General features: G+C 42.7%; 1 protein-coding gene across 10 annotated transcripts; it reads left to right on the forward strand.

Annotated features, from left to right (window-relative positions):
* Window positions 1-9,996: 9,996 nt before the first annotated feature.
* OSBPL3 (oxysterol binding protein like 3) lies at window positions 9,997-113,763 on the forward strand. Of its 10 annotated transcripts, none has more exons than XM_048511660.1 (23): window positions 9,997-10,124; window positions 46,243-46,472; window positions 67,190-67,306; window positions 67,472-67,525; window positions 67,675-67,788; window positions 69,866-70,036; window positions 72,264-72,387; window positions 74,561-74,664; window positions 74,779-74,871; window positions 77,875-78,031; window positions 78,837-78,967; window positions 92,322-92,429; window positions 98,811-98,945; window positions 99,494-99,587; window positions 102,336-102,586; window positions 103,817-103,954; window positions 105,083-105,146; window positions 105,906-105,984; window positions 107,275-107,419; window positions 109,103-109,247; window positions 109,679-109,805; window positions 110,725-110,847; window positions 112,002-113,763. In XM_048511660.1, the coding sequence occupies exons 2-23, from the start codon at window positions 46,380-46,382 to the stop codon at window positions 112,096-112,098; spliced, it is 2,664 nt and encodes an 887-aa protein (XP_048367617.1). In that variant the 5' UTR covers window positions 9,997-10,124; window positions 46,243-46,379; the 3' UTR covers window positions 112,099-113,763. The 10 variants fall into 10 exon arrangements, with proteins under 10 accessions (XP_048367617.1, XP_048367624.1, XP_048367623.1 ...); XM_048511664.1 differs by lacking the exon at window positions 9,997-10,124 and adding an exon at window positions 10,183-10,354; XM_048511662.1 differs by lacking the exon at window positions 9,997-10,124 and adding an exon at window positions 10,667-11,131.
* The last annotated feature ends 20,976 nt before the right edge of the window (window positions 113,764-134,739 follow it).

Here is a 134,739-nt window from a genome sequence, read left to right on the forward strand (position 1 = left end):
GGAAGCAATTAACTTACTTCAAATAACCAAAAGATACTGAAGCAAGCTTTCAAGCATTAATGCATAACGCAGCAAATGACTGACTACTTTGGACTGCACAAAGTGCTCATGAAAATCAAACCAATTAAGACTGTTGTACACTTTAGAATGGTGAGGAAGCTTTTCTGGAAGCAGCTGGGTGGTTTTGGGAGATCTGGTAGAATGAGCCAACTTTGGCCTGATGGACACATACAAACAAGGGCAAATGAGATGTGATGTTTGGCACACGTTCTCCACAGAAATAGGCAGTCATACATCAGCTGCTGAATTTGAAGAATTCCCTCCAAAAGTGTGCAGGCTTCTAGTTTAATCAGGATTATATAATGGGGATAGGAGGGACTCCCTTGCAGCCACCCAGAGGGACAAATAACACCTCTCAGTGCTGTTTGGTGTCAGGAGAATGGTGTAAAAGGAGGGAGGAGCCCCTTTCCCCCTACACAGTGTTCCTGAGCAGAGGAGAGGTTGGAACCTGTGGCACTGTCCGAGAGAGTTTTCCACAAGGACAGGCAGCAGGTTTAAGGCTGCCAGTCACCCATGGAGAACAAGTGACAAATGCCACATCTAGTTTGGCCCAGAATTAGATGGTACTACTTCACATTGCAGGTGCTGTGCTACTTCAGATCCTACTTCAGTATCACATTTTGAAATCTTCCAAAATTGCCGTTTTCTCCTGGTGAATTGATCTCTGTCGTCAGGAGATCAGATGTGATACTGGAAGATCTCTAGCCACCAGCTGAAGGTTGGCAATCCTAGCCTGGGCACATTTCCAAGCACTTTGGATTTCGGCTGGCAGCAACCAATCCAGCTTGCCAGAAAACAAATTAGAGTTAGAGTCTGTGCTTTTGTCCTGATAAAAGCTGGGGAATGTTGTGAAACTCTGGTGTCATAAAACTGTAGTGTCAGTTCAGGGACTAAACTCTGCATAACTTTAAAAAAAAACACACCCAACCGGCCTTTAAATTCTCCTGCATGGCTGAGGTGCTTCAGCCAGCACCTTCCTAAAACTGTCTGAGTACCAGCAATTATGCCAGCTAATCATCTTGGCTCAGAAGGTTAATCCCTTGCCAAGACCTTTTCTGGCCAAGAACAAGCTGCACTCAATTGAGCAGTGAGAAATTCAATTGAGTCAGCCTTTCCATGCTTATTTCCCCATGAAGGAGAGAAGAGTAAGAGCCTATAGATTGTTTGTATTAATCTTTCCAATATAAAGTTGCCAACTGGAAGAGCGCAGTAGCAAGTCTCAGAACTGCTAATCCTAAAGTTGCCATGTCCCTCCTGACTACTGGAGGAGGATGGGGGAGTAGGGTTGCCAGATCCAGGTTGCAAAACTCCTACAGATTTGGGGAGGGAGCCTGAGAAGAACAGAGAGTTGGGTACAGTGCTGTAGAGTCCACCCTCCAAAGGATCCATTTTCTCAATGGGAACTGATCTCTGTAGTCTAGAAACAAACTGTAATTCCAAGCAGTCCTCAGGTCCCACTTGGAGGCTGGCATCCCTAGCTAATCTCAAAGTAGTCTACCTTAGCAATTCTAAGTAAGCTTCTCTTATTTTATTCAAGGGGGTTTTATTCTGGAAAAAGTATTTTTAGGAGAGCACTGTCATTCTGCCCTCTCCTCAATGATCCGTATTATGTTTTTCAGCCCCAGATTCTCTCAGACTCAAAACCAAAATTCACCTTCCTACATACACAGCATCCAAACATTTCATTTCTAGAGTTGCAGTCCACATCAGGCTGGACAGTCAAACAAGTTCTATGGAATGGGTTCCTTGTTCAGAGGAAATTGCTCACAATCGGCCCAAAAGGTTTTCTCATTAATTTGTGACACTCCCTTCCTATTCCAAGGTGAAGACAACAGTGCTCAATAGTTTGCTATCATGCACAACTAAGTTATCACAGAAAGAAGCAAATGATACTAACGTTAGTTTCCATCCCTCTGAAAATAAAATCCCAAATCCAAGTATACTTAATATAAAATATAAAAATTAAAATATAAAATTTTAAAATTCTCTAAAGCTAGCTTTCATATACCTTAAGCTACACAGCTCTCCCTTTGGGTCTTAGAACTGGGTCTCCAAAACCAGAATTTAATAACATGTTTCATGCAGCTCAGCATGTTCTACCTTAAATGAAATAAAGAAAAATAGTAAACAATTTCCAGTGTGCATATCTAACAATCCAAGAATGTTTGTACAATGAATGCTAGTTACTGATGTGTAGGAAGAATGAATGTTACACAGTAATGTCTGGCACATAATAACTTGGTACAGTCTGACAAAACATGAATACCTGATGACATGCAAATTTAGAAAAGCAAGCTGTGCTGTGGTGGTTTGAGTTATATTAGTGCTTGTTTCAGAAAATGACTTGCCTTATGATCTTGCAATTTAGCAGTGTAGTTAATGAATTACATTCATGCCTGTAAAAGAGTAATTGGAACTTTTCCTTCAGATAGAGGAAACCTGCAGTTACAACCCAAAGTTCAGCTTCTCTGTGGCATTGATTCCACTAGGACATCTCTGAAGGAAATTGATTGTGGATATACCCTTTGATACAACAGCATGATATATTGTCCTTGTGTCTCTCCTGTGCCCTCCATGGGCCTTGTCAACTAGACATGCACTGGAAGTTTAGCAATTAGAACTTAATTCTCAGGCATGTAAGAGTCTGATTCAGTTCAGGATTTGTTCAGAGGAATGTGGGCTTAAATCTCCCCCCCCCCCACCACCACCATTTCCTAACCTGAAACAGGCCCAGGGAGCTGCTATCTGCCCTGTTGGTGAAACCTATGTGTACTTATAAGTTAAGGTACGTTTTCCCATGTAGCCCATATGTGGGAGACCTCCTGTCAGCAACCACCCCCAACCCCTCCCACCTAAGGATGCCAACCTTCAGATGGGACCTGAGGATCCACTGCAATTACAACTCATCTCCAGACTACAGAAATCAGTTCCCCTGGAGAAAATTGATTCTTTGGAGGGTGAGCCTCGTGACCTTGTACCTCAATTATGTCTTTGTCCTTTCCAGGCTCTGTCCCCAAACCTGCAGGCATTTTGCAACCTGGATCTGACAACCCTACTTTCCCATCCTCCTCTGGAGGCCATGGGGGACCTGGCAACTCCACAAGGAAGAGACTGTAACTCAGCAGGATAGTTAGGAAATATCTATGATCCATTATTATGCACAGAGTGCTTCCCACGATGTTCCTTGCCCAGCAGTGCGTTTCCATTGTGGTCTCTTTGCATTTCTTTGTTTTCATGCAAGGAGGTGCACCACTGCCTGCTGCATGGCTTGCATTCTTCCCCCACCCCCCACCCAACTCCTCACAGGGCTCAACAGCTGGCATTTTCCTAAAAAAAACACAACTATGGCAGCTTACACAATAGCAATATTACATCTAAAGGGCTTTTTTTTAAAGAGCTGGCCAGGCTGACTTAAAACGCTGTCAGCCAAGCAGTGGAGGGCTAGGGGCCCGGCGAAGGCTCCAGGCCCGTTTCACAAGATGCGCTGTCAGTCCTCACAGATGTTATGAGGTCAAGGTCAAGTACTGGCTCGGCCTGGGCGCTAAAGCGCAGGGGGCCCCAGCTGATAGGCGGCGTGGCTCTCGCGATACGCTGGGAGCACGCTCTGTGGAGGGGGCGAGAGGCTGGGCCTATAAAAGTGCCCCGGCCTCGTGGTCGCCGCCCACTCCGCTGGCCGAACTGGGCAGTGGGATTCCCCACCCACCCTGATCCCTATTTTTTTTTTGAAATTAAGTTTAAACGCTAGTGCTGTTGTTGTCATAGCCATTATGGCTGGGCGCGATGGGAAGTGATCTCGGCTGGCAGGGGGAGCTGGGAGAGCTCCCCCTGTTTATTACACCCTCATTAAGAGGTAGTGGGGTGGAACAAGTCCACGGTTGGAACGCTTCCGCTGGGGGCTAAGGAGCTTGCGCCCCTAGTGAAGGATGGAGATGGGGCCCCAGTCATGGGCACTTCGCCGGTCTGGAATGTCCCACTCCAATCTTCGGCTTGGCTAGATTCCTCCAGCAGGCGGGCTGAGGGAACTAGCCATCCTCTGGGTACAGCACTCGGGCTGCCCAGATGCTTGGATCACCTCCCATGCTGCGCCAATTTGCCTTCCTGTATTTTCGGTTAATAAATTCTTTGGCTATGGCCATTTGCTTACCCACACTATATACATACTGTCCTGTGTATTATTCTGTGTATCTAGTCACTGAGCAGGAAGGGCCACACATCTACACGCAACCAACTGTCTTTTTAAAAAAGCCAGCCTGTTGGAGAAGGGACTGATCTGGAAGGAAGAAAACCCTGAAGTGACGGGGAGCATGGAGTTTCCTGCTCTCACTAACTGGGATTTCCAGCACTGCAAGTGGGATCATGTCAATACAGAAATCTCTGCCCCAAGGAAAAATATACCCTCACTGCAGGGCAGAGCACCAGTGAACAATTGACCAGGGCCAGGAGTAATGAGTTCAAGGAAAAGAGATTCCACCTAAACATCAGGAAAAACTTTCTGACAGTCAAGGCTGTTCGACAGTGGTGGAGTCTCCTGCTTTGGCAGCTTTTAAACAGAGGCTGGATAGCCATCTGTCAGGAGTGCTTTGATTATGTGTTCTTGCATTGCAGGGGGCTGAACTTGATGGCCCTTGGTGTCTCTTCCAACTCTATGATTCTATGACCTATATAGAAGTCACTGGAGAGCTACTGCCAGCCAAAATAGATATATGGGATAGACAGACTAATGACTGGACTCAGTATAAGGTTGCTTCATGCATTCATATAATACCAAGCCTTGCCAATATCTGTCAGAACCAGTTGTTGGTTATAAGAATGGGGGAAAGCCCTTATGACAATGCAGTCTTTTCCCTTCTGAGCCACCAATATGATCAAGCCCCTTCACACACAGGGATCTGGAGCCTGGATTCTGTTCATTCCAGTGGGACCTATTTTTCTGTAATTCGGTTAGGATTTGGTTGTCACTGACAGATTTCAGGCTGAATAAAAATTGGGCTTCCAATGGTATATGGAATGCTGGGGAGGCAAAGTATATGGAGAAAGCTGATTGCTCACGCAGAGCATTAGAATGGCCTTCACTCACAAGTCCTGGTGATGAGTGGGCTGGCTGACTAAGAACAGCACAAGCATTAAAGTGGGCTGGTTTAATTACTGCTAATTTCAAGGCACTTGAATGCAATCTTTTTATAGTCTTACTCAAGGGCAAAGAGCTGGAATTTCACTGTAGCAACTGGACCTTGAGCCATATGATGAAACAAAGCTAAACTGACATCATCTAATAATAGTTACTCTTAGTGTTGGCAGGCCTTTAACAAGGCAGAACTATCAGAAAGCTTTAGCAACATTCACTGAATTAATAAGCATTATGAAGAATTTGATCAGATTAGCATGGAATCTGCACAGATTTTGGCTGGTTTGCATGTCTCTTGCATGCAGCTCCTGGGTAAAGGTAGTCCCAATGCAAACCAATGGGCTGATGTCACATCAAAACATTTACAAGGCAGAGCAGTTTGTGTTCCCCATTTGTCTACATTTTATGCCCAAGCAAGCTGGATACTCCTTTTACCTACCTCAGAAGGATGGAAGGCTCAACCAACCTTGAGCCAGCTTCCTGAAACTAACTTCTGTTGGGATTGAATTTGGGTCATGAGCAGAGCTTTTGACTGCAATACTGCGGCTTACCACTCTGCAGCATGGAGCTCCTATGTGGCTCTTAGAATCAATGAATACATTATACCAAATACTACTAACAATAATCTAAATTAGCAGATGGTTACTTAAAAATGAACAAAAGGAGTCCAGAGATCATGGTTGGTGTGCATTTTACTTGTAAGATTCCTTCCAGGAAACATTGGTTCTCTTTCGTCTGATTAACAGATTGCCTCCCCACAAGCTTCTTCTAATACACCATGTACAATACTCATTCCCCTTACGTTGAATTTTAAAGCAAACATGCCTGTTGATGGTCCAGTAGGACTGGTTTCACTCAATAAGCAAAATCATTCTGTAAAACAAGATGTGTAACTACCCTCACAATGCAGCATAGGAATGGCTACTGTTCTCTTTCAAGGAATCTCTCCCATACACAGAGACTTCCCAGCTAACTCAGTTTGTAGTGGCAACTGGGGCTGCTTTTGTCTGAGCACACAGTAGCCAGTTTTCTTTCAGTCAGGCATCCCACACAAAGTGCCTTTCTTCATCAACCAGGCATACGTGTGCTTATGACTCACCTCACTTCAAAGCATTTCTAAATGGAAACTTGGAAACCTCAAAAATGTATTCATACACAACAGATTTTCACAAACCACTCATAGTTATAGAAAAACCCTTGGAATATCTGAGTTTCTGACAGACTAACAGGAATGTAAACCCAAAACAAAGTCAAAATATGTATTGTTGAAGGCTTTCAAGGCCTGATTCAACTGGTTGTTGTGGGTTTTCCGGACTGTGTGGCCATGGTCTGGTGGAATTTCTTTTCCTACCACAGTGCCTCATGAAAGAAATAAGGATGGGTGATTTTGTGATGAAAATTTTCATGCAGGCATTTCCTTTAATTTATTTAAAATAGGTATGTGCCTTTATCCCAAACAATTGTGACCCAAGACAGATAACAACAGATTCTAAAACAGATTCTTAAATGCACATTTCAAACCCTGCAACCATAGCCAAAGCTAGATCAGATAAAACAACAGCTTTAGGAATGTATGCCTTTACAGGGCCATGTAAACAGAGTAATGGGCTCACAAGGGTGGAACTCTGCTTAAGACTGTATGGTTAAACTCCCAGATGCCCTCTTAAATAACTATTTTCCAGCCTTTCCTGAAAATCATGGGGGGCTTCCTCAAGCTGCCAGAGAGGTTGCTCTACAGTACTGCAACAGCAAAAACCTGAGAAGGGACTGGCTGAAAGTTCCCTCGGCTAAGGAGGGCACAGAAATGAGAAACTGTCGTGATGCTCCAAGGTGCCTCAGAGAGACAGGGTTCTTCAGGTATGTGGTCATGAAAGACTTAGAATGTGAAAAAAAAGATGCTGAGTGCTTTTTATTGTGCTGTTCATTTTAGCATCCAACAAAATGGCCTGTAGTCACACAGTGAGTCAGAACAGTCAACAAGATGGGACGTTCAGTTTATTGTGTTTGTGCGATTTAATGTACTGCCCACCTCGAAGGGCTCTGGGCAGTGCACAATAAGATGCTAAAACATTATAATAAAACCCCATACAATACCGAAACTAAAAATACTAAATCATAAAATAATACATAATAACCAATGCATGAGGATTTTAGAAGTCTGGAACCACCAGGAAAAAAACTGTAGTATATAATAAGCCTTGTCATGACACATTAGGTGGTACAGAGAATACGTAATAGGATCCTACTACAATAACAGCCCAATCATGGGGTGGGGCAGGCAGCAAACTGTTTTGTGAAAGCACAGCTCCACAGCACCCAAACCCAGAAGTGCCCACTGCCCAGCAGCTATGCTGGTGTAGGAGAGCACACTAGCACAGCAGGGAGCAGGGTGGGACATTCCCAGAGGTGGAGCTGACTTTAGTTGGCTTTCATTGGGGTTTCAACCCAGAATCGCCCCTCCCCGTCCACATACTTACACCATGGGAAATCATGATGTAAGTAATTTTATCCAATAGGATTTTTTTTCCAAGACAGCAGGAAGTTTCATTTTGTGTGTGTGTGTCTTGCAGTGGCATAGCACCGGGCAGGGGCATCTTACACTGGGCGCGCACTGGTGCGGGGGTGTGGCAGGGGCGTTCTGGGGCAGGGGCATGACAGGGGTGCAGGGCACACACGTGTCTTGGGTGCAATTTCCCCTTGCTACGGCTCTGGTGTCTTCTGTGTCCCCAACCACCACAGAGCTCCCACTGCCTCAGACGAGGCTGTTAGATATACAGCAGTATAGACCATAATCCCAAAAATTTATCTAGGTAAGATTGTGAATCATTTTGTGCAGTGTGCAGAAAAATCCCTTTTGAATAGTTTAGTGTTGCGTGGTCCACAGAAGATCAGGACAATGGCAGCTTTCCTGACCATTCCACAAGGCAGAAGCCACAGCTAAGAAAGCAAAGTTACACGTGTCCTTCCAGCTCTTAAGGAATCCTACTTTTTAGAGCATGGTCTTAGGGCATAATGCCCATTGGGCAAGGTGGGCAGATGCCCAGGGCACCACCTTGTGGGGGGGCATCAAAATGCAGGGTTCGTTTTTGGGTATTTTTAGCGGTTTTCCATTTTTGGCCTGCAGGGGGTGCAGTTTTTAGGCTAGTGGCACCAAAATTTCAGCATATCATCAGGAGACTGTCCTTATGCTACCCCACAGGTTTGGTGAGGTTTGGCTCAGGGAGTCCAAAGTTATGGACTCCCAAAGGGGGTGCCCCCATCCCCCCATTGTTTCCAATCGGAGCTAATAGGAGATGGGGGCTACAGTTTTGAGGGTCCATAACTTTGGCCCCCCTAAACCAAACTGCACCAAACCTGGGGGGTATCATTAGGGCAGTCTCATGATGAGACCATGAAATTTTTGAGACTGTGCCTTCAGAAATGTCCCCCCCCCAGCCTGCAACCCCCATTGACAGCAATGCAGAAAACTCAATGCAGAACAAAGATACTTGGGCCAATTTCTGGGATGTTCCTGCAGGGGGTGCATTTTTGGATGTATCAGCATCAACATTTCAGGGTATCATCTGGAGACTGTCATGATGGCACCCCCCCCTCCCAAGTTTTGTGCAGTTTGGTTCAGGGGGTCCAAAGTTATGGACCCTCAAAAGGATAGCCCCCATCTCCTTAGCAAAGAATGGGGGATGGGGCACCCGCTTTGAGGGTCCATAACTTTGGACCCCCTAAACCAAACTGCACCAAACTTGGGGGGCCCATCAGGACAGTTTTCACATGATACCCTGAAATTTTGGTAGGTGCAAGGTCACAAAACTTACACTGCTACATACGAAGTAGGTGCAAGGTCACAAAACTTACACTGCTACATATTTGTTTGCCTTTAAGGACCTTTTAATTTTTTAAACATGCAAATGGTGACCTTGGGCTAGTCATACTCTCACAGCCTAACCTACCTCACAGGTTCTGAGGACAGAGGAGAATTATGTAAGTCACTTTGGCTCCCCATTGGGAAGAACGGTATGGTACAAATGAATGAATTAAATATGGTATGGGTTAAGCTAATAACTAGATATTCTTGTGACATTTTTTTAAAAGCACATTTTAAAATTCCCATGTTTAAAATGCATCTCTTGACTTCTTAGCAATAGCATGATAACTATACTATTAGCAGTGCGTTCCACTTCTGTGGTCCTTGAAGTCGTTTTTTCTATTGTTTATTTTACTCAGCAGAATAAACTCGAACCACAGAAACCACAGTCGTAACGAATGGGGACAGACAAAACTAATGGCAGGTTTGAAAACGTTAAGTAGGTCTGTAGTTTTATGCAGAACTTGATTCTTCCTTGCCTGCACCAACAAACCAGTCTTTTTAGAATATCCATGAAAGGTTCAAAAGCATTCATTTAGACAGTGACTTCGATGCTTGTAAAAATATCCCACCCACTGCTTTGCTTGCCTCCCTGCCACCCCCAAAATCTCCGGCTAATTTTAACACTGTAATTGGTGCCTGTTTTGTGGGGGTCCTGCTGAAGTATTTTAATCCGAGCCAGCGGGATTTCTCATGCAGGGGGAGTGGACTCTGGGAACCAATCAGCTCCCAGATGGGCATATCCGCGGGGCAGCATCCTAACCAGCCCCTGCGAGGGTTTGCGGGTGTGAGAAGAATTGACCTCCTCTTGACAGCTACAGTCGTGAATGGGGCCACGGCTTTGATACGATTACTTGATGAATGGCTCAAGAAACCCGGCCCTCTCCAGAGCAGCCAATAGCGTCCGCAGCCTCGGTAGAGGCGGGACTCGCAGTCTCTTTCCTTTTGTTACTGCTTTAAGAGCCGCCCCAGAATGGGAAGGTGACTATCCAAAGGCGAGTGTCCAGAAATTTGAAATATGCCTGGAGCTGTCTGAACATGTATGGGGACACTTCCTGGCGCCTAATAGAAATCCAGGTAGCACTCTTTCGTTTCTCCTCCTCCTCCTCCTCCTCGGATCCTGGAGTGAGTTTTCTCACTTAGATGCTTTGAAGATAACTGCAGGCTATTTTGGTGAATTAACTCTGCTGTTCGTTTTCTGAGCGGAGAGTTCTTTAGATTGAGGCTCCCAAGAAAGGGCTTTAACGAGGTTACGGGAGTGACGTTAGAGGGCTGCAGCTTTCTTTTAGTTTGTCTGCTGAGTTAAGGTATTTGGGGAAAAAAGGATCTGAAGTTTTTTTTCTCTCTCTATTTCTCCAAACTTGCTTTTCACCGAAGCGCGTCTTCGTTCCTTGAAGCCTGCTTCTGGTCGCCTGTGCTGGCATTCTAGTGGTTCTGGTTGCTCCTCATTTGCCTGAGAAGCACTTTAGGGGAGTTTAGGATGCAAGACGTCGTAGATCAACGAGTTAGTCAGGTATCTTGTAAAGAAAACCTGCTCGATTTTTATACGCTGGGAATCACGCATGCGGTTGTGATGCAAATCCGAAGTAATTATGGAAACCGTAAATCGCTAAGCTCAGGAAGAGGTGCAGTAAAGCTGGTTTGGGATTAGTTTGTTGCATAGAAATCCTGACTATCTGCAGGGCACCGGTTGCCCTCCCGAGACGGAATTGTGTCGCTTCGCCTCAGGAACTTTCAAAACCTATCATTGCATTAAGCCCCTTTTCTTATCGTCCATTTGGGTTAAACGGAAAGGCGTACCTCGGGGTATCGGGTCCCTTGACATGTTTGCGCGCGTGTGCGCCCTCCCGCGCCGTATCACCTCTCTCTACCTGTCCGAGAACTACTGCTCGCTGACATCATGGAAACAACCGTCTGAGATCGCCCCCACCACCCTGTTCTGTTCTGCCGGAAGATTCCCCTTGGTGTATAGCGCTGTCAGTCAACGGTGACGATTGGGTTGCACTCACTTTGGACCCTCCCCTGGAGCAGAGCTTAGACGTCCCTCCCGTTTTCTGCCGGCAAAGGGAGAAGCGAGCGCACAGGTAGAGCCGCTTAAAGAGTTCATCCCTGTGTTTGTCGCTCCCGCCCGTGTTGTTATTGCGGGTGTCCTCCTGTGAATTACATTTTGGCTTGAGTGGCAGGTGGCTCAGAGGTTGTGGTAAGCTGCTTGGGTTCCCCCCCTCCTCCCATTCGCTACCCTGCCTGCAAAAAGGGCACCGTGGAAGGTAACTCTCAGGTAGGCAGAAAGCTCAGCCTAAGGAGAACTTGTTGCTTTGGATTTTCAAAGTGGGGGACTTTTTCTATGCCAAATGGAGGTTTGAATCAAGCAACTCTGTTTCCCCTTTCTGTCACACCCACTCCTCTTAAAGCCCTTAGCACTCAATTTTATTTGTTGTGTAAAACCATGCAAATAGGTAATCTTACCCATTAAGGAATCATTGCAAAGAGGAGAATCTGCACGATCAAAGGCTGTGTACTTCTGACATGGGGGTGAGGAATGAAAGGTATACTTGTGGTTGTAAGGCCTTCCTATGACATCTGTCTGCCTATTGGTGGGGACAGAATTCAAGGCTAATCTTGCAAAGCTGTTTTTGCCTTCACAAGTTTCTCTCCTCCTTATGATGTTGAATTACCAGGCTTGTGTGAATTTCTACTTTGCAGAACTTGAATCTGTTTTCTAGGCAATTGTTAGAAAGCAGATTGGGGAACTTTAACAAACATGACTGTGCTATTATTTGTATTTGAGGTGTACTCTCTGATAATAAGTATAGTCTGGATGATCTGTTTTCTGACTCCACTAAGAGAGTTCCAAGTAGTTTGTTCTGAGCTACATTATGCATTGCCCAGGGATCTGCAACATGCAGTTATATCAACTGGTTCCATTTTACTACCAAAGAGTTAGTGTGGATTGTTAAAATTTCCTATTGCTTCATTGAGTAGGTACATCAGATGAGATTATCTTGTGTGTATTTTTTCAAGTTATAGGAGATGATATTTTTAAGAATCCAATTTACCTTTAAAGACTGATTTTTAATTTACCTTCAGTGGTGCTACCTACTTTTATCAAATGTTAGCAGAACTTTTGATTGCATGTAAGGGAGAGCATATGGTGGAATGTTGTACTCAAGAACTCTTAAAGGAGAATTCGCTAATAAAAGATATATCTGTCACAGTGTGTAAAGAAGCTGTAACCCTGGTATGGGCCTTATTCAAGCTCTCTGTTCTGTTAACTCACAGTCTCCGTATCTATCTGAAAATGGGCTTTGGATGATAGCTCCTTTTAGGTCTCTGATGAAATGACTAAGCATTTTAAAACATTCAGCCAAATTTCCAAGCTTTTTGCAGATTTTTTTCATCTGTTTTGTAAATTCTTTTCATCTATTTAATCTCCCCTCCCCCCCAAGCACAGCCCTGTTGGCTTAGCGTAGACTTCTGATAGACAATCTCTGCAAGATATTGCATGCATGACACTTAAGAATTTGAATCATTTTGAAAAATTCATGGAGTTGACTTTGTACACTAAAATGTAAGAATTAAGCCTATCTCCTTGTTTAGTTTGCTAGATATAGAGAGGTCTTAACCCTAGAATAGTAAGCAACTTACATCAAGGTGGTAACATCAGAATGAAAAAGGAAAAAAAAACTTTTCTTCCATGCAAGGCTTTGGGGGAAGACTTCTGTTGGAGCATTCTGGAATCTATGCTGATTTCAAACAGGTTTCTATAAGTTCAGGTTTCTATTTTCCTGTGGATGTGGCTGAAGTGATCTAGATATAGCTAGTTTGATACAGAAGAAGATTTTATAGAACCAGACTGTTTGGTAAGTGTAACCAGCACATAAAAGGCACTAAAACCTACAGTAAGACTGCACCCCTCCCCCACCCTGCCATCCCTGGCAGATCCCTGCTAGCCAAAATGGTAGAGCTAACAGAGGTAGTGCTGGTGGAATAGCTCAAGTTCAGGTCCGTATGTGAAATACATAGGTGGTGTTACTCCTGAGATGTAAAACATATCTGGCTGTGTTTCAGATTGCCATTTGGATGAAACCTAAGCATCACTTTCTTATTAGTGCTTGCAATCCTGTGCAGCAAGCGGAGATGTGTCATATTTTCTCTACATTTGTGTGTGTGTGTGTTTAAAATGTTAGCAGTGCAGCTGCATGGCTCCCCTAGTGTACTTAGACTCCTAGCTGTTAACTTGAGATAAAACTCATTAGCCTGAATAGGCACGAGCAGATGCCCTAGTTTTCTTTGTGCCTAAAAAAGATAGAGATTTTGAACATCAGTCTAGCCTGCTCTTATAAAACATATTGTGCTCTTCAATAGAGAAGTATTTGTTGATGTTGAATCTCATTTACTCCCATCACAAATGTGTCTTTAGCTGCTTTCAACATATTGCATTTGAGGATTTTATGGCTTGTCTTTTTAAAAAGCATAGGGGTTTGTGCAGTGAAATGTACATAATTCCTGATTTATTGATTCATCAAGCATTTGTTTCCAAACACTAATGCTGTATCACTTACTAAATTTGGGACTTGAGCAAGGAATTTCCTGGAAGGCGTTCATCAGGGAATGACTGCAGAGCTTGCTCTCTTGCTGTGTGCCTTGGAAATGACAACTGGCAGCCAGAGACCCCAAGAATATCTGCACATTTCTTGCTTGCAGAAATAGTTGGTGACTTTTTTCAGTATGAATAAGAAATTACTCTTTTTCCATGGATGCTTAGGAGGAGGTATCTAATAGGAAAGTATTGAATCTGTATAAATAGAAAGTACAGGCACTCAACACAATTATAACACCAACTACACTGGTATCCAAAAGCTGTGAACTACAATTATTTATTCTTACAATGATACTAGAGTACTTTCCTGCACCGTTCACAATAGTCATTTCCTGCACCTGAGAGAAAGGTGCTGGAGTTCCTGGCATTCAGCATCCTTGTAAACACTTGGCTAAAAACATTTGTTGTTCATTTAAAATTGTCAATTTCAGGTAGCTGGTCAAGGTTGACTCAGCAGCCTTCCATTCTACTGAAGTCGGTGAAATGAACACCCAGCTTGCTAGGTGTAAAGTGTAGATGACGTCAACCCATGGGTCAGTGATCACCCAGTGCTTGCCCTGGGGGCCTCCTTTACCTTTAAAAAAAATTGGCACAAGACCCCCATCCAGATTAGGTGTGTGGCGCGGTAGTTCCAGGAGCTCTTGTTCTCCCCCTGCCATGCTTTTTCAGCTGCAGAATCCCTGCGCTGCATGCCCAATCTGGATCATGGTACAGCAATTTTTAAAGAATTATTTAAAATGGGCTTAGAGGCCGCGGGACGAACCTGTGCCCTCCACCACTTGTACTTTGGCCCACTGACTCTGCACAAGGAGTGACCTAAGGCTGTTTGTGGGAGTGGTTAGCTCACACTTGTTGTAGTTCTCTGGTACAGAGCAAAACTAGCACTGAGTACCCAGCAGCTCGGAAGGGGAGCAGGTAAAGCAGAAACATATAGTCTTAAATGCAGAGAACAGGCCAGTACTTACAGCAGCCCCACATCCTTCAGGGATCAGCGGCATCATGGTACTGAGTATGGATGTAGAACTAAGATATTTAAGCTCCCTTTGGTATCTCTGGTTTGAGCATCTCAAGTCTTGGGTTGCCAATTCCAGGTTGGGAAATTCCTGGATATTTTGGAAGTGAAGTCTAGGGAGAGTGAGGCTTGTGGAGGGGAGGGTCCTCAGAGGGGTATGATGGAAAGCAACAGTTTTTTTCTCCAGGGGGATTGATCTTTACAGTCTGGAGATCAGTTGTAATTCCCGGAGATAGTCTGTCTTCTCTGAAGACTGACAACCTGACTGAAGTCTGACCTATTAAGGCTTCTTGTTTCTTGTTCCTAACTCTGATGTGCATTTTAGGTCATTTTTACACCTGATAACATTGATTATTATGGTGGTGTGGTACTATGAACATGCAAGGCCTTGTGTGATGATACTGTGTTTCAGGACAATGCATCTCAGCCTTGTTCACTGATTTGATGTTTTTAGCCAGGCAGGATTATTTCTTTTCTGTATAGGACTGGTTAGCAGTGTTTGCTGGACAAATTATATTTCTTAGATGGTTTTGCACACAGTAGCTGTGTCTATTTCTGTGGAGTCTATTTCTAGTAGTTCTTGAAACTCCTAATGTTGAGATGAAGCACACAAACATGCCAGTTATAGTACTCTCCTTTGCTATCAGTTTTAATATTTATGTTTCTCCATCTGACTTAGTGCCCCACTGTAGTTGGCCAAAGAACCTTTACTTGTTTTGGTCTCTGAAATAAGCTTGTCCATATCTCTATCTCAGGATATGGGAGCTTTCCGTACACCGAGTTCACATAGCCAGGATATTTGTCATCAGTTTATTGAATGCTTTTGAAAAGGCTTGCATGTGCTGGGCAGTTTTCTTCAACTTGCCCCCTCCCCCCATGTGGATTCCTTATGCACTTTTCTTTCCTACCATGACTCCCTCTAAGCATTCCATTTTGTTAAAATATGCTCAAGTGAAATGAATTGTATTGCTTTTATCATACACTGGGAAATTGAAAGAGTATCTTACTGTAGCTGTAGAACCAATTTTATGTTATGCTTGTTCCAGTTTGGGCAAATCTGCAGAATATGTTTTTCTTTTCTGTATATTCACTTCTTTGAATTCACCATCTCTCATAATGCTGGCTTTACTTCATAGAGTTGTTTGGCTGTTTAATATTCCTCCATGTGTAGAAACGGAGAGGTTGCCAATGGAAAAAAACCCTTGCTCTCAGTATGAATTAGTTTGAGGAAGAACAGATGGGGCTCTGCAGCTGTGGTAAACCTGAGGGTTTGTAGGTTATTCCCAGAACACAGGAAATAAACATTTCAGATAAAGCTGATGTCTTAAAGTATGTAAGATGTTTTGTATGACAACCTTTTTGAGACCTTGCCTATCAAAGTACCATATGTGAATTATTTGGTTTATTTTCTGAAGTTTAATCTCATTAGTGATATAAAAAAGAACACTTAAATTTCAGACTTTGAACCATCAATGTAGGGGTGCTGTTCAGAGGTCAGGTGGGAATAGATAGAGCATCATTCTATCAAGTGTACACTGTAGAGAAAGCTGAACATTACTAATTGCCTAAACAAGCAATATTCATACATAAATCATCTTTGGTTGAACTATTAATTCACTTTTAAGTTAGAGCCCCCATTTCATGCATTTTTTACATCAGGTTTCAGTAGAACAGAAGGGTTTTTTTGCAGAAAGAAGACACTGCAATCTGCAAGAATTTTTATCATATCTTCATTCTATAGCCATACTTTTATCCTAGAAGGATGATGTGGGCTTTGTGGCAGTCATTCCTCCAAGGAACTGCAGGACATAAAATGCCTATGCCATTTTCCCCATGCAGTAATCCTTTGAGTTAAGCAAGCCTATAACTTTATCTCAAAAATGACTAAACAGGGGACTGAATTCAAGTTTCCACAATCCCAGTCTAAGCTTTATCTAAAACAACATGTTACCTTTTACCGTGCTAGTTTTGTCGTGTTGGTTTAATGGTGTGTAAAATGTTTGGTTGGTTGGTGGTGCAGGGCTAGAACTAGCTTAACTTCCAGGTCTCTCTTAGCTTAACGATTCCAATATTTAAAAGGATTTGCTGAGAAATACAGTATCTCTGGTACCATTTTGGAGAGGAGCTCTTCTTTTATGTGCTCCCATGTGATAGGCCCATGGTGGTGAACCTATGGCACTCCAGATGTTCATGGACTACAATTCCCATCAGCTCCTGCCAGCATGGCCAATTGGCTATCATTGAGCAAAGCTGATCACAGAAAGGAAGCTTGCACATGGTCCAGGGCTGCATCTAAAAACCATCATTGTCTGAAGAACTAATTTGATTATTGCACATTTTATCCTTTCTAAAACTGTGTGGCCTTTGCTGTTTGTCTCTGTTGTTCCCCATCAGTGCCTTCTGAGGGGATATTTATTTTTTATTTATTTTTTCTATTTATAAACCGCCCTCCTCCGCAGGAGTACATACCTAATTTTGCAAATAGCTATAACTTGCTGAACTGCTTGAAAATGTTAATTTGTGGAATTCTGGCTCAGTTTGTGTGTATGGCTCAGAAATAGCTAAACCATTCAGTTAATGACAGTTTAGTTTAACTGGAGTACAGACACACTGTGCCATATGCTTATTGCCAAAAACACAAGTCTAAGACATCAATCTATAATCACTTATTGTGATACAGCCCTGTAACTGGACTGCTGTGGGGATTATAGCTAGGTAATTTCATTTAATAGGGCCGTTTCAGCTGCTGTGGCATAAAGAGATATTTCTTACCACAGTTGTGCCAGGGCTCAGTGCTTCTAGTCCAGGGTGCAGGGGAACCTGCGGCTCGAGAGCCGCATGAGGCTCTTCTGCCCTTGCACTGTGGCTCCACGAGCCGAGCCGCCGGCCCCATCCTTGCAGGCAGCAGGGCGGGCGCACCAACTGCCCACGGTCGGCTGGGCCACGCCACGGGCTTCCCCTCTCGCCCGCCCCATTGGAGTGGGGCGGGTGCTTTCCCGGCGGCCGGCAAGGCCGAGCCACTGGCTTCATCCTTGCCCGCCTTGCAGGCAGCAGGGTGGGCGCATCCATGCGCTTCTCAGAATGAGCGGAGTTAAAGGTAAAAAAAACCCTATATATCCATGGTGGCGAACCTTTGGCACTCCAGATGTTATGGACTACAATTCCCATCAGCCCCTGCCAGCATGGCCAATTGGCCATGGTGGCAGGGGCTGATGGGAATTGTAGTCCATAACATCTGGAGTGCCAAAGGTTCACCATCACTGCTATATATATAGTGTTATCTTTATTTTAAATGTCAAAAATTATTTGCAGCTCCAAGTGTTTTCTTTTCCCGTGGAAAAAGGGTCCAAATGGCTCTTTGAGTGTTAAAGGTTCCCTACCCCTGAGCTAGGTGAATAGACTAGAGTCATGAATCTGGCTCATTTGATACTGAAAATCTACAAATGGGGATCACTCAATCTGTTCAAATGCATGTAAGAGTGAGCCTACCAGAGCAGCAGCTCAGATAAGAAAGATTCACATTTGCAACTCAAGGTCAGTAGACTGAGGAGATAGAACCCAATCCACATAGTCAGTTGCATGCAAAACAAAAATGATTTGTGATGGTAAGGCCCAAAGCATCAATAGCATATTGAACTTATTTGAACCTTGATATCTTTCTGAGATATAATTCCTTCCCACCACTGCCCTTATAGTGAACCCCTTGCAGACTGTCACGCAACATAGTAGTGGTAGAAAGTGCCATCAAATCACAGGTAAATTATGGTCAACCTGTAGGGCTTTCAAGGTAAGAGACAATCAGAGGTGGTTTGTCATTGCCTGCCTACACATATTGATCCTGAACTTCCTTGATGGTCTCCCATCCAAGTACTAACCAGGATCGATTCTTCTTAGCTCCCAAGATCTGAAAAGTTTAAGCTAACCTGGGCCATCCAGGTCAGAGCAGTCCTTGTGTTACCAAAATATACCTAGATTAATCTGCAGCTGCAGCTTGGTGTCATGACTTTACTGTGCAGTTCTCTAGCAAAAGACAAAAGACAAAAAAAGACAATTACTCAGGCACATATGAAATGATCCCTTTGTGATATGCAAATTAGGATATGCAAAAAATTGCTATGAGGAAGCCTTTGCAATGTGACAGAGAAGGTTGCTATCTTGTTTCATAAAGGGTTAGGATGCAACGAAACAGGATCCTTGCAACACGTATTGGCTTGCCCTAGTCAAATTATTTTGTTCTGCACAGTTCCCTCATGCTGGCATAAATGTTGAGCAAAGAAAACAGTAGTTAGGAACCAGTGACCATCTTGAAACCAGCTACTTATAACAAGTATTGTTAACTAACTGTAACAAGCATTGTTATTGCCATTTATGACAAAATTACATTCTTTAAAACTACTGTGGCAGTCTTTTTCTTTTATAGAAAAGTTTACTGCAACCATATAATCAGATATACAGCTCAGACTAATGCATGCTGACTTTCAAGTAGGCCCCATAGAGTTCCATGGTGTTTTTGGAGAGCCAATGAGGTATAGTAGCTAGGAGCAGGCGGACTCTGATCTGGAGATCTGGGTTTGATTCCCCACTCCTCCACCTAAGTGATTAACTGTTGTCGGGTGAACTGGATTTATTTCCTCACTCTTCCACATGAAGTCTGCTGGACGACCTTGAACTAGTCAAAGTTCTTCAGAACTCTTAGCCCCACCTATCTTTCAAGGTGTCTGTTGTGAGGGGAGGAAAGGAAAAGAGTTTGAGAACGGAGTATCAATCCAAACTTTTCTTCTTCTTCTAGTTAGGTGTGTGTAGAATTTCTGCTATTGTTCCTTACCAGACAGGTTCCAGGTAGCAAGTTTCCTTCAGAGTTGCCAGCAAGTCAACATGTTTTTGAAAATTATCTTGATTAACTTTCATTGATTCTTCTTCAGTGCTTGATTCTTCTTTAGTGCTTGTAAAATGCTTCTCTACAGCTTTAGTGCTATATATTGCTCTGGTGCTGTACTATAGTAATCATTTGCAAATTGATTCCTGTGTGTTCAAGCCAGTTCAATTGCGGATTATAGTGGTAGTGCGAAGATAGCATAATATCCAGAGATGTGTGGATGTAGCCCAGAAAGCAATATTGTGGCCATTTGAATAAGCAGAGGATGCTGATGGGTTGCTAAATCTTACAGTGGTGTGAGTGAAGTGCCATCACTTCCCACCTATAGAGGCTTCCCACTCATGATGACTCTATGCATCAATGCCATCCTAAATGTCCCATTGTTAACAGCCTTAAGGTGGGTGGACCATGAACCTTGTGGCCACTGTTTATGTCAGTAGATTGTGTCTACATTTTATTTGCGCAAAGTCTACCTCACAAGTGAATACATGGGAGAAGGCTTAAAGTCACATGCTATCTGCCTGTAAGTGGAGACCTGCAGGAATCAGGGGAGGAAGATTCCATCCTCCTCACCCCACTTTTCCTAGTTGGGCCATCTGCCAGACTGCTGTACCCCTGCTTCATCAGGCCAGAGTTGATGTGAGACTAAAATGAGGATGGTAGAACTCATATGCCACTGTAAGATATCTGGTGGACTGGCAGAAGAAAAATACACAATTAATAAATACTGTGGCATAACCATAGCTAGTCATTAGGAGGAAAACTAAGATCACCCAAAAGAAAATTCCAGGAAGGTGGGAATGGCTTTCACACACACACCTGTTGTGAGGACAACATAGGTAAGGAAAAGTCCAGGAGCCCTGAGCTTGTCTATGGAGGAAAAGTAGGATTAAAGAGTGGTCTGAAAAGTGCAAACTGAAGCCTACCTTCCACTTCTTTCTGCAGAGATCTGACACCCTCCCCATTTTCTCCTTCACTTTGGGAAGCAGAATCCTACCCACCCAGTTCTCCTCTGCAGCACTGTATGGAGGACAGTAAAGAAAGACTACAGGTGCTGGGTAGGCTCTCTATGGGAGGCAGCTGGTGAGCCTCCCTGCCTTGCAAGTTGAGGGTGCTACTGCAGGAGCTCACCAGGCCTGGCTGGGAATGGAGCCCTGAACAAGGCATACGGAGCAACCTGCCTTGGGAAAATGAGTATCACCTCTGTGGCTAAAGCAGCAGCCTGGCGGGGGGCAGCAGTGTAGATGGGCACATGAAGGATGGGAACTACCTTGCAGGGGCATACGTACCTACAGAAAATGGTGCCCAAGCTCTCACACTGTGCCACCTCAACCTGTTGCAATCTGCATTTTATACCCCTATTGATACACCCCAAGACTGCATTAGATTTTTTTGTTGCTGCATCACGCTGGATGCTCATATTTAACTTACTGTCCACCTGTACCTTGCTATCTTGTTCACACACACATCACTCAATAGTGTATCCTCCCCCCATGTAGAGAGAAAGGGGGGAGAGAGAGTGAAAGGGGGAAGAGAGCTTTGGTAGCAGGGGGGAGAACATTGCCCATGCATGTCCCCCCCCCCACCCCGCTGCCACCCCTGCAGCAAAAAAAGCCTCTGGTTTAAAATTAAGCTTAAAATACTTCTAGGTGAGCAGTGCTGAGGCCGGGAGGAGACTGGGGGTGGGGACAGACCTGAGAGGGTGCTCTTTCCTTGGCCTTGTCCCCACCGTCAGTCTCCTCCTGGCTGCTATTTGCTTAGAAGTAAGCTGGTCTTAATTTTAAAGCAACCACAGGCCTTTTTAAAGGCAGTGTGTGTGTGGAAGGGTGTTCATCGGCCTCTTTTCTCCCCCCGCCCCGCCCCCCGATGCTGCTGAAAAAAAAGGCTGTGGTTGCTTTAAAATTAAGATTAACTTGCTTCGAGACTGTGAGGCCTGGGTCCCAAGGAGCACCTGGGGTTCTCCCCTGCTCCCCCCCACAGCTACACATTTGCTGTCATGTCATGAACCCTTTGGCACATATATTCCTCCTGCACAGGTAGGTGAGCCACCCATGTAAATGTAACTAAGTTTTACTATGATTTTTAAATACTACGAGTCCCCAACCTGGCATGGGCCCAAGGTGAAGCGTTTTCTCTCCCACAGCCTGCACGTGTTTTGGCACTTGAAAAGGTACAGCGTGTGCCATAAAGAGCTCCATGCCACAAGACTGACCTGGATTGGGGCCATGCAGCATTTTGAAATGACAGTAAAATGTAGTTTTTAAATAGAAAGAAAAACCAAGAGTCCTCTTCCTGTTTGCAGTTTTGAAGCTTCAGCAAATGGGTGGGGTGGTGGAGGAAGTAGTCTTGTTATACGTACGTTCCTTTGCAGTTCATGTTTTTCTGTATTTGGGATTATTGTGCCTAGTAAAGGTGTGTGTGTAAACCTCCCCCCACCTTTTTAAAGAACTTTTCAGATTTTTCTGCAAACCCGGGGGGTTCCCCAAAGAGATAAATCTCCTTTCTGCAGATTTAAATATCTGCAGATGGAATCACACTTGACTATTCGAATATAAGATGGGCAAGTCAAATATGTGTACATCTCATACTTGATTAATTTAAGATGCATGAATGCCTTTAATTTTCGTGTATCTGTGTCTTGTCTGGGGCTTTTAGTTTGGCTGAACATGACAGCTGACTTTGCTAAATATTGTGACAGTCTGGCTAAGCACCCTTTTTAAACGCTTCATTTTAGACCTTGTTTAAAAACAAACAAACAAAATCTGCCCGAGACCTCTTCAGTCACAGCATGGAATATGTTAGCAGTAGGAATGGAGATGGTGTTTCAAGAACGGAGAAATGATTAGTGCCCTGATATTTGCATTCTCTAATGTGTTTAATGCTTGGAGTTGTGACTTCTTGCCTGCAGGGGTGAGAATGTTAATTGGAAAGATCAGATTTCAGCTACTGGCTGATTATTTAGTCTAGATTTTGCACAATCAGAAATTGCCAGGATTTCAATCGGCAGCTTTTCGGTAGATTATTTGTGATAATCTTTAGTAGGAAAGAACTGTACAGCTCAGTTTTGAACCCCACTCTCTCTATTTTCTCTTTCTCATGCAAGTGTTGTGTAATGCACATGTATACATGAGCCATTGTGTATGGCCGTACAACAGCTTCAACAAAATGATTGTGCCTGTTGGCCATTTAGAGATATTGACATCTACTCTAGTTTTGCTTTTTAAACTGTTGAAAATACATAGAAACCATTCTGCTACGGAAACCATTCTGCTACTAGCCATTTGGGGTAAGGAAGGGAGGAGGTTGCATTGGGTCTGAAATTTCAGTTCCTGAAGCATTCTCCCAGTCCACTTGCAGCTTGGGTAATTTTACCTATCGATAATGTATTGTTTTTTGTTGTGTTACCAAACAGCGACAGTTGCATGAGATGGCCTTATTTACTTGAATGCAATTAGGTCGGTGGTAAAGTTTGGAAAGACAGTTGCGTATTGTTGGATCAGTGAAACTGAGCTTAATCTTGGGAGGCTCATCATTTAATTTTCTTGGGGAGGTTCTGGGTTGGACCTGTATCTTATTACATGGGTGGAGCAATGATTTGGGATAGCCATCTTTCCCCCTTTGACCTAGTGAAACTCAGCGGTTGATGGATTTGTATCTGTACCCTTTTCGTTCAGCCTCGGGGTTCTTGTTGCCACACTGTGTGGTGAACAGCATACTGAATTCCAGCAGGGAACATTGAGCATGGTGGGCTTGCTTAACTTTGGGCAAGTTTGGACAGTAGGAATAGATTTGTGGTCCTTTGCTATTTAGAAACAAAGTTCTCACCCTCGACAATTATCAGCTTGTTTGATTTTACTGTTATTTTTTTCCTGATCTTGGGGTTTTAAAAATGTTTTTATATTATCAAGGCTAATTCATTGATGCTTCTCCTAACTTGTGGAAATATTGGAACAGGTGACGTGTTTTATACGAATATGACTGAATTGGGGGAACAAAAAGCAAAGAGGTAAAGCAGCAGGGCTTGTCCACAGATGGACCTCTAGGCCAGTGGTTCTCAACCTTCCTAATGCCGCGACCCTTTAATACAGTTCCTCATGTTGTGGTGACCCCTAACCCTAACATTTATCCATTTTACAGATGGAGAACACTGATGCAGAGAGTCTTAGGCGACCCCTGTGAAAGGGTCATTCGACCCCCAAAGGGGTCCCAACCCCCAGGCTGAGAACCACTGCTCTAGACTTTGAGATACTCTTAGCAAATGCTCCCTTCACTCATAAAAAAATTTGATATAACAATAGATTCATAGTAGATTAATATTATGGTTCTGTAGCACATTTTATTATGTAGCACATAATGTTATGGTTCTGTAGTACCTTTTGTTGAGTCAGACCACTGGTTTATCAGGATCAGTACTGTCTACTCTGCCTGGCAGCAGCTTTTCAAGATCTCAGGCAGAACCTCAGGTGACCTAAGTGAGATCCTCACCCTTTCTTGGCACTTGTCAGCTTGGGCCTTTAGCCATTAATACCTACACATACCTCTTCTGGTCAGGTTTGTTGTGTTATCAGCTGAGCTGCAATTTTCCTTAGATACACAGAGATCCTCCCGCTTGGCTCTACCTTTCTCCACATTCTTGGACAGAAAGTGTGTTCTAACCTGCAAAGTATTTTCCATTCAGATAAAGAAGACTAACAAGCCAGTGGAATCTTTTATTGCAGTCGTTGCATGGTTTTGATTGCAAGCTTTCGTACAGGATTATTGTGGCTCTCCACAGTGTGTCTCCCTCCAACTTGTTACACTTTAATTACAGTCTATTTACTACCTTATAGGAATAAATCAAATATCAGTGCTTTCTTACTGGGCTGAAAATGTTTCTTGCAGACTGCCTCCATTCATGAAACAAAAATATACAAAGTACAAAGTATATATACAAATATACAAAGTTGGTACATGTTCACTGAACTCAACCCGTCTCAAGGTACTGAGAGGTGTGTGTGTATAATTGTCTATAATTTATTTGCACATGTATAGTGATGATGTTGTGCTTTGAACCTTCTGTGGTCGCTGTGACAACAGTAGTCCAGTATTTCATGTTTTATTGTTGTCTGGTGGTGTTGACCTTGTTGATAACTCTGCACTTGCCAATTCTCTCATATCTGACCACCTTGCTTCAACCTTGTGAGGTAAGCTAGCCTAAGACACAGTCACTTTGCCAGTTCTGCCCAGTGAGTGTGAGTTTCATGAGATAGTGGCAGTTTGAAACTGGACCTTACGAGCCCAAACCACATATGCTCAGTTAATGTACAGTTTCTGTGAAACTTGAGCTGAAGAACTTGCTGGACAACTTTGTGGGAGTGTAGGCAAAACAAATTTCTTGTGCCGAAGGTAAGACAAGTGTTCATACTCCCTGTTTTTGGATAATTTAAGATGAATGTGAATACTACATGAATATTTGGCTAGTTAAATATAATATGATTTAGTATGCAAATCTAATCCATTGGAATCAATAAATATATAAAACAGACTATTCTGGGAGATCAAAACGAGCACATGTGAGAGTGTGTTTACTTTTATTTATGTTTGCTGAAATGGCAGAGTTTGAGTAATAGGTTTTGTTGGGAAAGGGATGCATTTGCTTAAGATTTATTAGGGCCTGGATTGTACCAAGATCTGTGCCAGCACAATTAATTGTATTTATCATTAAATAAAACCAATTGTATGCATCTGTCCCTTATGACAATCCATAGACTTCTGAAATTCATTTGTTTGCAAGGATGCCTGTGAACATAGTTGCATCTCTAGAGGCAGAATGATAAGCTTGCGGCATTCCTCTTCAGTAGAGTTTACTTCATCACTTGTGATTTTTCTTTTCCTGCCACAATTTCTCTCATGGTGATTAACAATTATGTCTGGAGTTTAGGAAATCAAAACATAAGGAGATGATTTTATGCTGGGGCCCATCTGTAACCTTAGGTGAGCAAGCGTGTCTGATGCTCGTGGGAGGTGCAGGATTTGGGAGAGTTATCTTTGACATTCTGTCCTGCGTAGCTTAGGGGTAGGAATGTGATGGAAGAAAACAACATTTCTCATGCTGTGCCTGGGCAAGCCAGTGTACAGCAGTATTGTTAGAAATTCCTTTTCATTTAGGAATGTACTGCCTGTGGTACTCAGTTCTTTATTGAACAGAAAAGAGGAGAAAGATTCAGTTATTACAGTTATATCCAAAGACTAAGGAGAAAGGAAATTGCTCATTATTGTTCCCAAAAATTGGAATTAAAAACTAAGCAAGACTGTTCAAACTTCCTTTTTTGGTACACATCTCAAGTAGTTTTCTGTTATTAAATCCCCTTTCCCTTTCAATTGCGTTTAATTCTCCCATTACCATTCCTTTTGCTTTTACCTTTCTTTTCTTTTACCTTTCTGTGTAATGATGTTGCTCAGCAAACTTGCTGATTCTTTCCAGTGCTTAATGCATGCGTAGTTTATCATATAGAAATACTTATCAATGGAAAATCAGTTATGGTACTGAATTGTCTTGTTTTTTTAGCAGCTGGTTACAACTGGACAAATATTAACATACAGTTAAACAAGCACTTTATTCCACGGGCACCACTGCTCCCACCAATATCTTCCCTTGCGCCCGTCAAGTGTTTTTAGAATGTAGGTGCAGCTTCTGGTCTCTGGAATCTAATTGACTGTATATTTTATATTATAATAACTGTTGTTTCAGTGACTGCTAACCCCACAATGTTGCTTTTATTCTCTCACTCCTCTTTCTCAGTGTATTTTTAATTACTCTTTCTGTCTTCTGCTTTTCAATTCCCTTTATGTGTGATTTCACCTCCCACAATGGTCATTTTGTGGTTATGTCCACCACCTTGTGTGAGAATTCCAAAGACTCAAAAAGTACAAAATATTTTGACTTCACACATAGGTGTATTTTACAAAGGAATGGGCTCATGTTATTTCTCTGTTGCTGCTGCAGCTGCCCATAGAGTGCAGCAGTAATGGAACTTCTGCACAGCAGATCTCCCCATAATTTCCCTACACCAGTACCCTGGCAATACTATCCTGCAGTGTCACCAGGTAGGGTTGCCAGGTTCATCCTGGAAGCAGGGTTGGGAATAATGATCTGCATACCCAGTACAGTGACATCACTTCCAAGTTGATGCAGAAATGTATGCATCAGGCCATGGGATGCTCTAGCACTCTCCCCACAAGCACTATGGAATCCATACAGTTTTGGAAGAGAGTGCTAGAGCATCCCTCATCATGATGCCAGCATTTTTCTTCTGCATCAACTTGAAGTGCAGATCTTTCACTCTTTCTTTAACCTCCTTTCAACTTCTGTGGGTTGGTGAGCAACCAGATGAATTGACAGGCAATTGACCACCAATACTGGGCAACTGGGAACCCTACACCAGTGGGTTGGGTTTTTTTTTCATTTTTCCAGCTGTTTTATTTTTCATTTTTCCAGCTGATCAGCAGTTAAATACCATTATATTGTTATAGTATTATAATAATGTGTGTAATCCGCTCTGAACCCCCCAAGTTTGTTTTTAAAAAGTCTCTAGCCTCTTTTCTTTCTCTCCCTGTCACAAAAGGTGCTACAGCCTTTTGTTTAAAGAAAGCTTGGAAATCAAAGTTCTTGGCCCATTATGCTTGGAACCCTTCCCTTGAGCCTGTTTTCTGTGCAGTGGGCTTGTAGTGGGCTCTGTTAATATTTCTCTGATTACACGTGCGGAGGCAGCCTGCCGCACAGTTTGTCTGCAGAACACTGCTGGGCCTCTGCTTCTCCCAGTTCTCATAACTCCGCCCATCAACAGCCTTAAAGGCACAGAGCTGATATTCTCTCCCCCACAGCTTTCCCCTCTACGCGCACACGCACTTTCTCTGTGTATCTTTTCTGTCTTCGCAAGAAAAGAGAAGAGAGTTTTGCCAAAAATAAAGTTTTAGAAGCAGAGCAGGGGAGATGCTGTGGAGCCAAAAAGTCGCCTGCTTCAGCTGTTCCTTGCAAAAGCCTTCTCTGTTGTTATTTTGTATTGAAAGATTGATCTCAATGTATGCACTTTAGAGAAGCAGGAAGGAAGTGGCAGCATGGAGGGGGCAAAGGAGAAGGCTCTAGGGCACCTGGCAACTGAGGCTGTGCTGTACCAAGGCTGTGCTGGTGGAGGAGAGACTGAACACAGACATTAGACAGAGATGAATAGAGGTACACACACACACTATACATATGAGATATCGATCTCTCGATCAATGCACTTAGGGAAGCAGGAAGGAGCCAAAAGCATAAAAGAGAGAGTGGGGTGGAAGGCATGCAAAGTGCTGTGAAAGAGTGGAAAGGCTGGCCATGGGCAGAGAGAAGAGATTCAGGGCAAAGCTGTGTCAACTGGCAAAGCTGTCCCACTTTGGAGGCGAAGCAAGATTTAAATCATGCTATATGTGGTTTCACTTGCTGCGAACAGAGTGGAAAGTGAAAGTGGGGCTCCAGAAAATACATTTGTACAAGAAATCTTGCTGTGGTGAACACTGGCCTCCACTATGCAGCAAAGACCTTGTGTGTAATCAGCCCTTGTTAAAAATGTTGTAATGTTAAAATAATATATTCAATGCCGATTTTAAAAAACCCTAGGGGGTGGGAGGAGGAAATGGCTGCTGAGGGGGAAATAGCTGCCATGTGGATGGGACTGGGAAAAGTAAAACTTTCTCTTCCACAATGTAGCTATCCACATTTTGCTGTGATTCCCCGCCCCCCCCCCCCCGAACTTTGCAGTGAAGCAGGTTTGGGAAAGATCAGGGAAACCCCAGAAATGGCATGACTGCTGTAGGACATAAAAATTCAAATTGCCATTGCTTGGATGATGTGACTTCACTGCCAGCGCATAGTTTCAGTGGGATTCCACAGCATCATTCAGAAGAAACATCACTCCATTAGAGCAATGGTGACTTTTCTTAGCATTTTCTCCTGGTGCCCTACCAAGGGGTGTGTGTGTGTGTGTGTGTGTGTGTGTGCGCGCGCACGCATGGGTGTGTTGGGGGCTGCAGCTGAAGGTCTCCACTATAGGAGCAGACCTGGCAACCTTAGCTGTAAAGGGAGTACAGGAGAAAAGTGCTTCACAATATCTTTGGAGGCAAATAACCTAGATGGAAAGGACCTTAGTCTTGGCAGGAGCCTGTGCTGAGACCACATTGGGATTCTTGGGGTTGCTAGTAACTTACAGCACTGTCCAGTAAAAGCATCCCTTATGCATAGATCTATCTGCCTTCTCCCTGCTCACCTGCCAGTACTTGAGCCCTTTCCCAGTCATGGTGCTTAAAAGAATAACAATGCCCATGCCCGTATGGAACATCTGCCATTTTTCTTAGAACACCACCACAATCTAAGGTTCTGCTGTTCTAAGTTTACAGAGGCCTGAAAGTGAGTGATGACTTTCTCAGAGCTATGCAAGAGTAAGCTGGACTTTGAATCCAGACAAAGCTATTTTTTGGACTTCGGTGCATGCTGCTTCTGTGTTCAGTTTATTACTTGGGGAAGCTGTGGATGAACAGGATTTATGCTCCGCTCTTTGATGTTGGTGTTTCTTGCTTAGGGTTTATGCGAAATCACGAAACCATCAGTTTTCTGAAGTACAAGAAAATGCCTTTTGTCTTTTTTTAAACTTTTCAAAATTCCTTTTTGCTTATAAAGTGTTCAAAATCAGAGTCAGTGCCTCACATTCCGACTGAAGAATTGTGCAACTACGCCACACCTGGAATGTTTTTATATGAATCACAGTGGCAAAGACTACATTGCATTTCCTGGATACGGATTCTTTTTATCAGGGTAAGACCCTTGCAACCCTATTTTGTTGGAGTCACTTTCAGTAAAAACAGGAAGTGAGCTTTTGCTTACAGCTTCATGAATTTGGAGAGTCAGCTACTGGATTGCACTGCAAAGTTTAAAGGTAAATTGCAAAATTTAAACTGTGTGCAGCAGCTTTAATGTGCAGATTTTTTAATAAACAAATCTTCCCCCCACCACTAAAGTGAAAAGTGGGAGTAGTAGAATCCAACATCTTTGCACCTTTCAATGTTATCTTCCTGTCTGCTGCAGTGCAAATAAAATAATATGAGTGTTGTAAGCAGTAACTATAATTGGAAAAGAATAAAAACCTCATAGCTATAATTACAGCAAATACAGGTTTCAGGGGAGGAGCTCTAAATCACATTAATATTTTTCTCGCTTCCCACGATTCTTGCTTCATCGCTCAACCCTGCCTATTACACAAGGTTACATCTGAATTCCAGCTATTCTTCTCCCCATCTGCCCACTCTGATGGTAGGACTGAAGTCAAAGGTCTGTTGTTTATTCATTTACAAAGGCTAGTGACAGTGCTGTGAAAACTGGGACAACTTCAAGCCCACAGGTGAAAAATGTCGAAAAGCTCACAAAGCAAAATCCTTCAAACCTCTGTAAATGTCCCAGTTACTCCAAAAGATGACAGTAATCCAAACAACAATGAGCATCTTTCCCTTTAAAAGTACAAAAGGACATGGTTCATCCCTTGCTCCCTTCTCTCTTCAAGGTTGAGAGTAGCTGAAGAGCAGTGAACTTTATATTGTTAAAACCAAGAAATAATTTTAGTTTTCCAACAAGTTAATAAAAGCCAAATTGAGTGACATTACCTAGTGAATGTGAAAAAGCCAGTGTGGTGTAGTGGTTAAGAGTAGCAGACTCCAACCTGGAGAACTGGGTTTGATTCCCCACTCCTTCTCATGCAGCCTTCTGGGTGATCTTGGGCCAGTCATAGTTCTCTCAGAACTCTCTCAGCCCACGTAGCGGCAGGTAATGGCAAACCACCTCTGAACATCTCTTGCCTTGAAAACCCTGCAGAGTCACCATAAGTCATCTGTGACTTGTAGATGTGTGCACGCATCTCCTCCCACCCTAGTGGATAGAGATCATCTAATTAATCCAGTCTCTGGTTTGGAGATTAATGGGCAATTAGTTTCATGGAACCCAATAAAATCCCACTGAAATCATTATAATGTATATGTGGACACAACAGCAGCCGAAGGCTTACTTAAGATGATTATGAGGACTTTCCATTTCTACTAATCCAGGTTAAATAACAGAAGCCAATGGGGGGGGGGCAGGTAGATGGGGTACAGTTGAGCCTATGTGTGTGGGGAGGCAGGGGGTTAACTTTCAAGGGTTCAAGACTTGGGAGAAAAAACAAATAACAGCCTTCTACATGGGGACAGAACTTGACCAGATGTAGATCTATGTATTGGTGGAGCAACTGATGCAGAAACTGTAGAGCACAGAACTTTATGCCATCTTTCTCCCTCCCAACGAAGCTTTGCTCATGCCAAGGTTTGCTCAAGCTGTCTTCCAAGATAACAGCAAAGGGTCAGGTAAATATATGTTTTCTAGGATTGTCTAGGATTGTCTCCCATCTTTGAGCTCTAATTACCAGAAGCAGGTGCAGGTGCAAAGAAACTGGTAGCTAACATAACAATTAATATGCTTGATTTGCATATTATGCAAATTAATCTGTTCAGATTTGTGGAATATTAGTACAGCTTAGCAACCCTAGGGTAAAGCATGCTGCTTGGAAATGTAATCAGAAATAACTGAAAGATCTGCAAACAGTAGAAAAAATTGTGAGACCTGTGAAGACAGTTTTTCCTACTCTTGAAGGTTTTGGGAGGGTGACTGATCTTGCTCCATGTGCTTTTGTTTAAGGCTATATCTGGGTATGCCAGCTGTGTGTTATACCAATATTGAGTTGCAGTTCTAAACAGGATGTGTGTGTGGAGAAACCACTTCAGTTCAGAAGCTTTCTTGTAGATAGTCATTCCTGAAACTAATTTACTGGATGAAAATGTTTGTTGTGGTTGCAAGTTGTTTAAGCCTGCTTGATATATCATAGAAGTGTTGTTCCTAAACCACTAGAGGAAAAGTACCTGGACTCCTAAAAGAATGGAGAGGCCTTGACCTTTTTCATAGCCTTAATATGTCATTGTTAAGATGGATGTCTGTTTGTGACTGCAAGAGCCGTCGATCTAGTTCAGTATCTTGTTCAAATCACCAGGGCAAAATTATAGGCTTCTGGAGGGGATAAATTAGATCAGGAAACTGGGATTCTATGTTGTATATATTTTATTGTTGTTTGTTTTTCCTGTTGTGATGTTACTCTTTGAACTAATGGTCAGAAATCCTGTTTGTTGGTGTATCCATAATGTGCTACTATTTGATTTGCTGGTGAACAAACTGGCAGGCTTGCGGTTGAGTCTCACCCTGCATAGGCATAGCCATTCTTCCAAACAACTCAGAAACAGAGGGAGAATTGTGCAAGTGGAGAAATGTGCAGGAGGAGACATGTGCAAGAAAGCTTTCCTGTGTCCAGAGCTTCTCATCACACAAGGTGTTCTTGGTAACTTCCTTATAGAACCTTGTGTTATTCAGATAGGAATTGGAAGATGAACCCTTGCTAGAAACTGAAAACTCAAGTGTAGTGAAAGTGGCACCTGTAGACTTGTTTGTGTCTTGTCATTCCTCCCTCCCTCCCCCCCCCCGTCATGTCATGTGTTTCTCTCCAATAATTATGACAGGAGATTTATGGGAAAGGGGAGAGCGATGAGTTTGGTGCAGTTATGGACTCTCAAAGGGGGCCCCCATCCCCCATTCTTTGCTAAGGAGATGGGGGCTACCCTTTTGAGGGTCCATAACTTTGGATCCCCTGAACCAAACTGCCCCACAATTGGGGGTGCCATCATGACAGTCTCCAGATGATACCCTGTAATTTTGGTGCTGATACCTCCAAAAATGCACCCCTTGCAGGAACATCCCAGAAATTTACCCAAGAATCTTTGGCCCTTTCCGCACGGGCGGAATACGGCGACCTGGGAACGGCAAAAACGGCGACCTGCGAACGGCAGCAGCTCCGAGGCGCCTTCCCTCCCCCCATGTCTGGGCGACCTACCTGTCCTGTGGCCCTCCGGCAAGTTGCCGAGGCCTGGGGACACGCCCCCTCTGCCGGAGCAGTCGCACAGGGCAGGAAGGTGTGTCCCCTGGCCTCGGCGATGTGCCGGAGGGCCGCAAGACAGGTAGGTCGCCCTGACGACGGCGCAGCTCTGCGAATGGTCCCAGAGGGGTCGGGGCGGCGTCATCTACGCCGACCTGACCCCTTCCGCCTCCGTGCAGAAACTGCCTTTGTTCTGCATTGAGTTTTCTGCATTGCTTTCAATGGGGGTTGCAGGCGGGGGGGGGGCATTTCTGAAGGCACAGTCTCAAAAATTTCATAGTCTCATCAGGAGACTGCCCTAATGATACCCCCCAGGTTTTGTGCAGTTTGGTTCAGGGGGCGCAAAGTTATGGACTCTCAAAACTGTAGCCCCCATCTCCTTGTGCTTTCCATTTAGAGCAATGGGGGATGGGGCTGCCCCAGGGAATCCATAGCTTTGGACTCCTCGGAACCAAACCTCATCAAACTTGGGGCTAGCATAAGGACCAGTCCTCCTGATGATACGTTCGTGTTCCTTCCTGTGTCGGTAGCCTGTGTGGTGCCCTGGGCAGCTGCCCACCTTGCCCAATGGACATTGCCCTGAGTGGGTGGGCAGGCATCCTTTTTAGTTGTAAAGTGTATTGACCCAGGAAGTATGCTTGGCCCTTTTTGCCTTGCATTAAAATAATTCTATTAGGGAAGGCTGGGTAATTCACTTGTTGTGCTGCTACTGTTGTTTTGGAGGTGGATGTGTTTGTCCCCTTTTGTACTGATTGCTGGTCAAAGGCTGCACATTGACTGTTTGTGTAAGTTGGAATAGGGTCTTAGAAGCTAAGTTCAGAATCACTGTTCGGTTTGGTGATCTTAGCCAGTCATTCCTTCTCATGCTCACATACACTCACAGGGTTGTTCTTCCTTTCTCCATTTTAAACTCACAACAATGTTGAAAATTGCTTTGGGTCCCAGTTGTGGGAAAAATGGAATGTAAACATTACTTGTATTGTGCCTGCCTTTCTCGGGGTATGGAGTATTAGTTCCAGAAAATATGCAGAGAAGAGTTTTTACCCCCACCCATGTCTCAGGCATCATGATCGTAATCCATATCTTCCACAGAGATAGTTTCTCTGGGTCTAAATTGCTCATCTGGAATCTCGGCCATAGACCTCCCGCATCATGTGTTGTTTTGGCTGTTGTTTGGACTTATTTTGAGGTTTATTTTATTTTGTTGACATTATTTAATGTACCCTACTTTTCTTCTCAATGGGGACCTAGAATACAACATTCTCCTGTCCTATGTTTTGTCCTCACAACAAGCCTGTGTGTGTGTGGCTAGGTTAAACTGTGTGTATGTGGCTAATCTAAGGTTCCCTGGTGACCTTCCCTGGCAGAGTGGGGATTTGACCCTAAATCTCCCAGATCTTAGTCTGACACTCTAACCACCCGTTTTAATTTTGATATAGTTTAGTCTTGTTAGCCACTTTGGGGTACTACTCAAATAGTGGAAAGGGTCGAACCCTTAAATAATAAATGTGCAGTGCAGACTCCAGCACCAGTGTTTTCCTTGAGTGGGTGCAGCTCCAGCTTTATTAACTGTGCTTTTGTGTTGTTAACAGTGCAGTCTTAAAATGGAGGATCTGACAGATTTAGTAGGATGTAAGTTGGCATAAGACTGCATGGTAAAGGACTATAAAATGGGTATATATTTCTTCAGCAGAGTCTGAATAACGTTGCATCTTTTTGCTTAAGCTTAATCAGTTTTGATTTGAGCATGAAATCTGTATTGCATTATTGACAGTTCCTTGTTCCTTGTTGGGACTTGTTTGTCTAAACATGCCTGGAAGAAAACCAAAATAGATCAAGGGACCAGTGTTGTATAATAGACAAGCAACTATGTTTGCAGGTTTGAAGGCAGAGCATTTGGGGCTTATGACTGGAAGTCAAATTAACATTTTGTTGTGCTGTCTGAGGGAAATGTCTGTAATTCTGGCAATACATCATTAGAATTTTAAATCACAGCAACAATTACCTTTCAAAAAACCCCTCAAAGCTTTCTGATAGCATTGAAGGCAAAAAAAATTGCACAGAAAATAGTAGCTTGATATGTGGATGCAGCCATAGATAGTAATTCAGTCATGAACAAATTCTGGGGATGTTTTTTAACCTAACTTTTGGTGTTTGGCTTGGACCATCAGCACTTGTGCAGTTTTTGTGGTGGAAAAATGCAAAGCTGTTGGGCAGGCATTTGAGTTGTTTGCTAACAGTCAATCTGATTGGGTAATCAACTTGCATCTGATTGTCTCATTTGAGCACATTTGACGTGAAATTCAGAGCATTGCTTCTTGAAAGCAATCCTGTGCAAGTCGCTTATCGTTTGCCATTGGCATTTCCTTATGCAGGATTGATTGTAACATATAGCTGTCCCTAGTAACTAGAAGCAAAACTGATTTGTAAATCCATCTACCACATTTTCTTTGTCTGGATTCCAGAACCCAATTAGTCTTGAAAAGTGATGGCGCTGAAGCTTTTTATGCCTTTCAGACTAACAAGAGTGGACAGTAAGCTATGAAATATTCAAAGGCTTCAGCAAAGGGACTAACAGGCACGCAATAAAAGAGTCAGTTTCTGTGTTCAAGAGTGATTTCAAATTGAAGCTTTTAAAGCCTAGACAGAAGCATTTCTTGTGTTTTTCAGATAGGCCCGTGAAAGAATACTGTCTAAATGCTACCACACATACAGGGAAGCTGCTTTCTCTGGCAAACAGCAAGTATTGAGCTCATGGCACAAGTTATGGGGATCTCCACATATAATTGTTCTCTCTCATCAGGGATTTATCAGCTTTAATATCTGCAAGGCAACACCATAGACTCTGTGTATGTTCCATTAGGAGATTAGAAACGTGGAAGGTTAAAGGCTTTTGCTGCTCATTTTATTTAGGGCGTGTGGATGAATCACCCTTTTTATTTGCCAAGAGGCTGACCTATGTTGTGCATATTAGAGGCTGATCGCAGTGACTGCAATGCATGGAACTTCTGCTTGCAGAAGTCATCTTGCACAACTGTATGAAAGTGCTTCCAGGCAATTGGGTTCACCTTTCACACATATATTATTTAGCACTGTGCAGTTTGATAAGCGGGTAATATAACCTATTACAAGTTGTAAGCAATATGAGTGTCACACTTATATCCAAATAACCATGGCATTTCCAATTTGTGGATCAGGATAGTGCTGTCCTTGTATGTAGTGGGCCTAAAGGGGTACTAAGGAAATGTGTGTTTGGAGGCCTGTGTTTTTGTGGCAGAGCAAAAACTGTTATGATTTCTGTGTTCTGCTGTCTAAGATAGTAACAGCTATTGGGAAAGACCTTTTTGTGCCTGAAATCCTGGCAAGTTGGTGACAGTCAAAATGGACTGAACTAGAGACCAGTAGACAAACTCTGTCTAAAACAACATCATATATTCATATTACTGTGGGTTTGACACCCAGTTACAATGAATGGGTCTATACTGCGGGCTTGAAGTGACTTGCCTGGTTGGAGCCAGGGCCTATTACAAAAAATGTTTATTTTATGGACACCAATTGTTAAGAAATGGCTTTGTTCAAGTGTCTGTCCAAGATTAGGAAATCAGCTAGAAGGTAATCTGGAAGACCTCATCCTGAGATCCTGGGAAGCCACTGCCACTCTGAGTATACAGTACTCCTCGTTAGAAAGGAGGGATCAGGTGTGCTCATTATAGAAGAGCAATTTGAGAGAAAAGTAAGGAACAGTAAGTTTGCAAAAGCACCAGTAAGCTTTGTGTGTTTAGGATATCTCTATCTGATGTGGATTATTGTATCTGTTTTTCTGCTCCACTTGTATCCCACCCTTCCTTCAGGGTGGAATAGATGGATCTTCTCCCTGACATGTTCTCTCAGTAACCTTGTATGATAGCTTAGGCTAAGAGAGCATCTGGGTCAGAATCATCCAATAAGCTTATAGCAGAGTGATGATTTAAACTCAAGTCTCCTTAATTGTAGTCCAGCAAAGAAAACCAGCCCAGGGAAGGCTTCCCTTGGAAGTGGTCTCTCCATGGGAAACTGGAGAGTGCATATGTTCTTAATATTAAGGTTACTTTTGAGGAAACAGGCATTGGGAGAATCTGGGCTTCCTGGCACCAGATTCAGGGACATATCAGAACCTGTGTGCCTAACCCCTGCCTGTCTTGATTGGTACTGTCTTACACTGAATCAGACCATTGGTCCATGAAGGTTAGTACTGTATACTCAAAACGGCAGTGACTTCCCAGGGTCTCAGGATGAGGTCTTCCAATCACCTTCTAGCTGATTTTTTTTAACTGAAGAAGCTGGGGATTGACCCTGGCATGCAGAAGGTCCAGGGTTTGATCCCCAGCATCTCCAGTTCTGGATGCCAAGCAGGTGTTGTACCACTAAGTCACAGCTATCTGAGTAGGGAAGAAAAAGAGCTTTCCAGTGAGACAACAGCTACCTATATATGCAGTTTTCTATTGCGGAGGGAAAGGGGATCTTGAGGCTATGGAGATGTAGTTGTAGAATGGTGTGGACATTTTATAAATATGCAGACTGTTACCTTTTTAAGATGTCCTTCATCCACTTGCTTAGTACCTCTGTAAATATCAATAGCTTTTCATCCTCACAGAAGCTTTCATTTTGTTACTGTGCCTTGTGGTTTTCATAAATTATAACATTGAACATTTTAGGTGCCATAAAACCAAAACAGTCTAAAACTGTCAATCTAAAATACGAGGTACAAGGGCTCTGGGATGTTTTTCAATGTTTTAAACATCTGTCTTTGTTTTGTCCTTCAATTAGTGTTGAAACAAAAAAAGAACAGATGTCAAAACAACATATTGATTGAATGCCTGCTTTTGAGATTATTTATGTACCTGAGCCATTCAAGTTCAGCAAAACATTTTCTGACTAGTTGAGCTAAACAAGTATGGGGTGGGGGGTGTTCCTCAGTTTCCCTAAATTAGATTCTTAATATTATTTGTCAATCTGCTGAGACTCTGGGGGCTACATGCGCCGGGCATATTCCTGTTAAAAGATTGATTCAGCAGAGCTTCTTTGTTTGGGTGCCGTACATCTTCTGATGTGTAGTGGAAACTGGATTTCCCTACAGGTTAGCTTTCTGTTAATGTTTAGAAATTAGTCTATTGATCCCTCGTGTAAACTGAAGTCTCCTACTTCTGTTTCTGTGAGTATGCTGGCTGACTTCACTGATTGTGGGTCACTAGAGGAACTCTGGATGGGACTTAGAGGATTTGAGAAAACAAGAACCTTACAACTCTGCAGTAGCTTGAACGTTTCTCAGAATGGGCAGTAACTGCCTGGCAGAAGAGTGTAGACAAAAAAACAGCAGCCAACAGTTCAGAATTTGCAGATGGAGAGCTGTGAGATGTGAAGGTGGAGAACTTTAGTCCCTTTGGTTTCTGGTATGAAGTAACAGATCAGCTGTCCTGAAAGAATGCCTGTTTATGTAAACTCGGCTAGTAATATAAACCCTCTACTAGCGCTAATCCTCAAGACTCATAACAGCATTTTTTAGTTTTCTGGTGTGGTTCTGTTGGTAGGGCCCTGTTTAGGCAGAGATTCTCTTTTTGCCGTATTCTCTTTTTTAATGCAGATTAAGTCAGTTCCCTCTTATTGTAACGCTGCTCATTGGGGGAAAGGGTCTGTTGTATTTTGGAATGTGCATTCATCATTGTGCTGTTTGTTTATTTTTCACATACTTCCTCAGCTACCAGCAAGCAGTTTTTTCAGATAGAAAACAGATACACCAATGAAAATTAGTCATCATACCCAGTTTTGATGTTTTCTGTGTTTCTTTGCATGCTAGGTGTCTTCAGAATAATAATACTTCAGTACTTGAAAGTGTTCAGTGGGCCTCACATAATTATCTCATTCTGAGGTACACTGGTCAATCTGCTTTCAGTTTCAGTAAAGAAGGCAGACAATTAAGAAAGTTAATTAGGCAAGCAATTTGACAGTGCTAAAGCCTTACCTAATATTCTCCAAAGCCAAGGATGTCACCTGTGTGAAGTTCTCATCTTCCCCTTTTTGTTCTGTTATGGTGGCATTCCTTGATAAAGGAAAGAAAGAGAGCTGCTTGTCTTTTAGTAGTGCAGCAGTCAAAGGAAAGCCTAGAAATATAGGCAGAAATATGGCCACCTATTATAATTGCAGGCGTTTCCATTCAGGAACTTGTGCATTCATTGGTGGCCAAAGTCACTGCTTTGGACTTCTCTAGCTGAACAACCTGTAGAGTATCTCCTCTTCCACATGAATTTAGCTTGTCTATTCTGTAAGGCACCTAAGAGGTTGGATTTGTGCAAAGTAGGCAGCAGGCTGGTCTTCTAGCTCAACTCCTCTTTACAGTTTGATACAATTTCTCTGTTAAATTATAAACTGCCTCTGGCCTTCCAAGATAAAATCCCAACCAAAATTACTGCTCTATGAACCATTCATGTTTTGTAGAAACCTCACCTAACATTGGTAAAAACTATTATTCATTAAAACATTTCACAAAGTGAATTTATTGTTCTTGCTTAGAGCAAAAGGGTATCCTGACTGATGGGCGACTCTTCCTTCCAGATCTCGAGGCAAGACCTTGTTCCAGTTTCCTTTCTCCTCTGGTTGGAAGAAATGGCCTCCCAGTCAGTTTGCATTCTGGTACTGGCAAGAGGACTGCTGTTGACAAATCTGATAGTAGCAAATATAAGGTTAGAGAAGGTAGAAGTCTTGTGTGGCATCATACTGGTTTGAAAGGCCTTGGTTTTTATTGATGGCCTCTTTGTGAAGAGGCATGGTGCAAGACCTTCATCTCAAGACCTTAAAAATATAGGAGACAATTTTTGTGACCAAGCTTCCAGCCATTTCAGGCGCTCTGAGTTTAGACACCCAGAAATAAAGTGTTTTCTCAGGAATATGTCCTTTTTGTTCTTTCAACTATTCCTAAGTTTTCAGTAGCTCCACCTAGTTTTACAAACTTTTCTACCTTTTTTAGCCTATCAGAAAGGTCTGGTTAAAGTTCTTACTCAGCGCTGCTCAGCATTTGTCCAAGATAGGAATATTTTACATTCATCCAACTCTTTATGAAAAAAATATAAAACTAAAATCCAACCTCACTCAACGTACTCTGGATGAAAGTAAGGCATATTGAATGTGACCCCTTCTTGGCTGTGTACAACCGTCAGAACATGAGCCCAGGGTCTATGCACGTAGGCTGCACTCCAGATATCTATGCATCTGTACATGATGGCATGTAAGTGGGAAATGGGGCCAGCATGCTCATTCCCACTCCCTCTGTGTACAATTATTTTCACCCTGGATGTGTTGAGTAAAAAACACTGAAGTGATGTTACCTCATCTCACCTTACTAACATGCATTTTGCTTTCTGTTGTGCTCAAGAATTTTGTTGCTTTCCTTCTGCCCCAAACCAACATTTCTAAGGGGAGAAACCAACACACCTGCACGTTTGAAGAGCACTATAATTTATATCTGGAGTTTCAGTATATCTTAATCCAGAGATTACCCTGGTAAGGGGGAGATCCAGACAAAAACCCTTAAATAATTGCCTGGAACGTGGCATGAATTTTCACATCCTTAAGGTTCCAGCAAGTGAAGCATGGGAACTGTAATTTTATTGTAATTTCCAGCACCTGGGTTCTTTATCAGCTGTTGCAGGTCACAGCTCTGGTATTTTTTGCTAATGCACAGTTGAATTCCCTCTATTATTTCATAGCAGACCTAAACCAAACTTTGAAAGAACATGGAGCTGAGTTGGAACTCATTTTTTTTTTACAAGAATCAGCATCTCCTCTGTTCAGAAACTCTGTGTTTCTATTTGTGGCATTCCATCACTCTTGTTCAAGAATGAAAATGATCAACGTTTCATTCAACAGGCATTTATAGTTTTGGCCCACATTGCTCAGAACACCTTTGTACCTCTAAGCATACATCAGGTCTGAGGGGTTGATGCAGCTTTGGCAATAATGGAAACACATCCTTGGAGAACATGTGCAAGGATGTTGCATAGGCATCAGCATTTAATCAGCAATGCAAAGTACACAGCATTGACTCCTCCAGTGTGGCCTTTGGACCCTTCAGCAGATCCTGCTCATGTGATGCTGCTTGGTAGTATAGTATCCCATCAACCCTCCTCGGTCCATTGAGATTGGAATATGAATATTCCTTATATGTGGAGAAAGGGAGGTCATCATGCTCTGTCTTGTTTCAGGAATGGAGAAAATTATCTCTTGAAATCAGGATCCTGTGTTCTAATTTCAGTTAGGTGAGGCAATTCTTCCTTGTACTTATCACTGAGCTGTAATTCTGTTCTATCTGTCTGAGTTATTTGTACATAATTCTTTAGGCTGCCCTAGATGTGGGAAGGAAGGGCTGTTTACATCTTCTAGCTTCTTAGCAGATAGATACCTCCAGCTTTGGAAATAATATGAGTGGAGTTCTCTTGCATCATAGGAGGCAGCAAGTTGGATTTAAGCCCTACATTGGAATGCCCTCCCTACTTACAAGTAGTTCAAACACTCCTAGAAAGTCCTATGTTTCATTTTCACAAGAGCAGTTAACTCATTTGTTTTTGTAGCTAACATAAGTACCTATCCTTTTGATGGTCACAGGATCTTTGTTGTTGTAATTATGCTTTAAAATACACGTGGTGTTTTTCTGGTTAGTTGTGTTTCTAAATGGTCAGAAGCCCACCTCTCGTTTCCACTAAGCTCACTTTCTGTGTTTCCATGCTGTATGAGCCTGTAAACCTGTAGGTCCATGTACCTTGCAGTTGGGAACTGGCATCACATTTCTGTGATGATTTGGATTTAGGTGCACAGATGGAGGTTGAAAATTCCCCTTGGAAATATATAGATGGGTGGCAGTGGAATGGTTTCTCTTTGCATCTAGTTTTTCTCATCCCTGTTTTTGGTGGACGATGTATCATTTCTCACAGCACCAATATTAACATAGTCCTATATCTTTAGCACTTTAAAATTTGTATGAAGCTTTGCTCTATATGCCAAAATCTTCCAGAGTTCACCTTTCCAGAGTTCACCTTCCAAATCAAGCTGTTTGTAGAAGATGAAATTTTGGAAATGGAAGGAGGGTAGCGTAGGCTTGCTATTTGCCTGCTTTAGGAAGGCGATCCCCTTGCAGTTTGGACCTTCCACCTACCCATGTGTCTGTGCTGGCAGGAGACATGGGGGTGGGGTGCAAAATGATGTTGTGTGAAGCATCAATGTCACTTCCAGATGAAAACATCAATGAAGCATCAATGTCACTTCCAGGTGAAAACCCAGACATGATGTCAGTGTATTAGGGAATGCTTTGAAATTCAAACCAAACTCAGACAATATCATTTCTGCCCCTTTCTCCACATAGGGATGTTGCGTTCCTTTTGCTGGTTCAAGGCTAGCATGAAATCCTTCTCTTAGGGCTGATATCCTCTGAAAAGTTTCTCTGTCTCCTGCATTTCTTTCACATTCATAACATGCATCTCTTGCTTTTTAAAAAACTGGTTTCATGTTTTTCTGTCCTTGTCAGGTCTTGTCATCTTTTTTTTTTAAATGACTCCATGGAGTATAAAACAATCCCTGGTCAAACAATCCATGGTATACAGCATTGCTACCCAGTTGCTCCAGACCTTTCTTTGTGCACTTAAAGTACTCTTACTAACAATGGCTGCAAATAAGCTTGTTTTCTTTCTCCGTGCCATTTAGGGAGAACTGCATGAATGATGAAGTAGGTGGTATTTATAGTGACTGCTTTGTATATTCTAAAAATACAGTGGATAACCACTGGGTGAGAGATGAGCCATAATTCCAAAAAAGTCTTGGGAAATGCTAAGCAATGACAAAAACTTATAAATGCTCCATGGCAACTCCTCTGCCAGTTTGCTTCAGATTTTTCATTTAGAGAGCCAAGAGGGTGGAGCTGGGAATGAAATCATGCGTTGCTATATGGTAATAGTACAACAGATTGTGGAAGTGAAGCAGTGCTTATAGCCTAATGCCAAGGTTTTAAAAACCATTTTAAATTCTAGTTACCTCTGTTGGAAACGAACAATGTATTTGGAATTTGGCACCAGTTAGCTTGTGTGTTTTTTATGCTCTTTTGGCTGCATGTTAATAGTATTTACTGACATTGTATTAGCCCTTCCACACAAAAGAGAGTCAATAAAATAAATGACCAGGGGCCTTTAAAACATGAGCTCCATTTGCAAAATGTGTTGTGGCCACGGGGGAGAAAAAACTTAAAAAGGTTTGCAGAGAGTTAAGATCTGTGAATTGCCTGAAACTCCCATTCTAATCCTGTCACACACTGAATTGAGAATGTAGTCTTACTTTTGCTTGCTGTGCAATCCTAAGGAGAGTTACACCCTTCTAAGCCTATTGACTTCAATGAGCTTAGATGGGTGTAACTGTGCTTTACATTGCCCTTCCAATCCTTTATGTAACAGTTGGCTTGGCTGCCTGAATCTGCTGTGCAGGTGAATGTTTACTTTCTGCCATACATTACTTTCAGCCATCCCCTGCTTTGGGCCACTCCCCCCAGTGTTTTCAATTGACTGTTGGCACTGAACTGAGGTCTAGCCCCATCTCATCAGCAACATGTCGACATCACTTCTGGTATTCATCACGAGTAACATCATCTCATCATTGGGGATGTTCTGGCATTCAGGCAAACACTCAACACTTAAAATGACTTCTACTGCAGAGTTTTTGCCCAAATAGCAGTGTCACGACATTATCAGCAACATGATGACTTCATTTCTGGTAAGTGCCAGAAGTGAGCTTGACACGTTGCTGATGGCATGGGGTCTAGGCCTCAATTTGCCTCTGATAAGTTCCTTCCTCATCCCCTCTCCCCCTGCTGGTTGCTAAGGGGGTACTTGGTAACCCTAATGTGGGTGTGAATTCGTATATCTTCTCAGAATTGTCTTCTTGCCAGAACAGTTAGAGAGCAAGTTGGTCACAGGGTGGCAGGAGCTGTGCTGTTCCTTCCTGTCCACCTTTCTGAGACATCCACGGAGGTGGGCCAAATGAAATTATGCCTAAACAATCAGATGTCTAGAGTTCCAATAGGATGAGCAGTTGTGTCTTGCTTGCTATCTAGATCAAATTCTAGTAACTTCTAAATCAGATTCTACTACTGGTGAATATTGTTGACGTATTTCATATTCTGTTGTTGTGGAACATCAAAGTTAAATGTTACCCATCAGTTTGCTTTGACTGTCAAAATAAGGAATTGGAGAGGGAACCAAAATTGTTCTTTAAAAGCCTTTTGGAGGTGAATGGAATCAGCACTTAAAAATGAAGACTTCTATGCATAATTGAAGGAATAGTAATATATTCCTCCATTACAGCCACAAGGTTCAGTTGTTTAGAATAGCATTGGTTAAGATTAAAATTTGCACAAGTGATTCTGCTCTTGTTTGGTTTTTTTCTTTAGAAACAGTTGCTAATGCTAACAGTTGCACCGGTGTCCTCAGAGAGGTTGTGAATATGCAGGTACCTGTTGCTAACTATGTGGCAAGCTTTGCCTACCCATAGATCAGTTCTGAACTGCAAATGTATAGTATGACAATGGCTCAGAGTTCTGCTAAGTCTTGTATTACATTTCAAGCACACTAGACAACTAACCGAGTTCTAAAATATTTAGTGGTGCTTTCAAGTCACAAGGTTATCATTGTATGAGATAGCATTCATTACCAGCCAAATTATAGCACCCAACCATTATCCACAAGTCAGTGAAAACTTTGGATCTTCTCCCAATCACATCACATTTATATCATGACCTTCTCCTAAGGAGCCAAGGCAGTGTACATAGTTCTCCGCCTCTCTGCTTTGGCTTTGCAACAACACTGTGAAAAAGATAAGAAGACTGAAAGTAACTAAGTTACAGTGAGCTTCATGGCTGGTAGGAATTTGAACCAAGGAGTTCCTGGTCCTAATTTGGTACTATAACTCCACATCACACTGTTGTTGTTGTTTTTAAATGTATGTTGAGTTTACATACAAGAATTAATATAATATATAGTGTTATGATCCCAGGATGTCTTCTCAATAGACTACATCAAAGTGAAGCCAAATCTAGGTTCAGGTTCACTGGAACAAACATGTATTGCCTCTTGGCACACAAGTTGGTTAAAAAATGGGGCAATCCTGAGAAGAGTTACACACTTCTAAACGCACTGACTTCAGTGGACTTAGAAGGGTATAACTTTTCTTGGGATTGCCCCATAAATATTGCAGCAGTTAATAACCACAGGTGGCCAGGCCAGTGGCAATAATACAGTATTAGTCTTCACTATAAATGGAAAGCAAGAATGTGAGAAATATGGCAGTGTTGACTGGGGACAGGGAGTGTGGTATTATAACACACCCATGAGGCATAAGGGAATAAAAATGTATGATATTCTCTGCATGCATTTGAAGCACAAAGAAAACTTGCTCCAGATGGTGTTGTCCACGCTTTTATAAAGCATATTTGGACTCCATAAAACAGTCACCAGTCTGTCACTCTGAGATAATTAGATTGTTTCACACCCTTAGAAGAGCTATTTCTAAAATATGTCTTTGTGAATCCATCTCTGTTAATCTAGACTGGCTTTTTCAGTCTTTTCCCTAATCATCTTGTTGCCATTCAAAATTTTGCTTGGTTGAACACTGTGCTTTGTGTAACGAAATGGTAAAATAAGAACATTCCCCCTCCTCATGTTTGCAAAAGGTGTAACCCTTTAGTCTAGTTTATGCAAAGTGAGAAGAAGCTGTTACCATGGTAACATGCTCATGTTATACACTGTCACACTGAAGGGAGGGGGTCTGGCAAGGATTTTATTCATGTTGCTACCCCTGCTGCTTTTAAACATCCTTCTGCCAGGATCAATAACCTCATCATCTGCCAGTACTGCTGTGCTGTGGCAGTTAAATTTTTTGTGTGTCATTTCCCTAATCCAAGTTGGCATTTTTCATTCACATACTTAATTCCCCATGTGGGTGAGCCACCATTGTCAGCTATGTTCAAATGCATAATTAAATCTATTTCCACAAGACTAGGTGAGTGAGTTTGGCCACTTAAGATGGCCATAGCATTAAATATTTCTGCAATAATTTGGCTGGAAGATACTAAGAATGGAGTCTATGGATACAGAACTGCAAAGTAACCCCACAGATCAGCTTCCCTAACACCTTTGCTGCAAAACAGAGTATCTCGCACCTACAACATCACTGAGAGCTGATCAGCATTTGCTAACATTATAGTCCAGCAGAGTAATATATTTGAAGTCCATTGAAGCCAACTGTCTTAGAAGGGTATAATTCAACTTATGATAGTACTGAGTTTGAATCAGCTTCAGCTTAAGTCTCTGCTATTAGCTCCATAGGTAGCCTTAAACCTACATTATGGGTTTGCTATAGGGATTACTGAGAATCACTATGAAATGTTCTTAATAGTACTACTATTAATAGAATTCCTAATCCACCTTCTTTTTGAAACTCTCCAAGAAAGTAAGTTCCAAATGTGTAATTAATTCTTTCCTGTCACTTTAAACCAATTTCATTTTTTTTAAAAAAAACCTGGCTATTACCTTTCACCACATTTACTAATTGTATAGCAATTCTGCCAGAGTGGATTTCTGAAAAGGTACAGTATTGACCTGCATCTTGGGTGTTCTTTTTATCTCTTTTAGGAATCTTCTTGGAGCGTCAAGAATGCCATTGAATTGCATTTGTGGAAGCGATGACTCTTGCCTTTCTTTCCTATGTCTTCCCATACTTCCAATAGTTCAGTAGTTGAATTGATACAAAAGAAACCCTCTCAAAGATCATGACTGAAGAAAAGAGCCTTGGTGTGTCTCAAAAAGTCTTGCCACCTTCACGGAGTACCAGCAGCTGCTCCTCTAAACAAGGGAGCAGACAGGTAAATGCACATCTTTTATAAACCCCAGTTTGCTTAAAGCCTTATTGTGATTATGAAATATACAAACCAGAAGGTAAATTTTATGTTTAACTTCCCAGTGGTGGTTTGCCAGATTTCAGCTTGTCTGGCTCATTCACATGAGTAAATTGGTATGAAATGTGAGGTAGATCCTGGATAGATTTGTTATATATGAGTTGTTTCTATGATGGCTGCAGTCTGTCTGTTTGTCAACTTGGCCTTCCCCATGTTGGCATCACCAACATTCTCCTTTGAATGAAGGATTTGGTAGTAAGTATATAATGTTGTTGTTTAATTGGGCTCCTGCTGGAAAGATTAGTGGAAAGCATGCTTTACTACATTTATTGGAAAAATATCCATGTTAGCAAAATTCTGGCAAAGCTCCTACTACCCACTGGGGCTTGAATGACATCAGCTGAGTCGTACTGTGGTTGCTTGGATAAATCCAGATAACCTTCAGCTTGGATAAATCCAGATAACCTTCAGTGGAGGAAGTATGGCCTGTTTGAACCTAGCCAATGTTGTCCATAGTATGGGAGTTCTCTTGGACCCAGGTTACTGCTGCATGTGCAGGTGGCATTGCTGGCTTATTCAGACCATTGAGAACATATCTTGCCAATGATGATCCAAACTGCTGGTTCTTGCCATTAAAGTATACACGGTCTGTAATTTGAGCATGTAAAGGTTCATCTGCTCCAGTATAATTCTGCCCAGTTGCTGTGATTCTCTTCAGAGGCCCAGTGGCTGCCCCTTTTTGAGGTAAGGGGACTGAACATCAGAGATCGTTCTTTTTTCTGTTTGGTTGCCTTGTCTTTAGAGCTCTCTTCTTATAGCAGTCTATTCTTCATCAAGGTTGTTGACTTCAGGTGACAGTTTAAATTTTCCCAAGCACTGTTAATTAATAGGTCTGTTGTTGTTTTGGCTTTTAAAAAAAATAGCTCCTATTGTTTTTATTGTTTCTTCTACTATTGTGTTGTTTGATTTCTTTCTCAGTTCTTTTAATAGTGTTACTGATAACAATGTTGTGGGTTTTATGCTGTGACTTTTTATTGTCTTGTGCTGCTAGCTTCCTGTCATTTGAATTGTTATAAGCCCCAAGTTAGCTCGTTAGCTGAGACTGCAGAATAAAAATGACTTAACAAGAAACCTTTTTATTGAAAATAAAAATACTAACAATGTACAAAAATTGTACTTGTAATCCACTTCTCTTTCTGATAGAACGTTTTTACATTACTGTTTGTAAATGGACTTACAGTGACATGGCCCATAATTTTTAAGCATTCTTGAATGTGTAAAATGATCCTTACAAGCATAAATTATATATCTTACTACTCGGTATTTTCAGTATTGGTATCCACATATTTCTTATTCTAGCTTTTGGCAAAAGTACCAGTTCTACAGACACATTGCAAGTCTTAGCAAGTATTGAATGTAAACATGAGGTTAGGAATTCTATGCTTTAAGTGCTCATCTCACATCAAAATTCAGTTTCTTCAGTTAGTCTGTCTCTGGCATGTAAAATAGTGTTAGAATTCATGTGTAGGCGCTTTCATTGCTTCCTTGCTTTAATACAGTCCTTAAAATGCATACCAATTCAAAACTGTTTCTAGATATGCCCTCCTAGTTGAGTTTCATAGTGATGAACCTAGTTGTATAAGTAAATGTTTCATGGTATGGCTGTGAGATCCGTGTACCCAGATGTCTTCACAACTCTTAAAATTTAATAGTATCAACACTAGTAAATAAAGCAAGATAAAATCCCAAAGCTCTGACCTTACAAGCATAATTATGACCTTACAAGCATAAATTAGGCCAGGCTAGCCTAATCTTATCAGATCTCAGAAGTTGGATTAGTCATAGCTAGTACTTGGATGGGAGACCCTCCAAGGAATACCAGTGTCATTTTGCAGAGGTACTGCAGAGGAAGACAATGGCAAGTCACCTCTGTTAGTCTCTTACCTTGAAAACCCTGCTGGGTCGCCATAAGTCGACTGTGACTTGACGGCACTTTATACACATGTACAACACCATTCTGAAATCCTTGGGATATTAATAGTACAGTCAAGCGCATGTGCATGAACACACATGCATATGAAAATTCAGAACTTTGAAGGACAATTGTGTCAAGCATGTGCATTTTGTTGAAAACTATGAAATAGTGAATGTTTTTAAAAAGAAATTGGACAAAGTAGAGATGTCGTGTTCTGTTTCCTGCAAAAACAAAAGTTCTCCATAGTTTAATCTCAGCATCTGGTTTCAGTGAGATCCTGAACTTGAATGTTAATATTCCATAGGCAAACGAAAGCCTGAGATTCCCTCAGATACCCAATTCTAAGTATTGAACTTGAAAAAAATCACAAGTAAATTGAATGTGAAATGTTATGATTTTGGAACCTAATCAATCTAATAATACCTCTAAATAAACTACTTCTAATCAAAGCTCATTGAAAGAGCCAAGTAGCAATAAATGTTTTCATCTTCTACTTCATTGAGATGGTGATTTGCATCTCCATTTCCTTCCAGTGTTGGCTGTAGCCAGATTCTCCGGCTTATTATTTGGCAGAGTTCACTGAAGGATAATTTCCAGTTGTGAACACAGTCTGTGCTGTTGATAAGAGTTAAGTGAATCAGATTGCGTTGAAAGAACGCTATTTAAACAGCAGCAGGGGAAAGAATGAACAAAGTACACATCTTGTGTATACACTGAATAATCAGATTTCCATCACTTGGGTTAGCATTTCCATCACTTCTTCTCACATACAAGTGTCACCCCCCACACAAGAGCGTCAAGAACTTCTGTACTTGGCTTACTTCAATCTACTGAGTTCCTGTCATCTGTGCACTAGAGAACTATGAAGTGTTGCCAAAGAAAATATTTGTGGTACATAAGAGAGATGGCTGGACTTGAGAAAACTGTCAGATGTAGGATTTTGTGTTAGTTTTAGTTTTGGGGAAGCCTGCTATTATTGGATGGCTGCAGTGCTTTAGGAGAATTAACCACCACCCTCAGACTTACTCCAAAATAAAATATAACATTCAACCATTTTGTTTTTATTTTTTAAACCCAGGCATTTTTAAAGCATGTACAAGCATATGTACAATTTGAGATACTTTGATTCCTAAGACAGTAAATCTGAGGCCATTTACTTCAATGAATTTATTTAATAGAGTGTTACTCTGCTTAGAATTGCACTGTGAATTGTAAAAAGAAGACTAATTTAACAATTTTATTTTTTAATTTTAAAATTGCAGTAAAGTATTAACAAGCTTAAACTGGTGCTTTTGTGAGGAAGGGGCGTGGTTCGGAGGTGCAGCCTCTGCTTTGCATGGAGAAGGTCCCAGGTTTAATCTCCAGCATCTCTAATTAAAAGGACCAGATAGGACAGACCTGGGCATTATACGGCCCGCGGGCCACATCCGGCCCGCTGGATGACCCTGACTGGCCCCCCTGCCATGCTGAGGACCGAGGTGCCTTTGAAAGCCCCGCAGAAACCGGTTGCCTTGGCTGCCGGCTTCTGCGGGGTTTTCAAAAGCGCCTTGCCCCCCTGCCTTTTGGCCCGGCCCTCCACAATATTTTCTGTTTCTTATGCGGCCCCATGGGGAAAAAAATTACCCACCCCTGAGGTAGGAGGTGATGGGGAAGACCCCTGCTTGAGACCCTGGACAGCCACTGCCAGTCTGAGTAGACAGTACTGACCTCAATGGACCAGTGGTCAGATTCAGGGTAAGTCAATTTTATGGGCCATCACAAATACCTTAGTTGATAGTGATGCAAAATTTTATCCACCTCAAAGCAGTTTTCTATAGATGTGTGTTTATACATGTACTTATAAGTGTGTGTTAAAGTGCCAGTAAACTGTCTGTTCTTTTGGCGGCAAGAAATGAACACTCCTCTGACACACTTGCTCGTATCATCTCTCCTTATATACCTGACTGTTCAAGAAAGGACTGATTCCATCAAAGGCAGAGTTATTACCACCAGTTCTCCTCTCCCTACCCTATTAGTCTGTTGATAGGAGGTAGGTTCATTGTTCCGTAACTTGTGTTTTAATTTCTGTGTGCCCAATTGATGGCTTTCTGTTGTTTTTACATTGTAAAATGATTTAAATCTGCATTGGGCAAAGAAAATCTGGTTAAAATAAATGAAATTCAAAATACCTCCCAGTTCACTTAGATTTTTCTACTGGGACACATTTACAAAGCAATCTTCTGCAGAGTTACTCCAGTCTAAATCCACTGCTTTCAGTAGGCTTTGATTGAAGCAACTTGGCATAGGCTTCCAGTGTTATTCTCTTACACTGTGCAGACTGATCTTGGCTTTTGCCTGACTGATTGTGCTTGCAGAATATTATCAAGAGTCTGATAATTAATTTGCGTTCTACCCTCTAGCTTTTTCCTGGATTGTTATGATGACCCGAGACATTTTATTAATGCAAGGCAACATTTACAACTGATACTGTGTTTTGTGCTTAAGGATCAGAGATTTTCTTGGCAAGCCACCTCTGTATCTGTAGTTCAGGAAAATCTCTAGCAAATGTATAACTGGCAAATATTGCCTTGATGACAGTATAGGACTGTACTGAGTATAGTTAAAAACAATCATGGTACCATGAGAGACATAGTGCCCATAATAGCTCTTGATGGGGAATATAAGGAAAGTGAAAAAGTGAAATCACGTTTAAGGCCAATTTTATGGACCATCACAAATGCCTTAATAGTTGTTAGTGATGCAAAATTGTATCCTCCTCAAAGCAACTTTCTATTTTTGGCACTTGCAAATGATCACTACAACTGACTGCATTTCCTTCTTGATGAAAGTCTGGCATTACTATCTGGTGTGTTCAAGGAGCTGTCAAGCCAAGAGCTATTCTAGCTCACTGCTTCATTTTTCTTTTGACCTAAAATAAAAACGTGGCCTTTGGGGATTCCATGCACACTGTGAGATAGGAAATAGGTGGCTTCTAGTTTATTACATTAAATATCGATTTGACAACCCTGGAAATCCAAGGTCATTTTTTTAAAAAAGACTAGCTGGATGGATTTAGAGGTCCATGTAGTCCAGTATTGTGTCTTAAACAATGGTCAGTTACCCAGCAGCATGTGCTGAAGAAAAATGTTCCTGGAGTTTGTTTCTAACATTTGCTACTAGAGAAAGAAAGTGAGGGTTTTTTCCCACTATAATGGCTAATTAGCACTGACAAACCTGTTTTCCATCATTTTGTCAAAATCCTTTTAAAACAAGGCAGTTAAACTTTTAAGCATTTTGCAGCAAATAATTATTCCAGAACTGTTGTCGACCCACGTGGTCAGCGCAAGAACGAGACGAGACGCGGAGATAACATCTGGTGGAGATCGCCAGCAGCGGGGGGCCGAGTCCGTGCTCCTAAGCGAGAGTCCTCATAGTCTGCTTGATTTCCTAGCACCTTTTATTGTTATTCTATCGTGTGGCGCAGGAGGGAGGACCAGGGAGTTCGGAGGAGCCGGAGTGGGGAGATCATCATGGTGACGCATGATCTCATCTTGGCTCACGATCTTGAGGAGAGGAAGTAAGCGTCTGAGCCTATTCCTCACCTAGGGCAAGACCATTGTCCCTAAGCCCGGTGATTGAGCCAGGTAGTTCCTGCCCCGGGACTCATGGGGGGGATGGGGGGGAGTGGGGATGCCCCGGTCACGACCAGCAAGGCCCGTGGAGTCCGTTGGCGTCCCAACGTTTCTATACCACGGTACTGCTGGGTCAACAGTGCATCACTACATCTCCCTCCCCTTTTACATTTTAGAAAAAGGGGACCAGAAATGCTAAGGGAGCGATTTAAAGGGGCGCTTGTCTCCCTCCGCCATCTGGTCAAACTGGACCAAGCTGCTTGTGTAACATTAGAACTTAAGGCTCTGTGAGAAGGAAATTGAGGGTTTCTTACACCACGTTACAGGCAATATTAGACATACATTGAGCGTAAACAAGATCCGATACTTGAGGCATACAATTAAACCAATGCAGAGCTGTACAATAATAGCACTCAACTCATCCCTCCCGCAGCCAGCTAACAGAGGGCTGTACCACCAATAGACAAAACATCATACTTCAGATTAGATACAGCTTCCAGCAATTCGAGCACTTTCATATGGAATCAATTGGGAATTATCAGAAAGATTAAAACAACACATATTATGTTTATTATCGCCAACCTTGGTGATGTAACAACAACAAGTAATCCAATAGCGGCACGATTGTCTAGGGTCGGCAGCTCGAAGTTCTGCTGGGCTGAGGAGGCCAGGAGGTCCAGAGCGGTGGAGGTGGAGATGATGGACTTCATGAGGGCACAGGCCAGCCGGCATTTAATAGTCTTAACATTGTAAGAAGCCGAGTCGGGGACTCCCCCCCACTGGGGGAGTGCCAAGGGAAACATACTCATGGCTTTACAGGAGCCGCCATGCAGCTACGGCAGAGGGGGTCGAGGGAGGCGAGGAGGCGGCACCGGTGCTTGGGCTCCCCGAGGTGAAGCCTGATGCAAAACAATGGTGAGACTGACGTGAGAGTCCGGCAGGCAGATAGGCGAGGAAGGCAACAACCAGTACTCAACAATAATTCCCTTGGAGTCGGCTCAATCGGGCATAAAGGGAACAGGCATCAGACATTGCTAAGTGCTGTAGCAATATATACAAAGGCGTGCATGTTTGTAGATAGGCTGACATCATATAAATAGAAACAATAAACATAGCTAAACAGTACATGCAGGGCTAGATGTAGAAAGGAAGGCAAACCCGTGGTTGCACTTGTTGATGTCCAGTGCATAGCTCTTTGGCTGTTTGACTACCAAAAGCTACAGAGCGATGGTGTTAGAGTCCATAAGGTTTCTCAAGAGCGTAGAGAGCTACTGATAGTCTTTAGCATTACGGGTTCAGTGACTCTCCGCGAGCAAGGTTAATGAGGAAGAAGCGTGTTCCGACAATATTTCCAGCGGCTGAAAACATGGAGGAGAGTTCAAGGGTTAATCTATCAGGAATGTTCCTGGCTGGCAATTCAAGTTCAGCCAGTGGGCGGCTTGAGAGGAGAGTGGCTGTAGATGAGGGAGCAGCGACACACAGCGTCCAACTGCTTGATCCATGGCTGGCTCCAGGGCTGCCATTCCCTGGGGGGGGGGGGGGGCAGCGTAGGGTTCTGCGATCTCTCCGTGGAAGAAGAATGGGTGTACTGGTTCCAGAGAGGTCCCTCTCCCATCACCCAGCCCAGGCTGGGGGGTGTTCCGGGCTCTCTCTCAACAGAGGCCCGGCCGAGGTCGGATCCTCCAGGGAGGCCCAGCTCCATCTCCGGCTGGGATAGGGCTGGCCACAACCTGGCGAGCTGGACTCCTGTATAGAAGAGAAAAAAACAAGCGGCGCTTTCCCAGGGGTTTTGGCGTGCTGGCTGAGTTAGTCGTTCTGCTCTATAGATGACAATGGAAAGCTGAGCCTGAGTGGGGGGGCGGGCAATTTTTTGATAGAGAATAGAGAGGTACGAGAATAGAGAAAGAGTACTTTGGATATGGTCTGCTGGATGAGACCTTGATTAGGTCAATAGGGGGAACTACTCCCCTTTCTTTCGCTTGTTTTGGCCAAGTTGCTAGCTTTTACGTTGGCGGTATTTATTCCGACAACGATCATTTGCCACACTCCAAGAAGTTTAAGAGATACAAGGCAGGGAATTGCCGAAGGCTGTTTAGGAGAAGGGAGAGGTCAAGTATCCAGGTGGGATGTTTGTTTGTAAACAATCCCAATCACCGTCTAAGGTGTGGGTTTTGCAAAAAGCAACTTAAACAATTCCTGATTATAGTCATATCATTAATCGCACCTATAGGAAAGATGTTGAGAAGATGCAAAGAAAACAGTTCCTGGGCTTGAGGGAGGTTTGGATCACGGGAGCAAATTGGGGGGGGTTTTGCAAAACCCTTTATCAGATCCTAGATCTAGAGGTGGGGTCGTCCCAGCCCATTAGAAAGAGGGAGGGTGTGCAGAAAGGAGGGCGGGGGGGGGGGGGGGGTTTGGAAGTCAGCTCTACCTTCCCCTCCCGTGAGGGGGCTTTTGGCGGTTTGAGCTCGCTTCCTACCTCTCTCACAGCCGGAGGCTTTGTGTAAGATAGAATGGGCTAGAGACCCCCTTGGCACTAATGACTAGCCAGGGGAGCCGCCAGCAGAGGAGAATGTGGGAGCATGAAAAAATGTGATTTGACTTCATGTATAAACTTGCGCCACGCATAATGTGGCAGTGTAGGCTCAGATGGACAGAAGGAAAAGGTTCTCAGAGGAGAGGTTTTGAAGAAAAGTTTTGAAGGTTCTTAAACTAAGATGGAAGCTGACTTGAAGCAGGTCCCATCGGTATCCTAGAGAACAAGCACGAAGCTGTGTCCCGTTTAAGTGAGGATGCTGTAATGGGCTAAACCTTTCAAGGCATTAGCACACATAATCAGAAGGGAGAAAAATTTTAATTGAAGCACAAGAGCATAGCTTAGAAGCAATGGAAAAATCCCTATGAGGGGAAAAAAAACTTTAGGAGGTCTCTTGAAAGGGGCAAGACACTTACAGAACAGCCACATGGGCATACAGAGCACATATAAAGAGTAGCGCAGGAGGAGGTTACAGCTCTGATTTGGGAATTTTTACTCTCTCTGAGGTGCTGACGCATTTTGCTACCACTAGGGAGCTTTTGAGCTTAGGGCTTTACACGGGCTCAGGAGGCTATGAGAGAGATCTGGTTTGAACCTTACAGCTGGAGAGGGCCAGGGGCTGTACTTCTTCACGAGGGACCCTTTGGCTTGAGGCCATTGTCAGCGAGCATTCCCTTCCGTACCCTGTTGTCCTGTAGATTGGCTATGGGGGGCATTCTGAGGAGGAAGAGGTTCAAAAGCGAGCAGTCCCTCTCTCCGTCAGCATTTCTTTCATAGAGTTTCACCAGTGACTGTGGACTCTGCAGGATTTTGAAATGCGTGCCATTCTAGGGCACTGGCCCGGAGGCATGGTGACTTGGAAGTAGAAGGGAGCTAGGCAGAACTGGGGAAGTATAGGACGTAGAGGGGGGGAGCGAGCAACTTGAGATTTCTAGATTAGCTGAACTTAGATTAGACTCAGGTGAGAGCATAGAGGCAGGGTGTTCAAGGTGAGGCTTGGCAGTTTCGCGGGATGTTTGTGCATACTTGGATGTGGATGCTGGCTCCCTGGTGCATGGGGTCGGATGACCCTCTGGGATGATGAACAACCCCTGTTCAGCGGCCGGGCTTTTGGCAAGACCAGCCTAATGGTCTCCGTGGGGATGGGATCACTATACTGAAAGGCTGGAGCAGCGAAGATCTCTGCTGGGGAGCTCTGGGGAAGAAGGGTTTGAGGTGCGGATCTTGGTTCCGGGCACAGGGAGATGCCCAGCTAGTCTCGGAGCCTGTGAGCATTAGGGCGCCAGGTCTTAGACTTTCCTGTGGGTCTTAGCCCTCTGTGGAGAGACCCTCCTCCTCGTCAGAGGTTGTAGGCCCCGCCCCGCCTGGCAGCCTACAATTCCTCCGAAATGTCCTGGCTTGCCGCACTTAGTGAGACACTCTGTCTAGGGGACTGTCTCATGGCAGCGGAGAGAGCTGGCTGACTAGAAGGCTGGCTTGATGGGCTTGTGAGCCGATATCCCTCCGGCAAGCTTTGAGCATAGCCGACCCTTCGAGGGGTTCCCTTCAGGCCTGTGTGTCCAGCTGGCGGCACTCAGCGGAGCCGTTCTCCTTGGCAAAGCGCTTAGGAGTTGCTTTCCGGGCCTCCTGGGCTCAACCTGCCTCTTGAGGGGCCCTCCTGGAGCCTGTTCACCGACTCAGCATAGGGCTCCTTTGGGGGCTTCTGCGGATGCTGAAAAACTTTGGGTTGGCTGTCCATTTGGGGACTTTCCAAAAGCTTCTTGAAGTGGCTTATTCAGAGGCGACCGTATGGGGTGTCACCGCAGGGCGCATCTGCGATTGTTGGGGTTACTGAAGGCATTGAAGCCCGTGAAGCTGAGCGGCTGTGTAGAGACGCCGCCCGGGCTGCCCTACTAAAGCATTGCTGGCCGGGAACTTCGCCTCCCAGATCACAAATTGTGCAGGGGCTCAGGGAGCATGCGGAAGGTGGTCTTCTTCCAGTCAGTCTGGAACCATTAAGTGATTCCCTCGCTGACCAGCCTCTAGCATGCCTCTCACACATGGGGCTGGTGACTCCCTATCGTCCTTACCGCTGCCGGAGCTCCAGTGAGGGATATGTTGTAGCTTAAAGGCGTTACTCGATTTACAGCCCGCCGAATGACGCCACCCTCCCCTGGCAATTTATCTGTGAAATGGACGGGAGGCACAATGCAAGAATCTCGGCATCGCTCTTCCGTCAGGGGTTTTCTTTCTTCTGCAGATCATTAGCTATCTACCGTTCTCGCGAGCTTCAAGGAAACCAGCTACGTTGGCTACGATGGCGCTTGGACCGGAGGTGCAGTGGCCGGAGAAAATGAAGGCGAAGTAGGGAGGCTGACTGAGCGGCAGGAGAGTTTGAATTGGGTGAGGCGAGCTTAGGGCAGAAGGAGGACAGAGGCGTCCAATTTGGTGGATAGAGAAAATTCGGGGTTGAAATTGAAGGGTGAAAGATCGAGAAGGAGGCCTGACCTACAGCAAAGGAGCCCTTAGGTCTGGCAGGCTGATGGCGACATTAACATTGTCTCAATCGCCAGTAAAGTATGGCATTGTCGGCGAGGCTCTGTCGCGAGAGTCGCTCGATGTTTCTCCCAGTCCTTAAGATTCAATGTCCCCCCCCCTCTGGGTACCATGGACACTCGAACTTCAATCTCCTCAACCAATTTCGCGAAGCTCCCTTCTCTTTCACGGGGACCCTTGCAGCATTTAAGCTAACGCTTTCAGTTCGTCAACGTGCTTGTCATAAGTCTCCTGCTTTGCAAGCTCCCCATACTCACCGGGTGTTCCGTCGGACGAGAAGTGTCCTAGGGCGCAGCGTGTCTCTGGATCGCGCCCGATTCAGAGGACAGGCGATGCCAAACCAGTGGTCCCTGGGTCGCGCCCGATCCAGCCGGACTTCGGTATCGCAGCCCTTCCCGAAGCGGCGCGTGGTTGCAGGCGTGGAGAGGTTCGAGGATTCCGGGTTTTGACACCAACTGACTGGCCGACCACGTGGTCAAGCATAAGAAACGCGAGGCGAGGCAGCTGGAGATAACATCCTGGTGGAGATGCGCCAGCAGCGGAGGCGAGGAGGTCCCGTGGTCCCTAGCGGAGTCTCTAGATCTTCGGTTCCTGGCACCTTTTATTGTTATTCTATCAGCGGTGTAGGGAGTGGGAGGGACGGGGGAGTTCGGAGGAGGCGGAGGTCGGAAGTCATCATGTGATGCATGATCTCATCACAGCTACGTCTTGAGGAGAGAAGCGTGTAAGCGTCTGAGCCTAATCCTCACCTGGGGGCAAGACCATTGTCCCTGCGCCCGGTGATTGAGCCAGGTAGTTCATGACCCGTGACTCATGGGGGGATGAGGAGTGGGGGTGCGGTGCGACCAGCAAGGCCGTAGGTCCGTTGGCGTCCCAACGTTCTACCACGGTGCTGCTGGGTCAGCAGTGCATCACTACACAGAACTTCACGTGTTCTTAGCATCTTGCTCATGCTAGCCTGACGCTGGACTGACTTGGGTATTGCTGTCATAATTCTACATATGATATGTTTTGCCTTCTGCAAAATGTTCATACATTCCTCATTCAAGGTTAGAAGGGAGATTTGGGGCGAGTTCTTGCATTCATTGGGCTTCTGTCTACTGTTTCCTAGAACTTCCTAATGCTGGAGTGCCAGGGTTGGTTTTTAAAGAAAAGCTGTGTCCTTTGCGCTCTGCTTGACATTTTCCGATGTCCTTGGTAGCTGGCTGTTCAGTAATTGCTCCAAGTTACATTTGACATATTTGTACAACATACACTTCAGTGCTTCCTGATACCAATTGTGCAATGCAAGGACAGAATTCACCACGAAGAAATGTAACAGCATGAGTAAGGGTGTTTGAATTTAGTGGGCACTGAGGATCACACTCAGAACTAGAATGTTGGTTCATCCAACTTGCCATTGTTGCCCTGGATTTGCATATTGTTGGTTTCACCAGAAATAATTTAAATGACAGTGGCTTGCGTTCTAGCTGCAAAAGGCACTTCTACCAATGGAAATATGTGTGGGGAGAGGGCTGATTCTCCTCTGCCACGGCAAACTCCCACTTAATACCCGTACTATTTCCAGAGGTCCAGTGATGTAATGAGGCAGGAAACTGCAGTGGTGGATTGAATGATGAAAAAATGTGCTTCCATGAGTCCTAATCCAAACCAATGTTTTATCTTTATCACCATTTTAACTAGAGTATATTTCTGGTAAATTTCAATTATGTCTTTATTATTCACACCCTGTATCTTCCTTGAGTCTGAATGTTTGATATTGCTACTAATTTTGGAAGAAAGTCTAGTTGCCTTTTCTTCTAAAAAATTGAAGATATTTTGTGTCAAAAGTCCAGACCTATGCTTAAAGGAGTATTCTGTTGGCATTCCCTGCTGCCTGCATCACTGGTGAAATGTCCAGGTTTGGACTGAGCCACTGTTCTGGAGTGTAACTGGTTGCCAGGAACAGGTTGAGCCAAGTCACAGCAGTTCTGCCAGCTTTGCAGGAATAACTTGGCTCAGATCCTTCAATAGCAGCAGTGGCGTAGGAGGTTAAGAGCTCGTGTATCTAATCTGGAGGAACCGGGTTTGATTCCCCGCTCTGCTGCCTGAGCTGTGGAGGGTTATCTGGGGAATTCAGATTAGCCTGTACACTCCCACACACGCCAGCTGGGTGACCTTGGGCTAGTCACAGCTTCTTGGAGCTCTCTCAGCCCCACCTACCTCACAGGGTGTTTGTTGTGAGGGGAGAAGGGAAAGGAGATTGTAAGCTCCTTTGAGTCTCCTACAGGAGAGAAAGGGGGGATATAAATCCAAACTCTTCTTCCTCTTCTTCTTACCCAACCCACAAGTGATGAGTGAGTTGATGTCCACTGTCAACACTGATGACTGGGCTTGTTCCTGAGCTATGTAAGTTTGCCACATCTATGAAATGTCCTCTCTTCTTCTTTGCCTTCTCTTTGCTGTTAGTGACAAATTTGAACAGACAGAAGAGAAAGCAATCTGATACAATTTGAGTGGATGATAATAGTAAGAGAGTTCTTTCTGGATGAGATGCCATGGGGCAATTCATGAATGCCCTCTTCTAGAACCAAATTCTGGATATTGTGTACAATTCATTTCTGATTACCTCTGCAGAGCTAATAAGTATAGGAAGGGGTATAGTAGTCCAGAAAACAATAGAACAATTTCTGCAGTAAGAAGCATAAATATTATATTCTTCTTATACAACTGTTACTATGTGTGATTGATTATTCTGGGTTGTATCAAGCTAGCTTTTTTACACGGTCTGTCACAATTCCTCTCCATACTTCAGCTGGCTTCCCACTTGACTTTTTAACATGTAGGTATCTTGCTTACCAGATTGGAGGAAAGTCCCAGACCACAATCAGTCTATCAGCAAGAGTTATAGGGTTCCAGTCCAAAGTAAAAGTCCAAGGTTCAGTGGTATAGTCTAAAATCACAATCCAAAAGTTGTCCAAGGTCAGGTTGGAAAGTTCTGAAATATTAAATATAGTAGGCAACTGGTAGGATCACAATGGCGGGGCTACAAGGGGTTGGGGGAATGCACCTTGCACCAGGCCCACACCAGTGGGTCACGTGGAGGGTGGAAAATCACCCCCACCCCTTCCCCCATGCCCCCCACTGACCAGAGGCGGAGCTACCAGGGGGCAGGGTGTGTGCATTGCACCAGGCGCATGCCTGGGGGGCGTAAAATCCCCCACGGCGCCCCCCGCCCCCCCACACTTACTTTAGTTCAGCCTGAAAGTGGAGGCTGGAAAAAGCAGCCTGTTCACTTGAGGCTAAAAACGGCCTGGTGGGAACTACACTTCCCAGGAGACCTTGTGAGCCCCAAAGGCGGAAAACACAGAGTGCACACCAGGCGCAGTATGGCCCAGCTATGTCTCTACCACTGACCTTAGTTTAAAGGAGCCTGGTGGGAACTATACTTCCTGGTGTACAAAAAGTAACCTAGTGGGAACTACACTTCTCAGGAGACCTTGCAAGCCCAAAGGACTCCTGGGAAGTGTAGTTTCCATCATTCTGCTTATTTTACACCAGGAAGTGTAGTTCCCACCAGGTTGCTTTAAACTAAGGTTAGTGAGGGGAAAGGGGAGAGGGCTGGGCCAGGAGCCATTTTTCCCCATACGCCTCTGTAGGATCATGAGCAGGGTTGTAGACAAATTGATCCCGTACTGGCTACAGCTTCCATGGGGAGTTGCCCTTCAGGTGTTACTGAGTCCCACATTAGGCTTCTGCTCACCAGCTCAGTCAGTTCCTCTATCCATGAGGATAGAGCCCCAGATCCTATGGTGACTTATCCTGTTTCTCCTAGCATTTCTTTAGCAGAGGGAGTGCTTTGGTGTGCTTGTAGGTGGGTTCATGATCGGGTCTCCAGACCTAAGGACCTTACTGGCTCAGGGGACAGTGCCAGTGCTGGATCAGGGTCCCTTCAGGGAGGAACTTGAAAAATTGTTTTATTGGAGGATCTACCAGGGGCTTTGGGGCAGGTCTTCTTTTGAGGATGCCTCTTCCCACACTAATGCAGGGCGGCTCATGACACCAGGTCACATAATTCTCAGCATAGCTCTTTTTGGTGGTCACAGAGGACCTCTCTTTTTTACCTGCAGAAAATCTGGGTGAATCCAACTCATTCTATATAGTAATATGTAGTAAATACAATATTTATTTAACAGTTGAGTAAACGAAGCAAGAATATGCCAGAAGCTAGATTTTCAGAGTTGTTTTTTTAAAAAGCATGATGATCTAGTTGCCACAGGTGGCATCTATTGTGTGGTGCCAAGCAGCAGGTGGCCTGTTGACTTGTCTGCCTCAGGGATATTTCAGCTGTTCTCCTTGAATTGGCAGCTTACTTTTTCTTTATGGAAAGATAAAGAAAAGCCTTTCAGGGTTCTGTACCTTCTTTCAATGAAGTGGCAGTATTCTACCCAATTGAGTACAAAGATATAAACTTGCACCTACCCTTTAGTATTGTAGCCTATAAGTGCAGAGGCCCTGAGGCAACAGATATGCTCTAGACTCTTATTTGTACACTTTGTAGTATTGCCTTGATACAGAATGCAATTAAACAACCTTGAAAAGAGAGTACTACCTGTATCTATATTCAGGATGCTCTGTAGCGATTTCCTGCACTCTTAGGCTCCCCATACCACATCATTTTGGCCAGCAAGCTTGACTACTAGTCCATTTAGGGTTTGGAAATTCCATGAGTCATTTGGCAGTAATTAACTTTTTAAAAAACCTAAAAATGGGCGTACCTGCCAGAGGGACAGGGGGTATCACCTGTCCCTGGGCGCCACCCATCAGGTCACATGGGGGGTACAAAATAGCCCCCCACATACTGAAGCCTGCTGCAGCCCCTCCGGGTGCGACTCAAGTCAAGGGACACTTTGGCAGGCTTGTGGCAGGCTGCTGGCTTGGTGCCGGCTTCTGCCAGCCTCCCCACCTCTATTGGAGGCCAGCCTCTGATAGAGGTGGGGGGCAGCAGCGTGCCACAAGTCCACCAGGCACCCCTGAGTCGAGGGGCACTTCTGTGGGCTTGCAGCAGGCTGCCAGCCCGGCTTTGGCTTCTGCCAGCCTCCCCACCTCTATTGGAGGCAGGCCTCTGACAGAGGTGGGGGGTGGCAGCCTGCTGCAAGCCCACCAGGTGCCCCTCAAGTCGAGGGGCACTTTGGCGGGCTCGCAGCAGGCTGCTGGCCAGGTGCCAGCTTCTGCCTGCCTCCCCACCTCTATCAGAGGCCAGCCTCCAATAAAGGTGGGGGGGGGGCAGCAGCCTGCCGCAGGGAAGGGGCATTCCTGCGCCTGGAGCAGGTGTTCCCCCCGGGCTCCATTTCTCCCCAATACACCTCTGCCTAAAGGTATGGTTTGTAATGAAAAATTCTTGAAAAACCACTTTTGTCCCGGCAATGAACAATTTAGTGCAGTACTGCTATTTTTTTTAATGTATTCAATGGTACTAAGATAATCAGAGGTTTCATACACCAGTCAGTACATATCAGCCTGGATGTTTTAGTTATTATAGGAACTCAACACTGTCTTTTATCTCTCCTTCCAGTGCATAATGCTGTTGCCTTTGTACAGGCAGATGAGCTTTCTTCACGTTACTCATCAAAATAATGACTATGCACCAGATAAGAATGTTACATAAAGAGAAGCTGGAGCATGACATATTATTGTTGGGGAGAAGACTTAATTTTAATGGTTTTAAAATGTGATTTTATCATGTACGTTTTAAATTGCTGTCTGCCTTCATGGCCCTTGTAAGGGTGGAAAGGCAGGATACAAATTTTGCAAATAAATAAAATAAATATTTACATTACTTACCTCCAAGATGGAAATTTAAACGAAAAGCCATCAGCTGCTGAAGAAATGAAACGTCATCTTACCTTTCTGTCATCTTACCATTCTGAACAGGTCCTCAAGTCACATCACTAAGCCTCCTTGATGCTTGTACAAATTTTTTGTGTATTTTGAATCTTGGGAGCAACTTGATTCTCAGAGTGTAGTATGGCTAGTATCAGGGATCTGAAAGTTATATGTGCTGCAAATATAACAAATAAAAAATATGCCAATATGAATTTGCCTACTGTTTTTTAATCTCAAATTAACTTTAATCATACATAATAAATAACTTAATATTTGACCTATAATGTTATTGATCAGAAATCCAACTAATCAAGTGCCAATCATTACACGTTATATATATATATATATATTTCTTTATTGGTTATATTTGTGGTTTTACATATACTGTACCATATCCAGTGGTGGGATCCAAAAAATTTAGTAACAGGTTCCCTCACCAGCCCCCCCCCCTCAGCAAAGGAGGCAGAGGCGTACCTAGGCAAACCTGAGCCCTGGGCAAAACCTGAGTTGGATGCCCCCCCATGGGCAGCCACCCCACCACGATCCCAAAATTTTTTTTGCACCATAGGGATCTTGGAGGCAGTTTCCCCTTTCCTAAAGGGTGCCTGGAGGAGAAAATAGAGTATCATTTTTTCATTTGCCATTATATCTCGTGCTGCAAGATAAGGAAGGGTACAAAAGATTGGAGCTGTGTTATTATTGAATACTCTGGGAGCAGAGAAGGGCTGTAATCTTAAATATATTTTCCTGGGAGGAAGTCCCATTGAATATTGTGGAATTTACTTTGAAATAGATCTTGCTCATACAAAAAAAGTTGAATTTTACGCAACACTAAAAATACTGGGGTATTTTTAAATTTTTCAGTTTTTCATGAAACATAACAATGTAAAAACCAGTTGAATAAACAAAAAAGAATAAACACTGAGAACGAAACTTAACTTAGTCACAATTCTAAATATAAATATGAGGAAAGAACCAGTATAGTTATACAAATGTTCATATTATGTTCAACTGAAGTTCAGTCACAATTGTTATTGTATTCCAAATATTTTTTGCTCAAAAATTATGAACTTTATTGAGTTATGAGTTTCATCTATTCTCCTGCATGAGTATGATGATACTGATGCCTACGCATACTAATAATTGTGTGTGTATATCTGTGTGTGTATAATTTTGCCTTTAGCATCTGTCATATCTTGATATGTGATATAAGCAGACTCTTTCATCACTGTTTTGTCGTAATTTGCTTCAGTAGATGACATTAATGGAGATGTCATAGGACAAATTATTTTCCATGTTATATGCCATATTTTTAAAGTCCATCTCTTATATGATTTTCCTTTAGATCTTTATTTCTTTTTACCATTTTTTCTGTCCACAGTAAAATACTGTGTATAGTAAAAAAAACTGGGGTGTGAGGTTACAGATTCATTTTTTTAAAATATCAAAATTACAATGTCATTTTCTTCTAAATGATAGGGCTAAAATGATAGGGCCCTTCTCTGACAGTGTATCACTCCCAACAGAGCACAGGTATTCAGTCTCATGGATCCCTGCACAAACAGAAACACCTTTTCTTTTGCTCACTTCCCCATAGCCGCTCCTGGGATGGAAATGCTTGTTGTGCTATTTTGACTTGTGACAGACAACCCCCTTCAGAGAGGCCATCTGTCTCCTTGTACATGGCTGATAAGACACCCAGAATCCGAGAGTGCTTCATTCTGCTAGGAATTCTCTGACCCCAGGTACTCTAAAAGAAAGCATTCATGTGATTTAATTTTGTAAAATCCTTTCCAACATTAAATTACTACTTTAAAAAGGAGGAGACAGGTGGCTGAGGGGATTTATCTTTAGTCTTGGAATTTCAGAATCAATCTCTGTGACATACCAAAGCTGGTATCCCTATTTTTGTGATAATTGTATTTATCATCTCATGAAATATGGGTTGCCTTCTTTCCAAATTGATTGCTTTCAAATATACCCTGGCATTTGAACTTGACAGAACTAGAATTCTGCTATTGACAACATTTTGGGGAACAAGTACTTACTGTGAAGAAACAACTTAAAAACACTATGTAAAGTTCACCAAATGCATACGGAATATGTAAACCGCAGTTCCTTATGGGAGAAAGTAATACTTTGAGGCAAAAAATGTAATGACTTCAGAAGTGATTTTCAACACTACACAGCATGTAGGCCTCTAGACATCTGCAAACCAGCAAAGTATATATCTGTGGGATTTATAGTAATCCAACTCAGGTTTATGTGAAACTAAGGAATACAGATTAGTCAAAAATGATTTGTCAATTAATGGACATTCTATCCACTCTGCTTTACCAGAGCTAAGAACTAATCAGTTGGTGGTCTCAGACTTAGCAAAACCTGGAGAGGTCTTATTGGAGAAATGGAAGGCGGGGTACAGCCTGGTTGGAGGTTATTGGCAGCTGATAGCAGTGGTTGTGGCACAATAGAGGAGGACAGTAGAACAGCAGCAGTCTGAGGAGAAGAAGCCTGCAGTCCAGCACTGAGTTGAAAGGAAGACAGAGGGTGGAGAGAGAAGAGCCTGAAGGGGGTCAGCTCAAGGCCAAACTAAATGACACAATGTCTCTGTGTCCATCATAAGTATACGGTGCCAACTCAAAAATTGTGCTTTAACTATTCAAAATTCTGTAGGGGCTGTTACTTCAGAGAACTATAATGTGATGGAATAAGGGGTACTTGAAAATAGCTGGATAGGAGCTCCTTATCCTCCCCAGACCAGTATTAGATTCCCATGGATTCCCAAGTTAAAAACAAACTCAAAGGTTGCCAAATACCTGTGGGAAATTCAGGCACATGGCATCATCTAATTTGGCCCACGGTAATAGTGCCTTGGTATGTTTGTGCAAGGACATGCATTAGGCATGAAGTGTTCTAGAATCTAATCTTTCACTCAGCTTCTAAAATATCAGAAACGACAGCTGGCAGTTTCTGGGGATCGGTGAGAGTCACAGTTAACTTTTGGGTAGCTTGGGCATAGCTAAAGATCCATGGTTATTGGTTTCTTCAGAGCTTGAAGATGAGTAACACACATATTGAATGGGGGTTCACATCTGGGTACCAGTGTGTGTGAACAACATCTTGGGGTATGGGTGAACTGTAAACTAAAAATGAGCAGCCAATGTGATGCAGCAGCAAAAAAGGCTAGTGTAATCTTTGGGTTGTATCAATAGAGGTATAATTTCCAAATTGCAAGATGTAAGTTCCACAGTACACCACATTGCTCAGGTCACAGTTGGAGTGTGTAATTCTGGAGGCCTTACTTCAGAAACGATGTGGACAGCATGGGAAAAAATTCACAGAAGAGCTACAAGGATGATCAGGGTCCTGGAGACCAAGCCTTACAAGGAAAAGCTGAGGGACTTGGGAATGTTTCATCTGGAGAAGAGGAGGTTGGGGGTGGGGAGCAAGATCACTCTCCTGAAGTATTTAAAGGGCTGTTACTTAGAAGAAGGTAAGGAGCTGTTCCTTTTGGTAGCAGAGGATAGGACTCACAATAATGTGTTTAAATTATGGACAGAAAGGTACCAGCTAGTTATTAGAATTTTTTTTCTGGCAGGAGTAGTTCAGTGGTGAAACTGGCTGTCAGGGAAGGTGGTGAGCTCCTCATTGGTGATTTTTGAGCAGCTGCTGAATGAACAATTGTGAAGGATGTTTTAAGATGATTCTGTACTGAGCTGGGGATTGGGCTAGATGGCTTCTAAACCCCCTAACTCTGTGATTCTAGATTTCTAAGATTCTCTCAGAGGCATTGCTATCCCTTTAGTAGATGTATTGCATAAAATTGAGCCTAGGAACATGTGTTTAATGCTTGGTATTCTGTTGATCTGACAGTAAGCCATATTTCTGCAGGGTTTTTTGTTTTGTTTTTGCTGTAAACACATTCCTCAAACACTACAGTTAATCAGTTTGAATGTTGTATTTGATTAAAGGGTGATTTGCTGCTGCTCTTTTATACCAACATAGGTCAAGCCAAGAGTTCAGTGGGGCTGTCAAAGCCAACTTACCTGGGCTGGGAATAGAGGCTGTTAACATGTCTATTTAAAATGTTCTTTTTTGGGACCTCTCCTCTTGTATGGAATAGGGAAGATCAGTCACATATATGTATCTTGTTTCTGAACAGGACAGCTGGGAGATTGTAGAAGGACTACGGGGAGTTGTGAATTACACCCAGGAGCCACAGAAACAAGAAGGCTACCTGCTGAAAAAAAGAAAATGGCCTCTGAAAGGTTGGCACAAGGTCAGAAACAAACATTAATCACAAGTGTTTATTGCCCTTTAAAATTACGTAATTTATTCTTGTGTCCTTGCTAAAAGACTGTATTTTACCGAATCATAGCTCTCATTTTAAAAAAACTGTAACATTTTATGCTTCCTGACTAAAAGACTTGTCTGTATATTACAGAGATGCTTCTATTTGGACAAAGGAATTTTGAAATATGCAAAGAGTCCAGCTGACGTAAGTATCTGGAAGGCATGCTGCTCCAGTGTTTTCATGTGACTTGAGGGATTACTTCAAAAAACAAAAAGAGGTAATCCTAAACTCCTCTTCTGTGGTTCTCTCCTTCCCTTAATTGGAAATAACTGGTTTTAAATGTTTTTTGGCAGATAGACAGAGGGAAGCTGCATGGATGTATAGACGTTGGGCTTTCGGTGATGTCTGTGAAGAAGTCAACAAAATGTATAGATTTGGATACAGAAGAACACATTTATCATTTAAAGGTGATCATATTCAAGTAAATAATGTGTATCCAGCAGCTGCAAAAAAAATAGCATTCTATATGTATTAATTTTTTTGCAGAATCCACTGTTTTCTTAGAATGCAAACGAGTTCTGTCCTCTCTACTGGGAGTTTCTGTTCTGCATTTTGTTAACTGGAAAATACACCTATATCAATTGTATGTTTGAAAGTTATATTGGGTGGCAAATTCGGATTGTTGAGTTCACTGGCATGAGGAGAAAGTTGGAGGGAAACAGGTTAACCTTGTTTTGATGCTACCACATAATAAGTTTTTTATATCTTTGTTACTGATTATTTTATGAATAGAATATTAACTATCTGCCCCTTGACACAGTAGATACTAATATGTGTAGTGTACCAAAAGATAGAAGATATGGAAGACCTGCTTCTAATTTTCAAAGGAATTAGTATATAGAGTGTTTCCCCCACCTCCTAGGAGCCACCTAATTAGGGCACAAGTGCTGCAGAATGAGTTAACTCATCCATGCGGTTGGGCTTCCCCCGCCTCATAAGAGCAGTCTAATCTGGGAACGGAGCAGACTCGTTGCAGAATGAGCCATTTCTTCCAAGCAGTTGAGCTTCCCCCCACCTCCTATTGTTGTCCCTTCTTTGCCCGCTGCCCAGGGCACCTGCCCCCCTCACCCCCCATAGATCCAGGCCTATTCAAACTCCATGTGCTAAAGGAGGAGGAGGGGAATGGGTGAGGGGCATGCATGAAGATAGCAGCAACCTGTGTTTGTGCTCCCTCTGAGTTTAGTTGCAGCTTGTTTTAAGATATGGATGCGGTACACCATCAGAGTTTGGCTTTAAGCCTTCAGTGCTAGATTTTGTTCTTAGGGGAAAATGCTTTGGCTCATAAATGTGCTTCACGATAGAGTTAAAGCTTTCCATTTAGTATTGCTGTGAAATGAAATGTTAAGGTGATGATTCTAAAGCTCGCATTTATTTGTGATCACAGATGAAGCTATAGTGCATCTTGGTTGGGTATATAGCCAAGGAGTGGCATGCAAGTGAAGGGGAGGGAGGGAGGGAGAGGGTGGCATGCAAAGGAGGGGAGGGAGGGGGAGGGCCCCCGGCATCTGGACATCGCCCACCCACCCTAGTGATGGGAGGGGGGAGAGAGGGAGGGGTGGCAAGCAAGGGGAGGGGAGGGAGGGAGAGGGTGGCATGCAAAGGAGGGGAGGGAGGGAGAGGGCCCCCAGCATCTGGACATGGCCCACCCACCCTAGTGATGGGAGGGGAGAGAGGGGGAGGGGTGGCATGCAAGGGAGGGAGGGGGAGGGGGTTCAACTCAGTGGGATATGTGGTACCCTGGGCCATCTCACACGTGGCTAGTAGATTTATGATGTATGATCCCCTTCTGGGATGGGGCAGTATAGAAACAAACAAACAAACAAATAAATAGGTGCCTTGGGATGCTGCTGAGATCCAAGTCTCTGCCTGAAAGCATCAGAATGTGCATTGATCAGGCTTCTGTTTATATAATACAGCTTATTAAGACATGTGCTGAAACCACCAAAAATTACAATGTTGCATTGATCATGACTTTATTTTTGCTTTGCTAGCACCAAACACAGCCTAGTCAAGCCCCAGATCTGTAGACAATCACCCGACTCTGGATTTCAACTCAATAACCTTTATTGACAGACATTGGATGGCATGGGTGGAGAAATCCAGTTCTAGCAAACTGTAATTGGGTACAACCTTTTATCCTCCAGGGTCTCCCCCTCCCTCTTTCTCACCCCATATCAAAGGCAGAGCAAACAGGACAGGAATGCTAGCCCTTATTTTCTCAAGGCTGGCGTAAAAGATAAAATCGGGGCTGGCTCTTGGGCAAATCCCTTCCATCTGCTGCAGAAAAACTATCCCTTCCTGGGGGCTATATAGACTCATACAGTAGCATTGTAGATCCGGGCTATAAAACAGCACAAGACAGAATTGTTACTATTTTCCCAAGCTCAGAGTGTAAATAAATGTGGCGTACAGTCCTATTATCCTTAATGTTTGTAACCTGTAGAATATATTCTTTATTTATACAACCTGTCCTTTTTCCCACAGGCAAAATCTCAGGAAGTCTTTGATGAGTGGGTAGCTAAGTTGCGCCATCACCGAATGTATCGTCAAAATGAAATTTCCAAGTTTCCACATGACATCAACAATCATTTCTTCCCAGCATCCTCTGTTATTGAGTCTGTGTCTGGCCTTTTGGAGTACACATCAAACAGAAAGGTAGAGACCACATGAGGTATAGATAATGGGCTCCCCTCTGGGATTACTTGGGTTTGATCTCTGAGTGGAAACTACAACAGAGAATGTAATAAATGGCTAAAGGTTGATGTTTATATGACTCATTGTGCTTAAAGCATTATGAAAAATACTGTGGGGTTTTTTTTATGGCCAAGTAAATGTAAAGAATGTCAGCATTCCTAGCTAGCATTGTAGAAACTGGATGATAGTCTATTGGCTCCCAAAAAGAATTTAAAATGTCATGACATGGTTCATCCATAACCATGTTCTGGTGTGTGACTTGAGTTTAGAGATCCCTGATGTTGTTCTCTGCCTCCCCCATCTTGGGACCCTGGTTCTCAACCATAACATCTTTAAGAGCCTCCAAGGCTTCAAAATGAAGGGGATGCTTCACCTTGTTGTGGTACCATTTCCCATGACTACCAACTCGGTGCTGGCTGACAGGATCACTGTCCTCCACTCTCTGATCCTTAAGGATATTTTAGGGAGTCCCTGGCCTACCACTGACCCAGGTAGCTGTGTGGCACAACAGGAGTACCCCCACTTGGATCATACAGGCCCTCCCTGTGCCCATCTCATGCCATCAAAACCAGCAGCTTGCTAGCCTGGCAGCCCTATTCTGTTATCCCCTGATCTGCTAGCTGCATCATGCAAGTCAGTATGAATTCTGGGGTGTGGCTCTGCTTTTGGCCCTGCTGAACTACTTTCATGAGGGGGGTTCTTTGCCACTTATCAAGTCTTGCCAATCTCCATCATCTTTCCTAAGCACCCAGAACTCATAGGTAAGTCTGTCTGGTCTCTGCGACTGGACAGTTTGCAAGCTGCCTTCCAGCATAATGATCTCATTAAAAACTGCCAGTATTGTGCAAGCCATTCTGTGATTATGTCAGAACACCAAGGGTGCTTTGTTCTCTTCCCTGAAAACAGTATTCCAAACTCCTGCTTAAATGCTGATTTGAAATCCTCTTTTATAAAGAAGAGAGCAATCCACAGTTTGTGATTTAGACTTAAGGAAGAAGTAGTTTTTGATTAAATCCCAGCATGCAAAGAAGATCTCCTGCCCTCAGGCTATGCAACCCATGGTCTTCCACTATCCCTGAACTATTCCTTTCTGTTGGGTCATAAATTCATGCTCAGAAAATGCATTCTCCAAGGCTATCCAATGGTCTTTATGGTAGGACATGGATTAAAAATAACTGATGTGTTCTCCCCTGAGCCGGAGGACACCTTACGGGTGTTTCCCATGCTGTGCTCAGGGAGGCAGGAAATGATGTTAAAGTTTCCCTTCCCCATGGGAATGCCCCTTTCTTCAGTCGTTTCCTGCCTCCAAGGGGAGAAGCAGCTCGGGTGCCTGCACTCTGCATCTTACTTGGAGTCTCCTTTCTACCCACCATTGTGGGTGTCCTTTGGCCAATCTTAGTATTTGTAGTTAAACTGCACCACATAATGTGTTGAGAACTTATGATAGACTGAATGGTGCTAGTGCACCGTAAAGCAATATGATAGTATTTCAGTTTTAACATAAAGAAACAGAAGTTTCAAATTGGCCTTACGTGTAATGCTTAATCATTGTTAATTGTAGTGGGAAATCAATAGTTTCCTTTTGTGGGACAAGACATGTGAGTCAGGTATTCAGATGATCTTCAGATCATCACAGGTACAGACAGAGCTTTTATTGCATTTAGTTTTTATAAACTTCCAATATGGTGTAGTGGTTAAGAGTGGCAGACTCTAATCTGGAGAACCAAGTTTGTTTCCTCATTCTTTCACATGAAGATTGCTGGGTGACCTTGGGCCAGTCACAGTTCTCTCAAAATTCTCTCAGGCCCACCTACCTCCTTAGGGTAGAAAAAAAACAGGATATAAAAATCTATTCCTTTTTCTTTTGAATTTGGGGAATTACTTTTGCATCTGTCCTGGATCTGTACTTGAGCCTTTATACCTGGCTTTGAAATATACCTTGTGAGGCAGGTGGGGCTGAGAGAGTTCCGAAAAACTGTGACTAGCCCAAGGTCACTCAGCAGGAATGTAGGAATGCAGAAACACATCTGATTCACCAGATAAGCCTCTGCCACTCAGATGGAGGAGTGGGGAATCAAACCTAGTTCTCCAGATTAGAATCCACATGCTCTTAACCACTACATGAGTAATTCTCATGAGTTTTCCACTGGAATTCTTCTTTTGATGAAATCTTGTTTTCATGGTACAGAGAGGCAGCTTGATGCAACAGAATTCAATGCAGACTGGAAGTAGCTTATCATTCTCCTGCTCAAACGAGTCAAGGATTCCATCTTGGCTTCAGTCTTCTGAGGATTTGGAACGATGCTCGAGAGGTAACCAGGGTATAATGATTTCAGACTTCCAATTGTTGTACTTTATAATGTTTTCTTGCACAGTTCTCCAGAGGTAACTTTCATGCAATCCCTTTCTCATAAATTAACCTTTAAAATAAATCTGTTTATAGCAAGATCTACCTTTAAGGTTGGGTACCAGTTCTCCAGCACTCTATGAACTTCTTCCCCTTTAAAAAATGCATGTTAAATATGCATGACTGAAATCCCATTACCTAAGTAGGATGTTGGCAAATAAAATAATAATACTGAAAGCCAGTATTTCTTGCTTCTTCTTTTTTGACTCTTGGGCAAATGTTTGTTTCTTTTTCTTTTTCAGTCACTGAGGCCATTTCTGCATGGTCAAAAAACAGTGCCCTAGTGACTGTAAAAACACTGTCCCTGCAGCAGCGCCATGCTCACCCCCCCCCCCAAATGGTGTGAAAACACTGCTTTCAAAACACACTCCATGAGCGTGTTTTTTGGAAAGCAGTGTCTTCCCGTCTGTGCCATGCGAAGGGCGCTTTCAGGCGCTGTCTGTTTGTGTCTGTTGTTTACCTTGTCTTCCCTCCAAGGCTCCAGAGGGAGAAGGGACATGCCCATGCTACCCTCCAACCCCCGTGGGTCAGAGGGCAGCATGGGTATGTCACTTCCTCCCTCTGGAGCCTCAGAGAGAAGACAAGGTAAACAACACACACAGACTGCAGTTCGCAGAAGTTTCGGGGCCACCTACACGAGATCATGTGGATGGTCCGGTGGCTCCACCAGCACTAATTATGCTGGTGGACAGCCACTTCTGCCGCTGTACAGAAACAGCTTTAGTTTAATCCAAGTACACAAAATTCTGAGTTGCCAAAGTACAACACAGAGGCATAAATCCGTGTCATAGCAACTGTGGGACCCATCTCTCAGCTTTTAAAGCTAGTTGTTGTAGGGTTAAATACTCTTATTTCACCAATATTACTACTGCTACCTTCCTTAGGTCAAGGAGAAAGGAAGTGAGTACTCCAAACCTCTTGTCATCCCTTGCACTGGTCAACCTGCACCTTCCTTCCTTTCCTAAGGGTTGAAAAACTTATTCTGAGCAAGGAGGAAGAGCTGGGAATCAAACCCGGTTCCTCCAGATTAGATACATGAGCTCTTAACCCCCTACGCCACTGCTGCAAGCTGGAAGAATGAGTAGGTCATATGTGTGGATGATCTTTCAAACACTTCTTTCACACTCCCTGCAAAGGAGTTTGTTTTCTATTTAGTGGGGAAGAGCTTTTAATCATAGGAGAAATATTATGGAAAGGACTCTCCATAGTCCAGTTTCATTCCTGGACTTGTTTACGGATAGCTCAGTTTTATTCAGTGCATTAAGTTTTATTCATTTCTGCTTTTCTAACTGGGCATGTTAAGATTTGGGCAATATGATCAAAGTTCAAGAAAACTAATAATCCTTTTTGAAAATTAAACATTATTTACATTTTGATCTTTTGAGTAATTATCAAGCAGTCATTTTGTTCCTATTCAAACATTCCATATGTACAGTCCTTGTGCTAGAGTTCCCCTGTGCATGCTGCACCAGGCAGTTACATGTAGGTCAAATATCTGTCCTCCCATATTTTCCTAGTCTTGTTTTCTACTGAATTTTTCTATTCTCCAAATCAAGACTTTTTAAAAAAAGTTTAAACAAGGCAAATTTTTTGAAAAAGTGTGGCCTGGAAAAGCTGATGCAATTATGAGGGAAAATAAAAATGGGTGAGTATACAGATTTGGTATTCTAAAAAAATCAAAACGCAAGAAGTTGCCCTGCCTCTCTGTAACAGGCAATTTCTTGTGTACATTTTGCCTTTATTAAGCAAGACACCGAGGAGGGGAGCGATTTTGTAAGTCTGTGAAAAGGAACAGAGAAGAACTGTCAGTGAGACATTTTTGTAGTTTGTAGTGTGACTTGTATTGTCAAAGACTTTCACGGCTGGAATCACTGGAGTGTTATGCGGTTTCCAGGCTGTATGGCCATGTTCTCCTCCAATAAAGATAAGATACATACCTTTTGCACCCTGTACCTCAAGTATCCAGAAATCAGCTATAGTTTAAACTTATGCTGAAATATTTTTAGCAGTGTTATCAGTTTCTCCTATTTTTTTAGGTGCTAAGCAAAAAACAAAAAATCCCCTTTTATTCCAAACAGACCTCTCCTACTGTCACAACTATCTCTTGGAGATGAGCCAGCTTTTGCAAAGCATGGAAGTTCTCCATAGGACATATTCAGCACCCGCCATAAATGCCATGCAGGTGAGTTGTGAAAATTGCTACTTCTGCAGAACATGCTGCTGGCTGATGTTAGCATTTTTTCCCCTAGATTTGTGACAAATAGCACTCTGCTCTTTCCCTTGTTCTTTCCTAAAGGGCATCCCTTTTGAAAGTCCTAAAAAAGAAAAAAGGACACACAGAAGGTGGCGTTCCCGAGCTATTAGTAAAGATGCTAAAGCAATGTTACAGGTAACTGGCATCTTCTTCTCTTCTTCCCTCCCTTATCCTGGCATACACTATGTACATGGGTGAAAGCTCAATTTCTCCAGTTATAAGGGAGGTATAATTGATGGCCTTCGTAATTGCTATCTATTGACAGATGGTTATTTCATTCCATTGGTAATAAGCAGCATGTACAATGAGCAGGGAGTATTATATCAACTAAATCAATGAGTCTCTCGTCCGCTGAAATTTTAGCAGCATAATAAATAGAATTTATCTTTCTCTGAGTGAGTTCCATTCATTTGGAGAGTACACATTTATCTTGGTTGCTGGTTGCAGGTTGCCTCTGTGGGCAAGATGGGAAATAGCAGAGTGGGAGGGTACATAGTATCTCATTCCTAAGCATCTCTAATTAAAGGACCTTGAAAATCAAGGTAGAGAAAAGACTTCTTTCTGAAGCCATAGAAAGCTGTTTCTAGAATGTATTGGACTAGATGGACAGTATTCTGTTTTAAGGCAGAATACACAGTATAGGGTGGACCTTAGTCAATTGACTTGTGAGATGTTACTAATAAACTGCCTATTATTGTTTTAAGTGTTCCATATTGTCAAGAATTCTCTCATACACATGCAATATACCCATCATATGATAGCAAAGGGACAGTAACTGTGTCTTTCTATTCCTGAAGGAGTCTGGACTGTGTCTGTTTTATGTATGTATTCCTCTTTTAAGAGTGAGCACATGCTGACCTACACCTTGCTTTAACAAGTTGCTATCCTTCCTTCAATTGATTTTCTTACCAGTTGTGCGCTATATCTGTAGTTCCTGCTGAACTGACACACATAGGGCTTGGGAAGGAAACATAAAACAAAATCACACAAGTTGCTATCAGAGGAGCTCTGGTTCTGGGCTTGCCAACTAGCCTGAATTTGAGCATCTAGGCTGCTTGAGAGCCCCAGACCCAACCTGTGTTCTCCATAATGACTGAACTATTCATGGCCACTAGATTACTGCAGACAAACCAGAAAACCAAAAAAAAAGAGCTCAGACCTCTTTCCTTCAAACATCTGATTTCATGGCTTAAGATGGATGGTAGGAGAGGGGACTCTCACCATAGGCTGAAAGTGAAAATAGCAGGTTTCAGTTACTAGACAAGGCAGTCCACATATGCTGAGGAACATTTTGTGCTTGGGTCCCTTTTTGAAGGAGTTATTTCCTGGGAGATACAGAAGAGGAATGCTGCACATATATTCAGAGGAATTCAGCCTTGGTGTACCCAAGTACATATACGTAAAAGGTGGCACAGATTACATGTTGAGACTACTGCTCAGTCAGTTGGGTCTACCACTGAGTCAGTTGAATTAACTAAAGTGAGGACGAGGGCCCCCAGGTGCTCTGACGTAGTTTTCTGTAAAACTTCTGAAATGAATGGGTCTTCTAGCAATTTCTGCATTTAGCATAATTATTTCCATTGTTCTTTACCACTGTAATGCTGCAGGTGTTTGATAGTATTTAAGTGATCAGTTGATCAAATTGTTTTGGGTGTGTTGGGTGACTGGTCTAATATACTGGTTCATTGGGCTTTTGTCATGGCTGTGCTCCAGCCTAGCCATCCCATCCCTTGCCCTTTGTTTCCCCACACTTCCAATCCAGCAAGGCATTTGGTGAGGAGCTGGAGCACAACTTTGCAGGTGACTGACTGATAACCTCCTCTGGCTAATTTAAGAAGGAATTTCCAAAGCAGGAGTAAGGAATGGCAGTTGGAGAAGGGTACTGCTCATCTGAGCAGGAAAAGAGAAGCAGAGACCAAGGAGAAAGGGATGACACAGAAATCTCACCTGGAAGAGAATTTATTCATGCCATGATCTTTTAGATGCACTGTAATCTAGTTACAAAATACTTGGGTCATGATCGTAAATCATGCTGCATTTTGCACAAACAGTTCTGCTATACAGCCAGCAACCCTATCTGTTAATGTTGATTTTGATGCCAGAATTTTGTATAGGACACCATGGAGATGTGGCTCCTACCAAAAGAATGATGTCAAGAATTATCAAGTAAGGACTGGAAAAGGACATGCAGCCATGTGTACAGTGAAACTGGGATAGTTGAGAAGCATTTTTTTTTTGTGAAAACAGGTTTGGAGGTAACATTTGGCAAAGGAAGTGGCTCAGTTTATAGTAGAAGGATGCGTTAGGCAGAATGAAGATTAGGGAAAGAGGCTCAGGAAAGTGAGTGGGTGGAGGAAACAACAGTGGATCATTGGCAAGGGTCCCCAAACCTTGTTGATCCTGTGGGCACTTTTAGAATTTGGGAAAGATTAATATGCATCATAAAAAAATGGCTGCTGTGGGAGCAAAGCTGGCTACACAATAGTTGCCATCTAGGATTTGTGTCTATAGCCTAGACAAGGGTGCATAGCTATAATTCTCCCGCCTGAGATCAGTTTAGAGCTCAGCTAGTTCAGTCAACTGGTAGGGAGTCACCCAAAGCTCTCTATTTTTTTTCCTGTTCCATTCAATAACTTTTGGATTGTATGTCTAAGAGTCAGGAAGTAAGGGAGAACTGCAAAACACACCAGTAGGTACAGTAATGCTATTGGGTGCTACTTTAGGGATGGCTGTTATTGTAGAGAATGAATGAAGGTGATAGAGCTGGGAATTGAGAAAGCTGAAGTATTTCTACTGTACAGGCAAAACATTTTAAACCAATCTAGAGAAGAGTATTGATTGGTACAGAAGATTAAGGAGAGAGGAAGATAACCTGAAGAGGGGAGAAAAAAATGGGAGACAAGCACCACCATTTCAAAACTTTTATGCATTTGAATGGTAAAATAACAATTTTCAGCAAGACTTTTAGAACCATAACTACTCTTTCAGGTATTACACAACAAATAACAAATCCATAGTTCTTATCTATGAGGATAAGAGTCCACTTAGGCTCAGTGACTTTTCTTCCTTTTAATATAATTTGCTGGCACTGTGAAACCTTTTGTAGTAATATTGAAAGCCGATGTATATTCCTTCTAGGTACCAGCTGTTCTTTCTGCTCCATTGAGGCTGCATGCTTCCAATCCTAATTTATCTACAATAGATTTTGTGGAAGAGAAAGGTTACTCTAATGGCTCTGAAACATCATCAGAATTTTCTAAAATGCAAGAGGATTTGTGTCACTTAGCACATAAAGGTAAATGGGGTTTTGTTCACTGTGATACTGGTAAAGATCATGGCAATTAATTGGGCGGGGGGGGGAGGGCAGGGTCTGTGAAAAAATAATAATTCCTCTGTCTCTCCCGCTGTCCCCAAAATGTAAAGATGTGCAAAATGTACAATTGACTTTAACTAGATGCTAAATAATCCTTTCTTACTTTTGTGACCTTGTCAGAATGTCTGCACACATGTCAAGTTAGTTATCTAAAAAAGAAAAATACAGTGAATTATAAGTACTTCCCGTTCATGATATATCCTGATAGCTCTTTGAATTTTTATTATTAATTTGTATTAATTTTGTGACAAGCCAATCCAGTCTGGGTTTTATGAATGAATCAAAATCTTTGAAATGGCCATGGTGTTCCTGGCTTGAAAGCCAAGGTGGACGTCAGCTCCACCCCCATGCATGCCCCACCCCCCACACCCATATCACCTTGTCTCTGGCATCATTGCAGAGCTGAGAGGTGCTCAGATGCCAGTGTCTTTGTTCTCTCCACTGATGGGATTTTCCCTTACACCAGTTTTGCAAGTAAAACACAGTGGTGCAGCCCCATGCCAGATTCATTGGTCCACTTGCCCCCCCCCCCCCACCCACATAGGATTGGGCTGTAAATCTGTTTGAAAGAGGTTAGTGGTTTGATTATGTGCATTGTTTAACCATTTAATTGAAACCCTCAGCTATGTGAGACAGAGAGTTCTGTGAGCCATGCACTGTTTTACTAGACTTGGTCTGTAGATGATACCTTTCTGTAACCTAGACCACTTTTGCTATGTTTTTATAGTGTACTTTACCTTAAAGTCGGCTTTTAGTATGTTATCCACGGAGAGAGATAAACTGAAGCAGCTGTTTGAACATGATTCAGCTTCATCTCCATCTGCTCAGATAGTTGGACTGAAGAATGCCTTATCATCTGTAAGTTACCCATATTGATAGGCCTATAAGTTGCTCATTAACTTTAATTTTGTTTATAGCACATGAAAATGGAACTGTAAGAATACCAACACATGTATAAAATCAGAGCCATTATATTCTCAAATCTTGATATATGCTTTTGGTTCAATAGCCAAATACCAATCATTATAATGGACAACTATAAGAACATGTCATATGCTTTGTGCTTGCCTAAGACATACATTGTACTTCTAGCATGTCTTCCCTGTTGCTGAGTAGGCCAGCCAGTGTGAGCAGTGTCAGTAGGAATGAGTACAAAGTTACAAACAATGATGGTTTCATCAAATGCAGTACCTGTTTTCCTCTTATTCAGTAAAGGGGCACACCTTAAGGGGATATTTGAAAGGAGGGTGTACTTGTGCCTGGAGCCAGCCCTGTGACTGTCCATCATGCCCATCATCATTGCATCTCAGATTGCAAGCCATTTATTTTGTCTATGAAGCTTCGTGGGAACATTGAGAAATACCTCAATGTCCCTGTTTGCAGCCTTTTGTGTATCTGGATAAATACACTGAAATGGCTGTGCTAATAAATATTTCAGTCATGAATGTAGTGTTGTGGCCCAACAAATGCTAGGAAAACATTTTTGGTGGTCACATCCTTAAAGTTCTTTTTTAAAAAAAGATTTATGGAATCTGTTTCCCTCATTTCTGCAGATACAATGCTCCAACAGTGGCTTTGAAACATAAATCAACAACAATATGAACAGACTAAAACAACAGATAATTAAAATAGCTTCACCACAGAAAATCAACAGCACCAGCATTCTAGCGGCATAGCAAGTTGAGACACGGAAGCTTAGCCAGCAGTTACTAATAGCAAGCAAATAACTGAATCTTGTGTGAGATGCTGAAATTTCAGAGCCTGTTTTTCAAAACTTTTTTAAAATAACAGCAATTGTGCAATCTAACACATGCCTTAATCACAAAGCTATGTGTTTGAGAGCAGAAGGAATATCTTTTTGATTTCCTGGAGTGATAACAAAAACATCTAAAGCTGTGATCATTAATGATGTTTGTTAAACAAGCAGAAATTTAACCAGATTGTTAACTGCTGTCTTGGATGCCTGTATAAAATGCAGCTCATGTTATGGGGGAAAGACAAGGCAGTATGAAACTGATGTGGCAGTACATCATGCTAAGACAGTCAGCTACCACAGTTCTCAGGCCCTTTAACAAGGAGAAAGTACTGTTACTCTCTTAGTTTAGATTATGCAGTGTACACTTAATCGGAAACAGATGTAAATAAGGGATGAAGTTACTTGACAGGCCAGTATACACAGCAGGTATTCTGAACATCTTGAAAGCATTTTATCCGTTTTATCCTGACTCTGCCCCAAGGACATAGGTAAGGGGGGGTTCTCAGATTCAAACCCCCCCCCCCCCGCCAGATGTCCACTAGATACACTGAAGATGCCAGCCACAGATGCAGGTGAAATGTTAGGAACAAAATCCACCAGACCACGGCCACACAGCCCGGAAAACCCACCAGAACCAGTTGAATCCGGCCATGAAAGCCTTCGACAATACATTTGAAGAATCAGTTTTCTCTTTGTCAGATGTCAGAGAGTATTAAGTCTTGAAAACTTATACCCTGTAAACCTTGTTGGTCTCTAAGGTGTCACTGGGATTGAATCTAGCTGCAAAAATATTATATGTGATATGATTGACATACTCAAAATAAATCCTACAAAATTGAACTGGAGGTGGGACCTTAATCTCAACATTGACTGTAAAGCCATGTTCTTTTCCTCTTTTTCCCCTCCCCATCCTCAATCCCTCTGAGTTCAGAAGCAAAACTTTAGTTAATTTTATTGCAATCCTAGACAGCCAGTAGTAACATAGTCAACAACACAAGAAAAACATTTTCTGGCAGTTATGCAAAGCAATGTTCCCAGCATTATTTACCCCAAAGCACATAATTTTTTGACAAGTCATCAAGTCACATCTGATGTCTCATTATGGTGGCCACTGATGTGGTTTTCAAGGCAAGACATTCAGAGGTTTTGTCATTGCTTGCCTCCATATCACAACTCTGGTATTTCTTGGAGGTTGCCCATCTAAATACTAACAAGGGCTGATCCTGCTTAGCCTCTCAGATCTGATGAGATCCCATTTCTTCTCCCAGACTGAATGATCCTCCATGGAAGCAAAACTCAATTGGCACTTTTTGCACTCCTATAGGGCACTTTAATCTAGAGCAGGGGTCCCCAAACTTTTTAAACAGGGGGCCAGTTCACTGTCCCTCAGACTGTTGGAGGGCCGGACTAAAAAAACTATGAACAAATTCCTATGCACAAATGATTGTAAAATGTTTGATTTCACCTTTCAGCCTTTCTGTCCTGGTCTATTTTTAGAACAGTGACCAAAGTATGTCAAGTACAGGGTGGGCTCCAAATATTGTTGGGGAGGCTGTGGAATACCTTCCCCTGTAAAAAAAAAAAAAAGCAGAACCTTCCCAATGAAGCATTCCATCTAACCCAGGATCAGGTATCTTCCTGAGTTCTTTCCTCCCTAGCAGCCAGCGAGCGATTCGCCAGCCTGGCTGATGCCAATGGGAGTGAGGAGGAACAGAAAGCCTGAGAGCAACACATGGAGTAGCTGAGAAGGAAAGGTGGAGCAGGCATTGCCACATGTAAGGTTTCCAACTCTGGGTCAGAAAATTCATGGAGATTTGGGGGTGCCATCATGTAATTGCAATCAACAGTCATTGGGGCCGGTTCCTCCTCTCCCTCGAGCCCCCACTGCACATGAATGGAGCCATCGCCGCCATGCCTGGCGGGCCGGATAAATGCCTTCAGGGGGCCACATTTGGCCCCCGGGCCGTAGTTTGGGGACCCCTGATCTAGAGCCTCATGAATATCATGTACTTATTGATGTGCTGCACATGCAGAACAAAGTATGAGGTTTAATTATTTCTGTGCACTGTGCAGATGTGCAATCTTTATTAACATTCTACCTGTTCAGCTGGTACAAATTGGAGTTATCAAGCAGATTTAATTAGTTTTCTTCTTTCCTTGATTTTATTATACTGGAGGAGAAAGTGAGCTTTTCTTCCTCCTCTTCTTCCTCTTCAAGTTCTTTCTTTCAAAAATAAAACAAAGATGTTCGAATTGCACTACTAGGTATACCTGCTTCAAAGTGAGTCCTTTTTAAGAGTGTTTTTTTTCCTTTTGTTTAGTACTTTAAAAATAATTATTGAAATAGTTTTCTGACATGAGAGTGTACTTGCTAAGAGGGCTCTTGTTCACATGAGTGAAGGAAATGATTCCAAAAAAATCATAGTTCATATAAAATCAGAACCACTTCTTGCTTTATGCAGCAAATTCAATGCATTGGTTGTAGTAATGCACTGCTGACCCAGCAGCGCCGTGGTAGAACGTTGGGACGCCAACGGACGGTACGGCTCTTCTGGTTCCATCTCCCGCATCTTCTACCTCATCCTCTATGAGTCACTGGTCATGAATCTGTCTGGCTCCAGTCACCGGGCTTAGGGACAATGGTCTTTGCCCCTCAGGTGAGGATTAGGCTCAGACGCTTTACGCCCTCCTCGACGTGAGCCAGGGTGAGATCATGCATCACATGATGATCTCCAGGTCTCCCCGTGGTTCCGCTTCGAATCTCCCTACCCACCTCCTACATCGCCTAATAATGAAATCCCTACTGGGGCAAGCCAGAGACCAGCACAGGCAGAGCTGCCAGATCACCAAATCCGCTGCCTTGTTGTTAAGGACGCTTTCCACCAGATGAGAAACCTCCTCCGCAAGGCCTCGCTTCTATTCCTTAGCCATGACCCCTGGGCGGGATGACTACAAGCTGGTGTCGAAAACCCGGAATCCTCTAACCTCCACCCTGCTCACCGTCAGCTTCTGGGAAGGGTCACGATACCGAAGTCCGCTTTCGATCGCCGCGATCCAGGGACCACTGCTGTATCGCTTCGGCTTGTCCCTCTGGATCGGCGCGATCCAGAGACACGGCCCTAGGACACTCTCTCTCAGTCCGACGGAACCGCGAGTAGCGGAGCTTGCAAAAGCAGGGGCTTGCGACAAGCACGCTGACCTAACTGGAAAGCGTTAGCGAAATGCGGCAGGGTCCCCGTAAAGAGAAGCTGGAGCTGCGAAATTGGTTGAGGAGATCAAAGTCCAGCGTCCATGGTACCCAGAGGGGGGACATTGAATCTTAAGGACTGGGAAAACATCACGCGACTCTTCGCAGACAGAGCCTCGCTACCGACAAGTTACCGTTACTGACGGAGACAATGTTATGTCTATATCAGCCTGCAGACCTATAATTCCTTGCTGCCGTAGGGCCGCCTCCTTTCGATCTTTTCACCTTCACTTCAACCGGAATTTTCTATCCGCTAAATTGGACGCTTGTCGTCCTTCTGCCCCTGTTCCTCCTTCAGCCCATTCCAAATTTCTCCCACGGCTCAGCCGCCTCCCCTTGCTTCACCTTCTCTCATTTTCCGGGCTACTCAGACTCCGCCAGCGCCATCGTGAATGGCGCTGGTTTCAGAACCTCGCAGAGCCGTATTAGCCACGACATCTGCAAAGAAAGTGAAACTCCTGGACGGGAAGACGAGCGCCGATATTCTCGATAAAATGTGCCCCGGCCCATTCTCGCAGATACCGAGGGGAGGATGGCATTGTTCAGGCGGGTTGTCGAAAATTTCAAGCCTCTATAACAACATCCTCACTGAGTCTTCGAAAGAGTTTATGCGCAGACGAGGGAATCACTTCAGCCCTACGTGAGAGGTATGCTGGTAGAGGCAATCACGAGGGAATCACTTAATGGTCGTCTTGACGCACTTGGAAGACCACCTTCCGCAAGATGCTCCTGGAGTCCTGGGTACAATTTGTGATCTGGGAGAGCGAGTTCCCCGCCAGCAATGCTTAGCAGGGCAGCCGGGTCATTCCGGGCGGCGTACTTTACACCGCCAAGCACAGTGCTTCTTTAATGGCTTCAATATGCCTTCAGTGCAACCCCACCAATCAGATTGTTCCACGGGTGGCCACCCTTACGGTCGCCTTCTGGAATGCTCTACAAGGCGCTTTTAGGTGTCCCCAAATACCGATGAGCTAACCCTAAAGTTTTTCTAGAACACCTCGCAGGAAGCCTCAAGAGTCTCTATGCTGAGTTTGGTGAACAGTTCCTGCAGGTTCCCTCGCGAGGCAGGTTGACAACGAGGGAGATGCCCAGGGCGAACTTTGCTGCTTTGCCAAGGAGAATGCCCGCTTTGAGTGCCGCAGAAGCTTATCACAGGCTCTAGGAAGAACTCCCCGAAGCTGGTCGGTATTATGCCTGTAAAGTTTGCCAGGATATCGGCTCTTTTCAGCCTCATCGCCAGCTCTTCTAGTCAGCCGCCAGCCTCTTCACAAGCCATGAGAGACAGCCCCGAGACGCAGTGTCTCTCACCATTGCGCAAGCCAGGACATTTCTCCGAGGAATTGTAGGCTGCCCGGGCTGGGGCTCTACAACCCTGACGGAAGAGGTTCCTCCCCAGAGGCTAAGACCCCTCAGGAAAGCTCCAAGACCGGGCGCCTCACGCCCGCTGGGAGGCCCGGGCGCTCGGCATCTCCCCAGCCCGGAACCAAGATCCGCACTTCAAAACCCTTCTTCCCCGGAGCCTCCCCATGAGATCTTCGCTGCCCCAGCTCTGCATAGTGATCCCATCCCCTAATGGAGACCATTGGGCTGGTCTTGCCAGCTTGCTCCCCACGCCTATACTTCCTCCTGCTCTGCTAACCACTTCTACTTCCAAAGTCACCATGTCTCCCACTAGTGCCTCCGGAATGGCACGCGATCTCAAAATCTCTGCATAGTCCACAGTCACTGAATCGTGTCAGAAAAGGAATGCTGACGGGAAGAGGACTGCCGCTTTGAACTCTTCTGCAGAATGCCCTATAGCCAATCTACGGGACAATGAGGCATGGAAAGGGGAAGATGCTCGCACAATGGCCTTGGCCAAAGTCCTTCTCAGGTGGAAGAAGAGGCCCCCTTGGCCCTCTCTCCCAGCTGTGGCACCAAACCAGGATCTCATAGCCTCTGAGCTCTGTGTAAAGCCGGTTCTAAGTTCTAGTGGTAGCAGAATCGCTAAAGCACCTTAGAGAGAGCAAAATCAAAACCAGAGTTGCAATCCCCTCCTCGCTACTTCTTTTATATGTGCTCTCAAAGCCTAAGTGTATGTTCTGCATGTCTTGCCCCTTTCAAGAGACCTCCTAAAAGCTTTCCCTCATAGGGGATTTTTCCATTGCTTCTAAGCTATGCTGCCTGTGCTTCACTTAAAGTTTTTCTCCTTTCCTCTGATTGGTGTGTGCCAATGCTCTTTGAAAAGTGTTTCGCCCATTACAGCATCCGCTTTTAAAACGTGGACACAGCTCGTATGTTGTTCCCTTAGGATAATCATGGAACCTGCCCCAAGTCACCTTCCATCTTAGCTTCTAAACCTTCAAAACTTTTCTTCAAACCTCTCCTTGAGAACCTTTTTTCCTTCGGCCCATCTGAGCCCTTACATCTGCCACATTGGCTACATGCAGTTTACATATGAAGCCAAAATCATTTTCATGTTCCTGTTACCTTCATTAGCTCTGGCTAGGGTCACAGTGCCATAAATTCTTCAGCCACACCTATCTTACACAGCCTCCGGCCAGAAGGGGCTGCAGGGAAGCGAAAGCCTAAACCGCCAAAGTCTCTTACGGGAGGGAAGGTAGAGCTGACTTCCAAACCCTTCCCCTGCCTTCCTTCTGCAATCACACCCTCCCTCTTTCTAATGGGTCGACGACCCCACCTCTAGATCTAGGGGATCTGATAGCAAAGGGTTTTGCAAACCCTCTCTCAATTCTGTTCCTGTGATCAAACCTCAAGCCCAGGAACTGTTGCTATATCTTCTATATTCTTTCCTATAGATGTTATATTACGATAGCGACTATAATTGTGAATTGTCTGCTGCTTGTTAGAACCTACACACTTTAGACGGTGGATTAGATCAAGCTTACAAACAAACATCCGGACCTGGATATGACCTCCCTTAAGCTTCGGCAATTCCTCGCTCTTGTATCTCTTAACGCCTTTGAATGTTGTAAGTGATCGGCGTCGGAATGGGGCCAACTGCGCCTAACGAAAGCTTCTGGGCCAAAACAACGAAAGAAAGGGGAGTAGTTCCCCTCTATCGCACGTCCAATCAAGGTCTCATCCAGTACCTATATCCAAAGTAACTTCTTTCTCTATCTTCTATCTATCAAAACTGCCCGGCCTCCTGCTACTCAGGCCTCCGGCTTTCCCATCGTCATCTATATGGACTAACCCATCCAGCACGCAAAACCCCTGGGGAAAAAAGCTGTTAGCTTGTCTTTTTTCTCTTCCATACAGGAGTCCAGCTCGCCATGCCAGGCCAGTCTCATCCCCGGGAGAGATGGAGCAATTCCTGGATGATCCCACCCCGGCCGCCTTGCTGAGAGGTCTGATGCCTCCCCAGCTCCCAGCCGACGATGGGAGGGATCTCTGGAGCCAGCACACCCATTCATTCCACAAGGATCACAGCCCTCGCTGGGGCCACTCTGGGGAACGGCAGCCTGGGCCACAAATGCTGGCTCAGAGGTTGGACGCCGCTGCTGCTGCCTCATCTACAATCGCTATTCTCTCTCCTTTCTGCCGCCCTGGCTAGAAGCTTGGAGTTGCAGCCAGGGACATTCCTGATAGGATTAATAACCCTTTGAACCTCCTTTCGCCGTTCTCAGTCATTGAATATTAAGTTGAACACGCTTCTCTTCACAACCTTGCTCGTGGAGAATCACTGAACTCTGCAATGCTAAAGACTATCAGTAGCTCCTCCCTAATGCCTTTGGAGTAGAAATCCATGGGACTTAACGCCATCACTTGTAGCTGGTAGTCAAACAGCAAGAGCTATGCATTGGACAATTATGCAACCACTGGTTGCTCTCCTTCCGTGACATCATCCAGCCTATGTATCGCTTTAGCCATGTGTTATTGCTAAGTTACTGTGAACCAACTATTGCTGAAGTTATTGCATGTCCCTTTAATTTTAGAAGTTATGTTATTTGCTGTTGCTGCATTTCCGCCTGTGTTCGCCGGAACTCTCTGCTAGCACGCCTCACCATCGCTTCTGCCTCAGGCCTCACCCCGGAAGCCTGCTACTGGCCACCGCCTCCGCCTCTTCCCACTCTTTACCGGAGGCGACGCTGCTGCTCTAGCCATGGATGAGTGTGTTTCCTCGCCAACTTCCCTTTGTGGGAGTCCCCTCGACTTGTTTCCCAACACTCAAGACTTCATTGGGTCGGGCTGGCCTGGTGCCCTCTTATGGGTCCACCAACTCCACTCTCCATTATTCTGATGCCCTGGCCCTCCCGAAAGCAGCAGGAACTTCGCCGTTTAATTTTTTAGATAATCGTGCTCAGCCATTGATTATTTGTTGTTATTGGCATCAACAAGGTTGTGAGAATGTACACTAATATGTGTTGTTTTGTGAATCTTCCCTGATAATTCCCCAATTGATTCCATATGAAAGTTTGCGGAGCTGCAAGAAGTTGTATCTCCTTAATCTGAAATAATATGATGCTTTGCCCCATTGGTGGTCAAATTCTCTGGAGCTGGCTGCCGAGGATGGTTAAGTGCTACAGTAGCCCTCTGCATTGGTTTAATTGTGCCTCAGGGCATCGATCTTGCTTCGCTCAGTGTGTGTGTCTAATATCGCCTGTAACGTGTAAGAAGCCCCCAATTTCGACTTTGCACCCACAACTAAGTTCTACTAATGTTACATTAAGCTAGCTCGGTCAGCTTCTTGACTACAGACGCAAGGAGGCGATATATTGCCGCCTTAAATCTCACCCCCTAGCATTCTCGCCAGGTCCCCCCTTCTAAAATGTAAAAAAAGGAGGGAGATGTAATGCACACTGCTGACTCCAGCAGCCAGTAGAAAGAACGTTGGGATCGCTTCTAACAGACCTACGGCCTTCTGGTCGCACCAAGACTAATTCCCCACTCCTCATCCCCCCTATGAGTCACGGGTCATGAATCTGTCTGGCTCAGTCACCGTATGCAGGGACAATGGTCTTGCCCCTCAGGTGAGGATTAGGCTCAGGACGCCACGCCTTCTCTCCAAGATTGTGAGCCAGGTGGAGATCATGCATCGCCATGATGATTTCCAGGTCTCCCGGCCTCCCCGCCCATCTCCCTACCCACCTCCTCTTTACACGCCCGGCCAATGAAACCCTCTAATAAAAGGTGCCAGAGACCAGCACAGGGCAGAGTTGTCAGGGATCACTTAAATCCCGCTGGCTTCCTTGTTAAGCTGGACGCTTCCACCAGATGAAACCCTCCTCCGCCTCGGCCTCTTCTATTCCTTAGCTGCACGATTCTGCTCAAGCGGGGATGACTACAATTGGTGTTTCCTTCAATAAACATTTAAAGCATGGGTGACCCATATGCATCTGCATCACCTGTATAGAATCTCTGATTGGTGGAGTAGAGTTTTCTGCTGTATGTAAGATGTATGTAAGAAAACTGAGATCTGATGGAGGAAAGTAAAACACTTTATAAGAGACTCCTCTGTAATGCATGCAAAAGCAACACAAGATTCTTCAGTCAGAGAATTCAAATTTTCTATCACAGTAAATAATGAACTCTATCAAGGTATATTTGCTGAGTTTTGGATAAGGTGTTGCTTTTCTATTGAAAGCTGAGATTCTTGGATGGTGGACTTCATGCTGGACAACTAGTTATGTGTGGCAGTCCTGCTTATATGTCAGATTCCTACAATTTTGCTTAGGATCATTGAGAATCTTTTGAGGTAGAATATTCCACATTGCTTGTTCATGCTAATAAATGTCATACCTGATCGCCACTGCCTGGAATGAGGCTTATATCTAAGCCAATATTTTCTGGGAAGAAATATTTATCATAGCCAAGCATCTCCAGGAAATGAGGAAAGGTTGTCAAAAAAATTATGTAAGCAGATGACCCTGCCAAATTCTATTAGGATTGGAATGCTATTCTGAAAGTGGACCTCTGGCTGTATTCCAGCAGATTCTCTATCCTCTATGTGGTCATCAGATCTTTTCTAATGAAAAATATTATATGTATTCGATTCTTTCTCCCAATTGATCTATTTTAGTCTGGGAATCAGATTGCCACCAGACATGTAGTCAAAGAACCTGACTCTAAGCCATCAGAATAGATTTTTTAAAAATGTGTTTTGTGGTATTGATTTAAGAATGGAGTGCCAAAGGCACAGACTTTGAAGGAAAGTTTGGGCTACCACCTCTACTTTAATCATGTCCTGGTTTGATTTAACCCTTGTACCTTTTTTGGGTTATTTCAAAACCTAAGCTTGGAAATAGCATTTTGTTTTCTTGTACATCTCCTTGATTGAGTGAGATTGTATTAATTTATGACAAAAAGTTCTACATCATGACAAAAAAATGCAGCAAAGAGATGCTGCTAGTGCCATCTTAAGAGCAGAGAACTTCTAAAAGACGGAAACAAAGGCAAGAAATGTAAACATGGAATGGAAGCTACCCTGTTTCCCCGAAAATAAGACATCCCCTGAAAATAAGACGTAGTAGAGGTTTTGATGAAGTACTAAATATAAAGCATCCCCCGAAAGTAAGACGTAGCAAAGTTTTTGTTTGGAAGAATGCCCATCAAACAGAACACCAGAGCATGCAGCTGTGGAGTGGAAAAATAAGACATCCCCTGAAAATAAGACATAGTGCATCTTTGGGAGCAAAAATTAATATAAGACACTATTTTGGGGGAAACACGGTATCTCACAGTTGCAAGGTTCTATGGTTTATTTCAACGCTTGGCTACATGCAGAAATCAGGCTCTGGTATTGCCAACTAACTTGCTAGCATGGAAGCTTGTGAACTTACAACTTAGAACAGCCTCTTGTATAGCTGAATTGGTCAAGTTTCCTTTCAGATGATTTGCTGAATTGGTGAAATATCTTCAGAAACAAATGTACAAAGTAAATTGTGGGGGGCTGATTGCAGGAAGAAAGTGGGAAGTGGGGTGCTACAAATAGGTTCGTCATTTTGTCTTGAAAGAGAACTTTTCTATACCTATCTTCTCAGGGGCTGGGCAAGTGGTTAGCCATGTGGTGGCAAAGCCAGCTGCAGAACCCAGTGAATTTTAAATATCCAGCTAATTTCTTTTCCTGTCAGTGTGTGGCGTTTGCAAGGAGTTAGAAATTACTGCAAAGATCTGGCCACGTTGATTAATTAACTAGTTTTTGCCACATATAATTTTGGCAAGAAGGTCATGGCAGACGTAATTAACTAGCGGGACCATTGAGTTACTGGCCATAAAATATTTTAAATTATTTATTTATTTATTTTTAATTAATTAATTAATTAATTAATTAATTAATTGGTTTAGTGTACCGCCCTATCCCCAAAGGGCTCAGGGTGGTGAACAATATAAAAGCGTATATAAACATAAACATATAAAAGTTTAAAATTTACATTCTAAAACAGTATCCCACGAACCCATATGCAACCCTCCCAAGAAGAATGATAGGTCCCGATGATGTTAGGGACCCTATACAGCAGGGGGGAGGATGAAACCTACGATTTCAAGTGGAGATATTTTCATCCTGATTCTAAAGACCTTTACAATGGTTGTGGAAATTATTCTGACAATCTGTAAAGCTCAGGTGTATAATTCATGAAATGAGTGCGCTTCAAAACATGTCACATCTGAGTCACCTTCTGAGAAACAGGCTTCTGTTTTTTGTTTCTGTATGTAACCACATCATGGCATGTTTAAATACAAATACGGAAATCTTGGAACTTTCTTATTTTTTAGAATTTCTTTAAATTTTCTATTACTGTAATAATAGCTTTTCTGATGACCATGAACAACAATTTGTCTCAAAGCTGTGACCCCCGCAGTAGTCATGTTATTAGTTGTTCTACTGCTAGGACAGTAATTAACAAATATAAATTCCCAAGCATTAGTCATACTTGCGCTAAAAATGATGTTTCATTTGGGAGAAATGAGTGTTACTCCCACTTTCTGAAAAGCTGTTTGATCTTACCCTGCTTATTCATACAATCTAATGTCATTTTTTATTACTGTGTTAGATGTGCCTTTCCTACTGTTAGAATGGATTGTCTTCGTCATTCCTTTGTTAAAGCTCTCTTCCAGAAGATGGGCTTAACACTCAAAGAGCCAATTGGACACGTTTTCCACAGGAAAAGAAAACGGAGCTGCAAACAATTTTTGACATTTAAAATAAAGATAACACTATATATATTGGGGTTTTTTTAACCTTTTACTCCGCTCATTCTGAGAAGCGCATGGATGCCCCCCCCCCCCCCGCTGCCTGCAGGGCGGGCAGGGATGAAGCCGGGGCGGGCAAGAGGGGAAGCTCGCAGCGCGGCCCAGCCAACTGTGGGCAGTTAGTGCGGGCAAGGATGGGACCAGTGGCTCGGCTCGTGGAGCCACAGTGCAAGGGCAGAAGAGCCGCATGCAGCTCTCGAGCCGCAGGTTCCCTACCCCTGGGCTAGCTTATATTTGATACCATTTACTTTCCCAGTCTCTCTTGGTTGACCTAACTTGAGTAAGTAAATGGAAGTAAAGTAATGGTGACATTTCCACCTAGAAAATTTTTTGCTAAGATCCTCCATACCACAGTGCTGGCAGAGCAAGTAGCTATATTGGCTGAAAAGAGGCCTATTTATTGCCAGTGACTAATTAAGCCATCTCCAGAATATTAAGAAATGTAGATTTCAAAGTGATTATACTGGCACTAAAAAGAAAAGTTGTTCTGTCTGAAGAAGCCAAATATCTGTATGAAGTGTCAGGAAGTAGATATAGCAATGACTGATTTGATGTCATTGGTTGCAGAAAACGCTGCTGCCTGTGTAATAGTATCAGTGTAGTACTGAGAAGATCTTATCTGATCTCATTGCTACATCTAGTTTTTTATTTTATTTTGCTTTTGCATTCCAAACACTTCTTAAGTGGATTGAGAGAGTTAATGGAACCCATAGCCAAGTGGGAAGGGAAATTACCTGTAGCCTCTTAAGCCAAATGTTTACTCGTGTGTGCTTATAGAAGTGTTTTCTACCAGCTGCTGCACAGTAAACTTTCAAGCCAGTCCCCATCATCTAAATCCATCCCTTCCTTGAATCCAAAAAGAAGGTGCAGTTTTAAGTTATTTAACATGCAGAAGGATCAATAAAAGTGCAGGTGTTTTTGACAGAGCTCTGTTTCTCATTTTTGTGGCAACAATACAGGATTAGCTAAGGCACTGTATTTCCCCAATGTACTTTCTTTTGTCTTAAATATTACAGGCCATAGCACAAAACACAGATCTTAAAGACCGGTTACGCAGAATACATGCCGAATCTATGCTACTTGATTCAGCAGCTAATGCAAAATCCAACCCAGATTTGGCAAAGGTGGGTATAGATTTCCTGTCTTTCTGCAAAGCTGCTTGTTGCATCCTTCCCATTCTCTGCTTCTACACCTGCATAGTAGCATCTTGTTTTATTTCAGTTCTCCTTTCAGTAGCCCCTTCTCTCATGCTATTGACTCTTCAGATATTATACTGTGGCATGAACTGAGTATACTTCCCATAGAAAGAATGTTATTGCCAAAAATGTTTTCCTTGTATTGTGCCAACAAGTGACTTCCTGTTCCTGCCTTTCCATTCTCCTATAGATAATATAGCTAGCAAAACCATGCTGTCAGTCTAGTTTGGTCTTACCAACCCCTCCGAACACTCAGCTTTACTAGCTCCCCAGTTAATTCCCTGTGTTACAGCTTTTGCAGAAAAACACAAACTGCTCGCTCTTTGTAAACAGTGGATTGGATCCACTGGCATGTAGCCTTTCCTAAGGCTGGAGGAAATAAGGAGACTTTCTGCAACTTAAGTGAGATTTTGTTGAAGGAAAAGCCACTTAAGTTGGAGAAAGTCTTTTAAAGCCAGAGGAAGGCCTTAGAAAACTTGGAAAACTTTGCTGAGTGGACTGAGTGGACTCCTCACTAAGGCTATGCGGAAAGGGCGCCTCTCCACCGGCAGAAATTATGCCGGTGGAGGGGTGGTGGTGTGTGAGCGGCCCCACAGAAGCCGGCGCAGAAGAGGTGGATTCACACGGAGCCACCTCTTCTGCGTCCCACCCAATCATCTCGTCCTCCAGCATCGCTCTGGAGGCCATCATGGACCCGCCCACGCTTCCCTCCGACCCATGGAGGTCAGAGGGCAGCATGGGTGGGTCCCTGACAGCCTCCAGAGCACACTGGAGGACGAGGTGAGTGAAGGGGATGGGGAAAGCGCCATCTTCCCAGCGGTGCAGTTCACACCTCGCCGATGGGAAGACAGCGTTTTAGAATAACCTCGCTAAATGAGCGAGGTTATTAGGAGCGGCTTTACGCCGCTCCTGGGCAGCCAGGATAGCGCTGCTGCAATCCAGCAGCGCCTCCTATGCAAACAGCTGCCCAGGGATGGCGTTTTTGCCGTCCCTGGGCCACTGTAAATGGCCCGTGCGGAAAGGGCCTAAGTGAGGAGTCTTGTACAGGTGGCAGCTTTTTTGGGTAAACATTTGGTTCCACAAATTCTGGGTATAGTACGGGGCTCTGAAGGCTAGAAGTTCCAAAGTTAGTCTAAACTAAGGAATGTTCCTACTGCATTTCTGGCTCCCCCTTTCTGTTGTAATAGAAGTGTTTTCTACCAGCTGCTGCACAGTAAACTTTCAGGCCAGTCCCCATCATCTAAATCCAATGTGAATTCTGTTTATTGCTTATAGGACTTCTATGCTACTGGAGGGAAAGAGTTAAATAACATGGTGTAGACTTACCTGGGTCTGAAAAGTAAAGCTTTGGGGTGGTAGTGGACATTTTTTTTTTACCTTGGGGGATAAGAAAGAAAAATCTTCTTAAAGTAGGTCTTGTTTTATACAGTTTGTCATGATGTCCAAATGAAAACAGTTTGAAAATAAGTACTCTGATAAATTTTTGTCTGGTCTTGCTGGGGATGTATTTCAGACTCCCTCTAAATAATCCCAACACTATCTATTAAAATTTGTTTGTCCCTTTAAAATCTCAATTTTTTAGAATGATTTTTAAAAGGAAATACTTATTTTATTACTTGGAAAGTTCAATTGATCTGTTATGTTGAAAAGCATTGGTGAATTATCCTTTAATATCATAAACTTCAGAATGTTGTATTTCTTATTTAGCCTTGAGTATTTACAACCTGCTCTTCAAGAAAAGTTTTCCATTGGAATGAGTCCTATTGCTGCTTTTGCCCTTACTGTGTACTTTTATAAGCTTCAGAGGAAGTTGTCGTTTCCCTATGAATCTCTTAATAACAGCCCAGAAGGAATCCCATGACTTACTGTAGTAATATTTTTTGGTGAAAATTGAAAATCAGTCACAATAAATTGTTGCCAGGTTTCATCTAACCATGTCAATTGTCACACTCATCTGCTTCCAAACACAATGGGAAAAATAGTTGTTGCACAGCATTCAGATCCATTTGTCTAATCCAGGGGTAGGGAACCTGCGGCTCTCCAGATGTTCAGGAACTACAATTCCCATCAGCCCCTACCAGCATGGCCAATTGGCCATGCTGACAGAGGCTGATGGGAATTGTAGTTCCTGAACATCTGGAGAGCCGCAGGTTCCCTACCCCTGGTCTAACCTAATGCTACACTTGAAAAGTGGAATGTTCATAGAATTGAAATCACTATATTTTCAACTGGTAAAGTTATGTCTGGAAAGAGTACTTGTTATAAATGTTGACTGTTGAAAAATGTTAATCTGCACCACATGGTGTAAAGGATTAAAAAAGAATTTTCGTCACTGCTCCAAAGGGTTCTTGTTCCGTAAAATACTGCAAACTTCCTAGAGGAAATTGTAGAACCCAGTAGTTTGAAAGGAGAGCCATAGACCCAGATGGCTATTCTTTCAGACAATTTGGAATTAGTGCTATGGCCTGCCAATACTGTATACTTCATTTCCTGGGAGTATAATGCAAATTTTAGAATGTCACTTTCCAACAATCACTGAAAACCATCACAAAATTCATGAGATCAATTCCTGAGGTGGCAAGCTACCACCAAATCAACATGCAAAAGCCTTGGTGGAAGCTAACTAATGATGGCTCCACCCTCTGGTCATGCCTTCAGAACACCGCCGCGATGCCAGGGGGCTTCCAGCAATACGTCCAGGCATTTTAGAGGGCCGTGTCAGCCGCTGTCCAATTTGCCTTTCTGCCAGGGTAGATGCCCCTGGGAGGACAAATCCACCAGCACAGCCCCGTGCTGCCTGAAGTCGTCACTTTATCATAGTTTAATTGTGGTTTAGAAATCTTTTTTAGTGGGAAAGAAACAAACTCTAGTTCTAAAAGCATCTGAATTCAGATTTCACAACAAATTGAAGTTCAAAGGTTTCTGGAAGGAGGATGTCTTCAGACATGCTTCGTGTGCATGTAATTTGTTTGTTTTTTGTGATGGGGTTGAATAGAACTATTGGTGTGCCCCCTTGGCATGCCTGTGTCATTTACGAAGTTTTAAAAAAAGTTTTATTCCTTGTTTTGTTTTAGAGGCCAAGTGCTTTTCCCCAAGACCACTCAATCAAGAGTGTTAAAGGTTCATTAAGCAGAAACAAAACCAGTGATGTCTGTCAGCAAGGCGAGCTTTTGTTCTGTTAAAGCAATGTGACACCATTCTGTGATCCTCTCATCCAATTTGCAGTGTATTTCAATTACTGTAAGGTCTAAATTCCAATTCTAAGTGCCATTCATTTAATTAATTTTTTAAAAATATATTTAGTGCAAAGCCCTGACACATTAAATAGCTCTTGATGGTTAAGAGACCAAATTGACTGTCAAAAAACAGCAAAGCTGTCAAGAGGAAAATATGCTCATAAGTGTTATAACTGGAAAACAATTACAGAAGGGGTTGTCAATTTAAATTAGCCACTCGTGATCTTATTGGAGATAGTGAAAAACACTACATTTGCCCTCTGACAAATGCCTCCATTATTGTTAAGAATCTTTAACCAAGAATAAATTAATAGGAGTTTCCAGATTTTGCCCCTCACAAATCAGTGCAAAATGAGACAGCATCAGGACTTCTTGGCATGCTTCTGTACATGCACAATTCAAATGGCTGCTTCTTACCTTTCAAGGCCCTAAACAGCTTGTGGTCAGTACACCTAAAAAAACTACCTTCTCCTATACAAGCCAGCCTGCCAATTACAATCTACCTCTCACGTCCAGCTCTTCATGCTCCCCTCTAAAAGGGAGGCAAATGGCAACCAGAGACAGATAATTTTTTGGCCTGGCACCTCACCTTTGAAACACCCTCCCTTTTGAGGCAGGCTTTTAATTAGCTGTTTCATTTTACTAGCTTTTTTAAAAAAAATGACCTGCTTCTGGTCTTAGGTCTGTTTTATGGATAGCTTTTTGCTGCTTATGTGTAACAGCCTGCTGTTTTACCTTGTGATATTATTTTAATTGTAAACCACTTCACTCTAAAGCGGCCAGATATAAATATTCTAAATAATTAAATGATAAACTTCTGTTCATTCTTAGATGTTAATAGTGATTGAACCTCTTGCATTATCCATTCATTTTTGGGATTATGTGCCAGTCACCTGCACTTGATTGGTTGAGCAGTGGGAGAAAAATGAGGGGGAGGGGTGTCACAGCTTCCACAATGCACCATGGCTATCCACTGAAGTCTAGGATTGGAATGGATCAAAGAGTTTGCCAGCACCTTTTCTGGAGGTTGCCACCAAGTGTTTTTAGAAAGTGGATGGGGCCAGGTGGGCCTTTTGCCCAGCAAAGCTTCTGATGGGCTACTGGAGATTTCATTGGCTATGCACATTTTGAAAAAAATGTTGCTTTGGCAACAACTCTAACCACAGTGACTAAACTTATGCTGTGACAATAAATTTGTAGCTGTCTATGCCTCCTGTGACAGCCATTTTGCTGCTGCATGAACCACACTGTGTTAAAATTCCAAAGTTACTGCAGTCTCTGATAGCTTGGCAAACTCTGCAGTAATCTCTGTGATCCTTCCGGATGACCACTTGGAACTGATTTCATAACGTCGCTGATGTTCCCCCTCACTAGGCTTTTCCTCCCAAAAGCTCCCAGGATGTACAGGTACAGGGCTGGCAACCCTCTATGTGTGGGATGTGGTCTTTCACCGCATAGTCACAGGCTACTTTTCATTGGCTCTACCCAAGAAAGCTTTCCCTGAAAAAAGTGCTGAAGAAAAATGAACAGTTGGCAAAGCTGCCCAAAGGGATCTTTTGTTTTCGTACATAAAACCACTTTCATACACAATTAGATATATTTCAGTACATTGTTTCTCTAAAATGTTGCTAAGGAGTCCCATAATCCCATAATTGTTTAAAATGTTGCTAAGGAGTTCCATTATCAGATTTCGCTCAGGCTTTGCACGTGCGATAGAATGAGCTGACAGGATCATAAACTGGCAACATGAACTGGAGCATTTCAGACTGTGGGTGGGAGGGTTTTTTAAATCTTTGGCTCATTCCGCACATGCAGAATAATTCACTCTCAAACTGCTTTCAGTGCTCTTTGAAGCTGTGCGGAATAGCAAAATCCACTTGTAAACAGTTGTGAAAGTGGTTTGAAAACGCATTATTTTGCATGTGCGGAAGGGGCCTCAGTAAGGGGAAAAAACGCCCTGCAGATGAAAAGGTAGCACAGTAGTGAAAGAGCTTGCGTCCCTGTTAGCTGTTTGCTGTGTCACATTTCCCCCTGCAGAGATTTTTTAAAAATACAACGAAGTATTGAGAAATGTCACTTAAAAACTCCCTGGCAGTTTAAAGAGGCAGTGTCTGCTCGGTTACTCAGAATGTTATTCTCTCACTTATTGTTATTCTCTCGCTGTATGTGGAGAGCAAACCTGAGGTAGAACTGTCTACAGCTTTTCAGAGTTCAGGTGGAGGTTCGGGATCCTTGCTGAGCTCATTCACCTTCCCAAACTCTTCCCTCTGTAGACACTATTCTTCCATTTCCAGGAATTTCCCAAGCCAGAGTTGACAACCCTAAATAAGAGAAGCAGATTGTACAATATATATGAGGCTTGCCTAGACCTGTTGAATAGACCTTTTGTGTTCTGCCACTTATGACCTTCTAAAATGCATTCTATCAGCTATGCACTTGTGTTATTGGTGCATAATTTATCTAGTCTTTGAAATCTCTACTCATTGTGACACTGCCCTGTTTTTTCCATTTGGATTCTCCATGCCAGGGGTGCTGCCTCTCCCCCTCCCAGTGATCCCCTATTTTTCACTGTGGCTTATTATAACTGCAAATATTCAATTCCCTGCCTTTGTACTTGTGGATTCATGTGCGCTAGAAGAAACGTGGCAGCCAGTACTAAAGCTCTGGCAGATAATGCAAGTAGCAGGTGCATTAATTTAACCAAGGAGATGAAATCCTTTGTTATAAATGAAGTGGAGCAGCCCCTCAGGGGTTGGCTGGCTTCGTTCTGATTATTTAAACAACATTCCTTAAATGCTATTTTTGTATCGGGGTGCTGTGTGGTTTCCGGGCTGTATGGCCCTGTTCTAGCAGCATTCTCTCCTGACGTTTCGGGCTGTGCATGAACTACTAGTTCTGCGATTGTGAAGAGAGACACAGAGAGAATGCTGCTAGAACACGGCCATACAGCCCAGAAACCACACAGCACCCCAGTGATTCTGGCCGTGAAAGACTTTGACAATATATTTCTGTATCCTTCATGTCTGCTTTATGTTTTTCCCTCAAAGGCTTTCTCTAACCCTTTTTTTTGTAGGAAGATTCAGAGGAAGAAAACAGGGGCCTGGTTCATCAGCTCTCCAACGAAAGTAGGCTGTCTATAACGGATTCTCTCTCCGAGTTTTTTGATGCCCAGGAAGTCTTGCTGTCTGCCAGCTCTTCAGAAAATGAGGTCTGAGGTGCTCATAGTGAAACATTAGACTCATGTTGCTTGTTTCAAAGTGTTTTGACCTTTTCCTGCCTTTGTACACTAATTGCTGTCTCAGTGCCACAAGTGGCTTGTTAGCCTCTGTTTCAAAACACAGGCTTATTGCTGCTTGTTTAAAGGAATTGTGAGAAGCAACAGGGCGTGAGAAAGGAACAAAAATTGCTGCTTGAATGTAGATGTTACCAGATTTTTGAAAAATCAGATCCCCAACCCCCATGTATGTTCTAAAATAAATAAAAAATTGACCTGTATTAGGCAAAGAAAGATGCACTGTTTTATCAAATGCAGTATTGTTTATTTGGGCCTCTTTTGCCCTCAGCTCATCTGGAGTTTAAGCTAGATACTGCAACAGCATTTTCTTGTTGCAAGATCCATTTCAACTGCTTTGACCTATTTTTATCAGCTTTTTGAGTTTCCTCAACTGCTCCTGTATATTATGCAAGTGAGTTGTTTCCCTCCCACTTGCCCCTGCCACTTTAATCAGAATGAAAGTGTGTTTCCTTCCTCCTCAGGTAACTGATGATGATTCATATGCCAGCGATATCAGCGATAACATCTCTGAAGACAATTTAAGCAATGACATAGAGAATGAAAGGCAAACTCTTGGTAGGAGACTTTGTCATTCTGTTCTTCAGAACAAAGTGAGATTGGGGAGGGCGGGGTCCATTTTCTTTTTAAACTTACGTTGTGTGTAAAGTATGGCCATTCCTCTTCTGCATTGTTCCCTATCTGTATTGACAGAACCACCTCTGTGTGGAAGAAATAGCCTAGGACTGAACACAATCATGTCTCTCTTCTCCTTTCAAAAACTGAGTATCACCCATGCCCAAGTGGGAAGGAAAGAAAACTGAGCTTTGTTGAATACTGTACTGTCATTCTTCTACTCCCGACATTCATACATGGATTGCTGCATCCATGTGAAGGTGGATTTTCCTGTACGTTTCTAGTACAGTAACATGTATAGTCCAGATGGCTTCTCTTCAGATTGTACTTCTGTTGAAGAGACCCTGCCTCTTGCTTCCAGTGGAGGTGCTGTCTTTTATGCATTAAAGTGGCAAAACCAAGAAGACGAGCATTGCAAGAAAAACATGGTGGCCTTTTCTTTATTCATTACAGACGTTCTATCCATGGCCTTTCTGATACTCCTCTCCATTGTGGTCAGTGCTACATTGTTTGTAATTCCGTACTGTGCATTCCAGGGCTGGAATTTAAAACCTGATTTCAGATTAATATAGAGATTACTCCTTTCTCTCCCCCATCTCCCGTCCCCACGGCTTTCAACTGCCGGAGAATTAAGTGCTTGTATCAAATAAGGAGTCATCCATTCTTGTCACAGGGAAAAGCTACTAAAGTGCAGTGACTGAAGGGTTAGGCTTGGAAGCAAGAAGCCCCAGGTTCAGATTTGTGCATGTTAATGTCAATCATTAATGATGCTGTATTCATTTATTTCCTGTGTTGCTGCCTCTTCACTAAAAGTGTATAATACATAAAACAATATAAAATCCAGAGGTTTTTTGGATTGTATTATTTGTAGTACATGTTATATGGTTTATTATTGCATTGGTTGAATGTATTTTACTGTTTATATTGTATTCTGTATCAGAGTTACTTAATGTCTGGTAGAGAAATAATTGTCCCTTTAACAGAGGCCTAATGGGGGTGTTGTTTACCTCTATACTATGAAATGATTCAACTGCCCCTTTCCACACATTGCCTATATTAAAGGGACAGGGCATTTTTCTCTAGGCCTATTGACAACACTATTCTGTAATTATCACACTCCAGCACAACAAACCAGAAGTTCTGAAACGTGACCCTAAACTACACTTAAAGTCAAACGGAGACAATCTAGATCACTGTAGGAATTTAAAATAATAGCCATGTATGCAGTGGTGGAATTCAGATAATTTAACAACCGGTTCCGGTGGTGGGATTCAAATCATTTAACTACTGGTTGTTTACAAGCACCATTTTAACAACCGGTTCTGCTGAAATGGTGCGAACCTGCTGAATCCCACTACTGCATGTATGGCAGTGCTTTACTAGGAGCAAACACCACCCAGTTAACTAAAAGGATGATCAAATAGCCCAGTGTTGACAGATATCCACCCAAGGTGGCAAGTGTGTGTAAGGAGGGCTTTCCAGCACCATGGGTCACCAACAAGAAGGCCAGCTGGGGATGGGTCAAAAAGGAGGGCCTGAAATTGAGAAGATTAATGCAGAATGATGTAGGAACAGGAGGTCCTCCTCACCCTAACCTGCCTCACAGAGCTATTAAAAGGATAAAAACTTTGGAGGAAATGTTGATACAAAATAATAAATAATATTTAAAATATATATTTTTATAACTGGTTAAAGAGGTAGGCAGTAGGAATGGCAGCCTCCAGGTGAGACTTGGGGACTCCCCAGAATACAGCTCATCTCAAACTACAGAGATCAGTTCCCTTGGAGAGAGTGAATGTTTGGGAGGGTGGATTGTACCCACTGAGGTCCCTGTCCTCCCTAGGCTCAACCCCAACTCGCCAGGAATTTCACACCCTGGATCTGGCAACCTTCTCCCCCATCTTCTACCAGTAGTGAGTCAAAGAGCCCAGAGCCCCTAGAGGATGGGGCGGTATAAAAGTTTAATAAATAAATAAATAAATAAATAAATAAATAAATAAATAAATAAATAAATAAATAAATAAATAAATAAAGAGATAGAAAAAGTGCAGAGAAGGGCAACGAGGATGATTGAAGGATTAGAGCACCTTCCTTATGAGGAGAGGCTGCAACGTTTGGGACTCTTTAGTTTGGAGAGGAGATGTCTGAGGGGGGATATGATTGAAGTCTATAAAATTATGCATGGGGTAGAAAATGTTGACAGAGAGAAATTTTTCTCTCTTTCTCACAATACTAGAACCAGGGGGTATCCATTGAAAAGGCTGGGGGGAAGAATTAGGACTAATAAAAGGAAACACTTCTTCACGCAAGATGTGATTGGTGTTTGGAATATGCTGCCACAGGAGGTGGTGATGGCCACTAACCTGGATAGCTTTAAAAAGGGCTTGGACAGATTTATGGAGGAGAAATCGATCTATGGCTACCAATCTTGATCCTCCTTGATTGCAAATGCCTTAGCAGACCAGGTGCTCTCAGGAGCAGCAGCAGCAGCAGGCCATTGCTTTCACATCCTGCATGTGAGCTCCCAAAGGCACCTGGTGGGCCACTGCGAGTAGCAGAATGCTGGACTAGATGGACTCTGGTCTGATCCAGCAGGCTTGTTCTTATGTTCTTATGGGGCACCTGTCAACCCTAGTGGAGAGCTATAAAAATCCATGAGTTAACAAATTGATCCCACCATCTATCTTCCAGACTGTGTTCCTGATGGTAGTATAGAATGCCAATCCCAGCGGAGGACATGTCTGCCAGCTCCATGCCCCAATACAAGCAATATCAGTCTTTGGAACATTTTGCGGAATAACATTGGAAAAGACCTCTCCAAAGTGGCAATGCCTGTTGAGTTGAATGAGCCGCTGAATACCCTGCAACGCCTGTGCGAAGAACTGGAATACAGTGAACTGTTAGATAAGGCAGCACGGACACATAACCTGATTGAAAGGATGGTAAGAAGAAATACTCCGCACTTTCCACTGACCCAGTCTGACAGTGATTTGTGTCTCTTTCACACTTGCCGTAAAGACATGGGGGACAGTAGATCAGTTCAGTACAGTATATCTTAGAAAACTGAATAGGATGATTTCCCCACACATTCACACAAACACACTGCTATATTTGGAAAATCAGCTGAGCAGTAGATAGGGAAATAATGGGTGTGTCTCTCCAGAGGCATAGCTCGGGGGGAAGCGCCCGGTGCACCGGTACATCCTCCACCCTGTCCCGCCCCACCCAGAACGCCCCCACCCTGGAATGCCCCCTGTCCTGTCCTGGAATGCCCCTGTCCCATCCCAGAACGCCCCCGCCATGCCCTCACCATGCCCCCACAGGGGTACGCGCCCAGTGTGTCATGCACCCCCCATCCCCTTGAAGCTAAGCCTCTGTGTCTCTCTTCATAATAGCAAAACTAGTAGTTCATGCACAGCCCAGACCACAGCTCCCACAGCTGTATAAAAGGACCACTTTGTAGCAGTACTATATGGTACCTTTGGGGAGGAGGGAAAGGGGCTTGGTCTGACCTCTCAGACAGTTGCCTGATAGAAAAGGAGGAATGAGAACAGTTGCATGTTCACATTGTCAAACACGCATCCTCAATGGATCAGTAAGCAGATCTACATGCACAGCACCCACTTGAGCACATGTCTTCATACAGTTGGAGGTATATGAACTTGTGTAGTGCCCTGAAACTGGAGCAAAGTCTCTCACCCTAGGAGATTCCGTTACCAGTTTTTATGAATTGAATTGCAGGAGTAGTAAATAGATGGCAATAGAAGAGCCTGTTTTAGGAGTACAGAACTGGGTTGTGGCTTGTAAACGTTATTCTGCATATTCCCTTCTGTCTTATCCTAAACTTTTTAAAATGAATGTGTCTTTATTTTCTTTTTGGTTTCTTTTAAACATTTCACATTGCTGCTTTTTAAGATTATGAGCCTCCCTGTATTTCAATAAAGTAACAGTAAACAATGAGTCATGTTACAGTGCTCAAGGGTATAATACTCCATTTCGCAGGAGGCACAGATACAATTCGATTTAAAGTAGAAATTATTTTAGGAAGAGAAAAATGTGTCTGACATCAGTGGAGGGTCTTTCTGCTATAAAAGAAGCACTTTTCCAATGCAGGAAGGGTGTATACACTTGCCCCGTGATTAATGACACTATTTTGTGCATTCTGCTTTTAGGTATACGTGGCTGCTTTTGCCATCTCTGCCTATGCATCCAGTTACTATAGAGCTGGAAGTAAGCCATTTAATCCTGTGCTCGGAGAAACCTATGAATGTATCCGCGAAGATAAGGGTTTCCAGTTTTTTTCTGAGCAGGTACTTCAATGCTGCTGCTGTCCTGTTTTGGTAAACTTACTAATTCTGATTGCTTATGAGGTTCTCTAAGGTGGTCTCTGAATTTGAGTTGTGAGCATGCAGTGAAATTGCAAACAGCATCACTGATGAAAGCATTTCAGACTCATGAACATCGGAATGCATTACACAGGATATTTTCTAGCAGGTGTGGGCAATGTGTTGGCAACTGGAGGCCTTGCCGGCAATTTCACTTCTCTGGGAGGACCATTGTTATTTACATAATGTTCTTGCATGTGATCGACACAGTCTGCTTGTAATTTTCTCAGTCACGGCTGATGCCAAGCCGCAGCTGGGATTCATATTACCATTTCACTTTACTTTAGAAGGATCATTTGAAAAGCCCAAAGGCAGCCATTTAAGAAATTGCTACCGTGCTAATGATAATCCTTGTAGTTGTTCCATTGTTTTTAGCTTTATTTGTTTGTCACATTGTTGGAACTTGATTCTGAATTCGTAAAATGTGTATATGTGTGTGGGGGGTGGGTAGGTATTGAAATGGAAATTCTTGAGATTCTTAACAGGATGCCCTGAGCTATGCAGAAAGATTTGGATGCCTAAATGTTGCTTTGGTGCCATAAATTTGGAAAGCAAGATGGTCAAACTTTTAAATCACAGTTCTTGTGATTCTTTTTTAAGCTGAGGAAAAAACCTAAAAATAGCAAGTGATTCCAACCGATAAGGAAGATATGGAGGAAGTCTTCGGGGAAAGATGTGTGGAGTCCTGGCACTCTAAATTCAGCTTTCTTCCTGGTTATGGGATTTGTGGACATTACTATTTTTGAAAATGTCAAGAGTACACATTTTTCTATGCCTAGTACCATCCAGTGTCAAAAGCATCTTTTTTCCTCCTCAATTTACAGGCTTGTTAGTTTGCTTTTAAACTTCTACATTGTTGATTTTAATGAGCAGCCTTGCTTTATTTCTTGAGAGGCTCTTTGGTGTATCGTTGATTTTCATTTGTCAGGCTCCCTCTTGTGGTTAGCAGTATATTTAAAGCATGAAATCATTCCACTTCCTGAGAGAGAGAGAGAAATAACGAATTGAGAACAAACTTGTCAATGTAACAAACCTTTTCCTTTCTCTTTTTAGGTCAGTCATCATCCTCCTATCTCTGCCTGTCATGCTGAATCTGAGAATTTTGTCTTTTGGCAAGGTGACTCTTTAATTTTTCATTTACTGCTATAACTTTCAAAATATGGGAAAAGTCTAGATGTTCAAAGTTAAGGTCTACTTCAGACACATATGCACCAAGCTGAAGCCTGAACATTTTAAAGCAATGTGAGAAACAGACAATGGCATGTTCCGTAGACATAAAATACATCCAATCAAATTTTAGAATTTAGTCTCTTTGAAATGTGGAATCATGTTGTATCGAACAATTATTGTTAGAAATTGTTACTATTTCACTATGATAGATTTGAAAAAGGCCAACAGTGGGAAATGATGTACATCTAATATTCAACAAAATAGCATTTCAGTTTGTTTTTGTTTTTATTCTGTCTTCTCCTTCAGTGGGGACTCAGTGTGGCTTAAACACTGTGCTCCACTTTTCCATTTGCTCAGAATGATCACCCTGTCAGGTAGGTTTGGCTGAGAGAGTGTGACTGACCTAAGGTCACCCACCGAAGTTCCATGAGAGACCAGGAATCTGAACTTGGGTCTCCCTGGTCCAATACTTAGTCTCGTTTTTAAAGGAATGTGGTGGACAATCATAAACCCAAGTAAATATGTTTGCAGGCTTTAGCTTTTTATCAAGGTATTTGAAAAGCAGTTGAGTAAAAACCTTGTTTTGTTTCCCCCAACATTTGGATGGAAAAGAAGGACAGTCTCATAGGCTGGTGTGCTGTGGTATTTAGAGTACATGTGTTTGCTGCTAAGAGCATACTTAGGTTTTGTTTGTTTTTAATTTCAGATATTAGATGGAAGAACAAATTTTGGGGGAAATCCATGGAAATTGTTCCGGTTGGTACAACGCATGTAATTTTGCCAGCGTAAGTTCTAACAACAGCTTGTTGATGAATCCAGTCCAGGTTTGCCAGATGGACTTTTTTCTGTAACCCAGAAGTTTTCAAAGGATCTGTGCTTGCAAACTGAAATTCTCCCATAGGGTACTGCATGTAGACTGTAGAGTTATGTACATTAACTACTGTACGAAGGGATCAAAGGCCATTCTGACCATGGAAAACTTGACCATTAACCCCAATGCCTTCTTAGATTGACCTGCTGTCAATTTCCCATTGATCATAACCCCACTCTCAGCCTGTCTTGCTCCACTCAACACACACCCTTGCCAGACGTTTCTCTATTTTTGTTCTTCCAGGATGGGCTGGGGAGGGAAACAGTTACCAGTGCAGCTTGTTACTTTGTGGATTAAGAATGCTTCCATAGATCATCTGTTGAGTGGAGATAAGGAGTGGTGACAGTAATGGGGCTGGTTTTTATTATGTGCAAGGCAATATTGTACCTTGAACGTTCTTAAGCAAGGCATGTATTTTGCTACTAATCTGTGACTAGTATACATTCTTCTCTTGTGAAATGCTGGTGTAACCCAACTTAATTCCAAGAGAGATATTATTCTCAATTGCAACTAAAAGAGTGCCCTTTTTGACAGTGTGATCCCACCTTGTGACACTAAACACTTACAAATAATTTCACTAAACCATTTTCCAACTTGTTCTTTCTTTTCTCTTTTTTTCATAATAAATACCATACAGAACAGTAAATCTAATATAGAAAACAATAATTAACATATAATGGTTCAGGTCTGTTGTGCTCAAACAGGACTAGCAGAGTCTCAGTCCCTTCTGGATTTTGTCTAGCTGGAACCCTTAGAGATGGTTGGGCTTTGCGGCTTTGCTTTGCCTTTGCTGAGCGATCTGTTCTTCTCTTCACGGGTTCCAATATAGCCCTGAGTTATCAATATATAGTTCATAACAAATCTGGTGTGCTTCTGAGGTGAACTATCTACAGCTTCATGCTCTCCAACAAATCTGGGAGAATTGCACCTTTTCTTCCTTATATGGGAATATCCCAACTCTTCAGCTCCACTAGTGGACTCTGGGTTACAGTGGCATTTCTGAAAAATTTTAATTTAGATCTTAATTTATTACCTAAAAGTGCCATTCTGTGTTTTTTCCCCTGAGTGAGGCATTTCCTCACTCTTATGAATGGAAGCAAAATGAGATATTCAGCATTTCAGGCAGTTATTCTAAATCATCACTAGCTGTTTCTCATTAGCTGTTTCATGGATCATGAGCTGACATTTTCCCTTTACATTGCAGTTTTAGGGACCATTACGAGTGGAATAAGGTGACCTCATGCATTCATAACATTTTAAGTGGCCAGCGATGGATAGAACACTATGGAGAGATCATAATAAAGAATCTGAATGATCCCACCTTTCATTGCAAACTTACTTTTGTAAAGGTACAGTTCAAGATTGTCTTGTATATAGTATAGGTTTTTTTAAAAAAAACACAGGATGACTAAGCGCAATCTTAAGCATGGTTAAGCCCTCTAAGTCCACTGACTTCAATGGATTTAGAAGCAGATAACTGTGCTTAGGATTGCACTTTTTTGAGCAACCAGCTAAATGAAATGCTGAGGTTGACTTAATGATCCATGTGGTGATTTTCCCGTTTTCCTTCCAGGATTGAATTTTCTTGTGTAGTAGCCTCACATGGTGTGATGTGGTCTAAGTAAATTATTTTTATAAATCTAAAAGTGTTGTGAAATCAGTCCAATGTGCTATAACGTCTAGAGTATCTAACCCAGTGGTGGCGAACCTTTGGCACTCCAGATGTTATGGACTACAATTCCCATCAGCCCCTGCATGGCCATAACACCTGGAGTGCCAAAGGTTCGCCACCACGGTTCTAACGGGAACTGAGATGCCCATTTCAACAAAAAGCAGTGTGGGTGACTGTTTGAACCAGTCATTCGCTCTCAAGCTGGAATGCTTTACAACGTTCTTGTGTCTCCACATTTATTTTATTTACAAAATTGATACCCTGCCTTTCTGCTTTTATTAGGGCCACCATGGCAACTAATAGATTAAAATTGTGCATAATTTAAAACATGCCTTAATCATTAGAACCAATGTAAGCAATTTAAAGACACGCAATAAAATACATATACTTGAAAACAACAATTAAAAACAGGACAGGAAAGAGGATCACTGAGAGACAGCTAAATGAAACAAAAAAGTCTTCATGTGCTGATGAAAGATGGCAAAAGAAGAGGACAGGCGAGTCTTTCTGAGGAGGCAGTTTCAGTGTTTTGGAACCATGACTGAGAAGACCATCTCCTGTGTTTTTGTCCACCCTGTACCAGAAGGTGGGGGCATCCATAGTTAGGTCTTGGAAGATAAACGTAGCAATCATGTAAGTTTGTGAGGGGGTAAGCTGTCCTTCAGGTTTATTGGTCCCAAGCCACATATGCCTTTAGAGGTCAAATCAGCACCTTGATTTGTGGCTGGAAACAGATTAGTATGCAGTATAGATGGACTTAGACTGGAGTGATATGGCCCCTACAGTCCACTCTGGTCAACAACCTAGCAGCAGAATTCTATACCAACTGAAGTTGCCAAATACTTTTCAAGGACAGCTGCAATGGGCTAACCAGTCTCAACTGGTAGAAGGCATTCCTAGTGGCAACTGCCAGCTGCTTATCTAATAGTAGAGATGATGTAGTAGTCAGAGATGATGACTTGCAGGGAGGAGGAGATAAAGCCTTCTGTACACTCTGAATGGATCTGGGAAGCCTCCATTTGCCTCCATTTCCCCCGTTTGGGAATTGCATGTGTTCTGATGGCTTACATGCAATTTTATGTAAAGGGAAAGGTAGATTCCTCACCCGCAATCAGAATTTATCATTTTTATGCCACCTTTCCACAAGGATAATGGTCAGGATAGTTTGCAAAGCATAAAATAAACCAACACAGTGCACGCACAAATGAGCTGTAAAATAATCTCTTCTGCCATTACACTTAGCCTTTTCATCTACATGTATCAGCCCGACTTATTTCTGTTAGTTCTCTAAAATAGCAAGTTAATAGACACATTTTAACTAACCTTTTAAAGTAATTTTAGTTGCACTGACTATTTCTAGGCAAAATACTGGAATCACAATGTTCATGAGATTGAAGGCAGTGTTTTGGACAAAAATGGAAAAATAGTACATCGGCTTTTTGGAAAATGGCATGAAAGTATATATGGTGGGACACCATCTTCACCAACCTGTATCTGGAGAGCAAGTTAGTGACTGAAGTTTTATTTTTATGCATTCGCGAGTCTCTTGTATTCTCAAACAATATACTTCCATTTCTCTCTTAATTTAGGCATTTATTATTTTAACATGTTCCTAAACAGTATTCGAAGGATGGGGTCTCCTGCTAGATAAAACCAAATAATAATTTCTTATAAATAACTGTCTAGGCAAGTAAAATTTAAGGCTGGTTTCTTCCTTTTTAAAAAATATTTATGTGGCAGGAGTAATAGCATAGGCTCAGCATTATACCTGCAGTGAAATTGATGAAATGAAAATTGGGGTGGGGGGAGAGCTGTGGGAAAGCTGTGCATGCTATCAGAGAAACATATTAAAATGCTAGGCACTAGGTTATGAAAATAAGCAAATATGTTGGTTTTGGCCTGGGGAGAGAAACTGAAGCCGTTTTTAAATTTATAGGTCCAATGCCTAAAGATTATGAGCAGTGGTATGGTTTCACACAGTTTGCATTGGAATTAAATGAACTGGACCCAGTCACAAGACCGATGTTACCACCTACTGACTCCAGATTTAGACCTGACCAAAGGTAGTGTGGTCTTTCTTCTTATTGTACTGAATTCTTATGATGACACAGATTTGTTATCTTTGACTCTTCAGATGCAGGAGCTACCTAGTGTGTAGTGCAGGGGCTGATGGGAATTGTAGTCCATGAACCTCTGGAGAGGTGCAGGTTGCAGACCCCTGGTGTAGTTTGTCTACCATTGAGGGTAGGGGGCAAGAATCAGTTAAATCTGTCATTTGTATTAGCGTGAGGGAGATGAAATATCAAGAAAACTGTGTGACAGACCACTGATCTCTGAGTGCCTCCAGAAATGCTGGCAGCTACTTTCCACCACCTTTTTGGTCTGTATCTGGAATCAATTCCACTCGGTGTTGGGGTTAAGGCCAAATCTGGCTACTGTTGCTAATTTGTGTTCTATTATTCATCCTAGTAGAGGGATACAGTGGAACCTCGGAAATCAGCGCCTTCAGAAATCACCAATTTCGGTTTTCGCCTGTCGCCGCCGGCTGTCTCAGATTTCGCTAACAGTCTCAGATTTCGCCAACAGTCTCGGATTTCGTCTACGTAAATTGTGTAATTTGCGCAATTTGCTACACTGTTTGCGCATGCACAAACGTTGCGCATGCGCAAACAGTGCAGTTTCGGAAATTGCTGATTTCGGATTTCAATGATAATCGCCGGACAGATTATCGGCGAAATCCGAGGTTCCACTGTATATCATTCCCTCCTCCTCCACTGTATCCTCATAATAATCTTAAATAGATTAGGCTAGGCTGAGTTGCTAGGGAGTATTTGAATCTGATTGTAGTTTAGCGCTGTAACCATTTCTCTAAAGGGGATGGGGGGAGGGCAGTGTCTCATAAAAGCTCCAGTCTCCAGTAAGGCTCGTGAGGGTCATAAAATTAAATGTACTGTGCTTTCTTTTCTATCCTATATACTCCAGGCTTCTAGAAGAAGGGAATATTGAAGCAGCAGAAGTGCAGAAGCAAAGGGTTGAGCAGCTGCAGAGGGACAGAAGGAAAGTTCTAGAAGAAAACAATATAGAGCATCAACCTAGATTTTTCAGGTACTTTTCTGTCAGATAATTTACATTTCAATGATCTCTGAAAGTTTTTGATCTGTTAACACTCTGTATATTTCACGCGTACACAACATCCAGTTTTGTTCACTTTTTTTACAACTTGCCTGTTTGCTTATATATTATTTAAAAGAGTGAGATGGGAAAAGGACTAAATAAATTGTAAGGATTCTTTTCTTTTTTAGTGCCTGTAAGATTTTTCAGAGAAGTTACAAGTCAAGGACTACATGCACAGCTTTATGTTTTTTGCAGGAAACATCTGGGAGTAAAATATTGGAGGCCAGTCATTGCTCACTGTTCGTTCCTGGCAAATCCATATACATATTTCATTTTGATGTAACTATTTTCCCGCATCTATTTCTCATTCGGCTCTATAGATTTTAAAAAATCCTTTCCTGGACTTGTAGTCCAAGCCGCTTCTGATACAAGTGACAGTTATTGCCTTCTGGCTTCCTAAGCCAGTCCTCATAGATAGGACATGGAACCCAGAACTACCATTTTGGTTGCCCTCCTCTGGACCCGTTCCAGCTTGGCAGTACCCTTGCTGGTGCTGAGAAAATTTGGTTTGGGTCAGGACTAGTTCACCACCTTCATGGTACTAGACAGCAATGTGAGAGGAGGCAGTGGTGTGGTTTACATCTGTTGTCACCTCTTACATCTGTGCTGATGCTGCCTTTGATTGAGCTAAGCTGCAGGGGCATTGAAAATGGACCCTGCTTTGGAATCAGTGGGTATGGGCAAGGGGAGAGAACACTTAAGGTGGCAAAATTCTTTGAGCCCACCCTAGACCTGCTAAGTGCCTGAATTGGAAATTACCTGGAAGATCCTACAGTGAAGTCCCTGAAAAAGAAAGGAATGTGATGTGGCCTTTAGAAATTTCAGAATCAGTCAAAGATACATGTATAGGTTGTTGTTTCCATTAGGCCTAGTGATGTCAGTTCAGGCAACTATTTTGCTGGCTTCTGCTCTGAGGTAACTTCTGCAAAGTTTGGGCGCACTTAAAGCCTGTTTAAAATGAATTCTGGGCATTGTAGTCCCTTATGTTATCCATAAAATTAAAGATCTATAAAATAATATACACAGCAGAACTAAGGCACCCATGTTAGTAGGAGGATAAAAGACCCTTTGTTCACTCTTGACAGGAAATCTGCAGACGACTCCTGGGTGAGCAATGGCACCTACCTGGAACTGAGGAAAAATCCTGGCTTTTCTAAGCTGGATCATTCTGTTCTCTGGTGAGAAAGGACAAGAGAAAGGGGACCTTTAATTGTTGATCCCCTGATCATCATTTAATAAGGAAAGAAATGCTGCATTATCATCTTGATCTTCTAGTATTTTGGTTAATTTCTTTGTTCCGCTTCTTTCTTGCTACTTGGATAGTAACCATGGTTTTTTGAATGTACAAAAACCTCTAGTTGTGTTTATATTTAATAAACTTATTTGAATGTTATCTTTGAAAATGGAGGGGGGTTGGGGAGCAAAGCTTTAACACTATTTTTTCCAAAGGATAATGCAAAGTTAAGAATTAATATATGCCTTATTGAACTGTGTGATAGACAGTATCAGCCAGCAGTTGTCAGTGCTACGTGGCAAAAGCAGAAAGGATACCGTCACCTCCTTGTGTCTGTAAGCTACCAAAGCCAGAGTCAAGTATATTTGGATGTCTCTTGCCATCTCAGTTGCTGATGGTGCTGGAGTCTGACTTAAAAAAAATCAAAATAAAATAAAATTCCTATTTTTACTGTATTAGAAAACACATTCTAAGAAATAGTATGAGTGGTAAGTAGAATTCATGGTTCCTACTGCCTTACATGTGACAGGCTTGGCCATTTGGTAGCTACTTATGCCTTGTTGAAATTAACGGAATTTTGCCATTGCAGAGTTAATGTCAGCAAGATTTGCACATGAAATACCCAAACACGTTGTGTCTCAAATTTATACCCTGTGGTGGGTTATGCTATGAATTAAACTTTTAGGGCACAATCCAAGAAAAGCTACCCCTAAGTTCAGTTACAACTTATTCTGTTGATTCTTTTAAATGGGATCTCAGCTACCTTTCCCTGGATTGTACCTTTTCAAATTATAACAGAATGGTTTCTCTCGACCTAGAAAAAACAGTTTAATGAAAAAAAGGGTGACCTTTTTGCTTTCATCTTAAGCAAACTCTTTAAAGAGCATAAATTCTTTGTTTCACTGGTACAAGATCCTACCAGAGAAAGAAATCCTTTTTCTTCAACATTTGCAAGGTAGCTAATTGTTTTAAGAGACAAAATTGTTTTCTGAAAATAAGATTTTGGTATTTTCTACCTCTTCTGAGCAGTATATTTAATATCTAGTATTTTTTAAAAAAGTTGACCATCTGCCTTATAGATAAACGTATGGAATATATAATCTTCCTTTTAAATGTTTTGTGTTTAGGTAAATGTTTGTCTTGCACTAAAAGATCGTATGTCTTCCCTGTACCTTTTGTATGTATAGCACTAGTATCATGAGCATGTTAGAACAGGAAATGAAAGTAGATGAATTAGCACTTTTGAACAGCGGTAGAAACCTTGTGTTTATTTTTCTTTCTTTTTTAAAAAAAATTCCAGTTTATACAGCATTGCATATTATCAAAGCATGTACTCAAAATAACTGCAGTCTGGAATGCAGGTTTGTTTGTTCGGCTTTTGAATCCATTATATCCAAACTGAGAGGAAAGTGTTACTATTAAGCACTCGTTCCATTCCTGTTTTACTTTGCATATAACACATAACTGCGCATCCCAATTCTATAAATGCTATTTGGAAGTAAGATCGATTAATTTCAGCGTGGATAGGGATAGAAGAAGAAGAAGAGTTTGGATTTATATCCCCCCTTTCTCTCCTGTAGGAGACTCAAAGGGGCTTACAATCTCCTTGCCCTTCCCCCTCACAACAAACACCCAGTGAGGTGGGTGGGGCTGAGAGAGCTCTGAGAAGCTGTGACTAGCCCAAGGTCACCCAGCTGGCGTGTGTGGGAGTGCACAGGCTAATCTGAATTCCCCAGATAAGCCTCCACAACTCAAGCGGCAGAGCAGAGAATCAAACCCTGTTCCTCCAAATCAGAGTGCACCTGCTCTTAGCCACTACGCCCCTGCTGCTCTACACATGCATGTCTTCCAGGTTTGGAACTTTGTGTGAGTAGGGAATTCACTGTGGGGGACTCTGTAGCAGCAGAAGCTGTCTAAGGAATGAAGTCCGATGAGGAAAGGTTTTGGTGTCATTAACAACACTCAGTGTGCAGCATCTTGCTAAATTAAAATGTAACCATTTTTTGATTCTAGATGCACATACTGAGGTAGTGATGACATTTTTCAAAAGGGAATAACAACTTTGGAAGATCTCCAGTTTATGTCTGCCTATGCAGTTTTGAAGAAAATCTTTTAAATACCGGACCAAATGATCATTCTGTGTAACATTTACCAAGTATTTCAGCTCAGAGGTGTTCTCTGACATCTTTTAGGGGTTATCAGCTTATTTGTACAAGATCCTAAATAGAGACTATAGCTGATAATCATTAAATACAAAAGCCGTATTAACCTTTCTGAGAAAACAAACTTGTGTCCATATAGCACATTCTCATTGTTAAGGAAATGGTTCATTGTTCTTGTTTTTCTCCTGCCCAAGTTTTAGTTGGCCATGCCGTGATTAAATATTATCTAGTGCTTTACACGGTGATGACTTTATTTTCTGTAATTTTCTTTAGGATTATTTTTTCTAAACAATTTAACATAAGTTGCTTTTGCACTCATATATAAGAAACCTATATTAGTATACATATAAAAAATTTTAAAATTGATAGTTCCCTTCCCAAATCAAATCCATGCCAAACCGTTCCCCATTTTGGACAGGTCCATTATCTCCCACACAAATTGTCTCCATGTTTACAGTCAGCTAAGAGTGATTATTTAATTTTGCTTTTAGAAACTTTACAGGTTTGGAGGTGTGGCTGCTGTTGTCCTTTGGAAATCTTATCTGCTTTGTATAGTCCAAGTGCAGTTTTTAAATGTTTAATGTAACTATTGAAGAGAAGAGTGAAGTCATTGTTCATGAGCCAGGAGCACTCACAATGCATGTGTTAATCAGTTTGCATGCTGAGATAGAAATCTAGTTGTCAGGCTCTGTCAGCATAAGGACAGAGTCTGAGACTGTAGCGCTTTCTCCAGTGTTTCCCTTTTTTATGGGTCTCACTCAAAATTAGGTGAGGAGGGGGGAGTTGCCTTTTCTCCCCACCCCGCCAGTTGTCTCTCCCATGGCTTGTGGGACTGCTCTGGCCCTTGCTCCCTGGGCTAGCCTAATAAAGGATTTCCTGTGAGGTCAGCTGGCTCTGGCCTTCCCCAATGCACTCTCTTCAGGGGCTGGCCCCTGATGATTAAAGGGAATGGCCACTTGGCTGGCCTCTTGCATCTTCTGATATGAGTGTTCAACATTTGTTAACATTTTATTTTTTATTTAGTACAGCATTTATGAACCTTGTCAAGAGGTCTGTTTCCATGGTTGTTAACAGCCATGTATAAATGCAAATAAAAGCAATCCCTCCGCACTAACCACCTTGTGGAGCTTCAGGGCAGATCCATCAATATAAAGCTGGTCCCAACCAGGCCAAGCCTGAAGTTTGACACTGGACTCGGCCTGGCTGGGTCCAGATTTAAACTTTGGGCTCTCCTTCAAAGTCCCTGTAGACTTCAGAGATGGAGTACAGTCTAAAGATGGACCCAGGGGCAGAACAGAGTTCTTGGTGGGGAGGAGGCAGGGCAGCAGATGACACTCCCCTTCAAGTGGTGTCCAGGACATGCACCTTTGGCTGCCCCACCCTAGAAACACTATTGTTTGTAGTTATGACCACTGGGGAAGGTTGAATAGGCCAAAACACATCAGAACCTCCCCAAACACTGGAGAACTTGCTGAACTGCTCCTCGGCATTTTAGATAATAGTCACTAGGCTTTGCCTTTGTACTTTCACACCTCATTTTGCAGCTGTAAAGGCAACTTGAAAAAGTAGGGGCTGTCAGGATGCTGACTTTTTGTTCTCTAGTACCATGTTTTGATTTGGTACGGGGTCATCCCAGCACTAACTTTACTAATCTTTTTGGTACTGAGCATTTTGAAATGAACTGACATTTGTAATTTGGTAAAGACCATTTGTGTCTCCCTTTTGATTGCTATGGGAATATGGTGTCTATTACTAGTGTATTATCTGGATGGATCACAGAACAATTCTGATATGGACCAAATTCATCATGACTTGAAATCTAATATTTGTCTTCATGCAAGCTGTAGTCTTAACTTTCTGTCGAGCACATCTAAAATGGAACTAAAGACTATTCCTTCTACTCCCATTTTTAAAAACAGAATTCAAAACCAATTTCCAGTCCCTATGGCTGTGGGAGGAAATTTGGATGAGGGAGAGGTGCTTACTGATACTTTAAACTGAGCAAATTCTACTCTGCCTCTCCCTGTTCATCTGGTCCTCTCCTAGAGCCTTTTCTTGTTCACTGATAATCATCATTCTGTAAGATGACTATGTATTTAAAAAGCAGCAGCAAATTATGCAAATATATTTAATTATTTCCAGAGTACCTGCATCTTCTGGTTAGTTTCTTTGGAACAGAATGTAACTTATCTTTTCACAAGGCAGAACGTTGGGAGGAGGGCTTCTCTTTTTTTATGCTGACACACCATGGGTACATCTGCACCTTTTTTCCAGTGAATCATGTTTTAGCTAATGAAATTATCTGAACTCGCAGCCTTGGTTTCAAGAAAAGTTGTCTTCTATACTATTTAAAAAGAAGCTGCCAGTTAGACCACCTAAGTTTTCTTCCCGATGTCCTGCTGTGCAATAAATGTGGAATAACTGTAGTGTAGTTCTGTCGTTGGTACAAGTTAGACTGACAGAAAACTAGCGCTACTGTTGGAGTGTTCTTGTGTTTCCTTTTATAAAAGAAGTTGCTGAGACGAGAGGTAATTTCACCGGGCCAGCCTCCTCCCATCGTTGCTGCAGTCTGATGATGCACAATCATGTGGTCAACTAACTCAACCTTTTCCTTCCACAAATCTCCACACGATCATCATCAGATTATGTTTGTATCATTTATGAAGTTACAATGACCCACACATTTGGAGTTAATGAGGATATCATGTTAGAAGTTCCTGCTGCTGTTTTGAGTTCACCCTTACTGTGTTGCTCTAGTATACATAATTCTGGATATTGTTGCAAATTTGAGTGTGATTTGATATCCTTTATTCCAATAATTTTTCCAAATATTCTGTATGTTTATTTTCTCCCTTTAATGTCACTTTAGGGTGATTTGAAGAATGTGTAATGGCAAGAACCCCTCCATATTTAAGGCACTTTCAGATCCAAAAGATAAATGTAAATTGTCTTCCTTTGACAGACGGGCAGCCCCATTCATGAGTCGCTCCCAAACATGCTTCACAGCAGCGTGGAGAGGCTCACAAGTGCAACAGCCTGCCTGCCGCTGAGAAGTCTCAATGGGCCACAATGGACATATGCCAGCAGACTTAAGCCTGCCATCATAACGTCTAAAGGCCAGGAGGGAGCCGACTAGCATCGGCTCCTCCTCCAGCCCTGCCCCACACCCGCTACTCTGCCGGGGGTGCTGGGAGGGCAGCAACCGCACACTGGCTGCATCACCCCTCTGCTAGGGTAAGTCCCCCAGGGAGGGCAAATACGCTGGCACAGCCAGTGCACCCCTCCAAGAAGCAGATTCAACCCCCTCCCCCTTGGATGGAGGTCTTAATAAATAGATCACAATTTCTCTCTCCATAGTGTTCTTGCTTAAATCAATTTTTCATCTCCTAATTCTAAGAGCAATAAATTTATAATCATTCTGTCTGATGTTTGCAAGTAGTTGGCACATTAAATTATGTTATTTAAATTTCTCCACCTTACTTTTAAAGAAATGTCATGGAATTCTTTTAAATAATAGCTACTGTGCGTGATTTGTAAGAATCCCCTGCTTCCCTTGGCTTCTACTGATTCAGTAAGAAGTACTTGCAGTTGTTGTCCTTTCAGAATCAGGCGGGCCTGCCTTTTTCCAACTTATATTTCAGAACAGACTTGCTTACATATGCATACTTCATCTGCTCCAAATGTTTAACTATTCAAAAGAAAAATCTCAATGGATTGGTTTTGTCTGGGAAGGTACTGACTTGAACCTGCTGTACCATATTGTCAAGGGTATGACTGCTGCATTATGAGACTCTTGTCTCTTCATAGCTGTAATATTCTTGTCTTCCATTTTTCTCTGTTTTCTTTTATGTAATGTGCTCGCTGTAACAGTTCTGGCTCATCTTACTATGTAAAGTATGAGGCTTTCTATTCCTGTAACTACATTACCTAGATGTTAATAAATATTACATCTCAAACATCATCCCACATTCTGATTTTTTTTAAATGCCACGCTTGGTGGGTTTTGTGAATATTTCTGTCAAATGAACAGGATGATTGGAAGCCGGATTTATTGCCTTTTAGTCATCTGAGGGTGTGATCACTTTACATTTTGCCAATAGAAAATGTTCAGCTCTTTGCTGTAACATCTGCCCACTCTCCTGATTAATGAAGCAATTGAAAAAACGTACTGTAAAAATCCCATGGTACAACATGGATCAAAAAGCTGAAGACTTCACAGAGAATAAGATTACACATAGCCATGGAAGACTATGAACTGGCTTAATTAAATTGGAAGGTGGCCCCATATGGACCAAAATGAAGTTATCTTGGTCTACATGCCCAGATAAGCAAGCCCTCTGAATGTGATACTCCTGTAGGTTTACTTACTATCTAGGTTTTAGTCTTCTAAATAGTTCCCCAACTATTCAAGCAGCCCCGATAGTGCTGCACTATATTGATTAGAACTGTCAGACCAGCTCTAACCTACCAGTTGGCCTGGCTGATGAAGTCCAACAAAGGACTACCATAAACTAAACCTATAATCATGTGGCAAGGATGCAAGGATGTTCCCGTCTGTTGATGTGGAAATCTTTCTTCATTGACATGACCAACACCATCTTAGTCTTTTTTTTCTAATGGTTTAAAGCAGGGGTAGGGAACCTGCGGCTCTCCAGATGTTCAGGAACTACAATTCCCATCAGCCCCTACCAGCATGGCCAATTGGCCATGCTGACAGAGGCTGATGGGAATCGTAGTTCCTGAACATCTGGAGAGCCGCAGGTTCCCTACCCCTGGTTTAAAGGTTGTTCACTTTTGTTCTGAATTAAGTAAAAAGGCAAGTTGCATCTGTAGAAACCTCAAGTGTCTGTGCAACTGAAATTCTTTTTAAAAACTTGGATTGGGAATGGATGGAGGAATCCGAGCAGCAGTATAGCAAACCTATACTATACACAATAAAGGCTTAAGTTACCACAGCAAAGGTGGAACATCTTCCTGAACCACCAAGCCACTGTTGAAGCGGCTACCTAATGCATTCATGGCAGAGGAAATCAGAGATTTCCTGCTTGTTAACTCAGTTACTGAGGGCTAAATTAGACGTGATGATTTTTAACAAGTCAGTTTCCCTACAGCCACACAGCAGCTGCAGGGAATTTGTCTTAAAGCAACACAGGATGGCTCAAGACCATAGTGTGTGGAGCAAGAAGCCTTCCTTCCCTGGGGCTGTTTTGACTCAGACAATGGTACAGGGAGGCAGGAGGCTAAAGCTTCTCTTTTGCCCACACACCAGAGTACCAAACACAATTGGGCCCTGTGGTGATTCAAAGGTGACTGGCTGCAGGGAGTCATTTAAATGGACAACTGAAAAATGTCATCCTGATCAGACCTGCAGAATGCCAGAACAAGGTAATCTCAGTCTCAGGGCTCAGATGGCTATGATCCTCCCCTACAGCCATTTCAGTGCTTGAAAAGGTGCTGGAGGGACAACAGCACCTTGTTCCACCAGGCAGCGTTTTTAATTGCTCATTCTGGCTTTAAAATGGTGTTGCCATCCCTGGGTCAGACATGAGGACATTGTCATATGTAAGTTGGCCCTTAGGTTTTGGTGATAATTCCTTTGGTGGTGATAATTTGTGATAATTCCTTTGAAGTCATTAATTCGCCCCCACCCATGGATGCGTTGCTACATCACTTCCAAGGAAAGCTCAAAAGTAGTGTACGGTAGTTCTAGATAACATCAGAAACTGTATGCCAGAAACCTGGAAGTGTTTGATTTCCACCCCCGAGCCCCTCTTGCACAGCCTGGCTACCCTAGCTTCTGCACTAAATTAAAGGAATAGTATTTGCATGGGAGACCTACAAGCAATACAAGTGTTGTGACACAGTGGCAAGCGATGGTAAACCACCTCTGAATGTCTCTTGCCTTGAAAATCTCCCCAGGGGTCACCGTAAATCAGATGTGACTAAATGGCAAACAAAGGCAAAACAAACCTGGGCTGAGTTCATATATGACAGTGGTGGCGAACCTATGGCACGCGTGCCAGAGGTGGCACTCAGAGCCTTCTTTGTGGGCACACATGCCGTTGCCCCAGTCTGGGCACTTGGCAATGGCATAGTATCAAGGAGGTGAGGGGTGTGCGCGCCCCTGTGGGGGCGTGGCAAGGGTGTTCCGGAGGCATGACGGGAGTGTTTCAGGGCATTTGGTGGGCATTCAAGGGCGTGGTATGGGCGCAGGGCGCACTTGTGCCCTGGGCGGAGTTTCACCTCGCTCTGCCCCTGGCATTCGGTCTCTAAAAGGTTCACCATCATTGATATATGAGATTATTCTGCAAAAGTGTAGTAGAATTACAGAATCTGTTTTATGCTGCCAAATCAGTTTCTTGAGTTCAACACTTTTTTTTTAGTTTCTAGTCCTTATGATTGAAAGGATTTCAGTAATGCTTGCAAAAATCGCTGTAGTCATTCAGGTGGCCAGAAATAGCCTTAATGCCTCATTGCCCATCTTCACGATTACTAGAAAACATACATTATGCAAACCAGTTGCAGTGTCCATACTTGTCCAGATAATGTGAAATTTAATATTTTATGGGTCTCTGTGTGTGTTCATATATAGAAAAAATAATGCAAAAGTCCAGTGGTATGTTAAAGACACTCTAGCATGTGCTTTGCTAAGTCAGACCTGATCCAATTCTTCAGATCCAAATTGAAGCAGGTGAAAGGACCTCAAAGGCCAGGGCATCGAGGTTACTTCAGAAGCAATCATAAATGGTTGGACTCAGAAGTTTGTCCCATTTTATTTGGTTTCAATTTACTCCAGGAAACTGTTTTTAGGACTGCAGCCTCTTGTTTGATTTGCTCTAGGCACCAGGGAGTATTACTGTTTTATGTCTTTATATAGCCACTAGATGTCACCACAACTGACATAAAGAATGTTTTTGTAAAGAGCTGGTAACCTGAACTCTTTTGTTATGTTACAATCAGTTTCCTGAGGGTTAAGGCAAGGGCAGGGGCTCAGGCTTGCGTTAGTGTTACGGTGAGTCTAGGGCGCAGTCCAAGAATGGGGCTAAGGTCAGTTTTAGGTTCAGGTTTTTGTTTCAATTTTGGAAACAATTTAAGATTGAATAAATTAAATAAAAATAATAAATTAGAGTTAGGATTAAGGCAAGGGCAGGGGCTCAGGATTACCTTAGAGTTACATTGAGTTCTAGGGCTCAGTCCGAGAATAGGGCTTCAGTCAGTTTTAGGTTTTTGGACTTTTTTACAATTTTGGGAACAATTTATGATTGAATAAATTAAATAAAAATAATACATTAGGGTTAGGGTTAGGGTTAAGGCAAGGGCAGGGGCTAAGGTTTGCCTTAGTGTTACGTTGAGTTCTAGGGAGCAGTCCAAGCATAGGGCTATGGGCAGTTTTAGGTTTCGAGTTTCTAGGATCTTCCTCCTCCTCATTCGCTCCATTAGAAAGAGTGCAATCCAAGTTTTTAAGATCATTAGTTCAGGTTCCAAAAAATGTTTCCAACTCATGGATTAGGCTTGAAACCGGGATGCTAAAAGTTGAAGCCCTAATCAGCCTATCATCAATCAAAAAATGGCTTGGCTGCATTCATAACCCACAAGGCCTTCTCCCATTGGTCCTTCAGGATAATTTTCAGTCCAGCTGGCATAAGAAAGTCCAAACCACCATACAACAGATGGGACTCTCCATACAAGCTCTAATAGCCATGGGAGCTGATAGGGCCCGTATACAGGTCAAGCAGAGAATTTTTGATATTGAGAGACAAACAGATCTCCTAAAAACACCTAAGTACATTGCACGGGAACACCTAAGGTGGCAAGTAACAACAGCACCATATCTGTTTTTCCTTGAAAACAGCAACACAAGAAGAGCTTTCTCATTGGCCAGATGTAATTCTCTTCCCTCCTCGCTGTTAGAGGGGAAATACAAGAAAATCCCTTATGAAAAGAGGCTCTGCCCTGCCCTCTAGGCAAAATAGATACATTAGAACACATGTTATTTATATGTCCACTTTTGAAAAGCCCCGAAAGGAAATCCTCAGCCCAGCCATGACAGGTCTAATAGGCCTAAACTACAAAGATGTACTGGCCTACATATTGACAGGTAGGGACCAGAAAATTACATGGGCAACGGCCCGTTTTTGTTCTTTAATATACAAACACAATAAGAGACATCTGCCGGTTGAACAGTTTAGGGAGGGAAAGACTGAAGAAACTGTGATCCTTAGAAGATATGGTCGAAGGCCGGAGTTTTCTAGTAATGTCACTATAGGTTTTAGCAAGACTGCACAGGCACTTTACAAGTGTAGTTATATTAACTTTTTAATCTTTTGACATAATCAAATGTATTTTATCTACTACTTGCTTTTTCGCGAGTTGACCTTTTAGTAAACGGTCACCGACTATGTATAAGTGCACTTCTCAATTTGTATTATTATGTGCTGGTCTTTGACTGCAATAAAGAATTTGATATATTGGTTTTGAGTTTTTGTTACAATTTTGGGAACAAACTATGACTGAATAAATTAAATAAAAATAATAAATTAGGGTTATGGTTAAGGCAAGGGCAGGGGCTCAGGATTGCCTTAATGTTACATTGAGTTCTAGGGCGCTGTCTGAGAATAGGGCTATGGTCAGTTTTAGGTTTCAGGTTTTTGTTACAATTTTGAGAACATTTTAAGATTGAATAAATTAAATAAAAATAATAAATTAGGGTTAGGGTAAAGGCAAGGGCAGGGACTCAGGCTTGCCTTAGTGTTACGTTGAGTTCTAGGGCGCAGTCCGAGAATAGGGCTATGGTCAGTTTTAGGTTTCGGGTTTTTGTTACAATTTTGGGAACAATTTATGACTGAATAAATTAAATAAAAATTAAAAGTTAAGGTTAGCATTCTGGCAAGGGTGAGGGTTAAGGAAAAACCTCAGCGCTCAGACATGAATCAAATAACATGAAAGGCACTGCAGAGTATTTCAGCCAGAAAAATCAGCAATAGCAAAACACATGATAAACCAACCTGGACACAGAATATTATTTGAAAACACAGAAATTCTGGACGACTCTGACAACCACTACATCAGACTACACAGAGAACCCACTGAAATCCACAAGCATATGGACAATTTCAACAGAAAGGAAGAAACCAGAAAAATGAACAAAACTTGGCTACCAGTGTTGAAAAACACTAGAGTCAAGACAGTGACTAATCAACTCCACCCAAACACAGGATGACTACAGGCAGTAATACAATTAAAGAGAACAAATGACAGGCTACTTCTATTCAGATGCCCTCACCTAGTGACCTTGCTATCTTCATTGTGACTCACATGCTAATAGGTGGATACCATTCAACACATTTAAATCTAGCTTGATAATTGCACCCTTTACTTGTTAACAGACAATGGTTCTTTCCCCAACACTGGACACTTCAACAGGTATATATATACTCCACTTGCTTCCCTACCATCAGATCCTCTGAAGATGCCAGTCACAGATGCAGATGAAACGTCAGGAGAGAATGCTGCTAGAACACGGCCATACAGCCCAAAACCACACAGCACCCCAGTGATTCCGGCCTTGAAAGCCTTTGACAATACACTGAAAGATCCAAAGATGGAAGTTTTCTCTTGAATCAGAAATATACAATTATGGACTGTGTTGAGTTTATGAATCTGAAGGATGCGAAAGGTGTAAACACTCCACTTGAACCACCATACCTCAAACTAGAGAATGGAATCAACAGCTCAAAGAGGCAATTGACATACTTCTGAGCCAGATTACCATTACAAAACTGTTGGAATCTACAACTGTTGGAATCTTAAGCAGAAAAGTAGATTTATCCAGTCATCATGATTGGAAAGCTATAAAGAGGCTGGCTAGATACCTCAAGAAAACAGCTGATTTGAAACTAAAGATCTCATTTTTGATAACCTGCAACTGATTGGGGAGACAGCCTGATCAGCTGGTGATCTGTTAGAGTATAGTGCTCTAGTAAAAAAGCAGTCACAAGTTGCCCTATCAGCAACTGAGACTGAATACATCTCTGCTGCAAATGCATTCAGTGAGCTTAAGTGGATTGTACAACTACTAACTGACTTTGGCATAGATGAACCTAAGCCAATAACATTGTTTGAAGACAACCAGTCATGCATGGCTTTATCAAAGAGTGAAAGCATCCAAGCAAGAAGCAAGCGTATTGTTGTCAAATATTATTTTGTGAAAAAGAAGCAGCAGGGAGGAATGATATCAAATACTGTCCTTCAGAAGACATGGTTGCTTACATACTCACCAAGCCGCTGACCAGAGGAAAGTCCGAGAACCTGCACAACAGACAACCTTCATAACTTCAGTGGCTGATATTTGAAAAGGGGTGTTGGTATAGCAATTGTCAGTTCTTCAGTCATGAAAGAGTTAATGATGCTACCTGTTAGTAAACATTAGATAGATTAGCATAGCCAATAAGATGCCAAGTAACTAGGTATCTGAACTAATGAAGATGATGTGTTTCAAAGCACAAAGGCCCTTTGGAAGGAAGTTGTAAACTTTCTTTGTTCTTAGTTGGAGTTATACCTTCTCAAAATGTAGATGTAGAATGTACCTCAGCTTAGAGAGGATATTTTATTGTTTTTCTACCATGTTACCTTTTCCTATATTTTCTTAGTAAAGTTTATTTAAGCTAACCCGCAGCATCTGCAATTATTTATTTTGCAAACTATGTTTTTACACCAACTCATACACTGTTAGCTATTAATCTGTTGTTCTGTTACAGCAGTCATTTTCAACTGGGTTGTCTTACCTGCACACAACTATCCAATTCCAAATGACTGCTATAATGCAGCAATAGCACAACAACCAAAAACAGGTGGAGGTTACATCAACAACTTCTCCATTGACTGTGTTTGGAGCCTTTCTGCCCTCCCAATACATACCATACAGTATACAACATTCTCAAAGAATTACTACTGTCTAGAGATCTGAAGGTCCAGGAAAAAATGACAAACATTGGAGGGAAAGGATTCCCCCCACCCCCCACCCCTGGTAACTGTTTTTCAACTTTTCTGGTGGAAACGTTGGGAGAACATTGAGGGGGAAAACCTCCAAAGATGTATTTTCTCTTTTAGAATGAATAAAATGCTGGAATGGTGTTTCACTCTGGTTGCGCCTATGAGTACTCCTAGACTACCCTTTGCTGATGGGGCTATTTTGCTGGCTGCAGAGCAAGTTTTTCTTAGCTCTCACCTCCCCAGATATTGGGGACCTTAAAATGAGACAGGTGCACTGCAGAGGTCTGGATTCAACCCACCAGTTCTAAAAAAAAATCCAGAATCAGCAGAGTGGGAATAAGCTGCTGAGCTCTTGGAAAAAGCCTCCCCTTCCTCCTCCCTCTTTTCTTTGTTTTTTTTCTCATTAGTCTTTCTTTCCCTTTTCTTATCTTTTCCCTTTTAAATCTTCTTTGTGTTTTTTAATAGAATGAAGAAAATGCTTTGTAAGGCAAGGCATTTTATGCCCAAAAAGTACTTATATGAACTTAGACTTCCTGGCTCATTCCGCACATGCAGAATAATGCACTTTCAAACTGCTTTCAGTGCTCTTTGAAGCTGTGCAGAATGGCAAAATCCACTTACAAACAGTTGTGAAAGTGGTTTGAAAACGCATTATTTTGCGTGTGTGGAAGGGGCCCCTGACTGGGAAACTGCAACTTAAAGGCCCCTTCCGCACACGCAAAATAATGCGTTTTCAAACCACTTTCACAACTTGGGTGCTGTGTGGTTTCCAGGCTGTATGGCCGTGTTCTAGCAGCATTCTCTCCTGACGTTTCGCCTGCGTCTGTGGCTGGCATCTTCAAAACGTCAGGAGAGAATGCTGCTAGAACACGGCCATACAGCCCGGAAACCACACAGCACCCAAGTGATTCCGGCCGTGAAAGCCTTCGACAATACACTTTCACAACTGTTTGCAAGTGGATTTTGCCATTCCGCACAGCTTCAAAGAGCATTGAAAGCAGTTTGAAAGTGCATTATTCTGCATGTGCGGAATGAGCCAAAGATACACAAGAAGATTGGTCATTACTGAAAGAATCCCTTGGGACTTCATTTCATGTACTTTAAATTAATTTTTTTGAGATGCATTCCTGTCTTCCTTTTTTTTTACGACTTGATGATTGAACATTTTAGTCATGCAAAATCAATGTATTATTCTAAGCTAGTCGATGACGTATGATTTTAAGTTTAGAGAATTGTTACAACGATTGGTTGAAGTCTAAGTTGATAGAGGTATGGTATGTTGAGTAAATATTGCAAGGTAACTCCTGAGTAGGGGGAAGTATTATGTATTAGGTTCAACAGACTTTTTAAGTACCACAAGGAATTTTTTGTATGTAATCGTTCAATATGGAAAATTTAATAAAAAGAATTTTTAAAAAGAATTTAAAAAAACAGTGGAATGCAAAAAAAAGTACAGCATAAAATGTCTAAGGACTTTCTCAGTTTTGGATAAAATTCTGGATAAAACCCAATGCAAAAAGTAGGAAATTTTGGGCTGCCCTGAAAACACTCAGAGGCTAAGAAGTGTCAGCCCTGGCTAGCATTTGGATAGGAGGCCTCCAAGGAGTACCAGGAGTGTGATGTGGAGGCAGGCAACAGCAAACCACCTCTGGATGTTTGTTGCCTTAAAAACCCTACTAGGTCACCATAAGTCAGTTGTGACTTGAAGACAAAAAGTGTAAATAATGATGGCAACAACTAATATGTTTTAATGTGTTTCATAATAATACACTACTATGGAGTTTAGTGTTTTCGGTATTATAACGTTTAGCTCATAAGAACATTAGACATAAGAACATAAGAACGAGCCTGCTGGATCAGGCCAGAGTCCATCTAGTCCAGCACTCTGCTACTCGCAGTGGCCCACCAGGTGCCTTTGGGAGCTCACAAGCAGGATGTGAAAGCAATGGCCTTCTGCTGCTGCTGCTCCTGAGCACCTGGTCTGCTAAGGCATTTGCAATCTGAGATCCAGGAGGATCAAGATTGGTAGCCATAGATCGACTTCTCCTCCATAAATCTGTCCAAGCCCTTTTAAAAACTATCCAGCTCAATATCTCATCATGCTGATAATTCTACTTATAGTGACTTTATGGCAGATTCCGCATGGGCCAAAAACAGCAGTGTGAAAACGGTGTGAAAATGGTGTAAAATGTTAAACCATTTTATACTGTTTTCACACCACTGTTTTTGGCCCACGCAGAATCTACCTGAGAGAGAGTTTCTAGGCAAGTAATACACTTCCTTTTGTTTATTACAGCATTTTTCTATTTTAGCTTCATCTCTCTCTCTCTCTCTCTCTCTCTCTCTCTCTCTCTCTCTCTCTCTCTCTCCCTCCCTCTCTCTCTCAGGTAAAAAAAAATTAAAGATGAGTGTGCTATGGTGGCATAGGGAACAACAGTTTGCACCTCTTTCAAAGTATTCTGCATACTTGCCATTTATCTTATAGAAAACAAATGTATATATTCAATTCTGAAGTGGGTCCCCTGCCTGCAGGTACTAAATCTGCAGATGAGAGGCACACTCCCCGCCCCTCCCGGGTTTCTCTGCAGACTTTGGGAACCCCCTAACTGTACAGAAAAAAAATGAAATTAAATAGGGGAGTTTAAATCCCTCTTTTTTTAAAAAAAAAAAGAGCAATGTCTGCACATGCACAGACAATGCATTTACTGTTGAGATGAGAGCACTGGCAGACAGTTTCACTGGGTCCAGGATCATTGGCAGTGGCAGTGTGGGGTGTGGGGAAGTAAGCCACAGTGGGCTCAGGAGCAGAGGCTGGGAGCATCGCTGGGCCTGTGATCGATTGTCAGCAGTGATGATGGGGAGGGGAGGAAGCAACTGTGAGCTCAGCAACTGTGAGCTTGCAGGGCCCAAGATCATTGGTGGCAGTGAGGGGAGGAAGACTGGATTCTCCCCCTTCCCAATGAATTTCAGGGATCTCCACTTGTATTTTTATATGTTTAAATCCCATAAATATGCCAAATACTAAAATGTTATATGATAAGTTTTGTATGTTATTTTTTCCCCACCCACAGCTGTTATCTTACATTGTAAACTCTCTGGAGTGCTTTGGCAAAAAATAGCCACATAAATGTACAGTAGGTAAGCAAATAAATATTTGACATAAAATGTCCAAGGAGCTCTTTAAACTAGCATAATTCACCTGTGCTCTGTGCTCATCCAGGCATCATATCTAGCCTCGTGATCTTTAGATTAAGAATACCCATGTACAGTAAGTGTGCCTGGTACATACTGGATGTGTCTATCTAAGCACCAATGCACCACTGATCCCAGACTGTCAATATGTAGGCAATATATCATCCAAGGGAGAGAGTTAAAAAAAATACTGGGATTCCCAGAAAGCAGCATGTGTTATAGTTGTTACAGAAGAGGGAAAATGCCAGAAGCATCAGTGTTGCCCAGAAAGCACATCCCCATTCTTGAACTGACTGAGCAAAATGATGATGCGAGGTAGCATTCATTGTAAGAACTTTAAATAAGATTATCTAATTCAGTGTAAGAGTCATATGTCTCTAAATTTTATCCAGAAAAAAAACCCCATTCATTTGCTATTGAGCTAGATCCACCATTATGCTCACAGGATATTCCACACCAGGGGCAGAGTTCTGAGATGGACTGTGCCCCTCTCATTTAGAAGTGCTAGTCTGATGAGTGATTCATTCTGACCTAAACATGATTAGTGAGAAGTCCTGTGTTCAATTATGGTCTTTGGAGATATGCTTAATATCCCAGAGATTTAATGTAGGTGGCATCTACAAGTAATCTGAAGGAAGTGACCACTTTCAGACTAACAGATCAGTCCCTGTGCAAATGAATAAATGGACATACATCTGACATTAAAAGCCACAACGCTCAAAAATCAGGAGGAGAACATTTTAATCTACCAGGTCATTCAATTGCTGACTCTGAGTCTGTTGGACACCTAAGCCAGATACATCCCAGTTTCAAAAAAAACGGCACCTTTTTATTGCGGTTTCTTCCTCCCCACTGCAGTGTGTGTCTCGTGGAGACCTCAGCATCTATCACGGTTTCAAACAATGTAACATTCCCCACAAACACACGATATGCTCAATGGGTCTGTTCTTTCTCGTCCTGATTGGATGTTGTGTTGTGGCGGGAACTTTTAAAAAACTTTTTTTGCACGCAGCTCCGGCGCTACGTAGATGCATAGGCAGAATTTCCCCACCTCTGCATTTGAGAAGATTTCTTCTGATTGGCAACTGTGTTGGAACGGGAACACTACTCTGCCCCTGATTGAAAATTCATGTTATTCTTATTTTCGTTTTAACGTTCGAACGTAGCCACGCGTAAACAATTTTATCAACAACATAGTACCATAGCTTCGTATTTATGTTTATTCCTAGTCATGCCCAGTGCAGCACCAAAAAAAGACTGTGTGCGCTCTGATTGGCTGGAAGGTTCGAGGGGCGGGAACAATAAGCTGTGTCTGTCCCCTGTTTCCCCCCACAGAACCAGCTTAAGCACATGATTCAGAAAAAGGTGCACTTCAATGCAGGTTCCGAAAAAACGGGTGATGGGTGGGGGACGCGTGCCAGAAACGGGATGAAGCCATGTTTGGCACTTAAGTCATGAGGAGTCCTTGCTTAAACCATGATTTTTGCCATGAGTATCATGGGATAAATTGACTGTGGGAAATCGCTCAGTGAGGAGCTCCAAATATTTTATACAAAAAGATTATTTTATTCTTTCCACTTTGGAATTCCAGGCATTGATCCACAAAGGGATCCCATATAAAAGCTGGGGAATAGCTTTCATGCTGAAAACTTTCAAGGCGGTAGGTATAAATCTATTGCCTCTTGTAAAGAACTTCTCAACGCCAGCCACTGTGGAACTACAAGCTTTCACAGCAAGATCTTTATGTTTGGATCAGTGTGCGCTGTGATGGAAGACAATCCCCAGATATTTGCAAAATTTAACTTGTTCAACAGGTGCATCATTAAGTATCCACCTAGTGGGCTTAGAGTAATTGGAAAACACAATCACTTTAGATTTAGAGGGATTAATGGATGATTTCATCACTGGTGATTAATCCTGGGATAGCCACCCGAAATATTCAGGTTCCCTCGAGATCTCCTCACAGCCGAACCATGGAACACAGATCAGTCCCATTTCTGGCGCCCCCCCCCCCCCCTTATCAAGGGATTTTCCTGGACCTGCTTGTATATGCACCTTTTTGGGAAAAACACTCCAATGGGAGCTAATAGGAGATGGGGGCTACACATTTGAGGGTCCATACTTTTGGCCCCCATTAACCAAACTTCACCAACCTGGGTGGTATCATCAGGAGGGTCTCCTAAAGATACTCTGGAATTTTGGTGCTGCTAGCTTAAAAATGCACCCCGACAGCAGGCACCTCCCCAAGGGGCAGGCCTAGATGTCTTCACTAGAAACATGCTGCAGTGAGGATGTTGGAACCTGGATGAAAAGGTGCCAATTCTTTTGAAACTTGGTTGTATCTAGATTAAATTTTCAGTGGGAATTCGGCCATGGATAATGAATTTCAAGTGCAGTACTCACTACACTTAGCCAAGAGGCAATTTAGGCCAGCCCTTGTTCTGGACAGGAGCTTAATTCACAGTTCAGAACAATGGACTGCCTTCCCCAAGGGTTGAATAGAGATTCTTATCTCACTACAGTTAGATTTGAGTGCAGTAGCACCTTAAAAACTAGCAGGCGTTGAAGAGTACAAGCTTTCAAGAATCAATTCTCCCTTAATCAGACATGACTTTTGTTCGTCTGTGAGGTACTATTGGACTTGAATCTATTCTACTGCAAACCAACATGGCAACCCTCAAAAATGATCTCACTACAGATGCTAACTTTCGGGGGGGGGGGGGCTCCAGCTGACATGTTTTGAAAACTCTATTCCTTTAATTCAGGACACTGTCCTAGTCCGTTCCAGGACTTGGTATGGGCAAGAACAGAGAGAAAGGAAGCTCTACTCACTGTAACTCCAGACCAATAAAGAACAAACCGTGTTGCCATTTAAAACAATTCTGTCTTCTTATTATGATACTTAGCATTAGGAACACAACACTGGAGATGAAGGAATAATTAAAAACCTCAACAAGAAAACTACAAAAAACATTAGCAGAAACATTAGCAGAAACATACAGCAAGGTATTTTTTGTGAAGTCCAACAGCTTTCCCCAAAGTGCACTTCGTTACTCAAAAGTACTTACTCCTGTTGGCCACAGAATAACCAAAAGAGTTTTTGGGCTAAAATACTTACATCCCAATTTCTGCAGATATTGTACTGAATCATTCCAAGTACTGCAGCAGCTATTTTTAAAACTTTCTGTCCCAACAGCTTCAGTTCGGTCTACAGAGTATCTTTCTACTGCTTTTCATGTAACAATTGTGTTATCAACATGCTTGCCATATTTCCTGAATTTCCAGTTCATGAGTCTAGTAGTGTATTGGACAATGTATTGGGACGTTGACTTGTATGGTTGTGGAATTTATTTCCCACCATCAGAAGGGCAATGTTATTATATTTTGCAGGTAGTGAAGCACACCAGTTTTTCAAAACATTACCTAATACAGGAGACAGCAACAATTATAAAAAGCAAAATTAGCACTTAAATACTTTAAACCAAAACAAAATAGACTTTGAACAATATACTTTTTGACAAGCACACTAAAAAGATGAAATGGGTATCACACTAGGTTATGCCACCATGCACATTCATGTGAGTTTGCACACAGTGACCATGGAATAAAGGTACAAATACTGCAAGGATGTTCATCAACCAAGATCAAGAGGCACATTTTGAGAGAACCTCAGATGACTCTCAACAAGACACCTGACACTCCTTGAGTGAATGAAATGTCTGAAAGTTATGTACAGTAGCAGAAAGGAAACACTCAGCACAAATAGAAACTGCTGAGCACTTCAGAAATAGTCCAGTAAGAGCCATCCAGCACATCTCCAAGATGGCAATAAATTTCCTAGTGCACAACAATTGGTCCTGGAGGCAACATAGATAGCCTTCTACAATTGTGGAGGATTCTATCCATTAAATGGCACTTGTCCTGCAAAGGAGCTGTTTGTCACAACTGTAGAAAACAGGATAACTACGCAAGGGTCTGAGATCCTCACAATTTGCCTCAAACATGTACCACCACAGCCCAAACAAAGTAAACGCTGTTCAGGGTGACCTTCCAGAAAAAGATAGCTCATATGTGTACAGATGTTTCCCACTACTTCCACACAAAATGGTCAGCCACATTGTCATATCTTAATACAAGGATACAGAATTCAAGTTCTAATTGATACTGGTGCGTAAGTCAACAGGATGTCTCAGAGAGCCTATGATGAAATCCCTCAGAAGTCACCTCTGCAAACCATAACTTCCATGGAACTTAACAGCCACGATCAACATCTGGCATGTTCCAAATTCACTTTGCCTTTATCTGTTATATATGCCCAGTATATGTAGTGACCAGTTGCACTGATTAGGCCTAATGAAAATGATCAGAGCTGTATACTCTGATGGCCTCCAAGCTCATGAGGCCCTGTTTTAAGGAACTGGCAGGTTTCATGGCAAACAAGTTAAACGCCACATTAATGATGCTGTTCAGCCAGCTGTTCTTCCTCATGACATAGACACATTCTTTTCCACTTCAGAAAACTAGTTGAAGAACAACTGTGGGGTCTGGAACAACCTGACATCATTGAGCATCCAGAGGGCCCTACCCCCTGGGTCTCTCCAATAATAGTGGCCCAAAAACCTAGGTAAATATGAATTAGTGTGGATTCATGCCTGCCTAACCAGGCTATCAAATGTGAAAGATGTATTACTCCCAATGTGGATGACATTACTGCGGATCTCAATGGTGCACAATTCTTCTCAAAGTTTGACCTCAACTTCATCCTTAGTCCACTTTAAAAACTAACTTCCATTTGCTCCTGCAAACTTTCCTTGTTCAGGTAGGTACTTAAGGTATTTACTATATTGGCAGTTCTTTGGCTGAAGATGGGTTCTGGTTATTTTATTTTTTTTGTTAGAAGGACAAAAGAAAATCCCCCATCCCTCCCGCCTGCCCAGGAGAGGACAAATGTGGGTGAGAGATTACATTATAATGTTTACTGTCTACATAGGAAAAGATAAAAAAATCCCTCATCTGTTTTCTGTGCATATTGCCGGGGGGGGGGGGGGGGCGCAGAGAGTGTTTCGCAAGAACCTTGCAACATTGTCCACTGCTGTTATCTCTAGCTGAGGGAGGGTGCAAATTTAGAGTGGAGAAAGGTAAATCCCATTATCAATCGAGGCTAGTGTTGTTATTTATTTACTTTACCTATAGGCTGCCTGTCTCTCAATAAACTCAAGGTGGATAAAAATCTATGCAATTGTAGAGAATAAAACATCCAATAAACAATGCAACTGGCCTAATATTGCAGAATTGGTGGACAATGTGCACCACCACTGCCTAGTCTTGAGCATGGGGAATGAGTGTTACAACCTGCCATGCACAGTGATCATGATATTTCTAAAGGAGTGAGGTTGACGATAACAAGATCCTTGAGAGCAGGGGCGGAGCGAGGGGGGAAATGCATCCGGGGCACACTCAATACATGTTTTCAAGAGGCAGAGACGTAGACAAGCACATAGGATATTTCTGGGGACTAATTTTGCTATCAGCATCCATTATCTAATAGTGGTCCATTGTGCACAGCAAATGTATCATGGGTTTCCCATTTTTCCCATTCACACGCGTGCTGTGCAGGCAGCAATTGGAGCCTACAGAAACAAGCTTTTGCGCCTTCAAATGAAGACACTTCTCTATTTCCTGTAACACATGCATAGCTACACAGGTATGCAGAAATGAGCCCCCTCGGCCATAGCGATCATCCCACAATACAATTGGCTGCACCTCCTTAGCTGTGCACCTGCAACACACAAAATTTAAAAAGGGACCTCCCTGCAACAACAGAGTGGCGGATTCTCCCTGACTGTAAACAGCACAGTGGAAAGGAGGGAAATAAAGCACCTTTTTGCCTGGCTGTTCGTGCAGGAGCAGCTCCAACCCAAGATTTTGCAAAAGGATCTCTGGTTTAGTGATTTCGAAAATCCCGTATTGAGGGAAACAAAATGGACAGCTCATTTTGGGCATGGGATTTGTGTGAAGTCTCCCCCCCAAATGGTTTACATAGTTGTTGTGGGTTTTCTGGGCTGTGTGGCCGTGGCCTGGTAGGTCTTGTTCCTAACGTTTCGCCTGCATCTGTGACTGGCATCTTCAGAGGTGTATCACAGAGAGAAGGGTTTACATAGTGTTCTAATATTTCCCTTGTGCGGAATCCACCAGTTAATTCCCAGGCATGTTTACAGGGAAGCGAGTCCTACGGGGTTCAGC

The sequence above is a fragment of the Sphaerodactylus townsendi genome, linkage group LG11 (assembly GCF_021028975.2).
Source record: "Sphaerodactylus townsendi isolate TG3544 linkage group LG11, MPM_Stown_v2.3, whole genome shotgun sequence".
NCBI classification, from domain to species: Eukaryota; Metazoa; Chordata; class Lepidosauria; order Squamata; family Sphaerodactylidae; genus Sphaerodactylus; species Sphaerodactylus townsendi.

Bases quoted from the DNA above. Each gene is read 5' to 3' on its own strand.
- OSBPL3 (XM_048511660.1), top strand. From the start codon at position 46,380: ATGACTGAAGAAAAGAGCCTTGGTGTGTCTCAAAAAGTCTTGCCACCT. The intron at 67,307-67,471 runs GTCAGAAACAAA...TGTATATTACAG, and splicing joins CTCTGAAAGGTTGGCACAAG to AGATGCTTCTATTTGGACAA. The intron at 72,388-74,560 runs GTAACCAGGGTA...TATTCCAAACAG, and splicing joins TTTGGAACGATGCTCGAGAG to ACCTCTCCTACTGTCACAAC.